The following is a 121,896-nucleotide window of genomic DNA, read 5'->3' as shown; positions in this document are numbered from 1 at the left end:
CCAGAATTTAGTCAATGTTCATAATCACCGGCGATCTTTAAACAGCTTTGACTTCTGCGTGATAAGACAACATTTTCCTTTCTGTCTTATTTGCCTCATTCACCCAACATTTCACTGTTTGTTCGCATTTCTCACATACATTTCACACAACAGCCCTTCAGTTTATCTCCCCTCTTCAACTGACTCATTCACCACTTTCAGTATGGTGTTCCCTTGTTTGGGAAATCATGATATTTAATTAGCTTCTCTGCCTTGCATGCATTTTCCCATATAATTTTCTGTTTGTTCGCATTTCTCCCATACATTTCCCACAACAGCCCTTCAGTTTATCTCCCCTCTTCAACTGACTCATTCACCACTTTCAGTCTGGTGTTCCCTTATTTGGGAAATCATGATATTTAATTAGCTTCTCTGCCTTGCATGCATTTTCCCATATAATTTTCTCATTTGACAAAATACCGGTGTATCATATTCAGCTAGCTTGCTTTGGGACTTCCCCATACTGGCTGTCTGTCTCTGTGGCTTTTTCCCCTCTAGCGTACGCTAATGAATCTGTCGGACGTCTCAGTTAAGATCTGATCTCTTCACCCAACCAGACGGGCGGACACTCCCAATAGTGTCCTCTCTTATTGGCTCCCAAAAGCCCAAAACCGGCTCACAGCATGGTCTCCTCGCCCACGTGATATCTCAATTTTCAAAATTTGAATCACGTTGCATTCTCATTTTACACGACGCATGCGCGAGAATATGACGCAGATCCGGCGTTCGGACACATGACCCAGAAGCGATTTGTTTACAAGCAGAGGAAGACGCGCATATCTAAGCTATTGAATTCTACATTGATCGTGCTTTAGGTCTCGGCGTAGTTCTCAAAATTGGGTTAGAGTGTGCATTTCATGGATTCCCGAACCCCGGCGCTGCATCATATTCTCGTGCATGCGTCGTGGAGGCACACACGGAAGACAAGAACAAGTTGGATAAAGGTGTTATTTTGATTTTTTTTTCGCACAAAAACTATTGTCGTCGCATCGTAAAATTATTGTAGAGCCACTGTGGTGAGATGGATTTTGTAACGACGTTTTAAGTGCCTTTTATAGATCTTGGAAGTGTGAGTGTACTGAATGCCAATGGAGGCCTATCTGAAGACTTTCTCAGCCATCAGCTTTCAACAAAAATATCTTCATTTGTGTTCCGAATATGAACGGAGGTCTTACGGGTGTCGAACGACATGAGGGTGAGTAATTAATGACAGAATTTTCATTTTTGGGTGAACTAACCCTTTAAAACGTAGTGCAACTGCACTGCCATCATAGTGCAGAATATAGCATGGCCGTTTATGCAATACTCGTTCCTGTTATTCTAAGGGAACCAAGGTTACGTCAGTGTCCGAGTATCCGAAAACGGTTTGCACGCATTTCGTTGCTAGACGCATTGGGAACACAATTCAATCACGCCGGGCTATTGTTAAGAAGAACGACAGCAGCCTAAGGCACTGACAGGCCTGAGGGCGTCAGGGCAGAACTTTGCCTATTCCAACGGGGTCCAGAGTAAGGGTTGGGGCCCGCAGAGGAAGTACTTAGTGGGTTGGGCTCCCTTAGAGGGCAACACTCACCTAGATAGAGAAGACTCGTGCCTGCAGTGCAGGAATTTCAAAGTTGTAAAATCTGGCGAATGTGGACAGCGAGAACCAGCTGGCAGCCCAACGGATATTGCCAATGGATACACCACTGGACCACACCCAAGAAGAGGCCATGCCTCTGGTGGAGTGAGCTCTGATGCTGATGGGGCATTGAAGCTCATCGAAACGTAAGCCAAGGAGATGGTGTCCACTATCCAGCGGGATAATCTTTGCTTCGAGACCAGGAGCCCTTTGGTGCGGCCTCCGAAGCATACAAAGAGCTGCTCTGACTGCCTAAATTGGGCAGAGTTCTCTGTATATACTCTTAGGGCCCTGAAGGGGCAGAGTAAATTTTGTTCTTTGTCATCTTCCTATGAGGGAAGAGCAGACAGCGAGATGACCTGGGCTCTGAACGGAGTTGAGAGCACCTTAGATACATAACCATGCCTTGGTTTGAGGATGACTTTGGAGTCGTTGGGCCCAAACTCGAAGCAGGAAGCATTCATGGAGAGCGCTTGCAAATCGCCCACTCGCTTGACCTATGCCAGTGCAGGCAGAAGTGCGGTCTTGAGTGAAAGTGGCCGTAGCTCGGCCAACTGGAGCGGCTCGAAGGGGGGTCCCCTGAGGGCCCTGAGAACCATGGATAGGTCCCAGGAGGGTATAGTGGGTGAACGAGGTGTGTTGAGCTCAGGGTCCAGCATAATTCTAGGCCAGAGGCCCTGGCGTTTAGGGTTGGGGAAGTCTGAGGGCGCTGACGAAGCTCAGACGCTGGTCAGGGCTGAGCGATCGATGGCGCTGGTTTGGTTGGCTGTTGAGTCTGCGTGGCTTTTGGTCGACTCAAAGCAGCAGAGCCTGGATCGCTTGGGTAGGAAGTGCGAAGACTTCTGGAGAAATCTCTCTTTGTGGAGAGAGTGAGGCACGCAGGGTCTGAGCCAGCGTTAGCTCACTCACATCCAGGTGCTCAGTCCTCTGACCCCACTGTTTCTTCATCCGAGGTTCCTGGGAGGGGAGAAATCTGAAAAGGAAGCTTTCCGTGAGTGAAGAGAGGAGAGCAGAATACTCTCACAGTGGGATCAGCTGTTCTCAGTGAGCACGGATTCTGCGTGGGATTTCCCCAGACAGGCAACGCACTCACTGTGCTCATCAGAGGGATATAGAGGGGCTCTGCAATATGCCACAATCACGATGCAACATTCGAATCCACTGCTGGGCTCGTTCCTACCGCGAGAAGGCTTTCTAGAAGGAGAATCAGCGAAGAAGATCATCGCTGAAGGAGAATAAATCAGTCAAATGGCGAAGCTAGACGCTTATATAGGCAGAGGCCCCGCCCATTCTGGTGGACTCTGCTTTTTATTCGGCAGGACGCGCCACAATTGGTTCATGTAGATACGCCGCATTGCCATAGGTTCATGCTTCCCACAGCCCAACCAATCAGTGCGTGCAGAGCTCTGCACTATGATAGATGTGCAGTTGCACTGCGCTTTAAATAAAAAGGCTTCAATATTTCGGAGAAACTACATTTTCCCAATTTCTAGCATTTTCTAGCGACGCAACACTCATTCCCATTTTCAAAAGAGAACTACATGTATCTATGGAATCTCCCCATAAAACATATGGAAACTCAACATGTGTGTGTGTGTGTGTGTGCGTGCGTGCGTGTGTGTATGTGTGTGTGTGTGTGTGTGTGTGTGTGTGCGTGCGTGCGCGCGTGTGTGTGTGTGTGTGTGTATAAAAGAAAGAGACAGATCACCCTTTTCTCTTGTCTGGGGTTCCATCCAGTTCCATCAGCAATGAGAAAAGCTGCTCACTCCCCTTTATAGATGAATATGCAAATCAGAGAATGAAAAGCTGCAATTAATCCACATTTCACACACTGACATGGCAACAGCTGCAATCAATGTGTCGAGACAGCATGGTTTTTACAGAGGTGGATTTTGTTTTCCCAGGACCTAGATCAATGGTTTCATCATGAACTAGCTGAAAATCTGTTTTTTCCCCTCCTAATCCACATAAAAGAAGTAACAGTGGATTATATTTAAACCAAAAAATGTCATGCCGCTCCACTCTTGTATGACTTTCCTCCTTCTGTGGAGCATACAACTTTTACTGGTCAAATTCAATTAAGAAAGACTTAATTTTTGGTCTATTACTAAAAAAAATTCCATGTTATGACATGCTTCCTTTATGGTGCTTTTTTTCATCCTTTTCCAAGCTCGAAAGCCTCAGCCCCCATTTTTGTCATTGCATGGAAAAGATCAGAACATTATTCAAAATGTCTCCTGCATGTTCCAAAGATACAAGAAAAACTTTATGACTGTGACAGAAGCTATTTTGTAATGGAAACAAAGCTACAGAGCTACATGTTTTTGTCAGACATCCAAAGCCAGAGTGAATTGATTACAGTAGTAAAGTAAACATTATCCAGACTCCGGTTTACAAAAGTTATTTTGCTTATATAACACACGCCAAGGTCTGTCTCCGGACTGCGGCCCTGTATCTAGGATCTGATGCACAACACAAGCAACAGGAAATGTGGCACTAAACTACACTCCAGTGAAATTACATCTCACAGCTGAATTGCCACATTTTGAACATTCGCCAACGAGTCATGTGACAACATAATTTGAACATAAACACAATGCTTTCTAAAATAGGCTATTGCTAGACTGAAGACTCTGTTTCTGTCTACTTGAAATAAACCCCACAAACCAGTGTTAAATGCTTTAAATTCAACTTGTTTGTGGATTGGCAGACATTTTGCTTTGGGCAAACCAAGAAGATTATGATTTGTTCCTCGCAATTAAATGACACTTTGATTGAAATAATGCGACAAACCCTACTACCCTACCCTAAAATACATTTATTCAAGTGTGCTATTAGTATACTTCTTTTAAACTAAAAATAAGAAAAATACTACTACATTGATATTAGTATACTTACTACATAAATTATACTTCAAATATACTTGAACTTTACTTACGTATACTTCATAAAATAAACTTGAAGTATACTATACTCGTAAGGGAAGTCCCAAATGACAACCTCATAAAATTAAAGGCTTGACATGCCTCTTAAACTTCATCCTTCCCTTTCATCCACCCATCCCACTTTGTAACAAATCCTTCCCGCATGGGTCAAAATGACAAAATTATACTCATTTTTTCTTTGCAGAAAGCTTATTTTATTTCATTTTGATAATATTTTTCAATTTTTTAAAGCAATTTTTTTGTTATTTTTTATTTTATTTACCTTTAAATTACTAGATTATAACAATAAATAAAAAGTTATTTAATCATATACTTTTAACTTCAATTTAAAAGAATTCACAATTTCATGCATAACCCTTAAATTCAGCTCAAAATATCTTATAGTGGGTGTCTTTGCCGACCTCTTGTGAAAAAAAAAAGATAATATAACATGATATTTCATGACTCTTGCCAAAAGAGCAAATGAGCTGTTCCGTTGGGTCCTAAAGTGAGTTTCTATTCAGCATCCATTCAGATACACATGTAGACATTTTAAAATCATCTTTTGGTAGTTTTAGCATTTTTAGTTTGAATTTTGAGCATTTTTCTATGTGTAATGACGCATTCCTCACATTCCATTAATTCCTATGGGGGTCAAATTGACCCGTGAGGGAAGGATTTGTTACTTTTTTAAATTTCAATCTCAAAACTCCTCGAATCCAGTAAATTTTTGGTGCATTCGTGGTTCAAGTGCGGCAAAAGTCCTAGTGTCTTGGACCATTCCGATGAACTGTCAGTTTTTATTACAGAGTTTCGGGTCATAATGACCCGAGGGAAGGATGAGTCTTACCTGCAGACATGTCAGCTGTCTGTGAAGTTTTATGAAAGTTCATTAGTTTATTAGTTGATGAGTAATTATATAGGTTTTAGACAGAGGAATCGTTTTAACTAATTTTATTCTCCCTTCAAAGAATTGCATAATCTTGCATAATGCACTGTGAGTTAAATGAGCACACAGAAAGCCATTTCTGCCCCAAGGGTTCAGAGATGAAAGACTGAAGAGCTTACAAGTGGAAAGTCCTCTGGTACAACAATCAGACATCATTATTTGTGTAGTGCTACCAGATCATAGCTTATGTGAAATACTTTGAGCTATTTATACATTTATTTCATTTACTTTGAGCCATTTATATACATAAATAGAGACCTCACTGCTTGGTTGCCTGTCTATAATTTATGGTTATATTGTTAAAATCAACATTTATTCCCATGTTTTACCAAACCGTATGCAATTAAGAAGTTTAGCAAAATATTCACTCTGCTTCAGAAGAAATAATGTTTCTTGAGCACCAAATCATTAGAATGATTTCTAAAGGATGACACTGAAGACTGGAGTAAGGATGCTGAAAATTCACCATTACAGTGATTTTAAAATATATTAATATAAAAGTTATTTTAAATTGCACTATATTTCAATATTTCAATGCAGCCTTGATGCGCATAGGAGACAAAAATCAATTAATAGGCAGCAGGTGACAATCTAATGCTAATTTTTTTGTGAATGAAACAAAGCATAGCCTGACTACACAGCAATATGGACAACATAAGCATCTTACAAATCTCACAGTCAATTTGACAAGGAAACAGCAATTTGCTGATGCTTGAATGTCCATTCTCACATAATTATTTCATTATTTAACACTCCCATATCTCTCACAGACTCTTATATGCCACAGAGGATGAAACATCATCTGGTCAAATGTAATTACAAGCACTGGTCTTCTGTGTTGGAGACATCCGATGATGTCTGACATCCGATGATGTCCGATGATGTTAAATTGCATATCAAGTATCAGGTGGTCTTGTTGACCCTTAAAGGCCCGTTCACACCAAGAATGATAGCTTCAGATAACTATAACGATAACTATATTAGCATCCACACCAGCGGACGATATTATTCTGTTTATTCTAAGCGCGTGCTTGTCTGCCGCATTAAATGCTTGAGCTTGTTACAGCAGGATGAATTCTGATTGGCTGTCAATGTTTTTAATATTCATCAGCTGGTAAATAATCTTTCTGAAAGTGATTCAAAGGATATAATTTATCTGTGCCATTATAGTTGAAGCTGTGGTGTGAACTCTGCTATACTTTAATATTGAGAAAGATTATCGTTATTTTTATAGAGTGGTTCAGGTATGACATCGCTTTGAAGGCCAAAACACGGAAGCGAGTTAGCATTTTAGCACTTCAGGCTCCATTGTTCCGAAGTCAATGTTTTTTTTTTTTTTAATGGGATTTTGTTTAAATGGCTGAAATAAAGTCTGTGATGAACAAAAGCTCAAGACACTTTGATGTTTTATTCTACGACATAAAATACATCAGTATTACACCACTTGTGATTTTTTTTAAGCTGTTACGTGTTTTGAAATAGGCGGTTGCTAACCAGTGGTTAAATGGGAGCAGAGGCTGTTGAGAAAATGACACGTCATCATGCCGAAAAGGTATCGAGCGACCGTGGTGTAGTCAATTTATAGCTTAACTTTAGCTTTTTTACTTCTGGCGTCTGCATTTAGGCTTCAAAATTCATAAAAGGTGTGTTCATCTGTGATAATTATCTTGATGGACAAAAACGTGTAAGTATCATAAACTTTTGCTGATCACAGGACTTGTTTTTAGCGATAATCCAAAAGCCTATGGGCAAATCCTATTGGGTTTTTATCGAGCGAACCAGTGTGATGCTAACTGCCAGTTGGCCTACAAAGTGAGATCATACCTGCACCACTCTATAGTTATCATCCTTGGTGTGAACGGGCCTTAGAGTAGCCTACTGTAGATGGCCGTACCCACTAAACACTTCTAACAGATCAGCATAATTCACACAATCTATTCATCTAGCTATTAATCTATGTGTTTTCAGAATCAAAAGTCTTGGAAGTCTTGTATGCTGTTATGCAAATATTCATGTGCACATCTCAAAATAGTCAGATTTATGTTCACCCCAGTTTGTTGTAAACACACTGCGCTCGAGGCTTTAACTTATTTTGAAGCTCCCTGAAAACAACCTCGATTGTTGAATATTCCTGTTTTTGACGCTGCTAAAAATCCTGCATGTTTTACATATACATAGCTAAAACTAAACATAAATTGGCAAATAATAAATTGGGAAGAAAGACGTTTTATGAGTGAATAGAGCTGCTCAGCGAGAAGGAAGTGTCAGGACTGAGACATGATGACAGGCTGTACAAAGTGACACTGATTTCACTAGTGACATTTGTGCCTTTTGGATTCCAGATGGGACCACTTGTCTGTGGAATCAGCTTTCAAGATGAGAGTACTTTTATGTTATTTTGCATTATTTTAAGATAATCTTCACATGGGTCTAACCCTGAACAATACTTCATTTGCAGCAGCATCAAAGAGACATAACGCGCGACAATTAACCAAGAGTACAATCTCATTATTAACTGAAGGTAATAACCAAGATAATAGAATTTCTCTCTCTTAATTGGATCAAGGTAGAGCAATTAAAACATTATCCTATCACCTTCTTGCAATCTTGTTCCGCGTGACAGGATGCAGGTTAGACCATCTCATGGGAGTAACATCTAGAGCACAACAAAACATTTCGAGAAACTTTTCCCCCTCCCCAAAATGATCAGTCAGTGCTGTCTGGCAAAAGAAAAAACAACTCATGAATATAATAAATGTAATACTGTGCACTCTCTTTTCATAGAATATACCCTAAGAACAGCAGCGGAAAGATAGTCATTATGTTTTCTGAAAAGAGGACTATTAATATTCATTGACAAGTAACTAATGATACCAGCAAACAAGTAGTCTAACTGAGATTTATGAGTTTGCATTCATCAAATGGGCTTTTTATGGAAATATACTGGACATTATTTTATGGTCATGGAAAGCTGTAAATAAAATAATAAATAAGTAATAAAAAGCATGGAAAAGTCATGGCAATTTTGTGTGTGTGTGTGTGTTAGTCTTATATCTGATATATATATATATATATATATATATATATATATATATATATATATATATATATATATATATATATATATATATATATATATATATATATATATATATATATATATATATATATATATTGTTGAGGTAGAATAAAACTTGCTCAAAACCCATATTTATGTTCCTTTGAGTTGGTTTCATTACACTCAAAAAAAAAAAGGTTCTATATGGCAAACCAATTTTGGTGCTTCAGTGGTTCTTCAGAGGTTCTTCACCGGTTCTTCACTGGTTCTTTGACTAAGGTGTTATATAGCACCTCTGAAGAACCGCTGAAGAACCACTGAAGCACCAAAATTGGTGCTATATAGCACTTAAAAAGGTTCCCCATGATTACCAGCCAAGAACCATTTTTTGTGCAATACAGAACCTTTTTTTTTTTAGAGTGATATGCTTTTTTAATAATCCTTTATTTCCAACCAGTCCAAACTGATTGACACATTTGTCTGAATTAATAATTTTAAAAAATCTGCCTGAAAATATGTATGCTATTTAAATATGCTTATATATTCATCATAAAAGACTGGAAACATATTAGTTAAGTAGAATTGAATTTAAATCAATTAAAATGATGGCTGACAATCATATTCTTCAATTGCAGTGGAAAATGGTGTTCCCCTAATTTTGCAACAATAAACTTTAAAAACCAATAAATCATAAAATGTTTGCATATTTATATTCTTTAGGGTAAAAAACTATTTGTGCTCTGTTAATTCTTTTCAGAGTTTGAGAGATTTCATGTGTAACAAAATGTTCCCGCCATATAACTCAGAGATATCCAATTGCAAAACATTTTTAAAATAAATGAAATAATTATATTGTAATTTCAATTTAATTTAAATGTATTTGCTTTTTGTTATATTTTAAGAAAAAGTTGTATCCCCAATTTCATACCTGTGGTGTTACAGCAATGGATGTTGCCTATTTAAGAAAAGGGGGAAATTGTATTTGGACTACTTTGTGTGTAAAGGTGACAGACAATAGACAACCAGGAATGTTCTATTTTTCATTAAAAATCATAGAATTTGCTTTAGGACAGCCATAATCCTATTTTATTTGGTATGGAAAAATAATCTTCTGCTGAACAAGAGTGTCTTTATAGACAGACAGCGTAGAGATGAAGACCTTGTTGTAAGTCTATGGTGTAGCATTACGTCTGTGGTGAAACCCATTAAAGTTTATTAGACTAAAGAGCATTACACAAATAACATTATGCAATATAATTATTTTTATTCTGCGTTATTTGATATCAGTATAAAGACCCCAATTGCTAGCATTAAATTGCATGAAATGATCCCGTTGCTTCTTGAGACCACCTTTGAGGAAATTAGTATACGGGAGACTTCAGGGTGTAAACACTGCAGGGTGTAACTTTTTTGCTTTATGTAGCCAATTTCAAACTTTATGTAATATTCCATGTTTATTTGCTATGCATTAAAGTATACAACATAACCCTAAACTGTGCAAATAAATGTTGAATACAAAGAACTTGAGTTGGATAAGCAGGAGGAAACATGTACTGAGTATATTGAATTAGATTTTTTTAGGTATATGCAGGTGTGTAGTATGAATTTGGGAATGTATACATCTGAAAGCCATGTTTTCCATTTAACCTTTGACCACTTGACCGCGTTTCCACCGCAGGAACTAGGGACTCTGTGTTTCGACCGCAGGAATGGTAAAGAATAGAAGGGATACAGCTACGGTCACTGGGCATGCGCACATCAATACTGTGTCATTTAATTACTGTATTATTATTGTAAGGGTAGGTTTAGGGTTGGGGTATGTGTAGATTAGCCTGGTTAAAACCAGACCATTCTCAGTAGTAACTGAGTTATGGTCTGGCAAAGCTTCATAGACAAATCATTTCCAAAGGGGCGTCACCAAGGGGCGTCGCTCAAATGCCTCTCAGCGCAATTGGATAGACCTAAAACCAATCAGAGCGATGAGGGATATGACGTATGCAGAGCGACGGAGAAACATCTGAGACTCTGGCAGTTTCTCAATATGTGTTCTTGTCTGTACTTGTGTTCTCAAATAGGAAATGTCCCCGGTTTCCATTTCAGAAATCTGGTCACCTTACCTAAACCACATATTAATGTTTAATATATTATTTTTAAAATGTAAACGAAAAGAGGCAGGGTGTTTTATACTTCGTTTTATTATAAATATATAAGATAATCAATGTAGGCCTAGCTACGCGTTGCCTGAACCACATTCGTGTGGCTATTATTATGTTTAATTTTTTTTTTTTTCTGACTTGCGTCCGTGACTTACCAAGTTTGACTCCGGAGAATGAACTCCCGAGGACGGGAGGACACTAATCTGCCTACTCTGCTAATAGACAAGCAGCGTTCTTGACAGTATCACTCAGTATATATGTAGTGCAGGCAATGCATATTATCGTCAATGCATGTTTATAACAAAACGAAATATAAAAAACCCAGCCTCTTTTCGTTTACATTTAAACACACACACACACACACACACATAATATAGGCATAATATAGGCTATGATTATCACTGTAATAAATTAAATATGACACAAAACACAACCCAGTCTCTTTTTGTTAAATGTCAGTTTATGTGTGATCATCAATAGCAATTATAAAAGTATAAGTAAAAGGTGTAAGAAGCTATACAATAAATAAAGCAATTCAGTCAAAGTCAGCGCTAGGAGACTGCAACGGTAAAGTTTAATATCTTAAAAATATAAAGTTATGAAACTTCACTTTGCCCTCAGACAAAACGATCTGTCTAGGAACAAATTATAGATTAATAAGAGCAAAGATCAGCCGTTAGATCTACACAAGACGAGACGGTTTAACCACTACAGAGACATCAGAGCCAGCGGCAGACGGCAGAAGGACTGGCCGAGGAAAGGCGCCTCTCGGCGGGCTGAATGATCGATTGAGCGCCGCTGAACCACTGGAGTTCACAACTCCGAAAACGGCAGATCAAATTTTAAAAAAGGCGCTCTCTTTATAAATAAACCACATATTTGAGCTTTAAACAACTACATTCACGCCTGAAAAGGACTTAAACTATATTTTGTAAAACATTAACACTACCTGAGGGCTCTCGCTAAGACCCATTCGTTTAGCCACCAAAGGGCCAAGCTGGTATCAGACTTTTGCCGAATCCAGTCGGTAAGACAGCGATAACATCTTTTTTTAGATATGAAGGCTTCGAGTGTTGTTCTTTGCTCGGGTTTTAACGAAAAGGAAAAGTTAAAATGGCTTAAAACAGACGCGATAGCTGATTCGAACGAGTGATGCTCCACGGCGGGCGGCAAATCTGCTTCAATGTCGCTGCGCTGTCGTCATCGTCTAAAGCCCGCCCCAACGTTTCTAATTGGTACCGCGATTTCTAGGGTTTAGAAATGGGCTTGAATGGGGTCTTTGCCAGACTACTTGCAGAGCAAATCTAAATTTGCCGGAAGTTGTCTGGGTTTTCCCAGGCTATGTGTAGATGTTAATAAAAACACAATCAGAAGTAGAAAAATTAATGTATTGTTATTTTATCATGAGATTTTGCCTCGCTGTTGCTGCATTCCTTCTAGCCACAACCCGCAGGAAGCAGGGTCTAAATAAAGTTCCGGTAAAAATGTTCCTCTCAAAACGTCCCTGCTCACAAGGTAGTACTTTTTCAAAGTTCAGGAACTTTTGGGGGGTGGGACTTGGGTGCTGAACATGCTGATTGGTTGTGTTCAAGCAGCATTTTGATTGGGTGACTCAACATAGCATTTTATTTCAACCTAAAAGTCTGTTGCGGTGCGTGCGGTCAAATCAACAATGAAGTTTAAAAAATACGACCGATGGACCGACGACAAGGTTCAGGATCTATTAAGCTTATGTGGAGGACAAAATCCAGCGGGAACTGGAAATTTGTGCGCACTCCAACGTCACCGGACTAATCTTCACTGTACTTTAAACTGCAATGGAAACAGACAGCAACAGGTCTGGGGGAACAAAACGTTGACAAAATGTTCCAGGTATTTTCGGTGGAAACGGGGCTTATGACCAAGAAAATTATTTGCTCAGGGAGCAAACAAGTAATGTAAAACTTTGTTGTGACTGCCTTTTTAAAAAGGCTCACAGTTCTAGCCTTTTAACCTGAATCTATATAGTGTGAAACATGCATGAGTATAAAACAGTCTGAAAAGTGACCAGTTCGATTCCAGTAATTTAGTTATTTTCAGTGAATCAAAAACACATTCTCGATAAATGTAAGCTCATGATGAGCCGTTCTCACTGAATCAAATTAGAATTTGTCTATCGCAATGCCCAAACTAATGACTCTTGTGAACAGATTCTTATTAGTGAAACAAGAACAGCACACCAAACCAGACAGATTATTCTTATGAGCTGGTTCTTTTAAATTTAGTCAGCTCAGCTGACTTGTTGCCTCGCTGCCCTATCATTTAATGACTTTGCAGGCAGTGTTTGCGCACGAAGGCACCTCACGAAACTGATTTTGGACAGACTTCTGAGGCAGCGTAACAGTTTAATGATATACAGCTAAATAGAGAGAGCTTTAGTGAAAACTAAGCAAATATTTAATTACTACAATAGTAATTTCTCGCTTGAAATGACATCAAAATTGGAAAACGTTGGTCATAAATGTATCGTACATTTGCACACAAACTGACCACCAACCGCAACTTTCAGACGCCATCTTTATTTTTTTAGCTCAACTGTCACAGAAAGAAAAGCACAGGATTATGGGATATCAAAGGCAGTGAAGGACATCTGCTGCCTTCAAAAATCGATCAGATGAAAGTGTTTTAGCAGACAGGAAGTGAAGCTAACTTTGGATTTGGACGTGCCTTGATGCCTTCCTACCTTGGAATGCGTCCTTCGAAGGCAGCATTTATCAGTTTTAAGGTGCAGCCAACAATGCTGCCAGTGCTGTCCGAATATCGAGCTTATATGATTCTTACAAGTCGGTTCTTTTTTAGTGAATCCAAAACATAATGAACACTTTCTTCTTAGTGAATGAAGAACATACAACTGGCCTGTCCAAATACCCACACTTGCAGTCTTTGCACTTAACCATTTGTCTACTTACATGATGTATTTCCTGTATTTGGCCCAAGTGTTCAAGCCTTGAAGACGGCAAGTATGTGTAGAACTTTTGGTTACCTGATGGGACACACTTAGCCTGGTTCCACACAGACAGGGCTTAGACTAAACCAGGATAAAGCCTTAGTTCAGTTAGGACATTTAAGTAGCTTTTATAAACATGCCTTGGAACAAAACATTGCATTGTGTGCATTTTGAGACAAAACAATGGGGCAGACATATTTTAAAATAGTGCAAGTCAGTGCATGTAACCAAATTCAAGGTTCTTTTGGGTTACTTAGCCGGACTATGTCAGTTCTATAGTTAACCAAGATGGTGAAATGACGGCTATAGCTTGCTGGGTGTTTACTGAGCTCTATTTTAATTTTCAATAATTTATCATATTTTAAAATTGCTGTGCTTTAATTAAGTGATAAAAAGCAGTTGCAAATGTTGTAAAAATGCACATAGGCTAGTCTACTCATCTTTGCACCAGTAAAATGTGCAACACTTTGGCCCGGTTCCACAGACAGGGTTTAGACTAAGCCAGGATTAAGCCTCAGTATTCGGTATTCCAGTGGTGTGCTTGCGTTCAGGGCACTGTGCTTTGTCAGTTTGACCCTGTCCCAAATGGCACCCTAAACCCTTACGGTCTTCCTCTGAGTCCGCACTTTCACGACGTAATGCCGCTTTGACAGCCGGGAAGAAGTCCGCTGCGTAACCTGCACCAGTGCGGGCTCGGCAGAAGCATCGAGGGCGCATATTGACCTCAAAGGGAGCGCTCGTGAGCACCCTTCTGAGACCTAATGGGACACCCTGGGGTCTCGTGGACTTAACGGACACGCTCATGCAGCGGCCACTGTAAGTCCACAAGACAAAAAGTGTACATGAAGTGTGCCATTTGGGACAGGGCCATGGGACAGTCTTGCCCATAGGCTACTTCCTGTCGCGTGCTTGCGCTCTCAAGTGGCCAAGACCGCTAGTGTGGGTATTTGAACAGGCAACATGATTCCCGAGCCAGTCGGTTATTGTGACCATTGTAGTCCGATTCCTGAGGTAATGATGCTTAGATGTCCTAGTTCAATTTTACTGAATCAAAACATACAGCGCAAACAACATACACCTTTTCAAGTTGAAATCTGTAAAAAAACAGATTATTTTACGATCCACACCCCTACTGATCTCCCTAACATTTTAACAGGTAGGTATGAAAGCCTTTCAAGTTTAGTGGATGTTCATAACTGTTCAGATAAAATGTCCCTTGTACTATGTGTAGGGTCGGCCCGCAATCTCTTCCAAACAACGCCGCTATGTGACCTACTTTTTTTCCGGATTATAAATGACAGTGCATTAAAGGTCCCGTTTTTCGTGTTTTTTTTGAAGCTTTGATTGTGTTTACAGTGTGCAATATAACATGTGTTCATGTTTCATGTGTAAAAAAACAGTATTTTTCACACAATTTACTTATCTGTATACTGCTGTTTTCACTGTCCTCAAAACGGCCTGAGAATTTCCTCGTTCTATGAAGTCCCTCCTTCAGAAACACGTAACGAGTTCTGATTGTGCCAGCGGTTCCCGTGTTGTGATTCGACAGCAGTTTAGCGCACATTGCCCGGGAATGTCACGCCTCTTACCATAACGGGGAGATGAACGCGCTCAAACTACAGCCCCTGAAGGCCAAACAAAGGTGATTTGACTCCGGGATGAAAATAACAGCGTCTGGACGACATGGCGACAAACGCAACCGAACCGAACGCAACACTTCCTTTTCTCCACGAGGGAGCAACAAGACCACGCCCCCTTTTTCGCGTATTCTTGTGGGCGGAGGTTAGTCAACAAACTGTTCTATTCAATTCAATTCAATTCAATTCAAATTTATTTGTATAGCGCTTTTCACAATACACATTGTTTCAAAGCAGCTTTACAGAAAGTGCATTTCATAGATGTACAGTAAAAATGTTAGAAAGACAATGTTAAAGAATAATGTTCGAAAAAGTTAATCAATCGTGTATTAATTTAATTAATTTATTAATTCTACTGACTTAATTAAAGCAGGAAGTACCAGGATGTAGTCCAAACCGGCCGTTCGCTGTAGGCTTTGAAAGGGAACTTCTGTTAAATAAAATATCTCGCTTGGCATTGAACTTTGAGCTTTATAATTTTACAGGTATTATTTATGCTCTAACAGCAACATTACACACTAACTAAAGTTTGAAAAATGGGATCACGAAGAACAGGACCTTTAATGCTTTTCTTTGTTGAAGCACGTGCATTAGCTACGTAATTCATTTAAATGCTAATTTGGTTACCATTTTCAGCATCATCTACGTCAGACATGGGCTCAGCTGAACTGAAATAACAGAGAGGAAATGTTATGTTAATACAATGCACTGTGGGTGCGTAATGGATAATTGCAATTCCAGCATGATTACAGCGGTGCGTCGGTGCCGTGGCAGCACAACACAGACACCATGCGCAACATTCCTCGTGCGGTCGCAGGAATACTGCTCCAAAAGTGTCTAATGTGATGAATCGGTGGAGTTGGCTGCATCAGCTTTATAAATGTGAGGATCAAAGTTTTTCCGACAGCAAGGTGAGTTTTAGGGGAGGGGGTTTATTGCATTGCGCTCTGTAGTACAATACAGCATTATTTTCCAAAGATTTGAACTGTGCATGCTGTTTATTTGACCATATGCGTTCAATGCGAATTGTGATTGTTAACGCATCCACCTCCACATGCTCTTTAAAAGTTGAGGCGTGATTCTTGATGAGATTGAAGACGTATTAAGCGGAGTTTATGGCGCTGTCATTGCATGCGTAATTTGGAGATAGGGTGTTTTGGCAGGTTTGCCTGGTTTTCTGTTCAAGCCAAGAACTGATGTTTCATTTTTATTTTCTAAAACACAAACACAAGGGAAGATCTGCGTAAAATATGTCTAATTTGAAGTGTAATGCAGTATTATTTCTTGCTTGGTTGATATTGAAGTTTGTTTAATTTTTATTTAATTTTCTATTCTTACAATTTAATAACTCTATACAAATAGTAATGTAAATATGATCTATTCAGCTGTGCAAAGCATTTTGCATGACTCCCTATATTGTAAAATCCAGCTGGTCATTTCTTGGTACAAGTTGTTTTTTAGCTGGTTAACCAGCTACAATGTTAAAACAAATTGCTGGTTAGTGTGGTCTCCCTTGCACCTGCAATAATTAGACCAGCTCCTGGTCGAAAACGGATTTTCAACAGAATGTCATTTTAAAACCATCAATTAGCCTTCCAGGGGTATACACAGTTGTGTTTGTCTTTAGGTTGCTTTTACTCATCGCTCTCCACTTGTTTTGTGATGGATTGAGCCATGTCGCAGCTGTACTACCGCAGAACGGATAACTCCTCGTACCGGGACCGCATTCCGCTGCGGATAGTGCGCGCTGAGTCGGAGCTCTCGGGGCAGGAGAAGTCCTACCTCAACGCCGTGGAGAAGGGCGATTACGCCAGCGTGAAACTATCGCTGGAAGAGGCGGAGATCTACTTCAAGATCAACATCAATTGCATCGATCCTCTGGGGCGCACGGCGCTGCTCATAGCCATTGAGAATGAGAACTTGGAGATCATCGAGCTGCTCCTCAGCTTCAACGTGTATGTCGGGGACGCTCTGCTCCACGCCATCCGTAAAGAGGTGGTGGGAGCCGTGGAGCTCCTGCTGAACCACAAGAAGCCCAGTGGAGAGAAACAGGTTTGTGAGTGTTGTGTGTAAAGTACTTGTCTGCTAGTTCATAGTCTGCTAATGCACATATCTCAACATTCCAGTAAAACTATAACAATATTCCAACATAACTTATGGAATGTGCATAATTAAACCAGATCGGTTTTGAAGATTTAGATTTGGTCTTCAGTGTTTACTGGTTGGCTGTCCAAACTCCTTAAAAACCATCAAACTAGACCAGCCTGACTTGTGGAAACCAGGTTGATTGTAAACATTTAAAAAAAAAAGATAAATGTCTTTATTTGAACTATGCAACAACTATGCAAAATATTAGCATGAATAGGAAAACAAATTGACAATTTTGGTTTCGATAAGTTATTTTGAATTGATGATTTCATGCTGTCAATCATTATCCGCACAAAACAATTCATTGCCAAACAAAGCAGGTTTTTTTAAAGCCACAATATGTAAGATGTTTGAGTTAAAATATCCAAAAATCACTAGAACAGTTATATATTTTGCTGACTTGTGTATTTGCATTATCCCACATGTATCCAAGAATGTTTAAATCCAGAGAAATAAGCAATTTCAACCAGGAAACAGACCTTCAATGACATCATACCCGCGTTACCCTCGATTTCCGGGTTTATTTCATAGAAACCATGGAAACACCAAAGATGCTTTGATATAGTATGCATTTTATTAGACAGGTGAGAAACTGTTTGGATACATTCATCGACAGAAAACTATGATTGGTATAGCTCAACACAGTTAGTCTTATTGTTTAAATCTCGTTTTCTTTATTTACCGTACTTACTTTACCGTACGTTTTCTTCTCCCTGCAGTTTAATAAGCTTATTTATTTTGCTATCCTAACTATGCATAATTATATGAATAGTTTCATTTTATTATTTGCGTTTTGCATTGTTTTCCCCTAATCTCTGTGACCCAGAACATACATGTTGTCCTTTTCAGTCCCGAAACGAAACCCTCAAAACGGCAGAACTTGTAGAGCATGTCTGAATTGAGGTATTTGCCATTACATGATTAGCTGGATCTCTCTGGACACGAAACCTTCAAAACATCTCTTATCAAATTATCATGTAATCAACCCATTATTGCAGATAGGAGTGCTTTTAGGGCTGAAAGGAATTACGTCTTCAGTTGTTAATGCTGATATATGAACACTTTAGAAATAGTGTGCTTGGACGCCTGCTTCTTTTCAGAGGATAAAACTGCCTGCTATAAAAAGCTCTATATTCAGACACTCAGGCATGTGAACTGTTGTTCTAAAAGGGTTTGCTTTTCAACGGTGCAACCTTTGCTGGGCCTTACTTGTATGTCCACCCTTCTTAACTTTGATTTAATTTAATTTTGATTTAATTATGAATAGACTGGTTTCTGAGGCACTGATTCAGAGAAATGATGGCATGGATGCCCCATTCACAGACCAGAGCAGCTGCACATCTGATCTTCCCTTCCTCAATCCCTGAGCACTTTCCCCCCGCTGTCTCTGTATCTCTTCCTGTCTATGTCTATTAATGTCACATTTAAATGCATTTGATATGCAAATTACTAAATCAACATGTCTAAAGATCACAAGAGGGCGAGTGAGTACACAGGAACAGGTTGTTTGCTTTGATTTCCTAAATTATGATTCCGATGACGAAATTATGATATTATGGTTCTCTCTTCGTGACATGTTGTTTACGGAACTAGCAATTTCTGAAAAAGTATTAAATGAGCAAAGTAGTTATTTATTATTTTGTAATTTTGTGCACTGGTCTATGTTGATGCAGTTTCAGGCAAAATTAAACATTTTCAGTTACAGATGTCATTGCATTCGAGCTGAAGTCTTTTTTAACTCTATTATGTATATATTGTCGTCAATTATTAATTATTCCACAACTGAAAGCATCTAATAATAGGTAAAATTATTTTAAAATTGGGTTAAAATTTTTAGCATTCTTGTGTTGCACTGCTCAGATCAGGTCTCAGTAAAATTATGTTGTGGTAGAGGGTCTTTTTTCTTTCTTCTTCATGTCCCTCAGCTTTGTTGGAAATGCGAGTAATGAATCCAGAGAATGGCTTCTTTTCACTTATTAAACACAAAGCTCACTTGAACTGTCATCTTACTGACATTTCAAGTCAAGCCTTCTACTTTTCCCATTATTTTCCCTTCACCTCTCCGGTCTATTGTGGTTAAGGATGAGCTTCAAAGAGTCATATTGCAGTGGTAGACAGTCAGTATGGCTGCCAGCCTGAACATGTCTCTCCAAATGGAGCCTTCATTATCTTCCTCAAAGAGTCCAGCTTTTGCCGTTGTCACCGTGGGCTTGGAGCTCTTGTGAAAAGGATGGAGATATCAGTCGATATGTGCTAATCACCCCCTACCTTTAATTTGCACCTTTTCTTCTCATGTAGCTTTAATTTATAAACTCTCAACTCATTTTCTCTCACTTCACTCCTTCCTAACTCGTTAATTTTTCTCACTTTTAGTCACTTTTTTTAGCCCATGCTGTTTGGTTTTCTCTTTCACACGCTTTCTTTCTTTCAGCCTCTCACTGTTTTTTTTATCCATCTCCCCCAAATGTGGTGTGATCTTCATGTAGCAGTGTATAGCTCCCTGTTTAAGCTGCTTTAAAACTTGCCTCTGAAGGATCAGATATTATCCACTACACTATTTTAAAGCAGTGGTTCTAGCTGGTTTTATAGATTTTACGGACCCACTTTATATTAGGTGGTCTTGACTACTATGTACTAACATTTTAATTAAAAAATTTATACAATGCACTTATTGTGTACATACATGTTTTTATATTGTACTTACATTTTAAAAAATACCTGCATGTAATTACATCTGTAATTAATTTCTGTAGTTACATTTGTAATTACACAGTTGACACTTCCCTTACACCAAACCCTACCCTTAAACTTACCCATACCATCACACCTGTCCCTAACCCTCCCCGTATATCCCACCTCAATATAAGCAAAAGAGTTTTGCAATACAATTTGAACACAGTAAGTACATTGTACTTATTTTTTTAATGTAAGTACATAGTAGTTAAGGCCATATAAAGTGGGGCCGATTTTACTTTAACCCTCATCCTTCCTTTGTACTTTGTAATCAAAATGACCCGAATTTTGTAAAAAATACAGTTTTGTTATTTTTTATTTATTTTACCTTTTAAATTACTATATTTTGTCAATAAATACAAATTAAATGAATAGTTATTTAATCGTATTCTTCATATTCTTTCAACTTCAATTCAAAATACACAGATCAGGCGTAACATTATGACCTAATATTATGTTGGTCCCCCTTTTGATGCCAAAACAGCCCTGACCCATCGAGGCATGGACTCCACTAGACCCCTGAAGGTGTGCTGTGGTATCTGGCACCAAGATGTTACCAGCAGATCCTTTAAGTCCTGTAAGTTGCGAGGTGGTGCCTCCATGGATCGGACTTGTTTGTTCATCACATCCCACAGATGCTCGATTGAGATGGATTGAGATCTTGGGAATTTGGAGGTCAAGTCAACACCTCAAACTCGCTGTGCTCTTCAACCCATTCCTGAATCATTTTTGCTTTGTGGCAGGGTGCATTATCTTGCTGAAAGAGACCACAGTCACCAGGGAATACAGTTTCCATGAAAGGGTGTTCATGGTCTGCAACAATTCTTAGGTAGGTGGTACGTGTCCAAGTAACATCCACATAGATGGCAGGATCCAGGGTTTCAGCAGAACATTGAGCAAAGCATTACACTGCCTCCGCCAGATTGCCTTTTTCCGATTGTGCCTTCCATTGTGCTTCTTCCATTGCTCCGTGGTTCAGTTCAGATGCTCACATTCCCACTGTTGGCGTTTTCGGCGGTGGACAGGGGTCAGCATGAGCACCCTGACTGGTCTGCAGCTATGCAGCCCCATACGCAACAAACTGTGATGCACTGTGTATTCGGACACCTTTCTATCAGAACCAGCATCATTTCTGATCAGACCATATGGGCCAGCCTTTGCTCCCCACGTGCATCAATGAGCCTTGGCTGCCCATGACCCTGTTGCCGATATTTTTGATAGATACTGACCACTGCAGACCGGAAACACCCCAAGAGCTGCAGTTTTGGAGATGCTCTGACCCAGTCGTCTAGCCATCACAATTTGGCCCGGCTTGTCAAACTTGCTCAAATCCTCACGCTTGCCCATTTTTCCTGCTTCTAACATCAACTTTGAGGACAAAATGTTCACTTGCTGCCTAATATATCCCACCCACTAACAGGTGCCGTGATGAAAAGAAAATCAGTGTTATTCACTTCACCTGTCAGTCAATGTTATGCTTGATCGGTGTAACTCACAATTTCATGCATAACCCATTTAATTCAGCTCAAAATATCTTACATTGTGTGTCTATGCTGACCTCTCGTGGAAAAAAAGATTATAATAGAACATCATATTTCATATCGACTATATGGAGCAAATGAGCTGTTCCGCTGGGTCCTACAGTCAGTTTCTTCAGTATGCTTTCAGATACTCATATAGACATTTATTTATTTATTGGTAGTTTTAGCATTTTTGGTTTGAATTTTGAGCAATTTTGAATTGTTTTGGTCTATGTGTACTGAAGCATTCCATTCATTCCTGTGGCGCTCACAACCTGCGCATGCGCCCCGTTTTGTGCATTCGTTGTTCAAGTGCAACAAAAGTCTTAGTCTTAAGTCTTACATTTTTTGATTTAAAAAAATTGGGGGTTAAAGGTATAGTCCCCCAAAAAATGAATATTCTGTTAGTATTTTATTTTGGATCCCACCGAATTTCATTATAAACAAAAAAAAAACTAGAAAAACAATTACAACATTTTTCAAAATGTTCTTTTGTGTTTTGCCCTTAAAATAAAATGCATAACCATGAATTGCAAATGTTGTAAATGCATTCATTTTGTTAAAAAATATATACTTTTCTATAAATGATTTTTGCAGTTGTTCAGTTGCCTTCATGTGCCCAAGTATGGTGTATGTTTAGAAATTACTGCATGCATGTAGTCTTTTCCTGTGTGATTTTGATTTAAAATGGCAGATTCATCATATTCATCCGATTCTGCATTGTAATTATTAGAATACCTCAATGTTTTATCCTATAGCCCAGTTTATAAGTTTAAGTTTTATAAGCAAGCAGGTCAATATATCCATGAAAAGTGTAACTTGTTGGTGTTATGAGCATTTCAATACAATAACATGGCTTAACCAGAGGCATGAGTTTGGAGGCGGGGCTATCTGATGCCTGACCATTGTGCATGTGGGGTGATTGTTCACCAAACCTGTAGGTTTTTTTTTTTTTTATGAGGGTACATTTACAGTCTCCTACGCAGTTTACGTTTTAAACAGTGCTGATGCTGTTCACGTGAGCACCACGATGCATGCGTGTGACGATGACGCAGGAGCTACACTGTATTTACAAAGTAAACTGCATTGGAGACTGGCACAGGCTAGAATGAAATTGTTGAATAAAGTCGTTATTTTTGTTTGTTTTTCCACACAAAAAGTATTTAGGTAAAATAAAATTAAGGTTGAACCACTGCAGTCACATGGACTATTTTAACAATGTCTTTACTACCTTTCTGGAACTTGAAAGTGTTAATTATATTGCTGTCTATGGAGGGGTCAGAGAGCTCTTTTATTTGATCAAAAATATCTTCATTTCTGTTCCGAATATGAACAAAGGTCTGGAACGACATGAGGGTGAGTAATTAATGACAGAATTTCATTTTTTTGGTGAACTAACCCTTTAAGCTTGGAGTTGACAAAGGTCACGTGACCGAAACGTTTGCCCTCTTCTCCGTAAAACATTGATTTCATCTCACAATTGATTACTTCTTCTTTGGTAGAGTGTGCAGACTCTCTTGTAGTGTTTAAGTACATACATTTCACATATGATTTTGGCCAGGCTTCTTGGCAGATTTGCTCCAGTTTCTGAGGATAATGGATTATTCTTTAGCACCACGATTCAAGCACTGCATGTTCTTCATGGTTGGATTAGATTAGTTCTTCAACTGTAGCATTTTAGGACATTCAGTATCTTTTTATTAAGATTAAGATCGTCACCTTCCTAAAATAATTGCCTTAGTCAATTTTCAGGTTTCTCAGAAAACACAAAAAACTGAACCAATAATTGAATATATGATATTTATTGATAATGTCACTCAAAAAGTTCATGTCAGAAGATGACTATTGATATACTAATAACAATGCATGTCAATTATGTAACGTAACAGGAATAAATGACTTAGGCGGATTTTTGAACATGCCTTTGTGACTTAGGGAATTTTAAATGTTCAACTCTGTCAACAATAAAACACTAACAAACAAACTTAACATCATTCTGAGGAGGCATGTGCATCTCATCAATTCCACCTCCAGCTCTTCTTTGTTGGGTTCTTGCCTGATGCCTATTAATGTGGTAAATTATCAATGTAGGCCTAGCGATGACACTCAACAGGCATGATGTGTTTCATTGACTGGAGGTCCTGGAACTTTCTCTCCTTGATTGGCAGAGCACATGGAAATATTTGTATCCATAGTATTGGCTCTTTTGGCAACTACACCCTCTGTGGCAGTTTTTCCCACACAGTCCGCCGAAAAGGAAAGCTTGAAATGGTAACGAAGTATTTACTTGAGTATTTATTTGTAATATTTTTACTCAAAATGAAAATTGTGTCATCATTTACTCACCCTCAAATTGTAAAATCAAACCTCAAATCTGTATGAATGTCTTTCTTCTGCTGAACACAAAGAAAGATATTTTGAAGAATGTTGGTAACCAGACAGTTGATGGTACCCAATGACTTCCATAGTATTTTTTTTTCCTACTATGGAAGTCAATGGGACCCATCAACTGTCTGGTTACTGACATTCTTCAAAATATCTTTCTGTGTTCAAAGCTTGAGGGTGAGTAAATGACACAATTTTCATTTTAAGGTGAACTATTCCTTTAAGAGTAGATTTAAATGTGGGTACATTTACTTTAAGTACATTTCTAATGAAAAAAACTGTACTTTTACGTTGGGCAACATTCCTCTCGTTACTTTATTTTAACACAATAAGTTGTTAAATGCATATTTTATTCCAAGCGTGCTGTATCTTTATTGTCTGGGCATGAGCGATGCTCAATTCACAAATGAATCACTCTTTTGAGTCGATTCTGTTCAAATACTTTTTTTCTGGGCACAAGCAATGCTCAATTGACAAATGATTCACTCTTTTGTGTCGATCCTGTTCAAATTCAAATAAGTTGGCAGAACTGTCTTAAGGCGGGCATACTGTGCGATGTCAGTGCGATTTCAGCTCGCAAATCAGTTTGAATGATTTGTTTGGTTCCCTTTCGTTCAGTCACTACGACGTACGTTAGTGACTAACGAATGGGGGTTTCGCTTAGAAGCCAATCATCTTCATCGTATTCAACAGCGCCCAATGGCAGTGCCAATGCCATGGGCATGCGGAATTTGCATGCGTAACTCCGCCCCACCTCGTGGGTATATAAGGAAGTACGCTGCGAACATCGCATTATGTTTCTGCTTTGGAGCCAAGAGGATCTCTTCACTCCTACAAGCCTGAATTCTGAAGTCTTCTCTTCAGTCTTCGAGAGACCAGCGGTTCTCCAGGGTGTTGGTGTTACGGCGCGTTCCAGCGATCTCATGCTGCCTGCCTGCTGATCTGTGCAGTGATCTGCAACAGCTGTGTGTGTGTTTCCCTGGGCGCTTCGGCACTCTGCAGAGCTTTCCTCTCACAAAAAGAGCTTGCGCGTGGCACGTCTTTTTCAAGACGGTTCGCCCGTGCACTTCCGGGTGCGATCGATCTCCGTTGCTGTCTATGGGCACATTCACTGCTCGATGTGTTTGGGCTTCAGCACGTTCGGGCAGTGTTTGTGGATGCGTCATGTTCCCACTGCGGGAACGTTACCATCGCGATGTTGCGGTCGAGACTCAGTGATCTCCGTGAGGAGAGAGAGTCCCCTCTGCCACACCCCAATCTACCGTCTCCGAGTGAGGCGGTACTTTGGCTGGTGGCCAGGGTGACCTGAGTGCGGTGCCGTGGTATTAAGAACCCCGACGATCATTCCTCGGGCCACGCCCCCTCTTGCACATTGCTTAAACCCGCGAGTGTTGGACTGAAACAGCGGCCCGTCTCTGACGCCTCGTTCGTTTCGTTCACGCTCCAGATAGCAGTGAGATGTCGATCGCCGCATCCCAAGGTGGGCTGGAGTCCTTTGGGGATGACGATTAGGAGTTGTGCTCCGCCTCCGGGTGTGTCAGCGCTGCCTGATCCGACCTAAGGTTGACAGCCATGTTATCTCGGGCAGCCGCGAGTCTCGCGCTGGTGTGGAACTCCGCCCAGTCGCGAGTGCTCGTGGTTGCGCGATTGGTTTTTGGGGACGGCACCCGACAGCTGTTGGGCCCCGCCCCCAATGCCTTTCGCTCCCGAGGTGCATGAGGAGATCACGCGGTCCTGGAAGTCCCCGTGCTTCCCGCGATCGTTTGGTGGCCTCCTCCACCTTCTCTGCCCTTGATGGGGCCGCGGCCTAGGGTACACTGGGGCCCCCTCACCCCCACTGTTGAACTCTCTGTTGCGCACTACGGTGTCCACAGGGGGCTTGACGTGGCGTGGTGTGGCTGTCCTAAGCACCCTCCCAAAGCCTGTGGGCTCGTCTACTTCGGTGGCGTGGTCCTGCAGAGCTACGGGCAGGCCGCCGCCCCGTTGCACATGCACAAGGGTGGAGCCGACCCAGGGCTCTTCATTGAGCTGCGTGCCGCGACTGATCCCGCCCCCGGGCGGTGAAGGTGGCCACACGCTCCCTGGGTCGGGAGATGTCCACAGCTGTGGTCCGGGAGAACACCTGGCCTTACCTGGTGATTTGGAGGACGTTGAGTGGGCCCGCCCCCTCAACTCACCCATATCCCAGGCTGGCCTCTTCGGCGGCGCGGCTGGGAACTGCGCCCAACAGTTCTCGGCCGCCCCAGAGCAGACTGAGGCTGTAACACGTACTGCCCCGGCGGCCAGCTGCTGCACCAGCCGCCGGCTCAGTCGCCTCAGTCCGCTCGCCGCCGAGGGCGCCCTCCCTCCTCCCGCCCGGCCCCAGCAGCAGCCTTCACCCGGGCCGCGCCGTGGAGGTGGTTGAGGATGACGCCCAGTCCGCTCCCCAGCCTGGTTAAACGCCACGCTGGAAGTGGACAACTCAGAGATGGGTTCCAGTTCTTCCCAGGGGATGGTAGCAGGGCCTCTCCTTCCCCCGGTGGAGGGCCGGGGGAAAATCCTTCCGCTGCTGGCCCCCGGGCTAGCAGCGCTTGGGAAGAACCCATGTTCCTGTCTCTGAGAGCCCAGAGACCGGTGATGACAGTGCGCGCCACCCACGGGTCCCGCCACTCGCATCCCTCTCTGTCGCCAGCCTCCTGGCAGAGCAGACCCCAGTGGAACGCGCGTCCTTCCCTGGTCTCCTCTGTCAGGACGCAGCCGTTAACCGCACCCCCACACCGGGACGCCCAACAGCCTCCCTTGTCCGGGTCGGTAACGCTGCATCGCTGCCCCACTCCGGGTACACCTGTAGTCCGTTTGACCCCGCTGGTGCAGTTCCTGGGAGCCTGGCTTCAGATTCCAGGGCTGTCCCGCTGGGTCGCGAAGACAGTCAGGTGCGGCTACGCGATTCAGTTCGCGCAGGTTCCTCCCCGCTTTCGGGGAGTCCGTTCCACTATGATCGGGGCTAATGCCCCCGTCATGCGAGCGGAGGTTGCCACCCTACTGGCGAAGGGTGCGATCGAACCTGTCCCTCCAGCCGAGGTGAATTCCGGGTGTTACAGCCCGTACTTCATTGTACCCATAAAGACCGGTGGGCTTGACCGATCCTGGACCTGCGCGTCTTGAACCGTTACCTCCACCGGTTTCCGTTCAAGATGTTGACAGCGAAACGCCTTTTCGAAAGCGTTCGTCCAGTCGATTGGTTGCAGCGATCGACCTGAAGGACGCCTACTTCCATGTCTCCATTCTACCTTGACACAGACCGTTCCTACGGTTTGCTTTCGAGGGGCGGGCATATCAGTACGCAGTTCTACCATTCGGGCTATCTCTGTCCCCTCGCGTCTTTACGAAGATTGCCGAGGCAGCCCTTGCGCCCCTTCGGCAGCACGGGGTTCGCATCCTGAATTACCTCGACGACTGGCTTACTGGGTCACTCTCGAGAGCAGGTTTGCGGACACAGAGATTTGGTGCTCCATCACCTAGCCCGTCTGGGCCTTCGGGTCAACTGGGAGAAGAGCAAACTTTGCCCCGCGCAGAGGATCTCTTTTCTCGGTATGGATCGACTCGGTCGCCATGTGCGCGCTGCTTTCGAGCGAGCGCGCGCAGTCTCTGCTGACTTCCCTTCGACAAGTCGAGGGCAAGAGTGCGGTTCCACTGAAACTGTTTCAGAGGCTCCTGGGGCATATGGCATCTGCAGCCGCGGTAACGCCGCTCGGATTGCTTCATATGAGACCGCTTCAGCACGGGCTACGCGATCGAGTCCCGAGATGGGCATGGCGGTCTGGCACGCTCCGGGTACAAGTGACTCGGGCCTGCTTACAGACTCTCTCCCCGTGGTCGAACCTCAGCTTTCTACGGACCCGAGTGTCCTTAGAACGAGTTTCCAGGCATCTTGTTGTATCAACAGATGCATCATCCACGGGCTGGGGTGCCATGTGCAATGGACAAGCAGCCACGGGCTCCTGGATAGGACCCCAGTGCCTTCTGCATGTCAATTGCCTCGAGTTGCTGGCAGTACGGTTCGCCCTGCACCGCTTCCGAGCGTTGCTGAAGGGTCAACATGTACTAGTCAGGACAGACGACACGGCCGGGCGGTCTACGCTCCCGCCGTATGTCTCAACTCGCCCGCCATCTCGTTTTATGGAGTCAGAAGCATCTGAGGTCCCTTCATGCTGTCCACATCCTGGGAGTCCTGAACCGTGCAGCCTCGAGCTCTCACGGCTTCAGCCACTTCCTGGAGAATGGAGACTCCATCCCCAGACGGCCCAGCTGATATGGGAACGGTTCGGTGACGCACAGGTAGTCCTGTTGCCTCCCAGGACTCTTCCCATTGCTCCCTGTATTATTCCCTGACCTATGGTCGGCACGGATGCACTGGCGCACAGCTGGTCGTCGGGGCTACGCTATTATGCGTTCCCCCAGTGAGCCTTCTCGCACAGGTACTGTGCAAGATCAGGGAGGACAAGGAGCAGGTCATGTTGGTCGCCCCGTTGGCACGGCCGGACCTGGTTCTCAGAACTGCTACTCCTTGCGACAGCCCCTCCCTGGCCTATTCCTCTGAGACTCCTCAGAGACGGGGCACCTTTTGGCACCCGCATCCAGCGTTCTGGAAGCTCCACGTGTGGCTTCTGGACGGGACGCGGCTGGTTTGAGTAGCCCTCCACCTGCGGTGGTCGCTACCATCACTTCCGCTAGGGCAGAGTCTACACGACACCTCTATGCGTTGAAGTGGGACCTCTTCGTCACATGGTGCTCTTCCCGCCAGGAAGACCCCTGGAAATGCCCGATCGGGTCTGTGCTTCGTTTCTCCAGGAGGGGGTGGGACGAAGGCTGTCTCCTTCCACCCTTAAGTGTACGTGGCCGCAATATCTGCCTACCACGATCTCCTGGGAGACAATAAGGTAAGTAGCAGCACGACCTGATCATCAGGTTCCTGAGGGGGGCGAGGAGACTGAATCTTCCTCGCTCTCCTCTCGTTCCCTCTTGGGACCTCTCAGTAGTCTTAAGTGCTCTGTAGAGGCCTCCCTTGAGCCTTTGCGGTCGGCCGAGATTAAGCTCTTGTCTATGAAGACGGCTCTGCTGACCGCATTGGCCTCGCTTAGAGGGTCGGGGACCTGCAAGCATTTTCGGTTGACGAAGCGTGCCTTGAGTTCGGGCCGGCTAACTCTCACGTGATCCTGAGACCCCGGCCCGGATATGTGCCCAAGGTTCCCACCACTCCGTTCCAGAGATCAGGTGGTGAACCTGCAAGCGCTGCCTTTGGAGGAGGCAGACCCAGCCTTGGCATTGCTCTGTCCAGTACGCGCTCTCCGCGCCTACGTAGACATGACGCAGTGTTTCAGGACCTCAGACCAGCTCTTTGTCTGTTATGGTGGAGAGCGGAAGGGAAGTGCTCTCTCTAAGCAGAGGTTGTCTCACTGGATAGTGGACACCATTGTTTTGGCATACCAGCAGCAAGGCCGACCGTGTCCCCTTGGTGTGAGGGCACACTCCACCCGGAGTGTGGCCTCCTCTTGGGCTCTAGCGCATGGCGCCTCGCTAACAGACATCTGCAGAGCTGCAGGCTGGGCGACACCCAACACATTCGCCAGATTCTACAATCTCCGAGTGGAGCCAGTGTCCGACTATGTACTCGCCCCTACGGGTGGCCGGTAATGGGCCAGGCTCAGGTGTCTTCGCTTGCTCGCCATTCCACTCCAAGGACTGGATACGTGCGATATTTTCCTCAGGTGAGCTCCCCGAGAGCCCTGAGCTCCTCCAGCACTGCTTACGCCGACATCAGTTCAGTCTGCCCTTTCGAGCCCAGACCCTCATGTCCGGCCAGGTGCTCCGTGTGCATGGTTCCCCTCCGGCGACCCCCACACGAGTATTCCCACCGTAAGCCTCCTCAGTGAGCAGGTGTCTTTCCCTTGGCAAGTCCCTGCCACCCCTAGGGTTAAAAATCCACCTTCGGCTGGTACCCTAGAGATCTTCCATATGCAACCCTCAGCGGGTCATATGTGTATTCTCTAAGTCCTCCCTACGGTAGGCACCTTGGCATTCCCTCACTGGGATATGCTTCCCAGTGTACCTTGGTAATCCTGTGATAAGTGGGAGTCCTAGGGCCTTAAGTGGCGGGATCTCACACTTACGCAGGGCACTGGATGACAGCTGAGTGGCGCTGTTTTACAGGTTCCCCCATTCGTTAGTCACTAACGTACGTCGTAGTGACTGAACGAAAGGGAACGTCCGGTTACGTATGTAACCCTCGTTCCCTGAGGAGGGAACGGAGACGTACGTTTCCTTAGCCACGTCAGCTGTGCTGCCTGGAACGCGGAGTTCAGTCTTGGCTCCTGCAGCAGTAACATAATGCGATGTTCGCAGCGTACTTCCTTATATACCCACGAGGTGGGGCGGAGTTACGCATGCAAATTCCGCATGCCCATGGCATTGGCACTGCCATTGGGCGCTGTTGAATACGATGAAGATGATTGGCTTCTAAGCGAAACCCCCATTCGTTAGTCACTAACGTACGTCTCCGTTCCCTCCTCAGGGAACGAGGGTTACATACGTAACCGGACGTTTCCTGCACGCACTGAATCTGAAGCGGTTTCACACTCTGTCTCGTAACAGGAAGATTTAAGAACTTCAAGCGTCGGGTGAAGTGGAGGTGGACCTACAGTACAGTCAAGTGAAAGCAAATCTGAAAATTAATTATTTTGTTTGCCAGCAAAGAAGATATTTATTAGTTGAACATCTTCGTATGCGGTCTGTGAATGAATTATTCCACAGGACGATACATTCGATTTCATTTAATTCAGGTAGGCTAATACATTTTACAACCAAACAGATTACATAATTTCTCGGTGTTCGGTAGCCTATTCAAATCTTTCTTAACCCTCTGGTGCTCTTCTGTCATTTCTGACCGGAAAATGTTCTGTTTTGAAATGTTAAAAATCACAGCCTCATCAGAATGATATGAAATTTGGTGACTTCTCTTGCATTAGGTATGTAAACACACCAAAAAAAATTGAGGGCATGATTTGAGCATGCTAAGTGGTCATAAAAAAAACTCCCACTTGTTCTCTTTGGTCAAAAATGACACCATAGGAAATGAATGGGAAATCTGCAAAAACACAAATTCACAGAAAAAATATCTATATTTATAACAAAAATATATATAGGCCTATATCTAAAACTTTATAATAAATAGTCTTTGAGATTTTTTAAATATATATTCAAATCCATCAACAAAAAATCATTAAATGTGTTCAAAACAGAACTAGGGAATTCTCCATAGAGACCTCTAGTGATTACACACATGGTTGCATGATTTCTTAAATAATTCCAAAAGAGGGCGCTAATCTGCCTTCAAAAAAATATATTTTGAAGGCCTAGTCTCTATTTTAACCTGAAATACTGCAATAATAATAATAATAATAATAAAATGTTGTATCATTTCAATGGAAAAAATAGACCATAATTATTGCATAAATATTAAGAAATACCATCAAATAATCTCAAAATACAAAATTAAAAAGAAAAAATATTATTGAAGAAAGATAAATTGCATTGGTTTTACTGGGGTGGAGGAAGTTTAATTTTTAGGTGTCCGGTCACTTATGACCTGGAAGACAACCAATCCAATCCCTAAACAAAGAGCACCAGAGGGTTAATTAGATCGTGTAATGTGGAAAAAATTAGACAAAAAGATAAAATATTGTTTTAAAAGAGTTAACTGAAAGCCTAATGCTAGCTTTATTGACTTAGCAATTTTTCTTGACTAAAATGCTGACTAAAAAGACTCAATAAAAAGACAAAAAACTATGGCATATTTATAGTCTAGCCTATATTATAGTAAACTTCATCAGTTACCAATAGGGGGTGAGCCCTGAATCATGGAAATAACTTCAGAGGTTGAGTAGCTTTTTGGTCTTCTTGATGCACCTGCCATCTTGAAAAGCTTGTAAAATTGCCTAAGTCAAATTACCTTTTGACTTAGGCAAAATAAAACTGCCTAAGTCACACACTTGACATAGGCCATTATACTACAGGGGTAGAATTGTATGATCTGTTCAACTGAGGATGTGGAGGATTTTACCAGAGGTGGCCAGCATCATGAGGAGATGACTTAAGCAAAAAATTCTCAAAAAATGACTTAGGCAATTATTTTAGGAAGGTGACGTGATGATGTTCATTTATCCTTGCCCTTGTCCAAAGCATTGTCCTTAAGATGAAAGTCCTCCCAAACTTCAGAATGAAACAGGTTGCTGTATGTCCTTCTGTATTGTTCTGTTCTGTTCATTCTTCCTTCCATTTTAGTAAGGTGTGCCATCCTTGCTGATGAATAGCATCTCTTCAGCGTTGTGCTTCAACCAACGCAATTTATTGGAGGTATTGTTGTTGTGGGCACTTTTAGATTTGCCACACACATATTGCTTTGGTTAGAAAGGCTCGGTCTTACATGACCGCAAAATCTTTTCCCATTGCAACTGGGTCACTAGTTTGCTTTTCAAGCAAAAAACCTAGCCAAACTCCAGACAGGATTTCACACGGTTCTTCTCTGCAACTGAAGCTCTGTAGCTACTTCAAAGTGATCATAGGCCTCTCTAGCCTCTCTCCCAAGCATTTTGTGCTCAGAGGATTTTCAGGAAAGTCCTTTTCCCTGGCAATGTCTGGGTCATTTAATGTAGCTTCCATTTCATCATGATTAAACCAACAGTGGGGGCTCCTGTATTGTTTATACCATTTTTCATGATTAATGCATTTGTTTTTCTCTCCCATTGAATATTCTTTAGTGTTCATTTTTGTAGCTGTCCTTCACATTTGAGATCTGAATAATAACAAGGGCTTAATTGTGAGGTTTTTATCCAGCAAGTGAGGCTATTCCAGTCCTTCACAGTGAGATGGCATTTGTAAAGCAAATGCATCCTCATTAAGACAATTGTTTTCATTACTAAATGCTTGTCAAAACTGTTATTTTAGTATCATTAAGATACTATTATATAGAGCTGCACGATTCTGGAATTTGAGAATTATGATTCTGCATGATTCTGAATGGACAGCTACAAATATTACATGTGATTTGCTAGAGTTTATTAATTAATTGATGCAGTCTATTTAAAATCTTTTTTTTATCGGTTTAATTTAATTATTCAATGATTAGCTCATAAAGACTTCACTTATTTAATTACTGGATGAATCCACATTGAACAAAACTCTTGAATTATTACTTCCATGAGACAGCTTTTCCTACCTAGTAAGTTGGTCCTTTTGGTTTTCCTTGTTTCTTTTTGTTGGCAACACTCTGGTTCCTTTTTCACCCCTTTTATTGTTTTTTTCCCTTTTTGATGGACTGTAAATATGTTAACCTATCTTCAGTAAAGCTTTACTTATTATGCTCCAGGCTTGGTTGGTGGTCTGCTTAAGTCTTCTGTTCTCTGTGTATTGTGAGTTGTTCTAGTTGGTTCTAGTTATGTTGATGTCCCTTAGATACCTCTAGACTAATTGGGATGTAACACACACACATTTTTTTTAAGTGTCACCTGTTGCCACCTACTGGTGTAATGATGTAATTGATACGATCTTTATTTGAAGCGTCAAGTTACTTTCAAAAAGTACTATTTTGGTCGCTACTATTATAGTTTTTTATTAATATTGTGAATTATATTTTGATTATATTTTCTGTTTTCGTTTTAATTTCAGTTAAAGTTTTAGCAATTTTGTTGTTGTTTTTTGTAAAAAAAAAATGTCTATATATTTTTTTATAAATTTTTATTTCAGTTTTAGTTTTTTTTTGTACATCAAGTTTAACTATATTAAGTCAAGTTTAACTTTGTTTAACTAGTTTTTTTTCATATTTTATTTTATTTCAGTTAACGGTTTATTTGAATAAATATTATTATTATTATTATTAGTAGTAGTAGTAGTAGTAGTAGTAGTAGTATTAGTATTGTATTATAATAATAGTAATTATTATTATTATTATTATTATTATTATTATTATTATTATTATTATTATTATATAATATTTAACATTAAATATAATAATAATAACTCTGCTAAATACTTATATTAAATTTATTATTAAATATACATAGTATTATATAAATATATATATATATTATATTAAATATAACAATATGTTTTTTATTATTTTAGTTATATAACCCTGCTGAATAATCATCCAATGTTATGCATATTTATTTAATAAATATTTCACAGCATAGAACAATGTCACAGAAATAAATATTCCAGTATTTCAGTACACTGTAAAAAATATGATTTTATGTTAAAACATTTTTGTAAGTCTTATTTAAGTCAGTCTTTCTATTTCAAAATGTCATGTTTAATTCCGTGTGTTACTTGCCATTTCTTTGCAATCATTTCTGAAATATACATACAGTGGTCCCAAATAATATTTGGACACTTTGTCACAATTAAAAATGTGTAGGCTATATCTTTGTATTTTATGACAAAATAATCAAATAAATTGGTATTTATCTTAAGGAATTATAGCATATTTAATATTGTAGTTTGTTATTTCATACATGATATTCATATATTTTAATTGTGACTGTTTTTGGGGAGGTTTTATGAAATTCAGTGCATTTATGTTTCATCAGATGAATTTAAGCCTTCTTTTCCAATTTCTAACCAGGTACCACCTATTCTGCTCGATAAACAGTTCTCAGACTTCACTCCTGACATCACCCCCATCATCCTGGCTGCCCACACCAACAACTACGAGGTCATCAAGATGTTGGTGCAAAAAGGTGTGTCGGTCCCCCAGCCTCACGAGGTGCGCTGTAACTGCATAGAGTGCGTCTCCAGTTCGGACGTGGACAGTCTGCGACACTCACGCTCCCGGCTGAACATCTACAAGGCCCTGGCCAGCCCCTCTCTCATTGCCCTATCTAGCGAGGATCCTTTCCTCACCGCGTTCCAACTCAGCTGGGAGCTCCAGGAACTCAGCAAAGTTGAAAATGAGTTCAAAACGGAATACGAGGAGCTCTCCCGTCAGTGCAAATGCTTTGCGAAGGATCTCCTGGACCAGACCCGTTCCTCACGCGAGCTGGAGTTGATCCTCAATTTCCGTGATGATGTCAACCTGCTGCAGGATGAGGCCAATAATGAGCTGGCTCGCCTGAAATTGGCCATCAAATACCGCCAAAAAGAGGTACAGTTCTGTTATGATGACGATGATGTATTTTTGTATTTTTACATTTTTAGTAGGCCTACAGTCAATCGATTCATTTTTTTTACTAGAATAATCACAATTTTTCTAAGATTAATTGCAATTAAAAACACGTTTTTAATATGTTTTTAATATGTTTTATAATGTAATATTTTCACAGTTAATCTCCAAATTAATGTAGAACAAACATAAAGACAGTATATTTTTAAATACTTGTTTAATGTCATCTATTTATAACCAAAAGCCTTTATCACTGATACTAATATAGCTAATGATGTCTTGATGGAAATGACAACCTCCCCCTAAAACATTTTTTAAACATTAATTATAGCCATTTAAAGGGTTAGTTCACCCAAAAATGAAAATTCTGTCATTAATTACTCACCCTCATGTCGTTGGACACCCGTAAGACCTCCGTTCATGTTCGGAACACAAATGAAGATATTTTAGTTGAAAGCTGATGGCTGAGAAAGGCTTCAGACAGGCCTCCATTGGCATTCAGTACATTGACACTTCCAAGATCCATGAAAGGCACTTAAAACGTCGTTACAAAGTCTATCTCACCACAGTGGCTCGAGAATATGACGTAGCGCTGGCGTTCGGGAATCCATGAAATACACACTTAAGCCCCATTTTGAGCACTACGCCGACAGACAGCATTAGTGGTTACTGTCACTTTAAGATCTGCCGCTGCCGAACATGGCGCGGTGGTTTCAAGATTCAAGATTCAAGATTCAAGAGTTTTATTTGTCACATACACAGTTATATACACAATATACAACTGGCAGTGAAATGTAAACAGGTCCGCTCCATGGACAGTGCAAATAACAGTTACAAGAAATTAAATAGAAATAGAATAAAGTTAGAATAAAAAGTATTAACATAAGTAGAATTATAAATAAATCAAGTAAAAGATAAAAATAGGAAATAAGATAAAAATATAAATATAAAAAATATGTGGATGATAAGTGAGATAAACTGTAGACTTAAAAATAAGTGGTTAACATAAAATATATAATATGTATATATAAAGAAGTATAATGTGCAAGGTTTATTACAGGTTGTTACGCAGTAACAATAGGGACGTAAAGTAAAGTGCAGTGCAATTGCAGTATGTGGATGTTAATGTTGAAAGACCGTATGTTTATGCGTGTGCGGGGGTGAAGTGAGTCACGTGACTGAGTTCAGGAGTCTGATGGCCTGGGGGAAGAAACTCCTCCTGAGTCTTTCAGTCTTTGCCATCAGGCTACGGAAGCGCTTACCAGATGGCAGCAGGGTGAAGTGAGAGTTTGCAGGGTGATTAATGTCTCTGATGATTTTAGTAGCTCTACCTCTGCAGCGTTTGGTGAAGATGTCCTGCAGAGACGGGAGAGCTGAGCCTGAGATGCGCTCGGATAAGCGCACCACTCTTTGCAGGGCTTTGCAGTCGTGACTGGTGCTGTTCCCGTACCACGCTGTGATGCACTGAGTCAGGACACTTTCTATCGCCCCTCGATAGAAAGTTTTCAGGATGGCTGGTGAAACCCTGAATTTCCTCAGCTGGCGCAGGTGGTACAGTCTTTGCCTGGCTTTTTTCACCTGTGTCTGGATGTGTGTAGTCCAGGTCAGATCCTCGGAGATGTTCACACCCAGGTATTTGAAGCTGCTCACTCTCTCTACCGGTGTCCCGCTGATCATGAGAGGGGAGTATGACCGATGCTGTCTCTTCCTGAAGTCCACAATCAGTTCTTTGGTCTTGTTAACATTCAGAGAGAGACAGTTGTCCTGGCACCATGATGTCAGTTGCTCCACTTCGTCCAAGTATGCCGTCTCATTGTTGTTGGAGATGAGACCCAGGACAACAGTATCATCAGCAAACTTGATGATCGAGGTGGAGCTGTGTGTGGACAAACAGTCATGGGTGTAGAGAGAGTAGAGCAGGGGACTCAGCACACAGCCCTGTGGAGCTCCAACACTCAGGGTGATGGAGGTGGAGGTGAACTGGCCTACTCTCACCGCCTGGGGTCTGCCAGTGAGGAAATCTTCAATCCAGAGGCAGAGAGAAGAATTCAGGCCTAGATCCAGGAGTTTGTGTGTTAGCTTAATGGGAACTATGGTGTTAAAGGCTGAGCTATAGTCAATAAATAGCAGCCTGACATAGTTCCCACTTTTGCTGTCGATGTGAGTGAGGCAGGAGTGAAGGACGTGAGAAATGGCATCTTCAGTCGATCTATTGGGACGATAGGCAAACTGAAGAGGGTCCAAAGTGTCAGGAATGGAGGAGCAAATGTTGTTTTTAATGAGTCTCTCAAAGACCTTCATGACTAAAGATGTGAGAGCCACTGGACGATAGTCATTTAGGCAAGAGGGTTTACTGATCTTAGGTACAGGGATGATGGAGGATCGTTTGAAGGAGGTGGGGACAACAGATGTAGCAAGGGACTCGTTGAATATGGATGTAAAGAGCCCTGCGAGCTGATCAGCACAGGACCGCAGAACACGACCTGAAATACCATCCGGCCCAGCAGCTTTCCTGACATCCACACGTTTGAGTGCCCTCCGAACCTCGTCCTCCGAGACAGAGATCACGTGACCGTTGCTGCTCTGAGGGACTCTCTCTGACGCGTCACTCGCCGGAGTCGCGCTGCCGCGATTACCATCAAAGCGAGCGTAGAAAGAGTTTAACTCGTTCACCAGTAACGGATCAGCTCTCACCTCTGCAGAGGATTTAGTTCCAAAAGCACAGATGGTTCTCAGTCCCTGCCACATCCGCCGGGAGTCGTTGAGTTGGAAATGAGATTCCACTCGGTCTTTATAGCGGAGTTTTGCGGCTTTAACGGCGCGCCGGAGAGCGTAACATGAAGCTTTGTACTCCCTCATATCCCCCGTTAGGAGACCGGCATTGTAAGCGGTGGTGCGCGAGTTTACTGCAGTGCGAATTGAACTGTCCACCCACGGTTTCTGATTAGGGAAGGACGTTATAACATAATGACTCCTCTGAACTGAATCATTTTAACAACTGGTTAGAACAACTGATCTGTCCAACACTGAACTAACGAATCAGTTTAATCATTTACTCAGAACAAATCTGAAATGAGAACACAAGTATGCTTACCGACTTTAGAAAGAGCAGATAGTAAGAATGAGTTTAAATTATCCACAGTCTTCCAGCTTATTTATGTGGACAATGTGTAGTAAAATAAATAGCCTAAAATCATTAAGTTTAGACTGGAGTGAGGTGAAACCAGAACAAAGTTATTAGCTAGCTGATCATTTTATGAAATTGTATATGGCAGAAAATTAGGCTATTTGTTCTTTTTTTTTTTATACTACTTTTTGATATTGATATGATTATATACCAAAACAATTATCTGTCAATAGTGTAAAAAAATGAGGAACAAAAACAAATATCAAGGTATCAAAATAAGAGTAGCAAAAATTAAAAAAAAAACGGTTTCTTTTTACTTATTTAAAATGTATTGTCAGTATTGCGCTTGCAGATCATGTGGGTAGGGTACTTTTTACTGTGCGTGTGTGTGTGTGTGGGGATGACCATGTCTGTCAGCCACCACCGAAGACCATTTTTGACTCAGGAAAACCCCTGAATACCTGTACATTGCTCAACTGCTTTTAACAATACGCTTGAAAAAAGATATGTCTTGGGTGATGCAATCAGCAGTAGGGGGCGTGTTCACTCACAATGGGGCAGGAGAGAGAGTGAGCCAATCAGCCGTAAGGGGCCTGTTCACACTAGGGCTGAAAAGATTGCTCGAGTAACTCGAGTTACTCGAATATAAAAATAAAAGAAATCACCCCAACCCGAACTGTGTGTTGAGCTTCAGGATGCGACGCTAAACATTTAAGCTTTATTTGCGGTAGTTCGCGCATAAGCTGAAGAGATACGAGCAACACGAAACACATGAACAGCATGAATGGAGTATACACATGCATCACCGTCATTGTGATGTGTATGTGAAATGTTTAATGGGACTTAACACACACACACACACACACACTTCATATCTCTGAAATACACCATTAAAATGCTCTCAAAGCTGCAACAAATAGCAGAACAAGCTGTAACTTTCAGAGCTGTGTGCTTTCATTGATTTGCGTAATTAAAATTTCACACTTTAATCATATTTATAGTTCCTAACTTAATAAAACAAGCTGTGTTACTATGATGGATGATTAGCTCAAAATGTAGATCTGTATGTGCGATGTAGGCTACTTTATCTGAATTAAATACAAACACATCTCTCGTGTTTCCTCACATTCCAGCGGTTACTCCTCTGTGTGCTGTAGCTATAGGTTGTCGACCATGGTTTAGGTTATTTAAGAAATGTAATTTCGCCAAAGAAGATTTTTTTAAAGCAACCTACTTCATTGTAGTTGATATGTTAAGATGGCATCGCGCTTAACACTGAGAATTTGAATAATTGTAATGTGACGATCGGGTGCGGATATCTAAATCAGAGAAAATCATGTGTGGGTGGATGGTTTGTTTTTTAATAGTGGATTCGGTGACGTTAGAGCTGATCCGCGCATATCTACTATGTCCATCTCTACTCTTGTTCTTGTTCCAAGTTTCCTTCCTGTTTAATATTTTTTTGCTCCTTAAAAAAGCCACAAAGCCTTCCAAGAAGACGGTAAAGGCTTATGTCATACCTGAGCTGAAGCTGAAACTTGAAAGAGAAGTAGCACAACATAAATGCAATGTTTCGGCATTATTATCATTTATATTACTATTATTTTTAATTTATAGGTTGTAGGATTAGTTTTAGGTTGTACTATGTTTACCTTTCTAAAGTAATAGACCCTTTTCACAGACTGATGACACGTTTTAACGGTCATCAATATCGTAAAATGGTATTTTCCTTTTTTTTTTTATACATGTACATTTATAACATTAATACTTTGTATTTTATTACTTTTGCATTCAATTACAAAAAAACAAGTTACCGCTGCTATGAGGGTGTTTCTAATACAATGTCTATGGGAGTGATGGTAAAAATGAACATATTTCTCTATTTTGACTGCCGTTATCCATCTCACTCTATTTTTTCCCTCTTTTTGAAAGTTGTGAAAACATTACTGTGGCAGTTTTCTTTTGCTATTCGAGCAAATGGGCACACAAAAAAAATATTTAATGTATTCTTTCATTCACAGCTATAATATTTAACCCAACTATGACAACTTCCGCTCGGAGAAACCTGGAAATGTGAAAAGGGTCTATTTGAAATTGATTTTAATTTATTATTTTTTTTATTTATATATTTGTATTTTGAATATAATAATATGGCAATTGAATGCACTAAATTGGTTTAGTTTTCACATACATTAATGTCTGCAATTTCAGCAATAAAACAATTTTCGAAAAAGGAAACAAATTAGTTGTTCATTTTAAGATACCGGACTTATTTTCTCTCGTATATTTAGGATTGCTCTTTAATAAAGAAAAAGTACTAGATTAATCGATTGAATAATCAGTAGAATACTTTATTACTAAAATAATCGATAGCTGCAGCCCTAGTTCACACATAGCGCAGGAGGAGAGAGTGAGCCAATCAGCGGTCAGGGGCGTGTCCAGTCATGATGGGGAGGAGAGAGTGAGCCAATCAGCGGTCAGGGGCGTGTCCAGTCATGATGGGGAGGAGAGAGTGAGCCAATCAGCGGTAGGGGGCAGGTTCACTCATTATGGAGGATAGAGAGTGAGCCGATCAGCGGTAGGGGGGTGTGTCCACTCATTATGGAGGATAGAGAGTGAGCCAATCAGCGGTAGGGGGCAGGTTCACTCATTATGGAGGATAGAGAGTGAGCCGATCAGCGGTAGGGGGTGTGTCCACTCATTATGGAGGATAGAGAGTGAGCCGATCAGCGGTAGAGGGCAGGTTCACTCATTATGGAGGATAGAGAGTGAGCCGATCAGCGGTAGGGGGGTGTGTCCACTCATTATGGAGGATAGAGAGTGAGCCGATCAGCAGTAGGGGGCAGGTTCACTCATTATGGAGGATAGAGAGTGAGCCGATCAGCGGTAGGGGGCAGGTTCACTCATTATGGAGGATAGAGAGTGAGCCGATCAGCGGTAGAGGGCAGGTTCACTCATTATGGAGGATAGAGAGTGAGCCAATCAGCGGTAGGGGGCAGGTTCACTCATTATGGAGGATAGAGAGTGAGCCGATCAGCGGTAGGGGGTGTGTCCACTCATTATGGAGGATAGAGAGTGAGCCGATCAGCGGTAGAGGGCAGGTTCACTCATTATGGAGGATAGAGAGTGAGCCGATCAGCGGTAGGGGGCAGGTTCACTCATTATGGAGGATAGAGAGTGAGCCGATCAGCGGTAGGGGGCAGGTTCACTCATTATGGAGGATAGAGAGTGAGCCGATCAGCGGTAGGGGGGTGTGTCCACTCATTATGGAGGATAGAGAGTGAGCCGATCAGCAGTAGGGGGCAGGTTCACTCATTATGGAGGATAGAGAGTGAGCCGATCAGCGGTAGGGGGCAGGTTCACTCATTATGGAGGATAGAGAGTGAGCCGATCAGCGGTAGAGGGCAGGTTCACTCATTATGGAGGATAGAGAGTGAGCCGATCAGCGGTAGGGGGCAGGTTCACTCATTATGGAGGATAGAGAGTGAGCCGATCAGCGGTAGAGGGCAGGTTCACTCATTATGGAGGATAGAGAGTGAGCCGATCAGCGGTAGGGGGCAGGTTCACTCATTATGGAGGATAGAGAGTGAGCCGATCAGCAGTAGGGGGCAGGTTCACTCATTATGGAGGATAGAGAGTGAGCCGATCAGCGGTAGGGGGCAGGTTCACTCATTATGGAGGATAGAGAGTGAGCCGATCAGCGGTAGGGGGCAGGTTCACTCATTATGGAGGATAGAGAGTGAGCCGATCAGCGGTAGGGGGCAGGTTCACTCATTATGGAGGATAGAGAGTGAGCCGATCAGCGGTAGGGGGCAGGTTCACTCATTATGGAGGATAGAGAGTGAGCCGATCAGCAGTAGGGGGCAGGTTCACTCATTATGGAGGATAGAGAGTGAGCCGATCAGCGGTAGGGGGCAGGTTCACTCATTATGGAGAATAGAGAGTGAGCCGATCAGCGGTAAGGGGGCAGGTTCACTCATTATGGAGGATAGAGAGTGAGCCGATCAGCGGTAGGGGGCAGGTTCACTCATTATGGAGGATAGAGAGTGAGCCGATCAGCAGTAGGGGGCAGGTTCACTCATTATGGAGGATAGAGAGTGAGCCGATCAGCGGTAGGGGGCAGGTTCACTCATTATGGAGGATAGAGAGTGAGCCGATCAGCGGTAGGGGGCAGGTTCACTCATTATGGAGGATAGAGAGTGAGCCGATCAGCGGTAGGGGGCAGGTTCACTCATTATGGAGGATAGAGAGTGAGCCGATCAGCGGTAGGGGGCAGGTTCACTCATTATGGAGGATAGAGAGTGAGCCGATCAGCGGTAGGGGGCAGGTTCACTCATTATGGAGGATAGAGAGTGAGCCGATCAGCGGTAGGGGGCAGGTTCACTCATTATGGAGGATAGAGAGTGAGCCGATCAGCGGTAAGGGGGCAGGTTCACTCATTATGGAGGATAGAGAGTGAGCCGATCAGCGGTAGGGGGGTGTGTCCACTCATTATGGAGGATAGAAAGTGAGCCAATCAGCGGTAGGGGGGTGTGTCCACTCATTATGGAGGATAGAGAGTGAGCCGATCAGCGGTAGGGGGCAGGTTCACTCATTATGGAGGATAGAGAGTGAGCCGATCAGCGGTAGGGGGGTGTGTCCACTCATTATGGAGGATAGAGAGTGAGCCGATCAGCGGTAGGGGGCAGGTTCACTCATTATGGAGGACAGAGAGTGAGCCGATCAGCGGTAGGGGGGTGTGTCCACTCATTATGGAGGATAGAGAGTGAGCCGATCAGCGGTAGGGGGCAGGTTCACTCATTATGGAGGATAGAGAGTGAGCCGATCAGCGGTAGGGGGGTGTGTCCACTCATTATGGAGGATAGAGAGTGAGCCGATCAGCGGTAGGGGGGTGTGTCCACTCATTATGGAGGATAGAGAGTGAGCCGATCAGCGGTAAGGGGGTGTGTCCACTCATTATGGAGGATAGAGAGTGAGCCGATCAGCGGTAAGGGGGTGTGTCCACTCATTATGGAGGATAGAGAGTGAGCCGATCAGCGGTAGGGGGCAGGTTCACTCATTATGGAGGATAGAGAGTGAGCCGATCAGCGGTAGGGGGGTGTGTCCACTCATTATGGAGGATAGAGAGTGAGCCGATCAGCGGTAGGGGGCAAGTTCACTCATTATGGAGGATAGAGAGTGAGCCGATCAGCGGTAGGGGGGTGTGTCCACTCATTATGGAGGATAGAGAGTGAGCCGATCAGCGGTAGGGGGCAGGTTCACTCATTATGGAGGATAGAGAGTGAGCCGATCAGCGGTAGGGGGGTGTGTCCACTCATTATGGAGGATAGAGAGTGAGCCGATCAACGGTAGGGGGGTGTGTCCACTCATTATGGAGGATAGAGAGTGAGCCGATCAGCGGTAAGGGGGTGTGTCCACTCATTATGGAGGATAGAGAGTGAGCCGATCAGCGGTAGGGGGTGTGTCCACTCATTATGGAGGATAGAGAGTGAGCCGATCAGCGGTAGGGGGGTGTGTCCACTCATTATGGAGGATAGAGAGTGAGCCGATCAGCGGTAAGGGGGTGTGTCCACTCATTATGGAGGATAGAGAGTGAGCCGATCAGCGGTAGGGGGCAGGTTCACTCATTATGGAGGATAGAGAGTGAGCCGATCAGCGGTAGGGGGGTGTGTCCACTCATTATGGAGGATAGAGAGTGAGCCGATCAGCGGTAGGGGGGTGTGTCCACTCATTATGGAGGATAGAGAGTGAGCCGATCAGCGGTAAGGGGGTGTGTCCACTCATTATGGAGGATAGAGAGTGAGCCGATCAGCGGTAAGGGGGTGTGTCCACTCATTATGGAGGATAGAGAGTGAGCCGATCAGCGGTAAGGGGGTGTGTCCACTCATTATGGAGGATAGAGAGTGAGCCGATCAGCGGTAGGGGGCAGGTTCACTCATTATGGAGGATAGAGAGTGAGCCGATCAGCGGTAGGGGGGTGTGTCCACTCATTATGGAGGATAGAGAGTGAGCCGATCAGCGGTAGGGGGGTGTGTCCACTCATTATGGAGGATAGAGAGTGAGCCGATCAGCGGTAGGGGGGTGTGTCCACTCATTATGGAGGATAGAGAGTGAGCCGATCAGCGGTAAGGGGGTGTGTCCACTCATTATGGAGGATAGAGAGTGAGCCGATCAGCGGTAGGGGGCAGGTTCACTCATTATGGAGGATAGAGAGTGAGCCGATCAGCGGTAGGGGGGTGTGTCCACTCATTATGGAGGATAGAGAGTGAGCCGATCAGCGGTAGGGGGGTGTGTCCACTCATTATGGAGGATAGAGAGTGAGCCGATCAGCGGTAGGGGGCAGGTTCACTCATTATGGAGGATAGAGAGTGAGCCGATCAGCGGTAAGGGGGTGTGTCCACTCATGATGGGGGAGGAGAGAGAGTGAGCCGATCAGCGGTAGGGGGGTGTGTCCACTCATTATGGAGGATAGAGAGTGAGCCGATCAGCGGTAAGGGGGTGTGTCCACTCATGATGGGGGAGGAGAGAGAGCAAGCAAGAGGGCGATTTGAAGACTGTAGAAAGAGAGATGGCTGAGAAATATTACAAAAGAAAAAAAAGTCAGGAGCGGGAAAGAACCAAGCAGGAAGGCCTGAAAACGGACACAAGTTGCAATGTTTCTGCTCCATATGCGAGTAACTTTGGTTTTGAGTGTATGCTGCTCTCGACTAACAAACTCTTGCTTGCTCTTCCTTGTCGTTGTGTTCGTTGTATTTGCTTTACTTTGCTTTTGCTATGATAGAGACATCCACTCTTGCATTGCATGTGCATGCATTTTGGGGGCGGAGCAATGAAGGGAGGGGTGTGTTTGGGTTGATTTCAAATATCAACAGTGTTCAAAAGTGATTCTAAGAAATCGCTTACTGCACCTTTAAAGTTTGTCAATAGTGTGTCCAGTGACTGCAGAACTCTCCTGTTTGCAGTGAATTCCCACGGGCCGACCGACTGACAGAACTGTTAAACAGCGCTGTGTGCTCAGGTGCTGGTGTTATCAGTGCTGTAAAATAAAGTCTCACTTCCAACACATCAGCCAAACAGAACGGATCGGCCGGCAGTTAACCGCTAATAAAACGTATTATTGCTATATCATTTTAACTTTAAGGTCCAAACAAAGCATACTCTACCATAGCAGAAGAACATGAAAGCTTGATTGCATTCCATCATATTACATGATAACGCATATCATAGCAAGTACGCATTGCATTCGCCTAATTGCCACAACAGATTTTATAGTGCAAAAACTGTCAGTTCTGTATTTTAGGTCAACTACAGTCACGGCGAGCAACAGTTTGGAAAGAAACCATTCGATTGGTGACATGTTTATAGCTAGCTACCAGAATAACAGCAGGGAAACACTATCGCCCCCCTGAGTAAAGCCACAGCAACATAATGCTTGCCATGGGACGGGGAACTTGCAATGCGTTAGCATACTGTAGAGTATTTTCATGGCTTTCGGTTACAAACTGATGTCCTATATAAAAAGTGTTTTATATAACCAGAACCGGCCTAAGATCAAAAGCTCTGGTCAAAGCCTCTGTATGAAACATAACACGCTGCATCAATTCAGGGTTCAATGAATGCAGTGTTATGCAATGCTTCAGTCCCCTTACAACAATTACAGAACAGCTAGTCAAGAAAAGTGTCATTATAAACCTGCAGCACAAACTTCAAATTACTAGATTTCATAAATGTATGCATGTCAAAAAAAAAAAGCTAGAAAGGGGAAAAAAAACCACAAGTTATTTTCTATCAGTCTGCGGTTGTGTAACAGACAGGAGATGAGGGGCCGATTGCCTCTTGGGGGAGGCTGACAACTAGCACACCAAATGTAGCGCATGGTGCATTGTCTTCTCCAACAGGGCTGGAAACAAAACCAGGCCAGTGGCATCAGTGTTGTTTACTCTGTGGAGCATGACTCTCAGCCTCAGGAGACACTGTGGTCTATCGGCGTGGTTCGATCAAACCTGTCATGCACAGGACGTTCCAAAGATCAAGGCCTGCGAAGGCGTGGCGGGTACAGATCCACCCCGCTGAACCTTCAGAGAGTTTGTGGTCACGGGAAGGCTGATGTGGTCAAGAAATGTTTAATAAAAATGGGAATTTGTAGGAAATGCACAACTGTACGAAAGTGTGGGGCTGGTATGTTATTAAACATATTATCTCTTATGCTCACTAAGAATGCAATTATTTGAGCAAAAAAAAAAATTGAGCAAAAATACAACTGTAACTTTTCTAATCTCAGTTTATTTTAAAAGGTAATTTATTCCTTCCTATAAATATAAAAAAAAATCTTAAATGCATGCGTGTGTTTTATACATATGTAAACACAAACTTTTATTTTGGATGCAATTCATCACAATTAATCGTTTGACAGCACTATTTGAAATATTAGTAGCATTATAAATGCATTTACTGTCAGTTTGGATCACTTGAAGAAGAAAAAAAAACAAAAAAAAAAAACAACAACCATCTAACCCCATACTTTTGACCGATAGTGTCGATAAAACATTTTGCCCCTAGACACATTCACACAGTTTTCCCATTCAGATATAATTGATGGTGTCAGTAGATTAACATCAATTCATTAACAACCATTTGAATGTAATTGTCAGAAGTTTGAAACTACATTATGGTGAGGAAAAAAAATAACAGGAAATCTTGCAACCCCAAACTTCCTTAAAAGCTTGTGAGCAAATTTGATAAAGGCCAAAGTTGCCACATTTCCCATGTGCCTGTTAATATAAGTGCAGGGAAAGCTAGAAAAACCCATTATCTAAGGCTAATTTCAGTTTCTTAGACAGGTCTTTATCCAGTCTAGTATAATAGCCACTTAAACATCTTTCTAAAGATCATGCGACTCAGTCTGGTATTTTAATGCTGTCAAATTCAGCGTGCGCAGAATTTTTAAAATACTCAGTGACAAACAACTTTCCTGAAGTAAACTTGCAAAGAATAACGATAACAACATCTCAATAAATACAGATATTAAAGCATTGTAAAACAACGCTTTCCCCGCCAGCATTAAAGGGGTGGTTGCATGCGATTTCACTTTTTTAACTTTAGTTAGTGTGTAATGTTGCTGCTTGAGCATAAACAGTATCTGCAAAGTTACAGCGCTGAAAGCTGAAATACGGCGTTTAAAAAAAGAAAAGAAGTACTAAGACATGTTATACTGCGCCCCATAAACACAACCAAGCCTAGAAAAAAAACACGGAACCACCCCTTTAAAAAAAAAAAAAAAGTTGACAGCAACCACCATAGTTTTTGGTCATTTTCTCAAAAATGACATGGCCCCCAGAATATATTTTGTTGTATGAATATCTGAACATATCTGAACAGACCCGCTGCTTTTAATATAGCTTCATGCTTTCTTTTTTTATCAACACTTGAATGTGGGTAAGTTTCATAAAAAACAATGTTGTTGTTTTTTTGTCTCTGTGTTTAAATAAATTTAATTATCAATTATAATTACTTTTCTAAAGGATAAAAAAAAAAAGAAATCTATCTTAGCTAATGCCATGTAAACTACATAAAGTGCCCTTACTTTCACATTACTATAATATTAAATATATTAACAACAGAGACCAAATTATTAGATTCAGTTGCTATTTATTTTTAGATATAATAATCAACACTCAAGCAAAAGAAAAATTGCACGAAGTTCTTCTAAACCTATTTATAAAAATAATTTTCTAATCCAATTCATTTCTGAAATATACCTAATCATTTAGACAGTGGCTGTCTTAACCTGTTAGTGATGTCTTGATTATTTAATGTATGTTTAAATAAGTTAAGTAAATATAATGAATAGGCTAATATAGTGCTCATATGAAGTGCTCCTCTCTAGATTTCTCTAGCGAACTAACATGCTGTTGACACTAATGCCTGAGGTGATGCTATGCGAGATACTCTCAAGCTGTTTTACTGATATCTTTCCACAGTTGAAACACTGGTTGAGAGAGTACAATGTAAACATTTCAATTGATTGTCTAGTCTTCTGGGCTTTTTACTGGTTGTAAACAGCGGGCCCCCTTCTAAATTGGAGTGTGGATCCCCTGTGACTGACTATATTTGTCGTGTGACTGCATGCACTGAACCATGGCGGTTTGGGAATCGGGATGAATACATATACCCCATTACACCCCTATATAAATACACATGTAGCTGTACTCAATTAATCATACCCTTGGTAAATATGATCAAAGAAGGCTGTCAAAATAAATATGCACTGTTAATCCTTTTATTTAAATAATTTACAAAAATCTAACCTTTTATTGGAGAATAAGAACTTAAAATGGAGGCAACTCTTATTATGAAATTCTTTTTCTCTAATACACATTGGCCACAATTAATCATACCCTTTTATTAAATACTTTTTAAAATCTCCATTTGCCAAGGTAACAGCTGTTCTTCTATAACGCCTGATGAGTTTGGAGAACACCTGACAAGAGATTCAGAATCTCCAGCAGAAAAATAGGCCCACAACATTAAAAATACAGCAGTAGATTGGGGTGTACAATGAAGCAGTGTTTGCTGCTAAAAAGCTCTTTTTTGTTTCATCTTACCATAAAACCTAGTCTCTTTTGAAGTTTCAGTAGTGTCTGGCAAATGAATATGCTGGAGTTTGTTTTTGGGTGAGAGCATTTTCTTTTCTTGATTTATTTCTTGAAACTCTCCCAAACAACATGTGGTGATGTAGAGGCTGTTGTTCTGGGCTTTCGGACCCAGAGACTCAACCATTTTCTACAATTCTCCAGCTGTGGCCCTTGGAGAGTCACTCAAACTCTCCTCCTCACCGTGCACTAGGACGATATAGACACACGTCCTCCCTTCCAGGCAGATTCGTAATATCTTTAATTGATTGGAACTTCTTAATTATTGCCCTGATGGTGGAAATGGGGATTTTCAATGCTTTAGTTATTTTCTTACAGCAACTTTCTATTTTGTAAAGCGCAACAATATTTGGCTGCACATCAGAACTATATCCTTTGGTTTTACTCATTGTGATGAATGATTAAAGGAATATGACCTTTGTGTTTCCTCATATTTATATTCCTTTAAAAAAAAAAGGAAGTCATGGCTCGATAATTTCCTGCTCATAGTCACCCTGGTGTGCTAAAAAATATAAAAATGAATGGGATAATACGTCAGAGATATTTTACTCTCATGAATTTCAAGAGGAACCAATAATTGTGGCCATTGTGTATTAGAGAAAAAAAATATGTATTTCATAATGTGATTTTCCCCCACTTTCACTTTTTTTATTCAATTAAAAAGGTATATTAAAAAAAGGTTGTTTTTTTATTTTTGAATGAAAGATCAAATGGATAAACAATGCATATCATATTTACCAAGTTATTTTGAGCACAACTGTATGTGGGTGGTTGACGTGACGCTACATTTTTGTGTTCATGGTGACAAATATAAATAAAAATATATAATATTTCATTCAAATATCGGTTGTTATATACAGTTTAATCTTCCAGAACTAATACATCTGTAATTAATGAGTATTATAATTCAAATATGTAAATATTTTGTTTTAAACATGACATTTGTCCACTGGTGTGACTGTCCGGGGTAGCGTTGCTTATCTTAAAACTACTGTAATTAAATGAAAAATAAGTCTAAATACATTAAAATACTTGAATAGATGTTATAGCGGTGTTAACTTAATGAAACTAAAGGTTATAAGTCATAAGGTCCCCATTTAGAATAATTGTGACACATTACATTTTGTCCGCAAAACTGGTGTCCACCTGGTGTGACACCATTCTGTAGATTTAAACGGGCATTCATTTGGGCACCCTATTACTGAGAGGGGGTCTTCTTCAATCCAGGAAGTACAGTAGACCTCACTGGAGCACATGGACTGCCCAGAAGGTAAGTTCTGTTTAAAATATTTTCACAATATTGCTATTTCCGTGCACTGTTGGAAATGGGATCCATTATGCAGTCCTTTGGTGTGACATAATTTAAGTATTGATCTGAAAATTTCCATCAATTTAAATTGATTAACTATTGAAAATAATGTAAACCTTAACACTGTTAGTCAGGATTGAAGACTGTCTCTCATATAGCTAGGCCACAAACTGGCCTTTATCTTGAAAATGTCCACTGGTGTGACAGCACTGTCCTATAGTGTGACATGAAATCAGTGTCACACTGGTGGAAATGGCTGTCACACCAGTGGACGTAAACATTCTTTGTTCAGTGATGTCCGGTTCGTGAACGAATCGTAACCACAGACTGTTAACAATTGTTTTTAATTAGTAGGCTATTTAAACATTATGATAAACATTTTTTGTAAAAAATATTTTAATAACACGGTTTGGCGGTTAGAGTTCTAATGACGGTGTTCAACTATAACCATCGGTCTCACGGTTATATCCTATTCCCTTCGTAACTTCCCTCCCAACCTATAGTAGCTAATTGTAGTAGTGATGTTTGCATTTTCTTACTCTCAGAATTGAAGGACACAACCTTCCTTCTCTGTTTTGTTATGGCTAGTTTGAAATCCACATTGAAAGTGAGAGGCTGAGATGACAAGCAAGGAAAGGACCAGGAAGTATAGGGAGAGGCTGAATAAAGATCCTCAGAGGAGAGAGAACATCCTGAAAGAGAGATGCAGAAAGTAAATTTGACAAGCTACCAAAAGTTATTTAGGCATAAGAATTGAAGCGTTTCATGACATGATTAATGCTTCATCGTATCACAATAGTCATGGTTGGTTTCATAATTTTCCCCACAGATATCAGGAGAAGAAAGCATGTGGGAAAATTGTTCAGCTCAGTGTAAAGTCTATGTTGCCAGCAACAAGGAAGAAGCTACAAGAAAAATGGAGAGAGTCAAAGAGGAGATGTAGGGCCAGGGAAAAAGCCACTAAGGCTATCCTTGATCTAACGCCACAATCACCTCAGGATCAGGATCATGACCAGCCATTCAATCGTGAAGAGATCAATGAGGCCCCAGTGCCAGTGCCTGTTTTGTGTAGCACACCAACACAATCACCTAAAGAGATGTCCACCAGAGACCAAAGGACACCCAAAAGAGTACGAAAAAGATCTGTCAACAAACAACTAAGGAAGCTAAGAATGCAAAATGAGAAGTTAAGGAAGCAACTTAAAGCTGAAAAAAGAAGATCGGATAGGTTTAGAAAAAAGAATAAACGCCTTGTGCAAAGACGGAAGGTGGATAAAAATGCACACACAAACACACAAGCAAAACAGTCAAAACGAAGAAACATTGCTCAAGAAAGGAAGAAACAAGTGGAGTCCTTCCTATTGAGAGACGAGAGCAGCAGGCTTCTTCCGGGGAAAAAGGACACTGTTGGGAGGAAAGAAAAAATGCAAAGGAGAGTACTTGTAAAGTCTTTGGTGGACTTGCACAAGGAATTCTCCCAGACAGCTGCACTAAACCATAGAATGTCTTACAGGCAGTTTCTACGCTATAAGCCATTTTATGTAACAGAAGCCAAGGCAAATGATCGTAATACATGCGCCTGCTACCAACATGAGAACATGCGTCTCCTTATTGATGCCTTGTCACAACGTGGTGTCCTACCTTCAAAAAGCCTATCATATCTTCTTTCCAGCATAACCTGTAATATGGACAACATGAAATGCATGGAGCGCACATGCACTGAGTGCTGCAATGATGAAGTCCAGATTGCCATATTTAATCTAGATGATCGGGCTAGATGGGAACACTGGGTAAAGGAAGATGTGGTTGTAGGAGACAAAACATACAAAAACTGGGTGAAGAAAACTGAAAATGGTACAATCGGAAAACTGGTTGAGGAGTTCAACAAAGAATTGGACGGTATTGCTATCCATCAATTCAACTGGCTTCACCAGGCCCAGAAATTCAGGCATCTTAAAGAAAATCTAAAAGACAACGAAATGGTTCTGCATGTGGACTTTTCAGAGAACTATGCCTGCAAACTGAACACGGAAATCCAGGCATTTCATTTTGGAGGAAACCGGCAGCAGGCATCCATCCATACTGCAGTGGCTTACACATCCACAGGCTCACAGTCCTATGCCACAATCTCTGACTCTGTCAGCCACAACGAACGTGCTGTGTGGGCCCACCTCAAACCAGTGGTACAGGAAATTATAGCAAACTCTGGCCACAAGATTGACACGCTTCATGTGTTGAGTGATGGTCCAGTCACCCAATACAGAAACAAGGCAAACTGTTACCTTTTGAGTAGTGTACCCTACACATGGAGGCTGAAGCGAATCACCTGGAATTACTCCGAGAGAGCCCATGGGAAAGGTGCACCCGATGGAGTTGGGGGATCAGTGAAACGCATGGCAGACAACCATGTCCATGGGGGGCAAGACATACAAAGCCCTAAGGACCTCTATGAGTTCCTAGCCCGAAAAGAGGTCCCAAACATAAAATTCAAATGGATCGATGAGGCAGATATCCAGGTGTTCAACGAGATGTTGCCACCTTCTGTCCCGAAAGTACCTGGCATCTTAAACACGCGCCAAATACTTTCCTTCTCTGCTGGAGAGATCTTCTATAGGTCTCTAAGCTGTTTCTGCCGCTACCCAGAGATGTGCGATTGCTTCTCTCCAAGCAAGATGAGGCCAGACAATCGGTCAAAAGATTCAGAGGAACCACTTGCCTGTGAAGTCCAAAAGACCCAACCTGAGAGTCCCAGAGGTGGAGAGGAAGAGTTTGACGACAAGTACACTGTAGGGAAATTCGTCATCGTCCGCTATGACAAGAAGCCATTTGTTGGCCAGATCACACAACTAAATGCTGAGCACATTGAGGTCAATTGCATGATGCAAATTGGCTGGAAAAACACATTCAAGTGGCCTGCTAGGCGAGACTGCATTATGTACAGCAAGGACCAACTTGTCAGTGTCATCTCTGAGCCAGAGCCCCACCAGCGTGCAGCCCAGCTCACCAAATATGACTGGCTGATGTTCAATGTGGTGTGAAAGGAGTAGGATGAGTCCTTAAACTCTAAAACTACTGTTTTTTTTTTATTTGTTTGTATTTCATGGTGTACTCTGTTGTACAGCACAGTTCCAAAAGAAAATAATCAGTTAACTATGAATTATTATTTGTAAGAACTACAGGATGTTTTGCTGTTTTATATAGGTCAATTCCTTTTAATTATTTATTCCATTATTTGTTTACATGTTCATGTTATGTTGCTAAATGTTATGATAGCTCCCAGGTTTTTTTTATAGGAATGTTGGTTTCTTCTTCTTTATTGTACAAAAAACATTTGAGCTTTAAGCTGTAACTTTATTTGAATGATTTTTTATAATTATTTGAACAAAAAATAATAAATGTGACTTTGTACAAAACAGGGGCATACTGGTACTTTTTGTTGTCCAATGATGTGACGAAATGTCCTGTGCTGTGACAAAGTGAATTATAAGTGGAAAAGGCACTTAAATGCACAAATTTATGTAAAAGGTGTTGAATAGTATAATAATGATATCATCACTATGCACATATAAGGATGGAATGAAGCTTCATTAGGTTTTATACTAATTATAATTAATATAATCCAGACATTTGGGTAAAGTCCCTATGTGTACATCTTATAGTGGGATAATAACATGATTGTGAATTTTTATTGGCTACTTCTGATGTGGGAATGTAATTAGGACAAATTGATAAGGATTGTGCATATTTGTCTTATCGTTCACACAATCTCTGAATTAAATATTAACATAAAAAATTGTCACACCGGTGGACAATATTTGGGACTACCACACAAAAAAGTTAATAAAATGCAAAATAAATAAGGAATTAGAAAGGGACACATTCAGTTTTGAATTATTCACATATTAAGCAATATAATTATAAGACATTTGACATACATTTTAGATTTTTTTTTTTCCCACTTTGGATTTGAGTTCACGTCAACCACCCATGTATGTATGCGTGCATGCGTGTGTACATACATACACACACACACACACACACACACACATGTACGTATAGGTATGAAACAGCTTCACAAAAAGTCTTTTCAACCACACAGTATTGTTATTTCTGTCTTACAATAATTAATATTTAAATCACAGAAGTATTGGGATAAAAGTGTATAGCTCGGATATAAACACTGATGTCTATGGCAGACCAAATAGAGTAAATTACCATTTTAAAATAACTTGATGCTTCAAAAGATACCAATTAAATCATTACACCAGTAGGTGGTGACAAAAGACAGTAAGAAAAAAAATCTTTAAATCATTCGTTTCAAATTCCTTCAAAAACGCTGACGTTGATGTTGAATGCTGATGTTTGTGTGGCTTGCTCTGTCAGTGTGTTAATAAAGCAGAGCGCCACTTCTGTGAACTCGCTGACGTCTTCAGAACTCGCGCGGAACATGTCCCAGTCGACGTCATCAAGAGCTGCCTGTAGCGTGATCTCTGAATGGGATGACCAGCGTTTGACTTCCCTCCTCACCGGGGGCTCTTGAACGAGCCTTTGTTTATATTCCGGTGTGAGGAAAATGGCGGCATGGTCCGATTTGCCAAAAGCTGGCTGTGAACGAGCTTTGTAGGCGTTCTTAAACGGAGAGTAGCAATGATCCAGTGTGTTTGCTCCTCGTGTGGGACAGGAGACATGCTGGTGAAAGTTTGGCAATACTTTCTTTAGGTTTGCTTTGTTAAAATCACCCGCGACGATGAAAGCAGCGTCGGGGTGTTTGTTTATGAAGCCGCTGGTCACATCATGGAGGGCAGATAAAGCCAGCCCCGTGTCTGCTTGTGGTGGAATATAAACGGCAGTGGTGATGACCGAGGAAAACTCCCTCGGCAGGTAGAAAGGCCGGCACATGAGAGTTAAATGTTCCAAGTGAGGCGAGCAGGATCGCGAAAGAATGGAGATGTTCCTAGGATCGCACCATTTCTTGTTTATCATGAAACACACTCCACTGCCTTTAGATTTCCCGGCCTCGGCTGTTCTGTCCATCCGAAAAACAGAGAAGTTCTCGGACGGCGTCACGGCTGTATCCGGGACCGCTGGCGTGAGCCATGTTTCGGACAGACAATAGATGTTGCAGTCTCTCATGTCCCGTTGAAAACTTATCCTGGCTCTAAGATCGTCCATCTTATTCTCCAAGGATTGGACATTTGCGAGCAAAATGCTCGGGAGAGGAGGACTGAATGCTCTTTTTCTCAGTCTGTTGCGGATCCCAGCGCGTTTCCCGCGGTGTTTTTTGAATCTTCGCCGTCGACTCGAGTGGCCATTGTTCAACTCGGCGTCCCGGCGAATCTCAGATGGAAGATTGGAGAAAGTGTCCTGAAACAGGTCAGTGTAGCGGTAACCAATTTCCAGAAGTGTTTTGCTGTCGTAACAGATCAAAGCAGATGATCCGTTGGAAAAAATAGAGAGTAAAAGAGAGTAGAATAATAAATAAAAGCAAAGTCTTAGCGGAGCGACCTGAACGGCGACCGAGCACGGCGGCGCCATCTTTGGAATGGAGGATCGTTTGAAGGAGGTGGGGACAACAGATGTAGCAAGGGACTCGTTGAATATGGATGTAAAGAGCCCTGCGAGCTGATCAGCACAGGACCGCAGAACACGACCTGAAATACCATCCGGCCCAGCAGCTTTCCTGACATCCACACGTTTGAGTGCCCTCCGAACCTCGTCCTCCGAGACAGAGATCACGTGACCGTTGCTGCTCTGAGGGACTCTCTCTGACGCGTCACTCGCCGGAGTCGCGCTGCCGCGATTACCATCAAAGCGAGCGTTACCATAAAAGCATTTCATGAACATGATCCAGCCAATCCGGATTACATAACGCGTAAATACTTTTTAAGGCGTTAAACTGGAAAAAATTAATTGCATGCACGTTGACAGCCCTAATATATTTTCGAAACCTGCTTGAGGAAGGCCCTAGTGTGCGGGATTTATATTTTTTTAACTTATATTGTGATTTTTTTGACTATTTATTTCTTTAAATGCAATTTGGTTTGATATTTAGTAATACAGTGACATTTATAGTTGTATGTGTAACAAATATGTCCAGGAGCCTCATTTATAAAACTTTCCGTAGATTTCATCCTAAAGTGTAAAAGCTAGATTTTGCGCATGCGCAAAAGTTTTCAGATTGATAAAACCATGCGTACGCTAGAACCTACACAAAATTCCCTTTATAAAACCCAGTCAGCGGAAGATTGTTTGTACACGCATCTCCACCCCATCTCCTCCCCGAAATATCCATATATGGAGTTTACAACGCCTAGTTTTACTATGCATATCCTCATTTGCATATCATTTGCATGTATATTCATCCACGTGATACCATGTTTAACAGTACAAGACATTAGGAAAATTTTAGGTATGGATGTGCCGTCTCATTACATTGCTAAAAATCATTCAGTAGCCGATCCTTGCCTTGTTATAAAGTAAATAAATAAATAAAAAAAGTACAAAATACCTTTGCGAGAGAGTTTGTCTCAATATTTTCTACTGGCCAAATTGTATTTTTACTTGCTTAAAATTTTTAATGGAAACAGATAGGCCTTGCACATTATTGGTCATTATTCACGTGAAAATATTTTCTGCCATTATCATGCACCTATAGCAATCCTTTGCTGTATTAAAACATTAAAACACAGCACATGCCACAGGAAAGGTGTTCAAAAGCATCGCATCCACTACAAATATTTATATTTATTAGAATATACTTTTTTTTGTAACGTCTGGATAATGATTTTATGTAAATAAAGCACTTAAAGGGGTACTTCAGCGCTGGAAAGATGAATGTGTATTTAAAATTGGGTCATTTATGTAGTAGAAATGTGAAATTATTTTAGAAGTTGGTGCCTTCTAGACTGAGAAAGGCCAGAAAATGTATTATTGGCTCATATGGATGAAAGACAACAACTCCCAGAATGCACTTGCTTCGCTGCCCTATGAGGCCACTCCCAAGCCACGTCTACCGGTTACATCTCTTGCCCACCGTGGCTCCACCCCACTGTCGTTTTGATTTTTATAGTAAGAAAATAATTGAGTTCAGTTAGAGAACAGACACTGCAATTTAAAACTAAACGTGTCTGCTCAATACAGCATGAGCCGAATGAGTGTCGCCGCACAGACCAGCAGCAGGAGTCAGATTTCATTCATCAGAGAGTGAAGAGCTGACAGACCAGATGATCACGGAAGATTTGGTTTCAAAGCGAAATGCGTCTATTTAAAGGGGCTCTATGTAGGTTTTTGACTCTACTAAAGCATAAAAATACCATAATATGTTTGCAGATATTTGCTAAGAAACATGCTAAGTTAACATACATGTTTATCTGAAAAACAATACTAATGTCAATTATTCTCCTGTGAAAATGTGCGTTCCGTGTCGGAACTTCTGTCTTTGTTTTGGTCTGTGTAACACGCCCACTGTCAGTTTATCCAATTGTATTTCGGCAACCCGGGTTGCCAGTTGGCGGCAAACACGGCGTATTTCATTTCAGTTTAGTCCAGTCATGGAGGCTGCCAAACGAAAGGGGTCCGAGTGAGAGAGAGCGAGCATTAGAATATTTAGAACATTCCTGTCCCAAAAAACCTCGTCATCCATCCAAAAAAACTGTATGATAAACATTATAATAAAATCATTGCGTCCCCTTGAGTAATGCTACGCAATACGAGAGTACTCTCGAAAAGGAGATTTTATCTTCTTCAGCGACTTACCCTTCGCTGATCTCTGGAAACTTGAAGCCGCCGTAGAACAGCACTCAGCGGAACCTCGTGCAGCCCTGAGGTCGTCGGATTCAGACTCCGTCTTCAGCTGCCTTCCGTTCCAGCTGCGCCATCCGACGTTATATCCTTTTATTGCTATTTGCTACTCCCTAGCAGCCTAGGGCGTCTTTTGTCAACAACAGCAGCAGCAAGAGTGCTGATGAGAAACCCAGCGTATTTTAAAAATACTACTGTTAATGTGTGACGAAATGTAGTTTTAAGACTTTTTCAGGATATAATGTTGTGTAACATTCAAATCTGTGTTTTTTTGTAAAGAGAGCGCCCATTTGAATATTTTATCTGCCGTTTTCAGAGTTGTGATATCCAGTCGATCAGCGGGCGCTCAGCGCTCGTTAACCCCACCGAGAGCAGCCTTTCCTCGGCTAGTCCTTCTGCTGTCTGCCGCTGGCTCTGATGTCCCTGTAGTGGTTAAACATGAGATATAATTCATCTTGTGTATATGTCAACGGGCGATCTTTGGTCTCATGGATCTATAATTTGTTCCCTGGCAAATCGTTTAGGCTGAGGGCAAAGTGAAGTTTCATTACTTTATATTTTTAGGCTATTTAACTTTGCGTTACCGTTGCAGCCTACTAGCGCTGACTTTGTATGTTTGACTGAATTGTTTAATTTATTTCTTGTATAGCTTCTTATACCTTTAACTTGTACTTTTATAATGGCTATTATTGATCATACATACACTTACATTTAGCAAAAAGAGACTGGGTTGTGTTTTATATCATATTTAATTTTATTACAGTGATAATCATATATGCACACTTATCTGAACCACATATTAATATGTTTAATATTGTTTTAAATGTAAACGAAAAGAGGCAGGGTTGTGTTTTATGACATATTTCGGTTTATTGTAGACTAAAATATACATGGAAAAGATGCGCTGAGCTGCAGAAAAAGACGTCAGCGTTGGCGTTTAAAAAAACGCTCATTACTTTTTTGAAAACACCGTTTACTCCATAGGATTATAATGTAAAATTGAAAAAAGACGTTAAAAAAGACGTCAAGTGTGAACGCAGCCTTCTCGCTGCTTTCCATCGTCAGGTGCGCTCGTTCCTGCTGGTGTCATCAATCTGGCAACCTGCGTGTGCTTCCAGTCTGAGGAGGAGGGGGCCACCCGCTCCAATATTTTGAATTTAGATTGCAATACCTAGTTCAACCACTGGGTGTCCATCCTACATAAAGCCCCTTTAAGTGAGTTTGTCATTGTACCATTTTGTTGTTGTGTTTTCATGAACCCGCCCCCGAATTGGTGCTAATTTTAAACCGAAACTAAAATGAGCTCAGCCGATCACCATTCATCGACAGCCGCATTGTCGTTCATTCACGGCCTCAGTCATCCACGGTGCGTGTCCAGTCTGGCACATTTTCAGTTCATGCCTATGGAAGCCTATGGAAGGGGGGAGGAAGCACGATCATCCGAATATACTACCGGGTTTCTTCTGATACAAAGCTTAATGCTAAATTTCTGAAGTAACCCTTTAACTCCATTAATGAGAATGACATTTAATCTAAATGTGTACATCAGATGTAAAACATAATGAGGATAAAGTGGTTTTCCTTCATCTGCATCAGTCCCTCAGCTCACCATCGGTGTTGCCAAACTGAGGCCCCTGATATTTTGTGTTTTATGGATAAAAGGTTTTTATTAGTGCTGTCAGTTAAACGCGTTATTAACGGCGTTAACGCAAACCTATTTTAACGGCGTCAATTTTTTTATCGCGAGATTAACGTTCTTTTTGGTCTAACAAACTTTGTAGTTTTTTCACATGCTGTTGCAACAACTAGTAACGTTAGAAAAACTACAACACCACTCCGGATGTAGCTTGACCGGAAACAAAACATCAGGCACGCTGCGGCTGCCCGCACTCGTTTGGGCCATTAAAAGAGTAGACGTGGATGGCAGGCGTGAGACGCCGAAATGAGAAACGTATTAAGCCATGGTTTAACTCAGGGGTCTTCAACTAAAAGTGCTTGTCTTGAGCGCTGCTTTCTGCTCTGATGGTGCGTAGCCTACACACCAGACGCGAATGAAGCGTTTTGCGCGAGTGATTTAAGTCAATGCAAAGACGCAAATAGACATTCTGCGGCGCGGATTAAGCGGTGTGCATGTCGCGTCATTCGCGTCCGGTGTGAGCGCACCATCAGTCTCCTCTTCACTGCATGCTTGACCGCGCGTCTGGGTCTGAACGTAGTAACAGTGAGCATTGCAACGTTAACTGTTTCATTATGTCAAAAGGCTTCGCGGTCCGGATTCGGACCGGAGTCCACTAGTTGGCGACCCCTGGTTTAACTGCACTATAGGCGGAGTCCTAGTTTACCTTGCATGTGCACTTTGTAATTTTATTTTGTATCACCCTGTTTTGATCCCTTAGAAAGGGCTGTTGAAGGGGCTGTTTGTGCAACAAAGTATTTGTTTCACCCTTTTATTGATGGGCAGTGTTACATTGTGTGAGATTATTTGCTCCAAGTGAGAATGTTGGTGTGAAATCGAACACTTAAGAATGCCAATGTTGTTTTCAATAAAACAAACATTTGAACAAAGCAAGCCGATCCACTTTTCTATGTTGATAAGAGCATTAAAATAAGAAAAAATAATGGGACAAAAAGAAATCAAGGGACATTTAGAATAAATAAAAATGTGCGATTAATTGTGATTAATTGTGAGTTAACTATGACATTAATGCGATTAATCGCGATTAAATATTTTAATCGTTTGACAGCACTAGTTTTTATTAATTAAAAAAAAAACCGAATTACTTCTTGCAGATTGTGATTTACTCTCTCTTCTAAGATTGACTAAGCTAAGGACAAATTAACTCCCACATATATTGTATGTCAAGAAGGTCCTGAGGGGAGCCAGATGAAACTCTAGCATCTATTGTGCATTCATTCAAAAGCACTGAAGTGTTACAAACCTAAACTAAGAATCAGGTAATTTTCTTCACACTTGACAAGGTCATCACACGCCTCAACGCTGTATAGATCTCATAAAAGATGCCCTTTTGACCTGTGATGACTTATTGCAGTGGAGGAGTGAAGAGTCATATCCACTTTCAGAATGTGGTGTGGGTTCTTTCTATTGCTATAATTACTTTGCCTCTTGAATTAAGTCTGTTCACATTTCATGGCTTTGTTAGAAAATAGGCCAGAATCCATAAATGAAGCATTTTGCTGAAATTAGTTTGCCGCCTTTTGGTTTTGCCAATACTTTGCACCCTTAGGATTTTAGATGAATTTGTTATACATATATGATTTGGTTTATTGCTTACTGTATGTGAGCCAAGTCACCTTTATTTATATAGCACTTTATATAATACAGATTGTTTCAAAACAGCTTTACAGTGTTAACAGGAACATAATATGATTCAATGAGGCAAACATAATTCAGTTCTGCTGGTAAAACAGTCACTGAAATCAGTTCAGTGTTGATTGATTTCGATGCAATAACTGTGTAAAGTACTTCAATTATGAACCAAGTTTAATACAGCTATAAAGCAGCTCTGCAGAAAACACCCAGCTAAGTTAGCCATCTATGGTGTGCATTTATGTTCTAACCATTTTTTCAAATACATTTGTATTACATGAAATGGCTTTCGTCATAAAAAAATGTTTGGGGGTTACTTAGGGAAACGTTGCCATATGGCAATGCCGTACCACAATGTTGTATTTTCTATAAAATTAAGATTTTCTTTCCTATTTAAATGCACATTTCTTTTAGAAATTAATGGATTTATATACTTGGAACTCATGCAAACCAAAAATAAGTAGATCCCTATCATTTAATCCCTATTGTTTACACTTTAAATAAATAAATAAATAACTGCAATCATATTGTTGATGCTACTATCTATAAAAAATCTCAATGGGGCAAATACATTACTGCAATTCTATTGTAGTACAGCATTGCCATATGGCAACATTTATATTTTCTCAATTTACAGTAAAACAATGTTAGACAAAGTTGATTTGTAAATACAAATATCTAATTTACTTATCTAAGATGCTGCGAAAAAAATCCCCCCTGAGAAGAAATGATTAGAAATTAGGTTAATAGAGCAATTTCTGGAGCATTTCAACAGGTGTCTTCCGTGTGAGGGTGACAGGGGGAAAGTTTTGGAGGGACATTCAAATGTCATTTGACTTAAAAACAGCACATCCTTGGCTACCTTAAGACATGCCCTTTTAATTCCATAGTGCAATGTTTTTGTATTTTCTTCTGAATAACAAGGAAATTAGTAGAAATTGTTATATATGGCAACTCTGTACCATAAAGGGTTAAGTTCTCATCCAATAGTTCCAGGGCAGTCAAATCAGTAATATTGTATGCGAGTTACATAAATATCCTTTGGTTATATTCTTCTCAGCCGTGATTATATTAGACACAGTTCAGATTAAATGCCATTTGTTCCAGCAATCACTGGAAATGGCAGAGACTGTCTAATCATATTATAAATGTTACTATTAATATCTCCAATTAAGCATGTGAATATCCACTATCAAATCAGAGATCAGATCAGAAGCAGCATGCTTTGTATTACCTCAGATGTAAAGATATTTGATCATTAGATTCTAAGAATTGAGGAGATGGATTAAAAAATACATTTGCAGCACAATGCACGTCAATAGGAGATAGATAGAGCATTGTGAACAGCAGTGTATCCGATTTGCTCGAATATCCTGCTGAACAAGTACATTTCAATGCTCTGAAAAGAACATGGGCTTTCATGTGCCAGCTGTTCAAAGTTTGTGTAACATGTGACGGCATGGTGGTCTTACATCTGCAGAAGATCTGATAAGGGCCTATACATCATAGCTAAACATCCTTAAAGAATCTGATGGAGTGGATATAGTAGCATGTATTTTGTGGAGGTAAAGCATTTTGTGCTTAAATGAGCTCTGCAATTTAGTACCCTATCATACATGTAGCACAATGCGGCGCCAGGCGCGACTCGCATGTTTTTTGCTAGTTTCAGCCTGATGCAGTTATCATTTTCATGTCCTTTCATGTTGTTTAAAAAGCAAAGGCATGCTGGTCTGAAAACGAGGTGTGTTCAGGCGCATTGTTAGTGCGTTGCTATTTTGAGGCAACTGAAATAGACTTTGCCATTGACCAACAAAAACCTGGTCTAAAGTCAATGGCGCAATATTTTTGGTGTTATTTAAAGAGCGTGTTACTAATATGCGCCTATAGGCGGGTCCACAACGTGCGTACACTCTGCTTAGTACACACACAGGGATGTGCAGCAGCACACAAACATTTTTAAATATGAAAAATTAAAGGATTCAGATGTAAAAGATTATTGTGTACATAAATATAAAAATGCCTACGTCATAATGGATAGTCATTGCATGTATCAGAATTAGTCTATCTATTTACAGTAATGACGAGCAAGCAGGCGATTCCGTTTCCTTGCTAGAGAATCATTCAAGTTTTCCGCTTGCAAATTCCACCATGTAAATAGAGAATCCGCCATGACGCTGTTGTAAATTTTGTTCTGAAAGCCTAATTTTGAAAATTAAAAGTATGAGAAATGAACTGGTACTCTACAAAGTCAGTTGGTCTGTTTGTTGTTGTTGTTTTAAAAAAAGTACATTCTCCAGACATGTTTCTTTTTATTTTAAGTGACATTATTATTTGTCCTGCTGAGGTGTATTAAGGTGCTGTAGTCACTCGCACAGCAGCCCCATGACAGAGTCCTTTATTTAAGCTGGAGAACAGATTGTACCGTGCTAATCGGCCCTTACGGAGAACACTTAAACTCATCTCAGACTTGACCTCATCGCCTTTAGAGCGCCTGACTCTGCTGTAATGAGGATGCATTTGTTTGTAATTTGGTTAGGCGCCCTCCCACTTCCGCTTGACATTTTAGATGCTTCGTTAATGGCTTTGGGCAGATCACTGGAGACGAGATGAAGAGGATGAGGGAGAAGAACAAATAAGCAGCAAGAACAAAAGTCAATGAATGGCTGCAAGTTGCAGTTTGAGAGCCAAGCACATAAGTAAAAATCTATGTATGTTCCATTAGGCATGATTCAAAGGATTATGATTTTTTAATCTCAATTATTGCAAAGATTATGAGCCGATTTAGCTTTATTTGTTTTAACATTCTCTAAATTGTATGTTCAATTGTCACAACTGTTTGCTGGAACATCAGAACTCTATTGCATTACTCACCCAAATTAATTTAATTCATGCCTCAAAACCTAGTTATTGTGTCAGTAAATTGGCCAATGCCACCAAAATAAGAAGTGTTTTTGTCATTGTGTCACCATGGAAATATTTGTTATACACAAATCTCATGTTTTTTCTACTTTTTTGTTGAGACTGACATTCATGTGTAGTATAGAAACCAGTCAGTTGTGCCTGGCTTAATGAGCTTTTTAGATACAATTTCAACAATAGGTACACATGTATATGGAAAAGTCAATACTGTGGTACACTAAAAGAAAATGGGCATTTTTATTTTTACAGTACATTTATTTTTAAAGAAAAGTGTTGCATGTAAACTGAGAATTCACAGTTGCTTGTTCATTTTGACACACTAATATGTCTTCCCCTAAACACCACTACCATGTATTCTTATCTATTGCTCTTTTACGAAAAGCAACTGTGAATTTTCAGGTTATATGTAACGCATTTCCACAAAAATAAATTTAATGTATTAATATAAATGTATAGAGTACTCCTGTAGCTGCTGCTGTTCAGGGTTGTGACGTTACTCCATGTTCAAAAATGGTAGTGATTGTGCTGGGAAGACTCCATATATATATATATACTTCTGAACTTAAACGGTTGATTTGTAAGATTGTGATTCCTATTTAATTTCAAAGGCAGGTCATTTGCCAATTTAGCAGACATTGCAAACATAGCATGTAAGTTATTAATGGACTACACATGCATGTCCGACAGGTGTGATGCATGTGATGGCTCACACACAATTGTAGCGAATTAGCTCAGAATGGAAATATTAATAATTTTTCATAACTCATTATGATTATTCATTATGATTATGTATGCATATTTGAATCAGTTAATGAGATTAACTTGATGTAGCTACATTAACATTACAATAAATCAATCAGTTCATCCTGTGAACACTCAGTATTGATTATTAATTAATTCTAAGAGAAGGATAGTTTTCATGGCCACAGAAAAATAATTCTTCCTTCAATTTACAGCGCTTAGAGTGCATAACAAGATCGATCATTTAAGTGACAATTTGTTTGCAGGCAGGGAGTCAGAACCAAACATATATTGTGCACAAATTTTATTAACTAAAGCAAGGACAAGTCTAAACTAACATAAAACACACATCACACATACATGGTAAGAGGCAAGTTAAAGTGGTTGAACAACCGGGTCAGAAAAGGTGGATGAAGTTATGAAAAGAGTCTAAAACCTGGGATGACTATCAGTTAAGACAACAAGCGCCTTTATTTGAACAAAGGGGTTTACCTTTAACTAACTACACAGCGATTTAGTTCACAGTAAATTACTTGCATTTGCCTTGGAAGGCGTTCATATATACAGTCGCAGGAGAAAGTCTTGATGGTTCGGTCCGATGGTTTTGCAGTTGCGATAAATTCCTTCCGTGTTGAGCGAAGGAACGACGGTTAACTTGCAGAGACTGTGTGATGGTCGAAGAAGGTCCACATGGCTTGAGGTGTTGGGCCTGCTGGCCCACCGGCCATGTGGTGGCTTCGGGTTTCCTGTCCCACACACGCACATGGCTTGATGTGTGTGCAGGCCCACCCTGCTTGGAGGGCCTGCCGGGCGAAATCCCGAAGACACAGCTTGTCAGTCGTAGATGTGAGGGAGAAGAGAGAGGGCAGATATGTGCGTCTCTCCTTAAAAGTTTTGGGAGACGTCCCCACCCCTTCAGTCAGAGAGCCAATTGTATTCAGACTTTCGGAGGGAAAGTTTTACGATCCTTTGTCTCAAGCAGATCGTTTGCAGATTGGATGCTGATGAAGGAACTATTAAAGATTCTCGTAATACTAAAATATTGCACAGGTATCGACATATCATATACACAATCATTCAGATCTTTAAATTACAACTTCGTAGACACCAAACATGCCATACACATGATTTTTGTTAACCATAGTATGCAATTCTGAAACATAAATCCAACAGAGATTGACTTAATACATAGACCAAACCCTATAAAAGAAAAATCATGAGATGGATATATGTTTACATATTTCTCAAGTGGTTATATACAAGCAATATTGGTTTAAGATGGCTTGATTTGTCCTTTTCAAAAAGACTGAAGTGAGAGTCACAGCTCTGCAAATTCTTTATGGTCACAAACAAAGTCTTATGTGATGGTAGCCCTGGTAACGGAGACCTTTCTTGCTTTCTTGGAGGAAGGTCTGCAACTAAGCATAAAGCATATTTATAGTTAAAAAAGCACATTTGCTTAATGTAGTAAGTAATTATGTGTCTGATTTGTCTCAGTCATTACATAATGAAAGAATGTTTAGCAGTTGTGAAGAGTTTGACAGTTTCACTGAGAATCTCATCAGTTTTGATCAACAAACCATGTGCATTTAGTTATTGAGCAAATTGTAGACAATTGTACTAACTCTTTTGCACACATGTGCCAAACGCATGCAATTCTAAATCAATAAGAAATTCAAATCTGATGTGAACAAGAAACAAATTGAGAGATGTAATATCAGATTGTTGTCTTGGTTTACTTTTTTGTTATTTTTTACTCTGTGACTGTAGTTTAGTTTTTGTTTTTCCAGTATTTTATAGTTTAAGTTTTTATTTTAGATTGAATATTTATACATTACAAAGAGCAAAACGTCTAATAAAGGACTTTTAATGCACTACAATGAGAGAGGAAACAACCGTTCCCATTCAGTCGGTCACGTTCGACGTACGTCGGACGTACCGACGAATTGGGATCACTTCTGGGAGCCCCTATCAGCTTCGAGCTATCTAGAACCGGCCAATGAACAATTGGCGTGCGAGATTTGCATCTCGCGCTCCGCCCCACGCCGCGGGTATAAACAGGAAGCGAGAGCGAATGCACGTTGTCATTCACTTCGGAGCCAAACGGCAGATGAAGACGACTCTCAACGCATCGCTTGAGTTTACCGCTGCTATCAGCAAGAGTTTATTGAACCGGAGAATCCAGAGGAGACGGGTGTTGGAGAAACGGCACATTTCAGCAGGGATCCGCGCTGACTCATCGGCTGCCTCTGCAAACAGAGAAAAACTGCTGTTTTCACAGCAACAGCACTGTTGGTCTGGTTGGGCGTTTTTCCTGTTGAGTACAGGCACGGGCTGCACACAATCCCGTGCGCTGTCGCGTTTCCCCCTGAGTGCTTCAGCACAGAGCGTTTCCTCACAAAAGAGTTCACGGGTGACGTGCCGTCCTTTTCAGGACGTCTTACCACCCGTGCGTTTCTGGATGCGGTCGTTCCCTGTCCCCTGCTGACGGTCACAATCGCTGTCTCACGTGTTTGGGCACACAGCACGCTGAGGCGGCGTTTGTGGATAGTTCATGTTCCCACTGCGGGAACATGACTATCTCGGAGCTAAGATCGAGACTCTCTTACCTCCGGGCTGGGGGAGTCCCCTTACCCATCCCACGAACCAGGGCTGCCCCTAACCCGGGCGGACCTGCTTCTTTGGATGGCCAGGGTGATCTGAGGATTACGTTTAGGGCAAACCCGCCGAGCGACCTTCCGCAGGCCCCTAATCCCTCAGCTCCGCAGCCGGTAGAGCCTCCAAGAGAACCCGCTGGACCCTCCCACGGGAGACCAGTGGTGACTTTTGGAGCTCCAGCCGACGAACAGATGTCAATCGCTGCATCGGAGGGGGAGTTTCAGTCCTCAGAGGATGAAGGGTCAGCTGTACTGCCTCCCTCTGGGAGAGTGGCAACGGCTGCCCCGGACCCTGAGATGGCTGCTATGCTTGCCCGGGCCGCCGAAAGGGTTGGGCTCGAGTGGAACCCTCCACCGTGTCCCGAGCCCTCTAGGTTGGACGATTGGTTCCTCGGGGTGGGTCGCGCTGGTTCTCAGCGTCCCGCCCCGACACCTTTCTTCCCGGAGGTGCATGAGGAGCTCACGAGGTCGTGGACGGCACCTTTTTCTGCCAGAAACCGGCCGAGTGACTCCTCCCCCCTCACTACCCTCGACGGCGGGCCAGCCAAGGGTTACGTGGGGATCCCGCCAGTGGAGCGCGCCGTCGCGATGCAACTGTGTCCGGCGACCGCCTCTAACTGGCGCGGTGACCCACGTCTCCCGTCCCGGGCCTGTAAGTTCTCTTCCGGTCTGACCGGGAAGGCTTACAAGGCCTGCGGGCAGGCTGCGTCCGCCTTGCATGGCATGGCGTTGCTTCAGGTCCACCAGGCCCAGGCACTCCTTGACATGCACGAGGGTAGGCCTGACCCAGAGCTCCTCCGGGAGCTCCGGACGGCTCCGGACCTCGCCCTCCGGGCGACGAAAATCACCGCCCGTGCCATCGGTCAGGCGATGTCCACACTTGTGGTCCAGGAGCGGCATCTCTGGCTTAACCTGGCTGACATGAGGGAGACCGATAAATATCGGTTCCTGGACTCCCCCATCTCGTCAGCTGGGTTATTCGGCGACGCGGTCGAGAGCTTCGCCCAACAGTTCTTGGCCGCCCAGAAGCAGACGGAGGCGATCAAGCACATCCTGCCCCGGCGGCCCGCTGCTGCCTCCACCCCGCCGCCGGCAGCAGCGCCTCCGACTACTCATCGCCGAGGACGTCCACCCGCCGCCGCCTCCGCCCCCGCCAAGGCACCGCAGCAGCCTTCCACCAGCCGACGGCGTGGGGCCGGCCGTGGGAAGGATGTCCAGCCCGCTCAGGCCGCTGCCAAGCCAGGTGGCAAGCGTCGTCGCAAGCGACCCTGAGACGGGCCGCCCAGAGATGGAGGAGACTGCTCTGAGGGAGATGGCTGCAGCACCACTCCTTCCCCCGGAGGAGGGCCGGGGGAAAATCTTTTGTTTTTCTGTTCTGCCGCTGGCCCCAGTGCCAGCGGCACCCAAAACATCAATAAAAGAGCAGCTTCCATAAAGTACCTCGCCACCCTCAAGTACCTCTCCCTTCGCCAGCAGGGGACGCCGGCTGTCGGGACGCACACAAGCGGCCTCCCCACACTCGCACGTCCCCTCCGCGGATGCAGGTAAGTGTTGCACAGCACACTCAGATCCCGCTGCGGGCCGCTCCCATGCCGTCCGAGCCGGATCCCTGCGTTCCGCCTCGCTGCCCCGCTGCGGGTACGTCTGTGGTGCCGATGGTCTCCCTTGCTCGGAGACTGGGAGCCTGGCTAGCGCTTCCCAGCCCGTCTCGGTGGCTCATCCGTACCATCAGACTCGGCTATGCGATTCAGTTCGCCCGGCGTCCCCCCAAGTTCAGGGGCGTTCACTTCACGACTGTAGTGGAGGCGAACGCCCCCGTGCTCAGGGTGGAGATCGCTGTCCTACTGGCGAAGGACGCGATAGAGCCGGTCCCTCAAGCCGATATGAGGTCCGGGTTCTACAGCCCGTACTTCATTGTACCCAAGAAAGGCGGCGGGTTACGACCGATCTTGGACCTGCGATTCCTGAACCGGTCCCTTCACAGGCTGCCGTTCACGATGTTAACGCAGAAGCGCATCTTCAGGTGCATCCGTCCCCGAGATTGGTTTGCAGCGATCGACCTGAAGGACGCGTACTTTCATGTCTCGATTCTCCCTCGACACCGGCCCTTTCTGCGCTTCGCGTTCGGGGGACGGGAATATCAGTACCGCGTCTTACCCTTCGGCCTGTCCCTGTCGCCCCGCGTCTTTACGAAGGTTGCGGAGGCGGCCATTGCTCCCATGAGAGAGCATGGTGTTCGCATCCTCAACTACCTCGACGACTGGCTGATTCTTGCCCAGTCGCGAGAGCAGTTGTGCGAACACAGGGACAAGGTGCTCAGTCACCTCAGCCAGTTGGGACTTCGGGTCAACTGGGAGAAGAGCAAACTCTGTCCCACGCAGAGGATCTCTTTTCTCGGTATGGAGATAGACTCGGTCGCCATGACTGCGCGCCTCACCGAGGAGTGCGTCCAGTCGGTGTTGAACTGCCTGAATTCGTTCAAAGGCAGGACAGCGGTTCCACTGAAACATTTTCAGAGGCTCCTGGGGCATATGGCATCCGCAGCCGCAGTAACGCCGCTCGGATTGCTTCATATGAGACCGCTTCAACGCTGGCTACACGATCGAGTCCCGAGATGGGCGTGGCACAGCGGTTCCCTCCGCGTCCAAGTGACTCCGAGGTGCCGCCAAACCTTCGGCCCGTGGTCGGACCCTCTGTTTCTCCGGGCGGGAGTTCCCCTAGAACAAGTGTCCAGGCACTCCGTTGTCTCCACGGATGCCTCATCCACGGGCTTGGGTGCCACGTACAACGGGCTTGCAGTTTCGGGTCTGTGGACGGGGCCTCAACTGCAATGGCATATCAATTGCCTCGAGTTGTTAGCAGTTCGTCTTGCACTCAGCCGCTTCAAAGTGCCGCTCAGAGGCAAGCACGTTCTGGTCCGGACGGACAACACTGCGGCGGTAGCGTACATCAACAAACAGGGTGGTCTACGCTCCCGTCGCATGTCGCAACTTGCCCGCCATCTCCTCTTATAGAGTCAGAAGCATCTGAGGTCGCTTCGTGCCATTCACATTCCGGGCCTGCTCAATCGTGCGGCCGACGAGCTGTCACGTCAGCAGGTACTTCCGGGAGAATGGCGACTCCATCCCCAGGCGGTCCAGCTAATCTGGAGTAGTTTCGGGGCCGCACAGGTAGACCTGTTTGCCTCCCCAGAGACGACCCACTGTCAGTGGTTCTATTCCTTGACCGAGGGGACCCTCGGGTCGGATGCCCTGGCCCACAGCTGGCCCCGGGAAGAACGCAAGTATGCGTTTCCCCCAGTGAGCCTTCTTGCGCAGACTCTGTGCAAAGTCAGGGAGGACGAGGAGCAGGTCCTGTTGGTCGCTCCGTATTGGCCCAACCGGACTTGGTTCCCGGAACTAGTGCTCCTTGCGACAGCACCTCCCTGGCCCATTCCTCTGAGACAGGACCTCCTGACTCAGAGACGGGGCACCCTATGGCACCCGCGTCCGGACCTCTGGAAACTCCATGTTTGGTCCCTGGACGGGACGCGGAGGTTCTAGGTGACCTACCGCAAGCGGTAGTGGACACCATCACTTCCGCTAGAGCCCCCTCTACGAGGCGCCTCTATGCGTTGAAGTGGAACCTGTTCGTCGACTGGTGCTCTTCTCGCCGAGAAGACCCCCGAAGATGTTCGGTCGCATCTGTGCTTACCTTTCCACAGGATGGGTTGGAGCGAAGGCTGTCTCCCTCCACCCTCAAAGTCTATGTCGCCGCTATCGCCGCTAATCATGAGCTCGTAGATGCAAAATCTCTAGGTAAGCACGATCTGATCGTCAGGTTCCTTAGGGGAGCGAGGAGATTAAATCCACCTCGTCCTCCCTCCATACCCTCTTGGGACTTAACTCTGGTGCTAACTGCACTACAGAGAGAACCTTTTGAGCCTCTGCAGTCAGCTGAGTTGAAAGTTCTGTCGTTAAAGACAATACTCCTGACTGCGTTGGCCTCCATCAAGAGGGTAGGGGACCTGCAGGCATTTTCGGTCGACGAATCGTGCCTGGAATTCGGGCCCGGTAACTCTTATGTGATCATGAGACCCCGGCCTGGATATGTGCCCAAGGTTCCCACTACTCCCTTCCGGGACCAAGTGGTGAGCCTGCAAGCGCTGCCTTCGGAGGAGGCAGACCCAGCCCTAGCTTTTCTCTGTCCCGTCCGTGCTCTCCGGACTTACGTGGACAGAACGCAAAGCTTCAGGACCTCAGAGCAGCTCTTCGTCTGTTACGGAGGACAGCAGAAGGGAAAGGCTGTCTCCAAGCAGAGGATGGCCCACTGGATAGTGGATGCCATCGTCTTGGCTTATCAGTCCCAAGACGTGCCCTGCCCGCTCGGGTTAAGAGTCCACTCCACTAGGGGTGTTGCCTCTTCCTGGGCGCTGGCTCGTGGCGCCTCGCTGACAGATATTTGTAGAGCTACGGGCTGGGCGACACCTAACACGTTCGCTAGATTCTATAGCCTCCGTGTAGAGCCGGTGTCTTCCTGTGTGCTCACTTCCCATAGTCAGTAACACCGAAGTACCCGTTCTAGTGTCGGCTTGCTGCGCCATTCCCTCCCCTATGGTAGACGGATGCGTGCGCTTATTCTGCTCCAGTCGAGTTCCCCGGAACGGCGAACCCTGTTGAGTCCTCCGCAACCCACGGCAGTCGGACGTGGCGGAGCGTTCGACGCCAGGTCTAACACTCGTATGCATTGGTGGAACTTGTGTTAGGCTGGGTTCCGTATGTAGTGACCCCCACGGCGGTCCCATATGTGTATTCTTCCACGGTACGGCTCCCTACGGCGAGCCCGTGTCTTCCCTCGGCAGAGTTCCTCTGCCGTCCCAGGTACGTGTTGTCTCCCTCCTAATTGGCCGGGGCCACCCCTGGGACTTCCGTATGTTGTGCTGCCCACGGCCAGCCCATACGTGTATTCTCCACATGTTAACTCCCTCTGGGCATGATGTGGCTTCCGCAGCTGCCTTCACAGGCACGCTTTCCCAGCGTTATCCAATACAGTCAGCTGAATGGGTCATGCGGAACAGCAGCTTTGACTCTCCCTGCGTGAACCTACCCGCCCGCATCAGATCGGGGTCCGTGGGGCTCATCGCTGGACGCTGGAAGTGGTAGTAAATATGGCGTTTTCCATAGGGGATCCCAATTCGTCGGTACGTCCGACGTACGTCGAACGTGACCGACTGAATGGGAACGTCTCGGTTACGTTAGATCAATCTTTGGGTTTATGTACCGACAAATCTTCTGTAGTGAGTCTCACGTCTAGAAAAGATGACATACTAGCCAATTTCATCCCTTGTATTGTGAGCTATAACAGGCAAGTAGTTAGAAAAAATATTGCAGTTAATCTAAATAACCTTATACAGGTTAAAACTTCCACTACTTGTATTTCGCCAGCAATCACTGCTAAGATGTCTTTGTTAAATGTGAGGTCACTGTCTAATAAGACTTTCATTTTGAATAATTTTATTACATCTCTTGATTTAGATTTTTTGTTTTTGACAGAAACTTGGTTAAATAATGAAGAGCATACCCAATTTAATGAGTTGTGTCCTAAAAATTATAAGTACTTTAGTAAGCCGAGGCCAAGTGGTCGTGGTGGGGGCATTGCTGCTATTTTTAAAGATTGTTTTATGTGTTCTGAGCAAACTGTTTCAGTTTTTTCGGCTTTTGAAGTTTTGCAGTTTAAGATATTGGGGAAAGATCCTATTCTCTGTTGTGTGATTTATCGTCCACCTAATTCTAATGCTAGTTTTAAAAATGAATTTGCTGAAATGCTTTCTGATTTAGTTTTATATTATGACAAGATGATTATTGTTGGAGATTTTAATATTCATGTTGATAGGGTAAATGATTATGCAGTTGATGAATTTTTAAAAATCACTCAATATTTCAATTTAGAACAACATGTGTCAGGCTCTACGCATAGCCATGGCCATACATTAGATTTAGTTTTTACTTTTGGATTAGCACCAAATAATTTTTTAATAGAAGAGAGTGTGATATCTGATCATAAAAACATTATATTTGATATTCAATTGGCTGTAGAACGAAACAACATTAAGACAAGCGGTACTTATTTATCTCGTGTTATAAACCCAGAAGTTGCTGATAGATTCTCAGCAAGTTTTTATGCTTCAACAGTTGACTGGGCTTATGATGCAACTACAGTTGATCAGCTGAATGATTTTAACAGTCTTTGTTCCTCAATATTAGACTCAGTGGCCCCAGTTAAAATAAAAACCAAGTCTCTAGCAAATCAAGTACCATGGATAAATGATGATATTCGTATATTAAAGAGAAAGTGCAGGAAAGCTGAACGAATTTGGAAATCAACTAGACTTCATGTTAATTTTGAGCACTGGAAGGTTTCACTCTTGCTTTTTAATAAGACGGTTAAAGTTGCGAGATCTGATTATTTTTCTAAATTGATAGATAATAACCGTCACAATTCCAAGTTTTTATTTAATGTAATAAATGAACTGACTAACCCGCGGCCTAGCATTACCTTGAGTCCTATAGACTGTAGGTCTTTTATGAAATTTTTTGTGGAGAAGGTCGCAAATATAAGGGCTTCAATTTCGCCGCCTTTGGTTCAAAATGAGAATAATTTATCTCGTAGAATGGTATTGTTGGATTCCTTTTCACCTGTATCCGAGCAAGATATTTCTGAGATTGTGAAACATTTGAAACCTTCGAGTTGTCTTAATGATGTGGTTCCTGCTAGACTGTTCAAGGAAGTGATTGGAACTATAAGTCCCATTGTACTGTCTATAGTGAATAGCTCTCTTGTCTCTGGATGTGTTCCTGAGGATCTAAAGATGGCGACAGTACAACCGCTCCTGAAGAAGCCTTCCTTAGATCCTGCAGTTGTAAATAATTATAGACCCATCTCAAAACTACCTTTTATTTCAAAAGTATTAGAAAAGGCAGTAGCCAATCAATTATTGAAGGTTGTAAATGAAAATAATATTTTTGAGAAATTCCAGTCAGGTTTTAGAGCAGGTCACAGTGCCGAAACTGCACTTTTACGAGTTACTAATGATTTATTGATGGCAGAGGATGCTGGTGAATGTTCAGTTTTAGTTCTATTAGATTTGACAGCAGCTTTTGATACAGTGGATCATTCCATTTTAATTAGAACATTAAAAACATGGGTCGGGGTTTCGGGGAGGGCATTGGATTGGTTTGTATCTTATTTGTCAAACAGGACATTTGTAGTGTCAGTAGGAGAGGAAGTTTCCCAACGCTCTGAACTTATATGTGGAGTTCCGCAGGGTTCACTTTTAGGACCAATCTTATTCTCAATTTACATGCTGCCATTAGGTGCAGTAATCAGGAAACATAATATAAATTTTCATTGTTATGCAGATGACCTACAGTTATACTTTTCATTGAGTTCTAAGGATCTAAATAGTTTGGATGTCCTCCAAGCTTGCTTAACTGACATAAGAAATTGGATGGCCTTACATTTTCTGCAGTTAAATACAGATAAAACTGAAGTTGTGATAATTGGTCAGGGCTTAAGGAAAAATAAGATTGAGCTTGCTCTAAATGGGGTTTTTCCAAATATTAAGCAGGTAGTTAGAAATTTGGGTGTTTATTTTGATTCTAATCTAAATTTTGAAATTCATGTTAAGAAGCTGATTCAGTCCTGTTTTTATCAGTTAAGAAACATTTCCAAGGTGAGGCAGTTTTTACATTTTAATGATACAGAGAAGCTTATTCATGCTTTTATATCCTCCCGCCTTGATTATTGTAATGTTTTGTTTTCGTCTTTGAACAATCGCACTTTATCTCGTTTACAATTGGTGCAAAATGCTGCAGCCAGATTACTGACACGAACAAAGAGATCTCAACATATTACACCTGTTTTAGCGTCTTTACATTGGTTACCTGTTTATTCAAGGGTTGAGTTTAAGATTTTATTGTTGACATACAAAGCATTAAATGGTCTGGCACCTATATATTTAACTGAGCTCCTGAGACCTTATGAAGCAGGGAGATGTCTGAGGTCGTCTGTTAAGAAGCTGCTGGATGTTCCAAGAACTAGATTTAAAACAAAAGGAGATAGAGCATTTGCCGTGAGAGCTCCAAAATTATGGAATAGTTTGCCAATGGATATTAGAACATCTGAATGTGTGTCTGTTTTTAAATGTCGTCTGAAAACTTATTTGTATAGACGTGCTTTTAGTATTCAATGATGTCCTTGTGTAGTTTGGGTTTGATACCTTATATTATATTTTGTTTCATTATGTATAGCTCTTCATTATGTGTTTAAATGATTGTTTTTATTGTTATTGCTGTGTAAAGCACTTTGTGCATTGTAGCGTTAAAAGTGCTATATAAATAAAATTTTACTTACTTACTTACTTACTTACGTATGGTAACCCTCGTTCCCTGAAGGAGGGAACGGAGACGTACGTCCCGTCGCCACAGTTGCTGTACCATCACTGCAGGTCGAGCCACTACGTTTGGCTCCTCAGTGAAAAACAGCGTGCATTCGCTCTCGCTTCCTGTTTATACCCGCGGCGCGGGGCGGAGCGTGAGATGCAAATCTCGCACGCCAATTGTTCATTGGCCGGTTCTAGATAGCTCGAAGCTGATAGGGGCTCCCAGAAGTGATCCCAATTCGTTGGTACGTCCGACGTACGTCTCCGTTCCCTCCTTCAGGGAACGAGGGTTACCATACGTAACCGAGACGTTTTCTACTAAAAGCTTTTTATGCATTTGTCTCTTCATTAACACGATAGCGGCTTTTTGGGGGCCTGAAAATACAAACATTTGACAACGGGTTTCAAAGTGCAAGTTTATGCGAAAACATTCAATCTACAGGCGCATAGTGTTTCTTTACAAAGTGACAACTACTAGCCTGGCATGAATAATACAGCAAAGGAAAAACTTTTCAGGTGTAAAGGTGTAAACGTACCCTTAGTGTGCTAATTTGATATAATTTATGCTTAAAAGGCATTACATTTAGTATTATTGCCATTCTAAGTTTAATGAAGGCAACTTATAAACCTTTACAATATAATCGGTATCAAAAACTAGTACTAAAATAAATTTGTGGCTAAATATTTTTTAGCTTTGCAAGTCATGAAAATGTGTTTAATTTTTTTCTGATTATATTAGTTACACAAGAGTGTTTTAAGCCTTGACCTTGAGATGATCTGACAAAAATTGGTCGAAGATCCAATTAAAGCTGTAGGACAAGTTTGAAAAAATGTGCTTTCAATCTAATGCTGAATTTTAACATCTCAAAATTCGTAACATTTTTATGATTTTACAACATCTAGGTGGCGCTGTGCCTTCGGATCTTGGCATCTAAATGGCTGCTTTGTTTGTTTGGTTTTTTTTGGCTACAACAATATGATTATCAAATCACGTTACAAACCGTTGCGTAAGTGTTTGACTGCCTTGCAGTATGAAGCAACATGTTGGCTATATTGTGTTGGAGGCTCAGCACTCTGATGGGGAATAAATGAGCGAAACTCAGACCTCCTGCCTTACTGTTCATGTTCACTTCATCATTCTGACTTTATAAGACACTAATGCTCGCTTTACATGGGTATCCTGGAGTCTGGCTTTGGGCAAACTGCTGAAAACACTGATGTATAGTTTGCTTGTGCTGTAATTTAATTTTACTGGCAGTTTAAGGCTCAGTTAAAGTGGAGTACATGGCATAATGATGTTTCTTTAAGTTTATGCTCCTATGTCATAAACAAACTATGTCAAAGTAATGTATGTACACAGACATAAAATTCTTGCAAATGGTAACAGTCTGGGAAATCTGACCGAAAAACGGCGGGAAAAAGGAAAATGACTGATTTGGCAGCTTGCTTCCCAAACCACCTGTTCATACTTAGATAGTAACGTATGATTTCCCTGTATTCTCTTCTATTCGTTTCTCTCTCAGTTTGTAGCACAGCCAAATTGCCAGCAGCTGTTGGCCTCGCGCTGGTATGATGAATTTCCTGGCTGGAGGAGACGTCACTGGGCTGGCAAGTTCATCACCTGCGTTTTCATCGGCCTCCTATTCCCCCTGCTCTCCCTCTGTTACCTGGTGGCACCCAAGAGCCGCTATGGTCTCTTCATCCGCAAGCCCTTCATCAAGTTTATTTGTCACACCGCCTCTTATTTGACCTTTCTCTTCCTCTTGCTGCTGGCCTCCCAGCACATTGTCTCTAACAATCCCGATCGTCAAGGTCCAAAGCCCACCACCGTGGAGTGGATGATCCTGCCCTGGGTTCTAGGTAACACCACATCCCTACAGAACTGATATGATTTCATAATCTGGTACTAAACTGAGCTATTTCTTACAGAGAAAGGATTTTGAGATACAATTGTGATCCAATATAGAATGATTAAGAAAGGATGACAAATTATCATTTTAATTCAAATAATAACCATTACAATTAGATTTAATTCATTAACATTTTACAGCATTCGTTAAAGGGTTAGTTCACCCAAAAATTAAAAATAGCCCATGATTTACTCACCCTCAAGTCATGTATATGACATTTTTCTTCCAGACGATCACAATCGGAGTTATATTAAAAAATGTCCTGGCTCTTCCAAGCTTTATAATAGCAGTGAATGGCTGTTTCTGTTTTGAAGTTTCATTTTTGGGTGAACTAGTCTTTTAAAGGTTAATGCTACCATTGAAAAGTTTGTCTGAATACATTTGATCAAAATACAGAAAAACAGTAATAATGTGAAATAATATTACAATAAAAAAAATGTTTTTTTAAATTTTAATATATTTTAAAATGTAATTTATTCCTGTGATGGCAAAGCTGAATTTTTGGAATCCTTTAGAAATCATTCTAATATGCTGATTTGGTGCTCAAGAAACATTTATTATTATCATCAATGTTGTAAACCAGGGTTATTCAAATCTTGCCCTGGAGGGTCAGTGCGCTGCAGAGTTTAGCTCCAACCCTGATCAAACTCACCTACCTGTGATTTTCTAATGAACCTAAAGACATTGATTAGCATGTTCAGGTGTGTTTGATTAGGGTTGGAGCTAAACTCTGCAGCGCACTGGCCCTCCAGGGAAAGGTTTGAAATAACCCTGTTGTAAACAGTTGTGCTGCTTAATATGTGGTAATCGTGATACATTTTTAGGATTCTTTGATGAATAGAAAGTTCAAAAGAACAGTATTTCTTTTAAATAGGAATCTGTTGAGACACTATCGCTTTTGATCAAATATGTCCTTGCTGAATAAAAATTCCTTATACTTTAACTAATTTTAACTTATGACATTTGTAATGTTAAATGCATTAGTACATATACAAATGAACATTACCCATTAATATTAAGACACATAAAAATGTTTATAATTTTTAGTTTGATTCCCAATTAATTAACTAATAGTAAAAAAATAATAATAATAATTATAAAAAGTTTTTACTTTTTCGTTGTAATTAAAATATAAATTTGAATAAATAAATGAATAAATTTCAATTACACTTGTGCATTAGAACAGTTTTTCTATACGTTCTCTTGCCAGATGCACTTGGACCAGAAAATAATTAAGTTCTTTGAACATGAACCGACAAAATCTCTTGGCTGCTTTTGCAGGATTCATATGGACAGAGATCAAGCAGATGTGGGATGGTGGATTTCAAGATTACATGCATGACTGGTGGAACCTCATGGACTTTGTGATGAATTCCTTGTATCTTGCAACCATCTCACTGAAGATTGTAGCTTATGTTAAGGTGTGTAACATTCCAACAATCACTGGTGGGAATCACGTGTGAATAAAACAAGAGTAATTTACTCTTCTTTCTTTCCTAACAGTACAGTGGTTGCAAACCCAGGGAAACCTGGGAAATGTGGCACCCCACACTGGTGGCTGAGGCGGTGTTCGCCATTGCCAACATCTTCAGCTCTCTTCGCCTCATCTCACTTTTCACGGCCAACTCTCACCTAGGTCCTTTGCAGATATCATTAGGGCGGATGCTCCTGGACATCCTAAAGTTCCTGTTCATCTACTGCCTGGTGTTGCTTGCCTTTGCTAATGGACTCAATCAGCTTTACTTCTACTACGAGACTAGTGATGGCATAAGCTGCAAAGGCATCCGCTGTGAACGCCAAAACAATGCTTTCTCAACGTAAGTCTTGGGAAAAAATGTTAAAGTTCTAAATATTTAATATCTCAATACTTATCTAAATCAGCTAAATCTTAAATGTGACCCAGGACCACAAAACCAGTCATAAGTCGCACGGTATATTTGTGGCAATAGCCAACAATACACATTTTATGGGTCAAAATTATTGATTTTTCTTTTATGCCAAATATCATTAGGATATTAAATAAAGATCATGTTCCATTAAGATATTTTGTAAATTTCCTACCGTAAATATATCAAAAAGTTATTATTATTAGTAATATGCTTTGCTAAGGACTTCATTTGGACAACTTTAAAGGTGATTTTCTCAATATTTTTTCTTTTTTTGCACCCTTAGATTCCAGATTTTCTGGCTGGAGGATAGATGCCATCTCTGCCAAATAGATGGCTTTCAGATGATGTATAAATCTCAATTAAAAAAAAATTGACCCTTATGACTGGTTTTGTGGTCCAGGGTCACAAATAGTTAGTAATTCCGGCCCCTAGACTACAATGAAAGCTGTTGTGTATAAAGTTGTGTATAAGTTGCAACTGCACATCCTAATTTAGTTTGTATTCCGTTTGTAGGCTATTTGAGACCTTGCAGTCTTTGTTTTGGTCAATTTTTGGGTTGATCAGTCTGTATGTGACTAATGTCCAAGCTGACCACAAGTTCACAGAATTTGTGGGTGCCACAATGTTTGGGACCTATAACGTCATCTCCTTGGTGGTCCTCCTCAACATGCTCATTGCCATGATGAACAATTCCTATCAACATATCGCTGTAAGTCCTTTCTGAGCACTTGTAGACATATCTTCATAATGTCCTACTCTAGTAATTGTTGTGTATTACATATACCGTATATTCTGGAAAATAAGTCACATAATTATCGCACTGGGTCAAAATTGTATTGTTGAGAGGGGAAAAAATACAGATACTACACTCACCAAAAGGATTATTAGGAACACCATACTAATACTGTGTTTGACCCCCTTTCGCCTTCAGAACTGCCTTAATTCTACGTGGCATTGATTCAACAAGGTGCTGAAAGCATTCTTTAGAAATGTTGGCCCATATTGATAGGATAGCATCTTGCAGTTGATGGAGATTTGTGGGATGCACATCCAGGGCACGAAGCTCCCGTTCCACCACATCCCAAAGATGCTCTATTGGGTTGAGATCTGGTGACTGTGGGGGCCATTTTAGTACAGTGAACTCATTGTCATGTTCAAGAAACCAATTTGAAATGATTCAAGCTTTGTGACATGGTGCATTATCCTGCTGGAAGTAGGTAGCCATCAGAGGATGGGTACATGGTGGTCATAAAGGGATGGACATGGTCAGAAACAATGCTCAGGTAGGCCGTGGCATTTAAACAATGCCCAATTGGCACTAAGGGGCCTAAAGTGTGCCAAGAAAACATCCCGACACCATTACACCACCACCACCAGCCTGCACAGTGGTAACAAGGCATGATGGATCTATGTTCTCATTCTGTTTACGCCAAATTCTGACTCTACCATCTGAATGTCTCAAAAGAAATCGAGACTCATCAGACCAGGCAACATTTTTTTCAGTCTTCAACTGTCCAATTTTGTTGAGCTCGTGCAAATTGTAGCCTCTTTTTCCTATTTGTAGTGGAGATGAGTGATACCCAGTGGGATCTTCTGCTGTTGTATCCCATCCGCCTCAAGGTTGTGTGTGTTGTGGCTTCGCAAATGCTTTGCTGCATACCTCGGTTGTAACGAGTGGTTATTTCAGTCAAAGTTGCCCTTCTATCAGCTTGAATCAGTCGGCCCATTCTCCTCTGACCTCTAGCATCAACAAGGCATTTTCACCCACAGGACTGCCGCACACTGGATGTTTTTCCCTTTTCACATCATTCTTTGTAAACCCTAGAAATGGTTGTGCGTGAAAATCCCAGTAACTGAGCAGATTGTGAAATACTCAGACCGGCCCGTTTGGCACCAACAACCATGCCACACTCAAAATTGCTTAAATCCCCTTTCTTTCCCATTCTGATATTCAGTTTGGAGTTCAGGAGATTGTCTTGACCAGGACCACACCCCTAAATGCATTGAAGCAACTGCCATGTGATTGGTTGATTAGATCATTAATGAGAAATTTAACAGGTGTTCCTAATAATCCTTTAGGTGAGTGTATGTCACAGCAGTGTTTAAATCACATTTTATTGTTAAATGCAGAAATAATGTAAAATATCAGTAAATTAAATTAAGCATTTGCAAACTTTACGCTAAAAAACACATATTTGTATTCTCCTCACTGCATAGCAAATACTTTAAATTGAACAGTATTCAGAACAGAAAAAGATGAAAAATATATGTATAAAACAAACAAATGATAGTGGAATTCATTATAAACACAATTTATATAATAATAAATTAAAAAAAATCAAGCCTAAACATAGCAAAACTGAAACTACTGGCACTATACTTGTCTTATTCAGCACAAATCCAAATATGTGATTTTTTTTTTAAAAATTTTTACATTAGTTGCATTATATAAATCATAGTACGTTTCAGATGATAAAAAAGACTTGACTTATATTCCGGAAAATACAGTACAGTGTGCAGTACCTTGTTAATCCATTTGATATGAATGCATCTGCTAAGAACATAAGTTAAAATTTGTCAATAATTACCTGCCTCTCGTATTTGTGTTCTGGCTTTTCTGAAGGACCATGCTGATATTGAATGGAAATTTGCCAGAACTAAATTATGGATGAGTTATTTTGAGGAAGGAGGCACCTTGCCACCTCCCTTCAACATTATCCCCAGTCCCAAATCCATATGTTACCTGATTACATGGATTAAGGTGAATGTGTTCAAGAGGAGGTCAAAGAGGACTGAGACATTTGGGACAATAGGGGTGAGACTATAAATAACCTTTTTTTTAGTCTCTTCTTTGTTGGTCTTATATTACATTTGCTTTAATTGAATAATATGACATCAGAGAAAAATGAATTGTATTGAAATTTTAGTGAGAAAGTTAATATGTACTGGAGCAAGGGAAATTTCATTACAACTAAATATGTGTCATAAGATGTCTAATGTGCTTGGTTGTCTTTGAATCAGAAGATACTTTAATAGTGTAGGGGACAGAGAGAATTATTGCATTTCAAATGTCTTTGTCCTTTCAGAGAAGAGCTGCTGAAAATGTGAGACTCAACCACCAATACCAGGTAGCTTTCCACCACAAAATACTTTAAAAAAAAATTCTCTACAGTTCTTTCTCTATTGTTTTGATTTCTTTGTCATTGTTCCACCGATTGATGGTACTGCTATTTCCCTAAATGCAGGAAGTCTTGAGAAACTTAGTAAAACGATATGTGGCCGCCATGATTCGAGATGCCAAGACTGAGGAGGGTCTTACAGAGGAGAATTTTAAAGTAAGCAGTGAAAAATTATTTGTCTACAAATAGCTTAGTTATTTTATTTTCACATTGATTTGAGATGAAAAACAAGTTGCATTAAGCTAATGTTTCACTGGCCCTTATTTGTCTTCTTAAAGAAGTAGTTCACTTTAAAATAAAAATTACTCGATGATTTACTCACCCTCAAACCATCCGAGGAATATATGGCTTTTTTTCTTTCAGACGAACATAATTGGAGTTATATGAATAAATATCCTGACGCTTCCGGGCTTTATAATGGCAGTGACGAAAGAGTCCATTGAGTTTGAAGCTCAAAACAGCACATCCATCCATCATAAACGTACTCCACACGGCTCCGGGGGGTTAATAAAGGCCTTCTGAAGCGAATCGATGGGGTTTTGTAAGAAAAATATCCATATTTGAAGGTGGTCTGCCGGATTTTAATTTTCAACGTTTTAAATATGGATATTTTTCTTACAAAACCCCATCGATTCGCTTCAGAAGGCCTTTATTAACCCCCCGGAGCCATGTGGAGTACGTTTATTATGGATGAATGCACTTTTTTGAGCTTCAAACTCAATGGACACTGCTATTATAAAGCTTGGAAGCATCAGTATATTTATTAATATAACACAGATTGTGTTCATCTGGAAGAAGAAAGTCCTCTATACTTCTAGACATCTAGGATGGCTTGAGGGTGAGTCAATCATGGGCTAATTTTCATTTTAAAGTGAACTACTCCTTTAAACAATGGACACAATAGTGGTCTTGCACTTTACACTGACACCTATTGGTGTAGATGAAGCATTACATCACCGCAAAAGTTTTTTTAAGTTATCAGTTCCATTGTAGAAATAACTTATTAACCTAATAACCAAAAAGTGTCCAGCAGTAGAAAGAGATAATAAACTGCAATACAATTCTGAGATAAAATTTTGGGTCATGTGATGGCAGCTCCATGAGGTGACCACTCTTAATAGAATAAAGCAGTTTTTTTCCCCCCTTGCCCATTGCAAATTAATACACGTGTACATTCAAATTAGTCTTCATCTAATTTTAGTATGCATTTGTAACATAGTTATCAAAATACTAGTCATTGTGAGAAACATTTAAATGAAATACTGCACCTTTTAAATAAGCGCTTCGATTAAAAGACACATCACTCTCATCACTTCAACAGGAGCTGAAGCAGGACATATCTAGCTTCCGTTATGAAGTCATTGGAATGATGAATGGCAACCGGAAAAGTACTCGTGCGAATAAGCCGGGCACAGCGGCTACTGATGTTTCTCATCCGGATGGTTTGCTTCAGTATTCCTCTGCCCTTCAGCAGAACAAAAAACTGCATTTGTACAATGTCACTGCAGCGCTACAGCAACAAAACTCTGAGGAGACAAGGGAGTCTCTCGGCTGTCTGGTCAATGGATCACCATTAGTTTTGACTGACCCGATACTCAAAGACAAAGCCAGGAAGGACTTCCCTAAGGATTTTACAGACTTTGGGTTATTCCCGAAGAAACATACCAGTCTCAACCCAAATAAGATCTACTCACTCGCTGAAGAGGCAAAGGAATCAGATCCTGACATATTAGACTGGGTGAGAGAGGAAACGGTTGAGAAACCTCTGGCAGGAAAGATTGAACAGGAAGCGAATGAATCAAAGTGCCTGATGGAGGAAGAGGGAAGTGTGTTGGAGGACCAAGAGAAAGAGCACATTGCATCTTCACATGAACATTAGATAAACAGACCTTAACCAAGAATCATCTGAATCTCACATTTAGCTGACGTACTTTGTCAGAGATGGAGCAGTATCCCCTCTTATGCACAGATATGGGCCAGGTTTTGTGAGATGAATATTGTCTCAGGAAAAGATATTTGCTTGGGGTTTTTTTGGACTCGAGGAACTTCCCAGCACTACAGACTCCAAAAGCAACCCTACATCTAGAGGAGGAGAAATGGAGGAAGCTCGGGAAAGCACTACACGGTTTCCAACTGACCTGTTAATTAGTTGTATTTTTTATTTGATTTTATATATTTATCCTTAAATTTTCACTGTGCAGCATCCTTTCACTCTTTTCATGACAGCTTGGAAAATAACAATTGTGTTATTCCCAGAAAAACTGCCTATCATTATTATTATAATATACACTACCGTTCAAAAGTATTTAAAAAAAGATGTTTTATTCAGCAAGGATGCATTAAAGTGACCAAAAGTGACAATTATAATGTTACAAAAGATTTCTATTTAATAGAAATGCTGATCTCAAAGCATCCTAAAAAATATATCATGTTTTCCACAAAAATATTAAGCAGCAAAACTATTGTCAACATTGATAATAAATGTTTCTTGAGCAGCAAATCATCATGGATCATGCGACACTGAAGACTGGAGTAATGATGCTGAAAATTCAGCTTTGCCATCACAGGAATAAATTATTAATAAATATAATAATAAATATAATAAAATAGCAAGCAGTTATTTTAATTTATAAGAATATTTCATAATATTAATGTTTTTACTGTATTTTTGGTCAAATAAATGCAGCATGGGTGAGCACAAGAGACTACTTTAAAAACATTTTTAAAAAATCGTACCCACCTTAAACTTTTGAACAGTAGTGTATAAATGAATACGAATACAGTTTAATCTCCTTTGAGCTCCAAATAATCTAGATTTAGTTCCATATGATGCACAGCCTTATTTAAAAAGAAATATGACTATGCAATTTAAGTCTAGCTCTTATAATACAGATGTCATAGCCTACGTCTGGTTACCAGATTTCTAGCACTATCCTCCAAATGTGATGTTGGATAAGTGTCTAACTCTTATACGTAACAGTTTCACCTGACTTTCATGGATCACATGACAATAAGTAATAATTCAGCTGTGATTTATTTGAGAAATAAAAAATCGCTCTCCTGTTAACATGCTCCAATATTCAGATTATTTGTTATCTTTATGTTCCACTTGCATAATTGGTGTTCCAATTTAGTATTTTTTCAATTTCATGTTAAGCATGGATAAAAACATCCACCTAATGCTCAATCTTTTGTTACATGTATTCTATTTTGAAAAATGAAGACCACATGTACTGGAGTTTTTCACGCAGACAATGTCATCTGTCATTTTTCCAATCTGAAGAGGCTGGTTGCACTACGCTAGCTGATTAATATTACAGCAGTCATAGAATCTTTCACTTTCATAATCGCTTGCTATTTGTCTTTTGTTGCCATGGCAACATTCAGTGCCCACTCTTGTTTTTAATTAATTGACTTCACAGTAGTTCCTTTATCTAGGGGCACACCATGCTGTTTTCAATTATAAGTGAATAAAGTGTCAGCAGATAGTTTCTCAGACTTTGTTTCTATTGAAATATGTCTTTGAAGTAAATGTGGTGGAGCATTTTTTCTGTGAATCTGTTCCTAATGTTCTAGGAATGTTCTTTTTATGTTTTTTATAAATAACAACAATCCAAGAACTAAAACTGTTAGGTGGGGATTTAAAATAGAAACCTCTGTCAGATTTTTATGTTTTTATGTGTTTATACTACTCAACGGCCACTATATTAGGTAGGTTACACCTTGCTAGTACTGGGCTGGACCCCCTTTTGCCTTCAGAACTCTCTTAATTATTCATGGCTTATATTCAACAAGGTTCTGGAAACATTCCTCAGACATCCATATTGGTCCTTATTGACACGATCGCGTCACACAGTTGCTGCATATTTGTCAACTGCACATCCATGATGTGAATCTCCCGTTCCACCACATCCCAAATGTGTTCTATTGGATTGAAATCCGGTGACTTTGGTGGTCCTTTGAATATGGTGAACTATAGTGTATAGTATAGTGATCATGAGAAATGTGAGTGAGTGTGTGTGTGTGTGTGTGTGTGTGTGTGTGTGTGTGTGTGTGTGTGTGTGTGTGTATAAGATAGAGTGGGGGGAAACTGCTGTTCTCACAGCACAGGAAAATGTATTTTTATTTTTTTCTGTTGGTTCGGTGAGGACGTTGCATTTGAACACAGTGAGTACAGATACAGGCTGCACTTCCCCCTGTATTCTGTTGCGGTCATCCCCCTGTGTGCTTCAGCACAAAAGAGCGTTTCCTCACAAAAGAGTAACACGGGTGTGACACTGCATATTTTTCAATATGTCATTCCACCCGTGCGTTTCTGGATGCGGTCGTTCCCTGTCACCTGCTGACGGTCACAATCGCTGCATCACGTGTCTGGGCATCCTGCACGCTGAGGAAATGGTTGTGGATAATTCGTGTTCCTACTGCAGGAACATGACTATCTCGGCGCTTAGATCTAGACTCACCTACCTTCGGGAAGGCGGAGTCCCCCTCTCCATACCTCGATTTAGAGCTATTCCTGCCCCGCAGAATAGACCTACTTCGACGGATGGCCGGGGTGATCTGAGGATTACGTTCAGGGCAAACCCGCCGAGCCAGCCTCCGCAGGCCCCTGATCCCTCACAAGTGCCGCAAGCGACCCTGAGACGGAGGAAACTGCTCTTCAGGAGATGGCCGCAGCTCCACTCCTTCCCCTGGAGGAGGGCCGGGGGAGAATCTTGTTTCCCATTTGTTTTCTGTTCTGCCGAAGACCCAGCCCTAGCTTTTCTCTGCCCCGTCCGCGCCCTGCGGACATACGTGGACAGAACGCAAAGCTTCAGAACCTCAGAGCAGCTCTTCGTCTGTTACGGAGGCCAGCAGAAGGGAAAGGCTGTCTCCAAGCAGAGGATGGCCCACTGGATAGTGGATGCCATCGTTTTGGCATATGAAACCCAAGACGTGCTCTGCCTGCTCAGGTTAAGAGCCCACTCCACTAGGGGTTTAGCTTCTTCCTGGGCGCTGGCTCGTGGCGCCTCGCTGAGAGATATTTGTAGAGCTGCGGGCTGGGCGACACCCAACACGTTCGCTAGATTTTATAGCCTCCGTGTAGAGCCGTTTTTTTCCTGTGGGCTCACTTCCCATAGTCAGTAACCCTGAAGTGCCCGTTCTAGTGTTGGCTTGCTGCTCCACTCCCTTCCCTACGGAACGGATACGTGCGCTTATTTGCTCCAGTTGAGTTCCGCAGAACGGCGAACCCTGTCGAGTCCTTCGCAACCCGCGGCAGTCGGACGTGGCAGAGCGTCCAACACTAGGTCTAACAGTCGTATGCATTGGTGGAACTTGTGTTAGGCTGGGTTCCATATGTTGTGACCCCCACGGAGGTCTCAAATGTGTATTCTTCCACGGTATGGCGAGCCCGTGTCTTTACGTTGTACGGTGTTTTTCCCCCGCCTATATGGGCCGGGGCCAGCCCTGGGACTCCCGTATGTTGTACTGCCCAAGGCCAGTCCATACGTGTATTTTCCACATGGTAACTCCCACTGGGCATGATGTGGCTTCCGCAGCGGCCCTCCCAGGCATGCTTTCCCAGCGCAATAGTCTGCTAAATGGATCTTGCGGAACAGTAGTGTGACTCTCCCTGCGTGAGTTTCCCGCCCGGAACAGACGGGGTCTGAGGGGCTCTTCGCTGGGCGCTGGAAGTGGTTGTAACTGTGGCGTTTTCCAAAGGGATCCCAAGAACGTGACCGACTGAGAGGAAACGTCTTGGTTGCCTATGGTAACCCTCGTTCTCTGAAGGAGGGAACGGAGACGTACGTCCCGTCACCACAGTTGCTGTACCATCACTGCATGGCCGAGTCACTAGTTCGGCTCCTCAGTGAAAAACAATAGTGCGCTGCTCTCGCTTCCTGTTTATAACCGCGGGGCGGGGCACGAGATGCAAATCTTGCACGCCAATGGCCCACTGGCCTGTTCTCTATATCTCAAAGCTGATAGCGGCTCTCTGAAGTGATCCCAATTCATCTGGGACGTCCGACGTACGTCTCCGTTCCCTCCTTCAGGGAACGAGGGTTACCATATGTAACCGAGACGATGCTATTTACTAAGTAAAATAGCGTGCTAAGTATATCCTATTTACACCATATAAACGTAGCAGTTCTTTGCAATATGTGTAAATAGTAATAGTACTATTTGCACCTCAGTATTGTTGTACATTAACAGGATGCAATAATAACAGCGTGTAAATTATTACATTTATTAAAATTATTAAATGGATGCCGCCTTAATGGGACAATAAAAGCCCTTCCTAACCCTACCAATAAATGCTTTTATTATTATTAAACATTTTGTTAGGCACTTTATTTCCACATTTAGAACATTTTCTTAATTTTTATTGAAAGTAAATGCCTTTCTGATGTGATTTGTGATGAGAAAAGAGATAAGAACAAGCTCTGCAAAGGCGGATTCGAACCTGGATCGATCGCGTCAAAAACAATATCCATTAGCCATACACTTTACTGGTTGCGCCACTGAAGATGTTGAAGTAAAACCGATTTTGTAAATGTTGTTTGGCCCAACCAGGCATTGTTAGGCGGAGCTAGTACGAATAGCACTTGCCAACAAGGCACGCTATTTGCATTTGGTGTGAATAGACACTCCGTATTTCTTTTTAGTCACCCACCTTATTACATTTGATGGAAAAACGAATAATGCGATGTTCAGAAGAACATGGTAACTGTGTCACGCTGCATCCGAAATCAAATACTAGTAGGCCAAGAGAATAGTATTTGAAAAACAGTAGGTGAAAAGTCTCTGGATGATTTCATCAAAAATATCTTAATTTGTGTTCCGAAGATGAACGAATGTCTATGGGTTTGTAACGACATGAGGGTGAGTAATTAATGACAGAATTTTTGAATTCTGAAACTAAAAAAAAAAACGTGTATATAAAACATTGATGTTTTTTTTTCACTTTTACATTTTTGTTGTTCTTTTCGTCCTGTACTTTCCTTTCACATCTCATGATCTCCTGTCTGTTTACAGCAGAATTCCTCCGCAGCTTGAACGGATTATGTTCATGTTCTGCTATTTACTACCAATGTCTCTCGGCTCGCAAGCATAGCATGCAACACTTGCAGCGCGACTTGTCCAAAAGTCATAAAAGCACAGACGGGGAGGGGAGGCAAGAGAGAAAGAGTGGGAAGAAAGTACAGGAGCTATTTCCAGATGCTTCTTCATATCTGTCTCGTTCTTTTTCACTTCTGCAACATGTTTCTGTGAGATTTATTCTAAATTTTTAAGTTTTAAACATCACATTTTTCAAAAGATAACAGAAATCTTGTTTTGACAGTGTCAATGTGTACATTGCAAGGATTTAAGGAAACAACCAGGTTAACAGGTCAGAGGAAAGAAGGCCCTTAAAGGGCAATATATTTGGAGACCAATGGCAGATGGAATGAGTGTTTGGAAAAACTTGGTTATTTAGGCTTCACCTTTATGTCTTTTAATTAACTGTAAATAATATTTAAGTTCTCTGTTTTCTTCAAGAAACAGGGCAAAAAAAAGAGTGCCCTTTAAGGGTGGCATCCGCCAGAGAGATGGCTGCCTTCAGATTCATCCTTAAAACCCTGCTAATAAGTTAGTACAATGTGATTTTGAGAATATATTTTATTGTATTTTTATGTATTTATTTATTTATTTATTTATTTCTGTTATTGCAATACTTTTCCACAGGATGGAGCCACTCATTCAAAATGTTCCAAAGGTTGTCATAGATACCACCACAACTTTTCCAAAGTTATGTTTGCATCTGGCCACAAGAGTGAGCCAAGCACAGAGACATAAATCTGGATGAAACTGCTGTATCTGATGCTTCAGGGCTTGATTTGTATTAGTGTCAATATGTGGATATTTTGAGTGAAGCTATGGCGTAACTGATTTATACTTTACTCCTGCAGCCTTTGGTTTGCACAATTGTATTCTTCATGTTTTATTTCACTGAAATACTTTCCCTCTAAGTTACAGGTTTACCAGCAGACTTCATAAAACAAAAACCTTTTTTTTTCATTATATTATGCCTGATTAATAGAGCATGATGTCGAAAATTCTAATACAATAGTGAAAATATGGGATTTAAAAAAAAAAAAGTTATATGTATATACTTCTTCATACAAAAGGTCAGATGTTCTTGCTTCCATTCAAACACAAGTTTCTATCATAAATCAGATTTTTTTGGATATACATGAACATCAGGATAACTGCTGTAATACCAAGACATTAACTCAAATTGTTATTCTGATTATATTCATTTGTAATGAAAAATTGGTGGTTAAAAATGCAAAATAGAACCGTTTCTCAGATTCTTGGACCCTTTGTAAGTTATGAAAACGGCAACATATGTATGCCCCATATTTCTGCAGACATCTTTCATATGCCAAATATCAGCAGTAAAGAACAACGATTGTCAAATTAAAAAATTTAAAAGTTCCACACCAGTCCTAATATAGACTAAGAGCTCTCCATGCATATACAGTAATTATTCTTTTGTTAGGAATTCTACAACATTTCCTCCTCACACCTCAGCTCATTGTTGAATTAATCCTCCACTCTTTGTGTTTTGCTTATTCGGTGTTAGGAGGTGAGATCATAGAGACACACTGGTGAACAGGAGAGGCTGGTGCACTGACAGTTTGCCAGTCTGTCCTGAGCTGAGAGCTGAGCTATAAAAGCCCTCTCCCCCTCAGCTGGAGCCCATTTCTTGCTCTGAAGTCTCACAGTGGGGAAAGCAGGGATGAAGCTACTCTTTGCAGCTACTTTTGCACTCTTTGTGCTGTCTGCCTTTGACGAGGCAGACTCCTCAGCCTATGACAAGATAGTTTCCCATAGTCGTATTCGAGCAAAGAAAGAAGGGTAAGAGATATTATTAATTATTAATTTGTTTAATTATAAATAGTTTATTTAAATTCAATATTAATATTTCATTGAAGAATATTTTTTATCATATATATATATATATATATATATATATATATATATATATATATATATATATATATATATATATATATATATATATATATATATATACAATTTCATTGAAGAATATTTTTTATCATTCATATATATATATATATATATATATATTAAACATGTTACATACATGTATGGTTATTACTTTACATACTGTTACAGTGCTGCTGCTGTTATTATTATTACTGTATATTTTTTTCTAATTGAAGCTGTCTTTGTGCTTGCGCAACAAATATGTAAACTGTGTGAATTTATTATTATTATTAGTATTACTAAATGCAGTCAGTTTTATTGTCATACTGAAAAATATTTTTTGACTTACAAAATATAAAATAATATTTATTTACAGTGAAATACTTGATTTATTAGTACTTTTAGGTTACCTGACAAAATGTTTTATAGTGTTTTTTAATATCTTTTGTAAATTATTTAATCATTTTTAATAATGACTGCCGGTGTGTTTATGTATCTATTAAATAAATACAAAGGCCTTAAGAATGGTTTGAAATTGGTAAATTGTAGGTCATTCTCTTAATTTGAACCTTTATTACATCAAAGTCAAACTTTACTCACCCAGGTTTAAAAGAAAAGCACCATGCTGTCACAAAACAATTTCACGCATCTGTTGCACTTTTCTGTCCCAGCTTTACTCATTTCGTTCCATCTTACCTTTACCTCTCTGCAGACCAAATGTGTGCGCTCTCCAGCAAGTCATGGGGACCAAGAAGAAATACTTCAGCACTTGCCGTAATTGGTACCAAGGGGCCATCTGTGGAAAGAAAGCGTAAGTGTAATGTTTTATGATTTCTGGAGGCTATTACAAATCCTGTCTCTTTGACAGAAACTGGAAATTTCCAGCTGCTCCAATGGTCAAAGGTGAAAGGTTGCTGTCCCAACTGGTAAGAGTGCATGAAGACTTCCAACAGTTACATGCACATATGAATTCCTACTTAAGCTGAGCTCCAAATGCAGCTTAGTTGAATTTACAATGCATCCTATCCAAATGACTTAGTGAAATACAGAATTTGACAGCAACTAGTAGATTTACAGTTCAATATGGCTGCCAAAACAAAGACAAAGAGTTGCTTGCAGCTACAATTCCATGCGTTTCTACGGCACAAACCAGGGAGCCGCAGAACCTTAATTGGTATAAAATGGTGAGACCCACTGACATTGTCAGGACATGCCATCGATGATTAAAGAAAGCAGTAGAGCTCGCCTGGAGTGCTTGGCTTGTGTTAAAACACCTTTCCTGAAATTTCTCTCCTGGGGCAAAAATACACAGCTGTCTACAAGGTGGAAATGTCAGCAGCCTCTTTTGTTTTTCGGGAAGCTCCAAACTAAGTGAACTTAATGACTTGTAAAATGTCAAAGAACGACAACAACAAAGAAAAGATTTCAACATCTAGATCAACAATATATCGTTGAGCGGCAAAGTCCTGAAGTCTCCAGTGATGAGGTTGTGGTTTCTGGAGGCCAACATGGTCAACCACAATCGTTGATTCATGTAGGGTTTGTTATGCCTCCAGTTTCTTTTCTTTTTTCCGTGGTTGGAAAAGAGTGTAAAGGCAACACAGTTTTCCCGGTCCTCTCAAATCTGACCAAACAGCACCAATGTGAGGTAACCTCCAGTGGTTTCAAACTTCCTTAGTTGCAAAGCCAGACTTGCCTGGGATATTATGTAGATTTTCTGCCTATCTTGCAGTTTTGTATATCGAAAAGCCAGGAACTGTTCCGCTTTGAGTATTTTCTCTGCACTCAGCAGACCATTACATTGCGGTCTGGCAATCTTTGTAAATATCTGCTCTGAGTTGAGTATGACGGTCTTAGATCTCCTTTAAAGATTGGTGCAAAAAAATATATATATCACTGATGGTGTTTCAACGTGCAGATGAGGGAAAATTGAGAATTATTACATTTTGTAGTGTCTGTTTTCATTCAAGTCATAGGTTTCGTGTTCTACAGAGCTTCTATTTTGTCAGATATTTCCACCATCTGATGGTTTTAGCTCCATCCTAATGGTTTTAACATATGCATAATGTTGTGGATCCTTTGAAGCTTTCCCTGGTGAGTCATCAGTTGAGTTCAATTGGAAAATCTGACCTTCTCCCCAATGATTAATGTGGTTGCATTCCCTCAGTTTGTCTGGTCAACAGAAGTGATGTTTTCCTCCTGTTTTTGGAAGAGATGCTTTAGAAACTCATGTTCTAGTGAGGCTCTAATGAGCTCACCAACATCCCTCAGCTATCCCTTCCCTGCACTTCACTTCCATTGAAGACATGGAACATATCCCAAAACTATTGCTTCTGGATCCTCGGTCACATAGAGGACAGCTTTGAAATCCCTATTAGTTTCTTAGTCTCGTGATTGCTCAATCTCAAGGACTTGTCCGTTTCCACTCTTCCACATTACTCTCCACTGACACTGTCAGTTCTCATTTGCTGATTTGCAGGCTATTTTCTCTTTCTGTGGAATTCAGCAATATACATCACATGGAACCGTTTTGCTGGTGTGGAGATTTACAAGTGCACTAACCTTGACAAGTGTCCATCTCTGAATCTCCACCACTGCTGGAGTGCGTTTATTATCGGCAGCTTTGAGAACTTCTCAAGGGATTGTAACACTCCAGTGGTATTTTCTCAGAGGACCTTTTAAAAAACCTGTTTCCCATTATCAGATGTTTATTAACTCTACAATATGGAGCTGCTGTATAGTTGGTATAATTGGCTTAGGTGAGTTTTATTGAACCCATTATTCACATTAAGAGCCTGTTATAATGCATATGAACTTGCAACTGGCTAAACGCACAGGGAATGGAAAAGAAAAAGAAACCTGCAACAATGATGCACAACCTTGGTCTGACAGAAAATGTTTATGGTGGCGTTTACAAATATAATTCAAGTTCTGAAGTATGATGCTTAGTAAAATAGGTGTATTTACATTTTAAAGTGCACATGTAGATTTATATTCAGTTTAATCATTTTATAAAATCTTTAAGATCATGTCTGTTTTATAATTTATTTTAGATTATATTTTGTGTATCTTAATGCCACAAAGAGCAAAATAACTTCTCATCCATGAAATTCCATTTGTGTGGTCATGGAAACATATTTACAAGCTTGGTTTAAAGGGCCGTTTTCAATGAAAACAGAAATACCAGAATGCAACCTCCATTACTGGAAACCTGCTGATTCGACATTTCCTTCCATTGTACATTGTAACTTCCAAACCAAGGTTTTTCACTGGGTTATAAATTTACTTTAAAGGCTTTCTGGATCCAAAAAATACCCCTCAGCCTTACTAAACCACCAAGTTGGTCTCAGCACTTGGCTTCAGGGCACTTTAAGTATTAATGCAATGCTGTGACAACATAATGATAGTGGAATAAGGCACAAACCTCGGGACCACATAGCATGTTTATGTACAAAGACAGTTAATGGTTTCCATATGGAAAGGCTGTCTGTCCAGTACCGTGAACTGTGTTATCATTAAAACCAGGATAGCTTGTAACGACGAGTGAACGGCATCCAGGGGAAAAAATGAATTTTAGCTTGTACATTACTGGTATTTTATTTTTTCAAGTGGCACCAAATGTCTGAGCTTCAATACTCACTTAACACATGTTCTTTTGGTTTTATGTCTTCCCTCCCTTTGTCCAGAACTGTGTTGTATGAGTGTTGCCCAGGTTACATGAAGCTGGACGGCTTGCGAGGCTGTCCTGCAGGTCAGTTGATTTTGTAATAGTTACATTGGAATGACATAAAGTCTGGTTATATTGTCAATAAAATACAAATGTACAATGTTAAGTATGCTAAGTATGATTGCTACCTAATTTGAAAGCTTTAATGTAGGACACGGCTGCATTGTTGATAATCTGCATCACTTTCCTTGCAGTTGCTCCCATTGACAACGTTTATGGCACCCTTGGCCTGGTCAAAGCCCAAACTACCCAGGACTACTCTGCTCTGTCTAAGCTACGGGAAGAGATTGAAGGTGCCGGGTCGTACACCTTCTTCGCACCCAGTAATGATGCATGGGATCTTCTTGATCAGGTAACATCTCATTCCTTCTTTCTATCTTCAGCACAAACATGGAAATTGAGTAATTCCTTGACTGTTTTGCATTGGCTTCCTCTTTCTTCTATAGGAGGTGAGGAATGCTCTGGTGAGCAATGTTAATATCGAGCTGTACAATGCTCTGCACTACCACATGGTCAACAAACGTCTCCTCACCAAAGACCTCAAGAACGGAATGACCGCAACCTCCATGTACAACGACTTGAGCCTGCTCATCAATCATTACTCCAATGGGGTAATTTGATATATTGAGAAATGGAGGGTTATGTTTCAGGTTACTTTCTTCTCCATGAGGGACTTACTTTACACATGGTTCTTGTTCAGGTTGTCACAGTGAACTGTGCCAGGATCATTCACGGCAACCAGGTGGCCACCAACGGAGTGGTCCACGTCATTGACCGCGTCATCACGGCTGTTGGCAACACCATCCAGGATGTGATCGAAGTCGACGATGAACTGAGCACTTTGAGTGTAAGTGTTAAGGAAACTTGGAGCCATGTAGTCCATGAACCAAACCCATTGACCAAAAGTTGTTTATGCTCCATTTCTTTTCCAGACTGTGGCTACTGAATCCGGTTTGATTGAGAAGCTGGGTCAGCCAGGACACTTCACCCTTTTCGCCCCCACCAACAATGCCTTTGAAAATCTGGATAGAGAGGTTATGGACAGGCTTATGAAAGACAAGATTTCCCTCCAAGGTAAACCCAAGCACCAAGATGTAAAGCCTCATGATTTCCCATTGCACTGTTCTCAAATTGAGTGCTTTAAGTTGCAGAAGGGACATGTTAAATCCCATATTGATGGCAGACTTGGCACAAAGAAAGGCTTTATTCTTATTTAATGAGACAAAGGTGCAGGAAATAAACGGTCTGGCAGTTCCCTCGTGCCGTGTTTGTTGATATGAGTTTACTGAGTGAGGCCAAGTGTTATTTTGCCCCCTTTCAAACCAGATGGGCCCGCTGCACCCCGAACTGGGATTCTCAGACAGTTGGCAAACAATGCCATAACAACACTTATAGGACTACTTTGAGATTTAGACAGGGTTACAATTGAGCCACTTGGAGAAGAGATCAAATCTGAAGGTTCTCGGCAGCAGAACTGAAGTTTATGGGTACGTCTTACAGTATTTTCAGCATACTGTGGTTGATGTTTGCTTTGGATTTCAGATTCATTAGCCTTCCCAGTGATCATGTAAAAGAATGACATAATATCCCACTCTAATGAATATAAGGTTTGTCTGAAATGCACTAAGGCTTATATTAACTGCTTGAGTAAAAACTAAAATAAAACTAATATTATGGCCAAATCTGTTGTGCCAAGCGGAAAAACATTTGATCTGCTACTTAAGCAACTTTCATTGAGGGAAGCCATGGAAATGAAAAAGGAAAACTCCAAGCTTAACCTAGATACTGATGCCTGGTACAGTTAACCACTGAATGCATATAATACCATCAAATTCAACACAAAGAGGAATACAGTGAGACGACAGCCTGCTTGAACATATGCACCCATTTTGCACCATTTGTTCATGTTTTCCAGAGTCATGGGAATAAATTTAGTAAACATTAATTCGATATATTCATTGTAAGACCAAAGGAGAAAGATCTAATACCTTCTGAAAAGAGCATAATCCTTGTCTTGCCAGAGACATATAGACAGGAAACAGCTGTTAGCTTTACGATCCAGTGAAAAATGGTAGCGATGGGATCTCTGCCCTCTTATTAGTCCCTAGCCAGACTTTTGACTTGAGACTCGCTCTATTTCCAGTCAAATGGTTCGGAGTTGCTGAGACTCACTCAGAGTGGACCCAAAGGCTCCCAAGGATCCCCCAGGTTCCCTTTGGGGAACTAATGGGAGATGCAATAACATAATGGATTGCATGCAAGCATTTGCATGCTATCTACATAATCTATATATTAAATCACAGAATTTAAAGACTTTAACACATTTGACATGTTATAAATCTCTGTGCATTGTCATTTAGCATGTTTGTATGATGCATTTTCAAACAGACTCGTTTCCATTTGTGATTTTTACCTAATGTGGTATGTTCTTAACATCAAAAAAACATAACTAATATAATTTTTCCATGATTTCCTCATATCTCAAGAGGCGTGTTAGAGGAATAACAGATGTGCTTGGATGACAGAGACTGATGTTTCTTCTCTTCCAGCTCTCCTCAACTACCATCTGTTGAACTCTGTTCAGTGCTCTGAGGCCATCATGGCCGGCACATCTTATGAGACCCAGGAGGGCAGCAATATTGAGATTGGCTGCGATGGCGATAGTCTCACAGTCAATGGCATAAAGATGGTACTCAAGAAGGACATTGTCACCACCAATGGAGTCATCCACCTCATCGATCAAGTTCTCATGCCCAACTCTGGTAAGCTTATCCTATCTGTCTCTTTTACCTTTTTTCTGAGAGTGCAGAAATGACTGATCTGGCTGATTTATCATGTGAAATCTATATAATTTTACAAATATTTTTTTATATAGAAATATTTTGGTCCTGTCAACATTAACGCGTTAAAAATACGCAATTAACGCAGCATCCGTTTTTTCTGTCATCCTTTGGCTAGCGTTAAATTATGATCACGCTCTTATTCATGCAAATGCTTTAAACCATTCAAGCGCGACAAGACAAAAGAGAACACGCTGTCTGTGAATGTCTTGTCTATGTGACACACACAACGCAAATAAAGACGTTCTCCAGAATCGAGTTCTCTTTCGCGCTTAAACAATAACACACAATTATGCCAAAATGTTCGTTTTGTCAAGTACCCTCATAAGAGCAGTCTTAAATGAACATTTTGTGAGAATCAGTTGTGAGAAAATGAGATGCGTGTGAGATTCGGCAGGTTCTTAAAGTGACAGCAGTAGGAAGCGTGCAGGTAAATATGACATTCATTGTTGCTTTAAGTTCACTTAAATTAAAAGTTGTTATATTTTTTGAAGCCTAATAAATGTTAATAAATGGATAGCTTTCAATTACACTGTAATGTTGAATGGCTATAATCGAGACATTTGTTCCAGTATTAGTATCAGTGATACTGGCCTTCATAATAGGATGCCATTAAACAAGTATAAAATATATTAAAAACGTATAAAAACGTAAGTGTTTTAATTTGCGATTAATCACGATTAATCACAGAAAAAATGTGCACATTCTTTTTCCGATTGACAGCTCTAAAATATGTAGAAACTTACTAGCTAAAGTACAACTTTAATAGCTAGGAACGTACTGTAAATGCACACTACAATCTTTTACAGCACAAAAAAAGGGATTTTGCTTATTTTCATCTAAGCTAAACAGGTTATGGAGTTGGTTGGACAATCTCAGGCCACCTTCAGTGACATGTTGACAGAACTGGGCTTGTCCGCAGCCATGAGACCCCAGACTGAGTACACGCTCCTGGCTCCACTCAACACAGCCTTCAACGGTGAGCAAATACATGTCAATCTCTCTTTAAACTAACTTTCATAGTCTACTTGCCTTAACTCGGCTGCTTGTTTCTTCTCTGTCATTGTCTGTTTTAATTCAACCTTAGCAAGACCTGTGTTCTTTCAATTGCTGATGTGCCTTTTCTTGTTAACTTCTCCTATCCCATAACTATAACTTTGATTCCTCAAGGGATATCAGGTGTAAAAACATATGATTCATACAATACATGTGTATGGAAAATGGCAGCTTGCTGACACGGTAGCTTTCTTTCTGTTAATCTATGGCCTCATTGGGATTCCAGCACTGAAAATATGGTGAAAAAAAGAGAAGACGAAAGCTTCTGTTGTCCCACCTCCCATACAGAATGTTTCAGACCTCACAGGAGGCTAAGCTGGATCTTTCACCTCATCATCACATGTTTGTAGTTCATTTGTGGCTAATGACAGGTGAACACATTCATCACATTATATTTACAGGGGTAAATGGTTCCTTTTACTAGGCTGCATGGGGAAAAGGGACAGTGCCTGGGGTTACAATAACCGAAAGTCCTGTCTGGGAATGCACATTCCCTAAACTGCACACCTCGAAAGGCCGGCCAAGTCTTTACATGTTGCAGTTTGAAACGTATTGTTTTAATGGTGTAGCCTCTTTGGTTGTGTGTATGTTTTAATATGGAAGAGGTTAATGGGTCTTTTTAATCACTCTAAATCCAAGTTGCATTATATGATGATATCGATTCCTCTGCAATCTAGACGAGGTGATGTCCATGGACCAGAGCTTCCTGAAGATCATTCTGGAAAACCACATCCTGAAGAGCAAGATTGTCCTGAGTCAGCTGTACAACGGTCAACGCCTGGAAACACTTGCAGGGAAATTTCTCAGAGTCTTCGTCTACCGCACAGTCAGTTTTATATGTCTTTGTTCTTGATTTACTAATGGTTTTAAATCTTCCATATGGCAATATATATATATGAATATATAAAAAATTTATTATTATTATTAGTAATATGCGTTGCTAAGGACTTCATTTGGACAACTTTAAAACTGTAACTTTTTTTTTTTGGCACGCTGAGATTCCAGATTTTCAAATAATTGTATCTCGGCCAAATATTGTCCTATCCTAACAAATCATACATCAATGGAAAGCTTATGGAAAGCGGGAAAATATACTGCGTATATTTCTATTTATATTCATGTATTCATATGAAACTGCTAACATATAAATTAATATTTATTTTAAATTGTAATAATAAAAATTTATTTTAAATCTATATTCAAGCATTTCAGATATTTCCCCTTTTTTAGCATTAAAAAATCCCAAAATAAAAAGTTGCTTTTCCAATGTACTAAAATAAAACATATTTTTAAGGATGGATAAACACACACACCAATAGTCTTATAAAGCTAATACAAAAAAAAAATGTGTTCATGCAATTGTTCTTGTTCTCCAGATGTGCTTGTATATCTGAATCTCCAGATGTGCTTGTATATCTGAACTGTATTCTTATCTCTTTTAAACAAAATATTTTTACAACACATTTACAATACGTTTCATATATATTTTGGCCATATGGGAACACTTGAACAGAATCCTATAAAGACATCATTGATACGTTAGGTGTGTGAATTCTTACTTTTTGGTCATTACTTACATTTGCATTTATTGACATTGTAAGTTCTAAGAAATAGCTCGAAAAGTTTCCATTAGTCTACTCAGAGGAAATGAACTGTCTTGTAATATTTTAACTATGAAGGCTGTCTGCATTGAGAACGCCTGCTTGATTCGTGGAAGCAAAGATGGAAGTAACGGTGCCCTCCATCTCATGAAGACCCTTATCATAGCACCAGAGTCCACCATGTACCAACTTCTGATGAAAAACGGCGCATTCAAGTAAGAAACAGTGTAGAATTATCAAGTCATAGTGAAGATTGCTTTCTTGTCCTTGTAGTGACTATCACTTCATTGCTGCAGGATCTTTTTGTCCCTGATGGAAGCAGCTGGTCTGTCTGACCTGCTCAAACAGGATGGAGATTTCACACTTTTTGCTCCTACAGATGAGGCTTTTGCAGGGCTCAGTGAGAGAGACTTGTCTCTTTTGAAGAGTGAGTTCTTTCATACATGTCATTTTCAAGGCACACCACATCTAGAATTACTGTTTAGCTTTGTTTTATTCAGGATTAATGCGATTAAAGATCAAAGACAGAGTCTACAGGATATGACAGCGTCTCTTCTCTGTGATCAGGTGATGTTAACGCCCTCAGAGCCATTCTGCTCTATCACTTCAGTAACGGCGTCTTCATTGGCGGAGGCTTGGAGACTGGAGTCACTAACCTCCTCAAATCTCTCCAGGGCAGCAATTTGAAGGTGTTGTATGTAAGTATCCAGCACTCCTGCAGTCCAGCCTTGAAATTAATTTCAAGTCATAACATCTGTTATAAGGACACATGCAAGAACCTTCATCAGATTATATGCTTCTGCTCTGTAATATACAGAGGGAATTTCCTGAGTAAAATTAAACCATGCTTTGTAGTAAACCACTTATCTTGATGCAACCTCTGATTTATATGTAGAAGAAAAAATGGATTTGATTTGATTATATGGAAGTATTAAAAAGGTACAGGATGTTTTTTATGGTTAACAGGTTTTTTTTTTTGCAACCTTAATATACCTTTACATTAGGAAGGTCACATAAAACATTGACTTTCTTTGGTTAAATAAAATGTTGTAAGGTTATACTGTAAGTTTAAACAATGTCAGATAACATAAAGTCTAAATTAGCTGTCAATATATTATTTTATATTACTAAATCTTAATACATCAGCTTGCCTTACACCAATGAAAATTGTATTATACTATGTTATAGTAATTGTATTATTTCTATAATATTACATTTATTATATTTATTTTTGTCATCTACATTTTGTATTATTTATACAGGTGTACATTAATATCATTTAATTGTTACATTTCATCACTTTTTGTTTCTTTGTTTGATCTTTGCTGTTAAATTTAAAAATAAAAAATGAACAAACATTACATAATATAATATTTACTATGTATGTTTTATGATAACATTTATTAATTGAAAAAATATTGCAATTTGTAGGCAAATGAGAGCATGCAGGTCAACACTGTGAAAGTTCCTGAGTCGGATATAATGGCCACAAATGGAGTTGTTCACTTCGTCAGGACCCTTCTGTACCCTGAGGGTGAGAACTATCAAATTGCAGCTACAGTGATGGTTTTTGTGGAAGTCAAGTCCGTGTTTCAAGAACAAACAACTGTCTCTTTTATTTGAAAGATATACCTGTTGGGAGCCAGGAGCTCCGTTCACTCCTGACAAGGATCATCCGATACATCCAGATTAAGGTATTGAATTTCAACAAGTATGAGCCCGTTTAGGGGCTGTTTGCCTTGACGGTCTGGTCTGGACTTAACTTGATTATGTGCAACCAAATTCAGGCCTCATGCCTTGGTATGATCTCCCAAAGCAGATGTCTAGTGGGATCCAAATGCCATCTTTTTTTTCTTTTCTTTGTGTGATTCTACTGCCATGCCTACAAATTGTAATAGACAGGATATTTACATTAAATTACAGTGAATTTCTGTGTCAGCTAGCTTTTTCTTTCCTTTGCAGTATGTTTCCGGATACAGATATCAGGAGATCCCTCTGACATTTATGAGTATGTATATCACAAATGGGTTTCATTTCAGTGTGATCAGTTTCTTTGAATCTGTTTTCTCAAAAATTCGGTTTTCTTGAAATGTAACAACAATGTTTCACATTTTTCCCTCTAGGAAGAGTCATCACAGGTAATTGCCACCAATGAAACTCATTATTCATGAGAGAGCTATATTATTACTCTGTGCTGCATGTTTTTTTGTTTGTTTAATGAGTATTGTGTTTCTTATATCTGCAGTTCCTGGTGAGGTTACAAAAGTCACCAGAGTCATCCAGGGAGATCCTACCGTTAGGAAGGTTACCCGTGTGATTGAAGGTCAACCTTCTATCACTAAGGTCACCAGGGTAATCGAAGGACAGCCTACCATGACTAAGGTTACGAGAGTCATTGAAGGGGATCCAACTCTGACCAAAGTCACCAGAGTCGTTGAAGGTAAACATCTATTGCTTCGCGCTCCTCACAGACCCATGTTTAACCTTTAACATTTTTTTGGTTGCATTCATTGCATTAAAGCTATTGTCATGTAAACAAAAAGTTCAGTAAATTTATGAAAAAGGATTTGTACCTATTTTTGACTGATCCTCAGTTTCCACCACAACCAACAATTTGACTAATAAAGATTTTTCAAAAGGTACTTAGTGAGATAAGTGTAAGTAAAGTGAATATTTTGTCAGTATTACAATGTCACATTTTGCAAAAAGTGTGAAAATAGTTAATAATTGTGCGTTTTTAGGATACATCCATTGCTAGCTATGAAATGGCCATCATCAAAAGAGCCAAACATTTTATTCTTAAACATTTTTAAATGTAATTTTCACCACATAATGCTATTAAGCACAATACATAAGATGTGATGAAAATGTTTGAACGCTTAAACGAATGAGAGAATTCTCCTGTAATGCACTGATTTGTATAAAAGTGCACCCATAGTTACCAAATGCACCCATAGTTAAATAAACACCCTAATAACTATGAATGACTCAATGGGTTGCCTTTTAGTCATACTCATACTCCAAATGTTTGGTCATTCTCCAAAGGACAAATGTGTGATAATGTGACTTGGAATATGACTAGGTAAATCACATCATGTGATATTTCCCAACAGTGCTTGTTGCTCAAGCCATGAACCCATCCTTTCCTGGTCCTGGATTTCACAAGTATTGACACCTGCTTAATGTTTTATATCAACAGGTCCTGAATATTCAATCAGCAGCTCCTCCGAGCTTTATGGTAGAGTGACGCTTTGAACCCTTTATTAGCATGCTAGTGTCAGCGCTAACATTTAGTCTTCCTCCAAACCTTTTTGTTTTACTATAAAGTTTGTCATATTTCAGGTTACGGAATACATTGTTTTTCTGTTGTGCTAAGGGTACTGGTAAAAGACAACTAAAACTTTGTTTTCCCTTTTTCCTTCCTTTCCTTCCTATTATTTTGGTATTAGCTATGCTACAAGCTACGGAGTAAAGCCGACCCAGTCAACTACTAAACTCTATCCCGTTTTCCATTTCTCCCTAGTTCGTCGTGTGCAATCGAATAAATGTCAGTATTATTCATTATATCTTCTTCTTCTTTCACTGTAGATTTCGGCGAGGACCCTGATAGCATCACTAGACAAATTCAAGGTGAGATTCTAACATTTGCAAAGGTATCTCAAGCTAAACTGTCCCAACATGGTTGACCTCTTTGTCTTTTGCTTCCAGAGGGAAGAGTGCCTGGAAGAAGGCAAGGTAAATAATTCACAAAACATCAGTTTGACACTTTTTTTTAATGTTTTATATTGCATGCATGTAGATTGAACAAGCAATGTTCTACAAGCTTTGATCTCTGTGACCTCTCTATTCATATTCTTAGGAATGCCCCGGAGGAGAATCTAGATCTAGACTGGACAGAGAGAGCACAAGTAGAAAACAAGACCTGAAGAGTATACCATATACTTCCTTCATTTACTTGCGCAGTGGTCCAGAACCTACCAGGCTAAGTTGAGTTTAAGGCAAAAGAAAAACAAAGCTCCAGAGATAATGGATGCATTTTGTTCACGTGCATTCAGTCCAACAGTGATATGAAATTCCCCATATGTGTATGTAAATAAGTTCTTTCTCTTTTCATATGTGATGTTACACAAAACAACATCTGATGCTTTCTGCTGATTTTGTGTTACATGATTTGGAAACATTTGTACAACTATGCATTACTGGTACACATTAGCCATCCAAACTCCAAAAATGGAAGTGTCCATATACATAGTATAGGGAACAGTTCAAATGAACAAATGCCTTAAACCAGCAGTATGAATTTATTTTTCTGGGGTACGGTTTACCGTTGCATGGACTATGAAATTATGGTGCTCATGTTTAGATGGTGTAAAATCTAAAATAAAAATAGAAATTGTTTTGTTATAAAGTCTTTTCATGGTGGGATAGAGGTTTGATTGTTATTCCTTGGTGTTTTTGTATGTGTATGTAATTGTGTATGTCTCCATTTGCATAAACCGTGCACAAATGTGCTGCACAAAAAAACTCAAAGCTTTCTCTCAAACAGAATTTTCATGTTACCAGTCTAAGGTTAATTTGACAAACAGGTTTTGGCTCCTTTGCATTTATTTTTCAATTTCCATAATAAACTCAACTTTTAGACATGGAATTGTGTGTCAGTTTTTGAAGTAACACAACGTTAACATTATTTCATTTCTCTTATATAAAAGTATAACAATAAAAAAACACTTTATTTTAGGGTTCAATTCTCACTATTAACTAGTTGCTTATTAGCATGCATATTACTAGGATATTGGCTGTTTATTATGTTTATTAGTACTTATAAAGCACATATTCATGCCTTATTCTGCATAACCATATTCTACATTCCTTAATCCTACCCAATATTTAAACTTAAACGCAAAAAAAAACTACATTACTAACTATTAATAAGCAGTACATTTGGAGTTTAATGAGGCAAAAGTCGAAGTTAATAGTGAATATTTGTTACCTAAAATATTATTAAGAGGAAAACAATATAGAAAAGGTAAATAGATCCATCTCTGCCAGGTTTTGTGTGCGGAAGAAAATATTTGTGATGTGGAAATGTCTAGAAAATAGCTCAAATGTTAGATGTAGGCTAAGAAAAAGGCACGGTTTACAGAATTGTCGAATCATTCAATTTCTGATTCATATTTAAGCAAAATCCTCACCAAATTCCCTATTTATATACATTTTATAAATCAGAAATTGCTTATTTTATTTATAATTTCTCAAAGCATGCAATGAATTTGTGAATTTATCAACTTTTCCATTTATGACTTCTTTTTGTTGTCTTTTCCCCCAGGAGAAATGAATTCACATTCTTATAGCCTATGTGAGTTCAAGCAGTCTCTGTAATGCGGGATAAGTCAAGGCACACCTTTGTTACAGAATTTTTTACATAACTTCTGTTTTAGCATGTCATACCCTGACATTGTGTGTATATGTGGAATGTAGCGAACATGTTATCTAAAGAAAGTCAGACGAAAGAAACCATGTATTAACTTAGTAGATCAACTTTCTTCTTTAGCCGTTAAAAACCTTTTTGAAAACACCCCATGCTGTTTTGTTTTATTGGTTACTATAATAAATTATGGTTATGTAAGATAATGGGCAATATTATAATGTTTTTACTTTTACTAAATATTGTTATATTTTTAACTGTATAAAAATAGAATCATTCATCCACAGTTTGGACAAAGTACCGGGCAAATGATCAAACTGTATATTGTGTAAATTGTAAACCACTACCCCAACTAAGAAAGCAAAGGCTGAGAACATTTTTCCAGAACGCAAGACTAAACTTGCTGCTTTTCATTTCCATATAGAGGTGGAGGTCAAAGCGGGACATTTCAGACGGGGGCTAGTGGTGACATGCATCCCACTGAAGTGTGCATACAATGCAGCTTGATTTGAACTGATTCCAAGAACTACAGTCAGATACCAGCATGAAGTTTCTGACAACCCATTTGAATCACTTCAGCTCATTTTATTCTAATTATAAGAGCAGCAAGGCTTGTGATCATGTCCTGAGCTTTTGCTCCATCATTTTATATATCCAAATGCTACGTCACTATCTTTCATTAGCAGCAGGGCCGTCAATTCTCAGGGCCCCTGGCTTTGGGGGAGATTTTAGCAACAACCTGCCCTGGGGCCCCGGACACCCTATAGCTACAACCCTGATTAGCATTCATGTTAGAGCCCAGCCCTCAATAGCTTGTTCAGGCAAGAGGGGCATCGCAAAGCGCATCGAGTTGGGAAACGGACTGTTCGGCACATTCTGGTGGGTTGCAACTCATACACCCCCTCTGAAACAATCTATCAAGATAGTTGAAATGACATGAACATGTTTCAGGGGGAAAAAAATGCTTTTTGAATCAGTGCATCTTTTTTAAGTTTGATTCACCCTTAAGCTTGGTACATACTCCACAAGAACAAAGAAATGTGTTCGTTTTCTCGTGGTGGCCAAACAAGAACAAAGTTCGTTCTGACCAGGACATTCCATACTTCACGAGAAAAGCATGTGCCGAACATTTCCGATTCTCCTCATTAACCCCACCCACTTTAAATTTCTGACCAATCACACAACAGTTCTCAGACACTCACGAGAAGAAAGTTCTGCTCAGACGATGCGTCGAGAACAAGCTGCGAGAACTCCCAAACCAGGGATGCGAGAACAAAATGACGTCATTTTGTTCTTGCAGCCCTGGGAGCGAGAACTTTTTTCTCTGTTCTTGTATGTAATGGCCTTTACTATATGTTGGTAAAGGAGGGAGCCTTTCTCCTCCTCCTCCGCTTCGGGACAACCGGAACTGGGACCTCCGGAATCGAGACCACCGGACACCGGATCCCCCGAAGTCGGATCCTCTCCAGTGGCCTGCTCTTCCTCCTCCTTCTCCGTTTCCGGGTCATCGGAGGGCTGGGGCCTCCACTGACAGCAGATGGAAGGGAACCGTCAATGGGCTGGGATTCTGTTAGCCGTAGATGTTCTGAGTCACCAAGATGGTAGATGTGGTGGACAAAGTCCCAGAATCCCAGATGCCCTAGCTTTTCCATTTCCCCCGGGCTGAGAGGCATGTCCAAACAAATATTCAACACCTCCTTAATCTCTGCCTCAGTATAAATCATGTGATTAACTTTAATGAGGAGACTGCAGGCGAAGTCCCTCACGTCAGCCCCCTGCTGACGGATGTAATTGAAGCTCACATATTTGGCGAGTTGCAGGTAGATGGAGGGAGATGAAAAAAGGAAGCTACCCATCTTCTGCTGAGTCTTCTATGGGTCGGTTCGTTATGTTACGCTCAACACAAAGGAAAACTGAGGTGAGGACTCATGTGCAGAAAAATGAAGTTTTATTAAACACAATAAATACAAACACAAACCAAAACAGCCATGTGCAGCACAAGACAAGACAGGCATGTGACAATTTGAGCCAGCTTGCTCCTCAGAATCACAACCTGTAAGTATGAATAATTATTGATGTATATATTTTCTACCGGGTGTTCAAAATACATCGTTTTTTGTTTTATATTGTGTACGTTTCCGGCTAACTCACGTTATTACTGTCTTACTAAAATAGTTAATGTTAATCAGCTGTGGGCCACTATTACCATAAAACTGTCTAATGTAGATTGTCTGTCGTTCTTACTTTGAGTAAAGATAAAGGATGGAGCAAGATTTGTTTTACAAACTTTAATGTTACATCAGTCATAGTGCTTGGCTATGCGCTGTTATTAAAGGGTTAGTTCACCCAAAAATGAAAATTCTGTCATTAATTACTTACCCTCATGTCGTTCGACACCCGTAAGACCTCCGTTCATCTTCGGAACACAAATGAAGATATTTTAGTTGAAATCTGATGGCTCTGAAAGGCCTCCATTGGCACAATGGCACGGTTCACTCTCAAGACCCAGTATAGTGATGACGATTTCAAAACACGGCCTCATGAAGCTTCGAAGCGTTATGAATCAGTGAGCCGAATCAGGATTCGCGTGTCAAACCGCCAAACTGCTGAAATTTGGCGATCCAAACCGCTCATTCGACTCACTGATTCATAACGCTTCGAAGCTTCATGAGGCCATGTTTTGAAATCGTCATCACTATACAAGTCGTTATTTAGGGTTTTTTTGCGCACAAAAACTTTTCTCGCCGACTCATAGTTATTTTAGAACCACTGTAGTGAGATGGACTTTGTAACGACGTCTTTAGTACCTTTTAGGGGTCTTGAGAGTGAACCGTGCCATTGTGCCAATGGAGGCCTTTCAGAGCCATCAGATTTCAACTAAAATATCTTAATTTGTGTTCCGAAGATGAACGGAGGTCTGACGGGTGTCGAACGACATGAGGGTAAGTAATTAATAACAGAATTTTCATTTTTGGGTGAACTAACCCTTTAATATGTGCACTGTAATACATTTGAAATACACATTGGTTTGTTGATGTACATACTCTTGTTAATGCTAATGGTGAGGAATTACAGCTGCAACATCTCATAATGTACCGCAAAATGAGTAGTGTATCACTGAGAAACATCCTGCTCAAGTCATCCTTGCGATGGAGGTTCAGGTTGAATATGTTCTTCCAATGTTTCACTGTCTTTACAATGTGTACAATGGCTGAGGACTAAGGAAGCCTCCGGGCGGAGCTGAAGTTGTCATGGTAATGGGCGTCTAGCTTCAGAAACTCGCTATACGCTGATACTCGTGTCATCTGGTCAATCAGAGCAGAGTAGGCTCTCGGAAGGGAGGGATTTAGAGAGACTGATTCATCCGTCGAGTCGTTTGAGAATCATTGAACAATGTGATGATGTGCAATGTATGTTATGAGAAAATTGAAGTGTTTATTTACCTTTGATGCATGCAAACCTGTTGTTGAAGACCTCCAAAACAAAATTAGGAAACTTTAAAATAGCATAATTTTAAAAGCTAAAACACTTATGAGACAGGTTCAGCCATGCCTAAAGGGGCAAAGGTCACAAGAGCCAGACCTTTACATCCCAACACAATAGGCACTAAACAAATGGGCCAAGGGGGAAAGTTAACTACTTTGCACACATATTACACCATTTGCTATAAAAAGTGGAGGGAGTTAGTCCAGTCGTAACTGTCAAATTTAGTTCCAACCATTACATTTATGTGACATGTCTGAAATGGGGAGCTACACTAAACAGGAAGAACCATTGCTGGATTTATGATACCCACATTTTTAAAAAAGATCATTAAAATACCGTACGGATGAAAATCCCTGTCTCGGTTGGACTCCCTACATCGCAGACTTTATTAGTGTTTGAAATGGAATGCTGTATTAGTAATGATACAATATTGTACTTCATTTTCTCTCACTTTCTTCCCTCCTCTTCTGTGTTCCTTTCTTTAATAGTGTGGTTGAATGGATCTTCATGATGGTGGAAAGAAGTGTTTGAATATAAAACCAACAGTTTTTACAATGTCTTCAGGAAAAAAAGGCTACTAAAAAGTGTCACGTGATCCTTCAGAAATACTCAGGAAACATATTCTTGTTACAGTTTTTAAAAATTGCTTACACAATTTCTGATTCTATGGCTTGATTTCTCAAAACTCTACACACAAAACCACAAAACACGCACACAAAATGCAAAACGTCACACATCTCTTGCAAACAGTGATGCCAGTAACGCGTTACTTAGTAACACGTTACTCTAATCTGACTACTTTTTTCCAGTAACGAGTAATCTAACGCGTTACTATTTCCAAACCAGTGATCAGATTAAATTAATTTATCCAAGTCAGTTACCATTTTAGTCATTTTCCTTAGTAAAAATATATATTTTTGCTTTCTTCTTGCGTCTCGGGGAGAGTATTTATATTAAGTGAAGTTTAAAAAAAATTCATACTGGCCTTAACGTGACTGGACTAGTAATACATTTATTCTGTTTATAAGACCTTAAGTATGTTGTTCTTTGTAAAACCACATCCTGCATTTTTTTGTCTGTGATTCAGTTTTCAACTTTAACTGCAGCAGCTCCACATGAAAGGGCATTAACAATACAACTGTATCACACTATCTGTTAAATAAAACTGGTTAGTTTAGATGTTACAACATAATGCACATTTTTAGGTTATGACACATTTTAACTGCATACTCGATTCCAACAAGTACTTCTATCTCCACAAGCAAATGCTTTTACTTTAGTGTTTGAAATGATTCCAAATTCTGAAGTTAGACACTGAATTGCACGTTGAGTTAGCAGCATCTTTTCTGATAATGGAGCAGACTCAGCGGTTACATAATCAAAATGGAGCCCAATAAACGGATCAATCAACTCATATTTTATTATATCAAAGTTGACATCTAGAGTAAACATAAAAACAAAATATATCATCATGCACAGAGCCGTCTGTCCCATGTAAGCCTTCAGATTGTGAGCAGCTGTCATGAAATATTTGGGACACGCTGGAGAATACAAATACTTGAAGCAAAGGAAATATTTTGGGAGGACACTAAACTCAACTCCAATGGTGCATCTATTACCAGTTAATTCATGTTGAGCTGCTTTTGATAATATTTTGTATTCTGTTGGTTTCCTTCCAACTTTGGAACTATAGTCATTTTAGCAGCCTTTTTAGCTGACTATAGCAGGAGGAATTGTATACAGCTCTCCATCCTGGTCTTGGAAGGTCTAAGCTCTGAATTTTTTCACACATAATAAGGTAATAATTGCCTGGACAGCTCCATCTGAATCAGCATTCCAACATGTAGCAGCTGGATCCATAGACACATGGATTTTGAAGTGCCTTCCAAGAAACGCCAACTCCATTTATTTAACTTCCATGACGGATCAAGAATGTGGTGTTTTTGGATTTGCAAATGTTATCTCGTTTTTTGTCAGAGATCTCACGGTTGTCTTCACAACACACATGCTGATTCCAACTAAAGCCACATAACTGGTGCATTTATCTCAGAGCTTTCAGCATCTCATACTGTATGGTTGTAGTGCATGCTAAATCTTCATTAGAGCACTCTTTTAAGTTGTTTATCTTCTCAATGAAAGACCATTTGACTTTTGCAATCATAAGCTACTTGAGCTTTGAGTTGTGTGGACATAAAATGTCAAATAATTGGGTTTCCAGAGGCTTTCAGTTTCCAGCTGTCTCACTGCTATCTATCTATCTATATATCTATCTATCTATCTATCTATCTATCTATCTATCTATCTATCTATCTATCTATCTATCTATCTATCTATCTATCTATCTATCTATCTATCTATCTATCTATCTATCTATCTATCTATCTATCTATCTATCTATCTATCTATCTATCTATCTATCTATCTATCTATCTATCTATCTATCTATCTATCTATCTATCTATCTATCTATCTATCTATCTATCTATCTAGTTTTTTTGTAAAATAAATGCTTGAAAACATTTAACCGTGGTAAATATGTGGTGCAGACCTGGATCAGCTCAAGATAAGTATGCCAGAAAAACTAATTTGCAAGGTATCCCAATGAGGTGAATGATGTTTATGGCCAAAATATAACAGGCAAGAGGCCACAGGCCATTCTTCCACAATAAAAATAGCAAGGGAACAATTAAGGACAAACTGTAGACAGTTACAAGCAGCAGTGGGATATGGAAGGAAATTTGTGCTATACTGTTGCTTAAGTGCTGTTTTTCTGTAGTTCTCTTCAGATATATAAGTAGTCGGCTTTATACATTGCAGAATTTTCTGCAGCAGTAGCTTTGGCAACCTGTCAAAGTCGGCCTGCTGTGAAATTCTTCTTTAGTACATTGTAGAGTTCAGGGCATTATGATGTAAGTGTGTCATACCGGAGAATGGTCTTTTCCAACGAAACACAACCACACACATGGTTTGTATGAAAAACACATTTCCTGTGCTCTCTTTTAAATATGGCCATTTGTCACCGAAGAACATTACTATTTTCAGTGTGGTTTTTCATGGACGGAGGCACTCATGGTAATATTATATAACATGCATATGGTCTCGTCCCCCTTCTCAGGGAACAGGGTTGCATTCTTAACCTGAGACGTTCCCTTATAAAGTGGAACTTTGACGTCGCATCTTGATGTTAAACACTATGAAGAACGCAATATCCACCATGCCATGCTGAAGAAATGCCTGCCCCGCTGTGAGTATGCACAAACGGAGTGGCTCTACGGATCTGGCCAAAAGTCAGTGCGTCAACACCTAAGGGCACATCTTATGTGACTTGTGCAAGAGTGAACCCCTTATAGATCTGCTACACTGCTGCTGCTGCTGCAGAGCAAGTACCGAGACTTGCTACTGCCAATATAGTCACAGACATTTTTGTGAGCATGTAAGACATGCTGCTGCTGCACATGTAACATACATGAAATAACCCCCATAGCAGATCTATACAGGTGGAGCTAGGGAAGGTGGAGGGTTTCTGAAAGCACATTGCAGACTGCTAACAGCAAACTACAAGTAGGCTATTTAAATGTTGAGCCGCAGCTCATTGGCTGCTGATGCAACAGCAATCAGCTGCGCTATGAGACAACGATGTGATCGATACCAATGAGTTAAAGACCTATCAGCCTGCACCATCTAGAGTTTCATGCCAGAACTAGGTATTTCTGTCATGACAACTATATGAGAGATTGGCATGGTAAAAGAGATTGGCATGGTAATGGATAAGTATTTGTACCAAGTATTTGGTCTCTGCTGCTGCAGAGCAAGTACCAAGACTTGCTACTGCCAATACATTCATAGACATTGCTGTGAGCATGTAAGACATGCTGCTGCTGCTGCACATGTAACATACATGAAATAACCCCCCCAACAAAGCAGGAGACATAAGAAAGTGCAGAAACATGTTCTTCGCTCTAGCATTTTAGCCACTCTAGATTTGGAGTATGGAGCATAGTTGTGCAACAGCTGAAAAAAGACTATTGCTAAACATTTAACGACTTTTAACCTGCACAGTTGCACAGGGTAATGGGAGAATTTGTCTTGACAAGCTGCTGCATAGAGAGCGATATGCATACATCTGTACATATGAATGAACAAAGACAGGACGAGATAGGTCAAAACACCCCTCCCCCTCCGAAAAACAAGCAGATCAACCGGCAAGACATATGATTGCTTGGGCTACCTTGCCAAATGGCTTAACTCTAGTGGGCTATGACTATGTGTGCCTGGGCTACCTTGCCAAATGGCTTAGGTCTAGTAGCCTATGGCTATTTGTGCCTGGGCTACCTTGCCAAATGGCTTTACTCCAGTGGGCTATGATTATGTGTGCCTGTGCTACCTTGCCAAATGCCTTAGCTCTAGTGGCCCATGGCTATGTGTGCCTGGACTACCATGTTGAAACTCCAAAATTAGGTTAGCTTATTTTTAATTATTAAAAAAGCCATTATTTTATATAAAAAAGGTAATAATTGTATTTTATTGACAAAATATGGTTCATGTTGTCACATTTCACCCAAAGTGGATTTACACCACTCTTATACTGCAAGAGTCAAAAAGTATTAGGTTTTACCCCACTCTCACCTTGACAAAATCTTAAAAACAGTTTTGAAAGTTTTGAGTTGCTATATACATAATCTAGGACCTTTACATGAGCCACGTTTCCACCGCAGGAACTTTCCCCAGGAACTAGGAACTTTGGGGTGGTACTCGGAGTGTTTCAACCGCAGGAACCAGGGTCTAAATGAAGTTCCGGGTAAATATTTCCCCCGCCAAACGGCCCTGTTCCCGGGGTAGTACTTTTTCAAAGTTCGGGAACTTTCGGGGGTGGGACTTGGGCGCTGAACATGCTGATTGGTTGAAATCACGCAGCATTTTATTTCAACCGCCATTTTTAAAAGTCTTTTGCGAGGTTCGTTCGTTCTGCGTTCAGTAAATATCAGTCTTGCTCTTTCTGTCTGATAGCAAGCGTTTGTCTCAGCCATCTCACGGTCAATGTCCGTATAATAGCTGATAATAACATACGTTGTCTTATTTTAAATCTAGCTTTACGAGCTTTCAGAATACGCTTTAGTATCAGTGCTCGTCTCTTTTCCGCCGCTTTGTTAATGACCTCTTTATTAAACCAATACATAACTACCAAAAGCAGCGCTGCTTGCATCTCCTAGTTATTGTTGCAGACAGTATCGCGCAAAAATGATTACTGTCCGTCACTTACTGGGAGGAGCAGCCGCGCGCAGTCCTACATCACCGGACTAATTTGCCTAATCTTCCCGGTACTTTAGACCGCAGTGGAAACGCAGACAGCAGCAGATCTGGGGGGAAAAAAGTTCCTGTAAAAAAGTTCCTGGTACAAATTGTTCCGGGTAATTTCTGTGGAAACGCGGCTATGGTGTGTGCCATTGTAAAGACTGTAAGTCTATCCCTCACAGCCTTGTTTACATCCACGCTAAATTCAATGTGGCAGAGATTGTTCACCATGGTATCAGCTCCTGTCTCTGCACGTTCTAGACAAGCAGCATTTCCCTCAGTGAATGGCAATGGAGGAGGAGAAAACCCACAATCATTTTTGAAACACTATAGCTGTTTTATAGGGCATATAGTCATGTATTTACACCGATCAGGTGTAATGAATAACACAGATTATCTCTTCATCACGGAACCTTAGTGGGTGGGATATATTAGGCAGCAAGTGAACATTTCATCGTGGGCAGCCAAGGTTCATTGATGCACGTGGGGAGTGAAGGCTGGCCCGTGTGGTCCAATCAAATAGACGATCTACTGTAGCTCAAATTGCTCAAGAAGTTAATGCTGGTTTTGATAGAAAGGTGCCAGAATACACAGTGCATCGCAGTTTGTTGCGTATGGGGCTGCACAGCCGCAGACCAGTCAGGGTGCCCATGCCGAAAGTGGGCACATGAGCATCAGAACTGGACCACAGAACAATGGAAGATTGTGGCCTGGTCTGATGAATTACATTTTCTTTTACATCACATGGATGGCTGGGTGCGTGTGCGTTGCTTACTTGGGGAACACATGGCACTAGAATGCACTGTGGGAAGAAGGCAAGCTGGCGGAGGCAGTGTGATGCTTTGGGCAATGTTGCTGGGAAACCTTGGGTCCTGCCATCCATGTGGATGTTACTTTGACATGTACCACTTACCTAAACATTGTTGCAGACCATGTACACCCTTTCATGGAAACGATATTCCCTGGTGGCTGTGGTCTCTTTCAGCAGGATAATGCGCCCTTCCACGAAGCAAAAATGGTGCAGGAATGGTTTGAGGAGCAAAACAACGAGTTTGAGGTGTTGACTTGACCTCCAAATTCCCCAGATCTCAATCCAATCGATCATCTGTGGGATGTGCTGAACAAACAAGTCCGATCCATGGAGGCCCCATCTCACAACTTACAGGACTTTAAGGATCTGCTGCTAACATCTTGGTGCCAGATACCACAGCACACCTTCAGGGGTCTAGTGGAGTCCATACCTCAACGGGTCAGGGCTGTTTTGGCAACAAAAGGGATCAGCACAATGTTAGGAATCATAATATTATGCCTGATCGATGTATTTGGCAAGTAGCTGTGTAAAACATAAGGGTATGTTTAGCTGTGTATTGTACAGTCAGCTGGTCATTATCAACCTGCCGCCATTTATTTGTTGATAATGACCGGCTAAATGGATCCCTTGTGCAGTATATAATCCAACGTTACATCCTGAGACGTATTGTGTTTGTATATATGTGTTGCTTTGCTGGTCCTGTCTCTTTCTCTCTCTCTCTTTTGTCTCTCCCTTTCTTTCACAGGATTGGATCAGACCAAAGTGATCTCCAGATGTGATAATAGGACCAATGAGCAACAAAGGATCTGAAGCACCTGAAGAGGGAGTTGTGCTCAACCTGTGACTTCCTTTTGTTCAATTGCTACTGTGATTTTGTGTGTTTGCTACAGTGTGTTGCTGCTGCTAGCTTGTCTGTTGATCTGTCTGTTGTGTGCAGTTGATAGATTGCTGTCAATTCCGTTTCTTTTTGCAGTAAAAAAAATGCAGTAAATAAAGAACAAGAGATGCATAAACAAAAATGTTTCAAATTGTGACTTCATATTTCCGTCAGTTTGATCTATTTTCTGTCCTTTTGGCTTGAATGGGCACAGCCTGCAATGCAAGTTACATAATGCTGTGACCTGGAGGAGATTCACCTGCCACCTGCCAGAACACATTTACAACAACATAAATGGCTTTTAATCTATTGCCAATATTTACAAACTGATCACAAACAGAACTAAAAGCCACTAAATAGAATATAAATAAATTCTGTTGTGTCCCATGCTGTTGGAGATCAGACAGCCTCCAGATGGTATTTGTGAAACTACATCAAAACCATATGATGTATTATAGAGATAAATTCTTTGAAGAAATCAGTTTGATCGGTTCCTGCTGGATATTTGCCATTATATTACATATTAGTACGAAGATTGATTTCAGTAAGCAGATATCAATCACTGGCTTCACTGCATCAAAATCAGGTATTAATTAGTAGTCTTTTAATTTAGCCTATAAATTCGATCATTTATTTGTTTGTTGTGAATTGAAATAAATCAGCACATTATTTTTCACACAAAGCTATTTTAATGGTGATTTTACATTGACCAGCACTTCCTAAAAACAACCCAAGCTCGACAAACCCAGTAATTGGACTGTTTTAACCCAGCGACTGTTTTTTTTAACCCAGAGGTTGGGTTAAATGTTTGCCCAGCCTGCTGGGAAGTTTTATTTAACTCAATATTGTTTAAAAATTACTGTATTGCTTCCTTAAAATTAACCCAAAGTATGTTGGAAATTAACATTTATTCATACGTTTAATAAATTAAATGTCACGTTGTTTGCAGGCAGGAAGACGAAGAGAGGCAGATACAATTCCAAAGGAAGTTTAATGACGAAGATTCTTAGGTGAGTAATACAGGCAAGAAGCAAAACACTCTTTATACAACAGAGATTGGTCCAAGACTAAGGGAAATGGCAGAACTTAAATAGGGAACACAAACGAGATAATCTAAGACACAGCTGAACAGAGCTAAACTAATGAGGGTTAACATGGTGCAGATGAGTGGCGGGGAACAAAGGAACATGTGATCAGGAAACAGAAGAGGTGTGTTCGACATCGGCTGCGGCTGGATGCAACCGATCGGTGAGAGTAGCCGCGTGAGGCGGGGAGGAGCTGCAAACAAACGGAGACATGAAGTCGGACACTTTCTGCTTCCCGCAGTAACGCCCATGCTGTGTTTGCATACTTTATCACAGCTGAAGTGAAATAAATGCAATATTTGTCAAATACACAGATGTTTCAGAGACATTTTCATTAAATACTGCATGCTGTGCTTAATACAGCGTCTGTTTGTACAAGAATAAAGTTCAACATACACTCACCTACAGGATTATTAGGAACACCTGTTCAATTTCTCATTAATGCAATTATCTAATCAACCAATCAAATCACAGTTGCTTCAATGCATTTAGGGGTGTGGTCCTGGTCAAGACAATCTCCTGAACTCCAAACTGAATGTCAGAATGGGAAAGAAAGGTGATTTAAGCCATTTTGACCGTAGCATGGTTGTTGGTGCCAGACGGGCCGGTCTGAGTATTTCACAATCTGCTCAGTTTCTGGGATTTTCACGCACAACCATTTCTAGGGTTTACAAAGAATGGTGTGAAAAGGGAAAAACATCCAGTATGCGGCAGTCCTGTGGGCGAAAATGCCTTGTTGATGCTAGAGGTCAGAGGAGAATGGGCCGACTGATTCAAGCTGATAGAAGAGCAACTTTGACTGAAATAACCACTCGTTACAACCGAGGTATGCAGCAAAGCATTTGTGAAGCCACAACACACACAACCTTGAGGCGGATGGGCTACAACAGCAGAAGACCCCACTGGGTACCACTCATCTCCACTACAAATAGGAAAAAGAGGCTACAATTTGCACGAGCTCACCAAAATTGGACAGTTGAAGACTGGAAAAATGTTGCCTGGTCTGATGAGTCTCGATTTCTGTTGAGACATTCAGATGGTAGAGTCAGAATTTGGCGTAAACAGAATGAGAACATGGATCCATCATGCCTTGTTACCACTGTGCAGGCTGGTGGTGGTGGTGTAATGGTGTGGGGATGTTTTCTTGCCACACTTTAGGCCTCTTAGTGCCAATTGGGCATCGTTTAAATGCCACAGCCTACCTGAGCATTGTTTCTGACCATGTCCATCCCTTTATGACCACCATGTACCCATCCTCTGATGGCTACTTCCAGCAGGATAATGCACCATGTCACAAAGCTTGAATCATTTCAAATTGGTTTCTTGAACATTACAATGAGTTCACTGTACTAAAATGGCCCCACAGTCACCAGATCTCAACCCAATAGAGCATCTTTGGGATGTGGTGGAACGGGAGCTTTGTGCCCTGGATGTGCATCCCACAAATCTCCATCAACTGCAAGATGCTATCCTATCAATATGGGCCAACATTTCTAAAGAATGCTTTCAGCACCTTGTTGAATCAATGCCACGTAGAGTTAACCTCTTAAGGCAGTTCTGAAGGCGAAAGGGGGGTCAAACACAGTTTTAGTATGGTGTTCCTAATAATCCTTTAGGTGAGTGTATAAGCCTACACTATCAATGAAGTGGAGTCTACGTTTTTTATCAGTTTTTTTTATAAACATGACAATATAACATTGCGACTACATGAAAAGAGGTTTTATCGTTCTAAAAAACTGAGTTGTGAGCATTAGTGGAACTGAAGGTTTTAGAATAAACATGAAACACACGTGATCGCTGTCATGCGATCGTAGAACAGCTGTGCCGTCATCAGAGTCTGTGCAGTCTGGTGCAGCCGCTCTAGAGAAACTGCACCGGCTGTATTAGCCGACTGTTCTCGAATCGCTCTTGCAGTACTTTGATATGTCACAGTCACGTGGCGTCATCGCTGCCTCAAGTCGGAAACATTTCTAACCGGCATGCAGTGCTTCAAGTCAGCCGCCAATCGGTCTGCGCATCGCTGTGTGAAGTCGAACAAGACTGACGACAACACAAACAGACAGGCATGTGACACTTAAGCCACACACTGAAAGTCCTTGGACAAAACAGAACATAACTGTGACATTAACATTATTAAGTTTAATGAATAATAATTAAACAATAAACATTTATTATTACTAAATGTTTACCTTTTGATTATTATTGTTGCCTCTAGAAATTGTCAGATTTTTTTAGTTTTTTGTTGAATATATATATTTATTATATATATACATATGTATTTTACAATAACACAACACAGTGGTACTGGTATCTCACAACAGCACATATCTTACAATCCTTAGATATACATGTTCATACAAAAATATATAATATTCAAATAAAATAATAATATGTCTGATTTTTAATTTCCAACCTATTTTGGGTTCATTTTAAGCCAGCAATATAGTAATATGGTCATTTTTAAACAATAGTTGGATTAAATAAAACTGCCCAAAAACACAGCATTTTAGAGTGTGCCTGTATTCATATGTTGATATAATATAATATTTAACTAATATCTGATTCAAAACGTTCCATGGCACTGACAGATATCTTCCAAATTAAATGAGAATGATATTTTGATGGTACAGTTAAAATCCTTAATCTATAAAGACCGAATTGGAGCCAGATATAGATCTCTTTTACAATATCTGCCCATCCCATGGATAGTTTTATAGTACACAGCACTCCATGATGTTGATGATCTTAACTGTAAGCTTTAAAGAAGAACTGAACCCCTTAAGCATGACATTTCCACACAAATCACCCCAAACATCCAGATAAAATATCAGACTAAACTACTTTTAGGCTCTTAAAGTACACATACTCAGACTACTGCATCACCTTATGCAATTAATTTTTCACTAATACTTTATTAGCTATCGCAACTTTTCTTATCGTCCAGCACCCTGCACTGTTTAAAATGTAATAAATAATGCTGACATTTTTTAGAAATATATGATGCATACATTTACATAATCAGTACAACTGCCATGTAAGCTTTTAAAAGTTCACCTCATTTTTTGTACCGTGTGCGGTATTGTCAATCAGACATTTACGTGTGCCATCCTATCTAGCTGCACTGGATTTCCCTTTGTGTCAGGAGAGTAATTTACTTATGCTGAAGGATTGAGTCTGTCAGAGAGATAGAGCAGATGTCAAAGACACTTGCCCCGAGCTGCCAAACTCTTGTCCTCCTAGGTTTTCAAGATTGTGTGCATATGTTAGGAATAGAAAGTGGAAGGATCCCCTGAAGGTCAGCTACTGGGAAAGCGCTTCCTTTGCCAAATTCTTATGGCTTTTCCGTATGTCAGGGTGATGAATTAATCCTTAGCACTCCGCTCTTTAGCAGGACATTAGCCAGATGCTGACGAATATCACCACACATGTGGATTACGCTG

The 121,896-nt window shown here is 41.0% G+C and overlaps 2 protein-coding genes across 5 annotated transcripts; both read left to right on the top strand.

Moving 5' to 3' along the window:
• Positions 1–17,044: 17,044 nt before the first annotated feature.
• On the top strand, positions 17,045–85,159 carry trpc4b (transient receptor potential cation channel, subfamily C, member 4b; the record flags this gene model as incomplete). Its single annotated transcript, XM_079823013.1, has 10 exons — positions 17,045–17,422; positions 34,814–35,332; positions 77,826–78,162; positions 79,494–79,633; positions 79,716–80,029; positions 80,615–80,810; positions 82,725–82,916; positions 83,188–83,229; positions 83,347–83,436; positions 84,602–85,159. 10 exons carry the CDS (start codon positions 17,045–17,047, stop codon positions 85,157–85,159), a joined length of 2,766 nt encoding a protein of 921 aa, XP_079679139.1.
• Positions 85,160–91,842: 6,683 nt separating this feature from the next.
• On the top strand, positions 91,843–106,123 carry postnb (periostin, osteoblast specific factor b). 4 transcript variants are annotated; one of them, XM_079822999.1, is made up of 22 exons: positions 92,014–92,163; positions 92,969–93,067; positions 95,943–96,007; positions 96,178–96,335; positions 96,430–96,594; positions 96,684–96,830; positions 96,916–97,057; positions 98,533–98,745; positions 99,668–99,802; positions 100,557–100,705; positions 101,559–101,695; positions 101,777–101,907; positions 102,048–102,178; positions 102,912–103,014; positions 103,107–103,174; positions 103,443–103,488; positions 103,604–103,618; positions 103,726–103,920; positions 104,680–104,718; positions 105,069–105,110; positions 105,189–105,215; positions 105,340–106,123. In XM_079822999.1, the coding sequence occupies exons 1-22, from the start codon at positions 92,045–92,047 to the stop codon at positions 105,360–105,362; spliced, it is 2,349 nt and encodes a 782-aa protein (XP_079679125.1). In that variant the 5' UTR covers positions 92,014–92,044; the 3' UTR covers positions 105,363–106,123. The 4 variants fall into 4 exon arrangements, 2 of the variants coding, with proteins under 2 accessions (XP_079679125.1, XP_079679126.1); XR_013817012.1 differs by lacking the exon at positions 103,604–103,618 and having other exon boundaries at positions 91,881–92,163; positions 103,443–103,507; XM_079823000.1 differs by lacking the exon at positions 104,680–104,718.
• Positions 106,124–121,896: the final 15,773 nt, after the last annotated feature.

The sequence above is a fragment of the Gobio gobio genome (assembly GCF_949357685.1).
Source record: "Gobio gobio genome assembly, chromosome: 8".
Taxonomy (NCBI): Eukaryota; Metazoa; Chordata; class Actinopteri; order Cypriniformes; family Gobionidae; genus Gobio; species Gobio gobio.
This window is presented reverse-complemented; position numbering and strand designations above follow the sequence as displayed.

What these genes read in the sequence shown, in the direction of transcription:
- postnb (XM_079822999.1), top strand. Translation starts at nt 92,045, where the DNA reads ATGAAGCTACTCTTTGCAGCTACTTTTGCACTCTTTGTGCTGTCTGCC. An exon ending in ATTCGAGCAAAGAAAGAAGG is followed by an intron (nt 92,164 to 92,968) that starts GTAAGAGATATT and finishes ACCTCTCTGCAG; the next exon opens with ACCAAATGTGTGCGCTCTCC. An exon ending in AGTTCTCATGCCCAACTCTG is followed by an intron (nt 98,746 to 99,667) that starts GTAAGCTTATCC and finishes TTTTCATCTAAG; the next exon opens with CTAAACAGGTTATGGAGTTG.